We start from the raw sequence: 144,179 nt of genomic DNA, 5'->3' as shown, positions 1-144,179 counted from the left end.
GGTATCGATGAGACAAAAATGTGTTTCAAATCCTGGCACTCCTTACCATTCTTCTGCAAAGACTTAAATGAGTCAGCTGCAGCAGACCCAAACAAAGCTGAGTTATCCAGAGGAGCATCCAGTAACTTAGTTTTTATGCCATCTGGCAGTGCCTGAAGTCATGAATACCTTCTCAAAACAGAGCCTGATGCAGCTGCCTTAGAGGATGCTTCTGCTGCATCATAACTAGACTTAATGTCTTGCAACTTGAGAAGAAGCTCCTAGTAAGGACAAGGCATTAGTCTTCTCATCTGAATCAGGAAGATCAGAAATGACTTGTGTGGCCTGTGAAAGAAGAACCAAAGCATATCTGATCATATGGGTCTGGTCATTTATAGCGCGGAAAGCTAAGGTGGCAGAAGTGTAAACCTTCTTCCCTAGCCTTTCCAAAGTCCTGCTTTCCTTACCAGAAGGGATAAGTGTAGTAGATGGCAACAATGTGGAAGGCTTATCCAAAGCCACAGACACCACAGCAGGATGAGCTGATGGACAACCTAAAAAGAAACTTGCTATCCTGTGGCACTTTGTAAAAGCGGTCTGGCTTTTTAGGGGCTGGGGGCCATGAATCTGGAGACTGGAATACTGAATAAAAAGCATCCAATAATGCAGGTAAAACTGGAGGAACAGCAGAAGGAGACTCCATTTGCAGAAGGTCATAGCATCTCCCCTGCACATCGCTAACTTGGGAACTATCCCATCTGAAAAGCTCCCTCATTTTGGACATAGTTTCTCTAAAGGTAAGCTCTTCTATAGGAGAGTCAGTGCCATTAGACTCCTCTTCTGGAGAAGTGTACTCCAGAGGAGAAGGAATGTGGGCGGAGTAGGCTAAGGATTCATCATCTGAAGAAAAATCTTCCTCTGAGAAATCCTGTTCCCTAATTCTGTTTTGTGGTGGAGATATACAAGGTGGAGTGGGGACAGACACCAGGCATGGGCTTAAGGGCTATAAGAGCATTAAATAAGCCCTGGGCAAAACTTTGCCATTCACTTTGTGGATCTTTGGCTGAAGAGGAATGCTTTGTCTTTTGTTTCTTTTTAAGATGTGCATCCACCTAATGGAAAGTGTAAGGGCCCAACATTGGCCTACACTGCACAATAGTAGTCAGGACTACCTCCCTAACTAATATTTGAGGGACGCCCTAGGTCCTTCTGGTATAATGAGTCTCACTTCTCCCTGTCCATCTGAAGCAGATGTCTGCAGAGCCTCCAAGAATGTGCCTGTTGTCAGATCCATAGCAACCTGTAACCCAGTTTCAGCCAAGGGATCCAAAACAAGGACCATACTGATCGCCCAGCCTTCATCAGCCTTGAGAGAGAGATGTCCAATGTAAGCTGAAGAGACCAGACCTAAGCTGTTTGGCCTTTCTCTTCACTTGTAATTCATGAGACCCAGATGTACGTTCCATAGTATCTTTCGCTATGCGTTTAAGATGCTGGTTTTCAAGATAAGTTGCTAGCGAGGAAAGCCGACTACATAAAGTTTCAGGGATGAAGGCCTGGCAAATGGAATAAGTTTTATGGTCATGAATAGGCACTAAACTAAATAAGCACTGCTCATGACTATCTTAATGTAGAATTTGTCTCCCATAATGTCATTTGCCTTTCTTGGGTGACATGAAAAACCTCACAAACACAGTAGCAAATAAGAAGATAAAGGAAAAAAAACAAGAGGGCACTTATCTGAAGGGCTTGATACAGTAGCAAATAACTCGGGAGAGCAGATCAACAGTTGAAGATGGCGTTCGGACTGGCAGCAGCGAAGTTCTGAGGAGAGTAGGTGCGGAAGTCTCTTTTATGGCCTACATATGCAGAGAGCATATGTACTTCTCACATACTCCTAAGTAGTAAAAGGTTTTGGTATATTGGCCAGACATTGGGTCACCCTTGGCAGGGAATCCCTCATGTTATGAATACTGCAACAGTAGAATAGAAAGACATGTGCATTCATGTCAGGAGTACAAGGAAGTCTACTATTTAAAAAAAAAAGTATACTCATATAGGATACACAGGACCTCTGCTTTCCTGATAACTGTACTCTTTTAGGAAGCCATGAGTTAAGGACCATGAAAATATCCTTTTTCCTTCTCATTTGCCCTGAAGTAACTGGAGTCTTCCTCTGAAAATTTGCCATCTTTGATGAGTCCTTAACACCTTCACAAAGTAGTGGATGGAGCTTAAGTTCTATAGTTTCAGAAGCATAAAATGTGACTGCTCCCACAGAAAGGTTTACTCTGAAGCAGGGTGGATGCAATAGTTTAATTTTAAAATTCTCTCACTTCCACAGCTTCATTGCACTGTAAATAAATACTTTATTTTGAGACTTTTATTTCTGTCACCTCTACTACTTTTTAAGGAGCCCAAAGTTTTGACAAAATCCTTAAGTTCTTATGTGTAGAAGTGAACCAAGGGAAGTCAGGGAAACTTTGCCCAGACTAATTATTGCAGAGAAACTCTATGGGATCCCTCAGTTTCAGTCTCTTCTCTCAGCAGACCATTTCATTCCACCAACATGTCTTTAATGAATGCCACACAATTCACCTCCTTTGCCTTTTCAAGGATACCTGTGAAGCACAGTTTTTATTTCTGTTTCAGTCTTCCATATCCACACTTTTATCCCCTAAAAGTTGTAACATACTTTCTGAGGTAATTAACCTGTACTTAACTTCCTTCAAGTCCCCTTTCAGATCTACAACTTGGTCAGAATAAGAACAAAAGGCTGTTTCTAATTCTTTCAGCTGACTTTTCAATATAGTACAATATATTTATCATAGAGCCTCAGCCAGGGCAGTGGCTGACCTGGGTTTGATTAAGGGCTCAGGTATTTGAGATTCCAGTAAGGAAGGATGGGCCAGCCCATCCTGGAGGGAGGGAGGGAGGGAGGGAGGGGGGCACACCTAGGAGCATGTGAAGGTTGATCACTGGTGTAGGCTGGAGACACATGAGGGAGCTCTGTCCTAAGGAGACATAGACAGGGGGCACTGAGTAACAACAAAGGTGGGACAGTAACCCAGTGCATCCTCATTGCATGTACACATTCAGATATTCGGTGAGTGCACATGGTGGGAGGGGAAATCTAGGGCACAGTGACAAAATACTCTAAGGCAGCAGTATGATGCTGCACCAGATTCCTTGATCCCCTCAATGGCCTGGTCCCAGCTGTGGGTTGGGTGAAGCCTGGGGAAGGCTACAGTGAGTCTGGTAGACCCAGTGAATGAGAAAAGGAGTTGGTGATAGCTGATAGTCAGCTGTGGGGAGTTAAACAGTCAGAGGTCCTGCATCCTAGACATTATTTAAAGTTCTCTTGCTGTTATGGTGCTGGAATCATAGGACAGAGAAGACTCTTGCTTTTAAGCAAATGCGCCCTGTCTGGCTCCATTAAAAAAAAATAGTTTACTGGTGGTGGGGTCATCATTTGATTAGGCCAAAGCTAAGAGTTGATATGGTAGCATAGCAAGGGTGGGGAAAATTGTCAGACACCCCAGACGCAAAATGTTGGGTGGGACAAATGAGGCACTCAGATTTTTGAGGATGATGTGGGTCTGGCTGAAGGAAAACAATTGGTAAAAATGTACCAGATGGCTTTCTACAGTGAAAGCCAAAGTTCTTTTTTTTGATCTTCACTTTTTACTTGAAGAGCTGAGGAGGTGGGGCACTATACTGGAGTGGATTTATCCATGGTCATTAAAATACCTAAAAACAGTGTCATTGCCAAAGTACTGCTGGAGTTGTGGTTTAAACATAGAGAATTTGACCAAAGATAAGAGATGAGAAGGTAACAGTTCTGTAATGGAAGGACTAAGTTATGAAAAGTTAATTCTTTTGTACTGAGTAAATTGTGTCCATTTGACTAGAAGGGAAACTGTTTCCTGAGACTGAATGAGCCAGTATGATGAGAAAATATTACAGAAGTGAAGAAGAAGGAGTTCCATAGGACACAGTTAACTTCTGAAAATCTCATTCTGGAGTATTTAAATTCTGTAATGAGTCGAATCAACAAGGAATAAAGTGAAACAGTGATCTCCCTGTAGTGACGAGCCATGCCTTTTAGAATTAGATGAGGGTGATTTAAATAGAATGTGTGTTCCTGATTTCAGTAGACATGCACCAGCCAAACTTTGAATTATTGTGTACCAATATCCCCAGACCATTAATGATGCTGTCATCGTTTTCTGGTTTGACCATTATTTTGTAATCATAACTTATGTTCCTTGTGCCATGTTCCAGAATGATGCATTTACTGATATTAATAGTAAGGGTATAATTGCTGCACCAAATTCAATGCCTTCTTTGGTGCTACTACTCTCTACTATGTGCTTGTGTTTCTGTTACTTGACATTGACCTTATAGAAGTCATTTCCTCCCCTTTCTAGCCTATTTTCCTTGCTTATGGGATTTGCTCCATCTTCACACCTATTTCAGTTTCACATATGTCTCATATATCTTGCACAAGGTAGGTCAGTTTGCTGTTGCAGAGAATCCTAGAAGAGTTTTGTGCTGCTGTGAACTCTTAATATAGCATACTGCATATGCTTATTTTTTGTACTTTTTTACCTCACTATCTGCCGATCATCGGCCCCCTCCCAGCAAACTTTTGCATTTTTCTACCTTTACCGGGCTGAGGGTCAACCAGGACAGGCCCTCATTTATACATCCATCATGTGGTTATTTATTTTTTTTTTACCCTTATAGTCCTGCATCTCCACAATCACTTGGTGACATAAGGAAAAGGAGCTGTGCAATGGGTTGGCCTCACAGGCCCACCCCCAACTCTGAAGCATGGTAAATGGTTTCTCCAGTATCCATAATGGAAATCACATTTCCCCATGTGTTCTCCAAGTGCCCTGGTAAGGAGAGTGGGTCATGCCCTTTCATCCCTCTCTCTATCTCTTCCAGTGCAAGGGCTGCAAATGGATTCTTGTTAAACTACAATATAGTTAGGGTCCATAAATCCATGCCATGGAGCCAGATTATGTTATATTTTTTACTGTAAGCAGTCATACTCAGTTGTGCATATTGTGTGTCACAAAATAAAGTCCATGATTCAGGCAGTGTTACCAGAAAATGTATGTTCATGGAAAAACTTCATTATAAAATATTGCAACAGGAGCAGCAAACAAAGGGGTGTGTGAGATTCACTTCAGTAAATACCTAACACTTAACAGTTTATTTGATTTACAACAGTTGTCTACAGAATATAAATAGAAAATGAGAACTTCTAAAGTTTGGGTATTTATAACTTCACACTGAAAAGCATATGTTAGGATGCAAGTTTTTCATTACTTATTCATTCAGTTGATTGCAATCAAAGTTCTGAGGTGTAAAATCACAGCCATACAATTGTGTTTGTGTGTGTCCGAGGGTAGATCCTTTTCAACTTCCCAGAGTTTGCAGAATACATGAGTTTGCTTCATATTTGTTCCTTGCAACATTTGTATTTTTTGGAAGGTGGGGGCCCAACAAATTAGTAAGGACTGCAGTCAGTAAATAATGGTAAACCCTTGACTGTCAGACTTTACAGCCTTTAGAAAATGCATGTTAAAGCAAAAACAGTCCTAACAACTTTCTAAATTATGAGCAGCATCTGTCCCTGTATTTGGTCCTTTGTTCCTCATTATTTTTTTATCTTTCTGCTTGTCTCTTGAGCCAAGAAGTTGAGAGGTAAGTTGGGGGATTGTCGTAGATTGCACAAAGTATTGTGACAGTAGTGAGCCGAAATGATAAATATGTAATTATGAATTAATTTGATCTCAAACAAAACATGTAAGGTGTATAGTCACAGTTATACAAGTGGCTATAATTGATGGTCACATCTGTTTGCATGTGTGTGTTAAAATACATTATTGCAGAAAATTGCTACTATTTTCATTAGAAAATGTACATATTTAATAAATGTGCCTTTAATTGCTGGATACAAGAGCTGTTGGTGAATAGAAATGACTGACCCTGCTGTCATTTGCTCACGTTAAGCAATCATTATTCTGGGTTTGCACCATTAGTCTGGGTTTGTCTGAAGCCAGAAGAAATACTTAACCAAGGCTACATTTTAATCTATGTAGACATCTGAAGTGTGCTAAGTGAATACAGAGACTGTAAATGATGGACAGGGGGTTGTTTGTGATGAACATTATTGCATGTGTGGGGGAGGAATTGCAGTTCACCTAGAAGTAGCAAGCTGAACATATTTTTTCTTCCACTTTCCATCCCAAACATGAACACACCAAGTGACTGCCTGTGGCATTTGAGCAGGATGAGTGCGGTATCAACACATCACTGGCACAGGAGTACAGAGAGTAGTAGCACTGCCATCTCACATGTCTTGGTTCTCTAGTGGAGTTGCTTTGGCTGCGATTCCTTCAGTGTGGAGTCTGCATGTTCTCCATGTCTATGTGTAGGTCTTATATAGGTTATCTAGTATCCTCCCTAGACCCCCGGGTGTATTATGCATGCCTGTGGTCATTTATGAGAACACCAGAGTGACATACAGATGGTGACTATATTTTCTTTAGGTATAATGAAGCAGGCATCATTCCCATGTAGAATTTATATATCCTTGCAAGCATTACCCTCAGGATATTGGCAGCTACTATTTAGTTAGCTTTGAAAATTAAGCTTTAGACACAACATATTTTTCCTTGAAAGAAAAAAAAAGAATGTATTTCTTTAATTGTGATATTTGTATAATTACAGTGCAGTCTTGGTCAGTTAGAGTATTTCAAAAAGATGGAGAAACAAGTTTAGAATGAAGACAAATAGGAAAAATAAGAACACGCTAGACATAGCCCAGTGTCACCATCTTCTGCACCAATCCCCCTTACTTCCCCAGTCCTGCATATCTTCAATGAAAAGCAGTCACTGACTACAGCATCTGGACCACAGGCTTCGAGGGATGGAATAACACTGGTCTTGCTATTTATGTTTAATTTATGGAGTCAGCTTAAGTCAGCTGATAACCAACCACATCTGCAAAAGTATAATTGTTACTAGCAGCTCTATTACCTTATGAAAGACTTGCTTATCTGATGTGAAGCTGTGGAGTGGCATGCACACTAATTGGGAGTAAGTCACTAGGCTTTTCCCTCTTACTCCCCACTGAATTAACATATATCATTAGTACTTGTCTCGCTGCAGAACCCTCTTGTACACATATTACTGTTCCTGTTCATCTCCTATCATATAAGATAATTTATCACAGCCTCTAATAACTATACATAATCTGGCATCCCTGCACAGAGCTCATACATGCATTAATATGCAGTCATACTGCAACTGCTGAAAACTATGTCTATGTGCTCAATTTATTTAAATATAAAAAGCAAAGAGCATTAACAGACTCCCTTCACTGAAGTGCTGCGATCACTAGCTAACAGATACACAGTACAAAGCACTTTGCTGCACAACCTTACTCCTGCCAGGTGCATCCTGCTCCCCTTGATCTCACTGCACTCCCTTACTCTAATCCCACTTCCCACCCACCCCAGTATATCTTTACTTATACAATTTTTCCACGCCATCATTTTAGACTACAGCCAAAACTCATTGTTCCTTAGTCCTCATCCCCTTATGCTGATCTCACTTCCCCAACCATTCATCATCTTAATTCTTTCCAATCTAAATTACTCTTCCCTCCTTTTGTCTTCTCATAACTAACGTTCTATCACCGTCTACCTTCATATTAACCAAACCTTCTTTCCCCACTAATTTCAGAACTTTCTGTCTTGAATTTAAGGCCATCTATCTCCTCTTACAGCAACAGCTCACCTTCACCCTAATGCAAAAAAAATTAGACTTACCTCTTCCTCAAACCTCATCAAAATGTTCCCCACCTACTTACTGTGACTGCTAAACTAACATCCTACCCTAGACAGTTATCTATCAGCTTATACTCAGCTACCAATCCTGACACCCATCCATACAACACAAAGCCCGGAAACATTTAGATGCCCCCGAAGCTCTACACTACTACCTATACAGACCATTTCTCTTCAAAAATATAAAAGTACAAACTATAACACAAAAGACTATACAGTATAACAAATTAAAATCAAAATGGATGTACTCCTTGCTACATTTAGAATTGCATCTCAGATTTAGTGGTGACATACATCCAAATCCTGGCCCCAAAAACAAACAAAAAACATCCATAACCACTCTACAGTAGATGCCCACTTGGTAACAGACACTGTATCTAATGGAACTAATTTGTTCCTCTTCAGCATCAACCTCAGAAGAATAGCAAACAGAATGCAATAATTCCATGCCTGACTTACAAAATATTCTCCTGATATAGCAGTAATAACTGAAACTTGCATAAAACTAAAACTAAAACCTCGAGGGTACAGTATACAAAGACTTGACTGAAGAAACAGACATGGGGATGGAAAGTACAGTTGCGTATGTTGAATGCTTGCATGATCACTGCTGCAGTAGCCTTAGCTATATGGGTTATATCCTGCCAAGGATATAACAGCTGGCCAGCTTCCAAAGCTTCAGGGCACCTTCCACACACCCCAAACTGTCAAGTAGCTTAAGCAGAGCTGACTAAAAGACAAGTTTGGGCGTGAAGCCCTTCAGAGCTTTCCTGCCAGCAGAGAGAAGGAGGCTGTGCTCTGAAGGGACAAGGCTAGGAACAACAAAAAATAAATGTCCACACCTTACCATAAAAAACACACCAAAAACAGGGGAGGTGGAGGAAAAGAGTGAGTGGCTACTGCAGCAGTGATCATTTGAACATCTACTCTTACGGTAAGTTCAGCTTATACAATTATACTATGTTCTACACATTGATCACTGCTGCAGCTGTCTTAGCTATATGTGTAAATTACCACAGATAACTATATTTGGGAGGTGGAAGGAGAAGGGTCCAGGAGCCCATGGAGAATGCCGTTAGCAAAGTATGATATAAACCCATAGAAGGAATCCACCTTATTGTGCTTTGTAAAAGGATGTACAGAGGAAAAATCAGCAGCGTCTAGAATACTTCTAGACTCCAATCCTTTCCAAAAAGCCATACAAGAAGCCAAGGTCCTTGTTGAGTGGGCCTTGGCCCTGCCTGGAATAGATCTGTCATGGTTTGTATAACAAAAAGTAATAGCCTTGGACAGCCACTTGGAGTCTGTTTTGACACTGGTTATTTCTTCTTCTTAACTTTGCAAGAAATGAACAACTGATCCATTGATCTGAAAGATTTAGTTTTGCCAAGATAGTGCCTGAGTTCTCTGTGGACATCCAAGCTACGTGGCATCTTTTCTCCCTCACTTTTACATTCAGGATGGAAAACAGGAGATTGATAGTTTGACTTAAAGTAAACTCATATATTACAAGGCATAAAAGGAGGACTTTTTCAAAAAGAAACCTTGTCCTTATGGAAAATGAGAGCTTGCAATTCAGATACCCTTCCTGCAGAGGTCAGAGCAATCAATAAAACTGTTTTCCATGTTAAGAACCTCTAGGCAGCCAGATAAGCTGGTTCAAGTGGACCAAGTGTTAGTTTCTCGAAAAGGAGGGGCCATTGGTTTACTTGGAATTCTCTTATGCAAAACCCCTTTCAAGAACATTTTGACATGTGACTGCCTTGAAAAAGAAGGATCCATGGGCAAACATGCTGACATGGCCAATAAATGAACCTTGACAGAGGACTAAGAAAGGTCATAAGGACAGTAACTCACACAAATATTGTAAACCCAGAAAACAACTAGCCTTGAATGGTTGCTGGTTATGTTGCTGGCACCAGCTAGAAAACCTTTTTTCCATTTGCTAATGTATGATTTTCTAGTAGCAGGCTTTCTTGCCTCTATTGGTACCCTCTGCATGTCCCCAGGAAACAGGTGCCTAAAAGGAATTAAGATTATATCATCTAGGCAGTCAATTGAATATGAATGATGTTAGGGTGTATCAAACACCCCTGTTCTTGTGTGAGTAGATCCATTCTGTGAGGAAGCTTGTGGTAATTGCCCCTGGCCAATTCCAAAAGAAGTGAGACCCACAGATGTGTGGGCCAGAAGGAAATCACCACAATGATCTTGGGGGATTCCTTCTGAATCTTCAGAAGTACCTTGGATATTAGTGGAAAGGGTGACAAGCTGTATAGAAACATTCCTGTCCAAAGAAAAGAAAAGGCATCTGTCTTTCAGGCCTTCTTGCATGGAGTCCTGGAACAGAATTTTTGCCAGTTGATTGTTCAGAGAGAAGGCAAAGAGGTCTACTTGAGGAGCTCCCCACAGATGGATCAAATCTTGGAAGACCCTTGGATTTCATTTCTATTTGTGAGGGTCTGCCCTTGTCCTGCTCAGTTTGTCTGCCACATAAGTTTGCTCTGACAGAATGTAGGATGCCTGTAGAGTGAGACTGTGCTGTGAAGCTATATCCCAGGCTAACATGGCTAGTCTGAAAGAGGGCATAACCTGGTATCCCCTTGCTTGTTGATGTTTCACATCACTGTGGTATTGTCTGTAACCACTTGAAGATGTCCTGGGGACCAAAGCTGGTTCAGAGAATTGAGTGCCTTGATCAGGGCAAGCATCTCCTTGTATGTGCATGGGTCTGTCCTGGGTGCCCATAGCCCCCTGCAGTTTTCTCTCTCCTGAAACTGCTCCCCAAGCAAAGTCTGAAACATCTGTTGTGACTGACTGCTTTGGAGCATGGAGGGAGAAGGGGAGACCTTGATTTTGTCTCCACCAATTGATTTCTCTTTTGACAATTCCCAGTATTGGGATCTGAAAAGATAAAGGGTGTTGATGCTAGGACCAAAGGCATTTCAGATACCACTGTACCCTTCTCATGTGGAGTCGTGCCAGGGGTATCATCAGAATCATAGATGCCATGAGGGCCATAGCCTTGGAAGAAGTATCAACAGAGTCATGCACACACTGCAAACTATGAGTAGTGACCTGTGATATAGAAGAAACAAAGCCATTTAAAGCAGATGTTTCTTCACAAGAAGAAACTGTAGATAAAACCTTCCTCATACTTTCATAATATGTGAGAATAAACGATAACATATGAGCCTGACAATTTCAAATTCTGAAATTCAAAGATGCAGAAGTGTACATTTTTCCCATATATATCAATAGTTTTCCTATCCCTATGAGAAAGAGTAGGATTAGAATTAACTAAGTGCTTAGCAGCAGAGGAGTTCACTGATGCTATAGTTGCTGGGTCAGGTTTTGGAATAGTGTACAAAAATTTAAAAGAATGAGGAACTTTATACATCCTATTTGTCATTTTAGGGACAGCTGGCTGACTGTCAGGAAAACTACAGGCATTAAGACACACATCCTCTAAAGCATGTGGGACAGGAGGAATGTGTGTAGGTTCTGGAAAATTCTTCCATAACAACTCATAGTGTTTTTTGAGGGACAGAAAAACTTCAGTGTTCTCCCACTGAAAACTCTAGGACATCCTAGCAACAGTCTCAGAGAAAGAGAAACCCCCACAGGGAAAATCAAGAAGTGAGCTTTCCTCTGAATCTAAATCAGAAATCTGAGGAGAAAACCCTGAATCTGTTCCTGCTTCTACATGTTGATTCAGAATCTTGAATCTTTTCAGGAAAGGAGGCATCCCTCTTTCATTTACAGGAAACTATTCTACAGGAGGGATCAATATCCTGAATCAAACCCTGAGTCAGTCTCAGTAAACTACTCCTATCCAAAGAAATTTCAGGAGGATTAGATACATGCTTGGTTTTCTATTTCTTTTTGACAGGAAAAATGGGGCCAACCATGTTACTAATGACAGCTGCTGCTTCACTGGGGGTGGGCACAGCATTCTGGCACAACAGGGAAACCTTCCCTGTTCCATCTCCTAGGACCAACAAGAGTGGTTCTCCCTGAGGGGACTGCAACAGCCACAGAGAATGTGGTCCACAGTGGCTGTAGGTGCTACACCACAGGGATCTAGGGTAAAAGATGAGTGGTCTGAGGTAAAACGAATGGCCACAGCAGAGTCACCTACCTGTGGATTAGGCAAATTGCTAGACTGCTGTCGTGGAAAAGGCTGTTAACTTTTTCTTTTTGTGGCTGGGAGAAAGACCAACCAAGGGAGTGACAATCTGTGTGAAAATGGTGCCTCTATCATGGGAAAACAAGCAACAATGTAAATAAGACTATGAGTCCACAAAAGTTGTCTTTTTTTGACAGAAAAAAGCAAGGTAAAAAAGCACATTCAAACACTATGGTAGCCTCACAATGTTAAAATAAACAGCTTCTCCACAGAAAATATTTTATCAAATAACACTACTTTTAAACTTATAGAAACAACGCATGCTCCATTTAAAAGTATGTACAGTCTCAAGACAATCTGTTAAAACACAACAGTATTAGCTTTAAAATAACTTTCCTGAAGAGAAAAGTAATAAAACATCAGTAAAAACTAAGAAAAAGGAAGGTTATCCTTGAAAGGGAACTTATCTGCCCAGCTAAGAAATCACAAGCTGACTGTTGATCATCAAAAGCTACAGGGAAGTGTGTTCTTCACCTAGAGTAAAGCTCTGAAGGGCTTCAGGCCCAAACTTGTCTTTTAGTCAGCCCAGCTCAAACATTTTGACAGTTTGGGCACATGGAAGGTACCCTGAAGCTTTGGAAGCTGGCCAGCTCTTATATCTTTTACATGATATAAGCCATATAGCTAAGGCTACTGCAGCAGTGATCAATATGAAGAACATTAGTTATTATATACAATAATAACATTCAGGTACACCTCCTTGACCTTAACATTCCAAATTCAATAATGCAGAAATTATATTCACAAAACTCAAAATAAATTATAATACATCTATTACCATTATAAGAATCTACATTCCCCAAGGCAATAACCTAACTACAAAACAAAATAGTCTCCATTGGATATACCTAAACATTCATCAAGAAGCAATAATAATGGGTGATCAATATTGAATGCAAAACCTGAAATGCAGAGCTCCCCCCCCCCCCACACACACACACACACACACTTAAACTTCCTAAACCTACACAGTTTCTCCCAATTAATCCAAATAACAACCAGGAGTTGATAAAAATACAAATGGACAATCTATTGTAGAGTGGATCTTAACAAATAAAACCCTCTAACATTAATCTCTCTGGATGCCTACCATACAGAATAAGTGCCCATCTCCCAACCTCTCTCTCAAGATAACACCTCTCTCCTAGTAGAACTACAATATATAAACAAGTACACAATCTGAAACACTTTAGCAATCAAGCCTTCATCTCCCCCCTTTACCTCTGCATATCGAACTCAGTATAAACATTATTCCCACATGATGCTGTACTTTAATAACACATTCCTAAATGAAATGGCACCAGTTAGAACCAAGAGTAAAATCTATACCTGCTCCCTGGCCAGCAAAATACATCATGCAGCTACTTAAACAAAGAAATAAAGCCTGAAGGCAATGACATGCTAACAAAACCTAAGAATCCCTACAAAGCTATATATAACTCAGAAATCTAACAAAAACACATATCAAAACATACAAACAACCCTACTACTATAACATGCAACAAAATCACCAAAACAGTCCCAAAATATTCTGGTCCTCAAAAAAAAACTTCTCCAGCCTGGCCAGTCCTCCACACCAATCCCAAAACCCACCGATAATGAAGACAGTACAGCAACATAATTCAACACTTACTTTACTCTTCTCTATCACTTATTAAAACTAAAGCTGTCATTACACCTGATCCTTCATGTGACACCAAAACTTTGCTTTTAAAACTGCCCAACCCATGATTATAAAAAACTACTCAGCAAACTAAAATCAACAACCCTAGCAGCTAACTTACCTACCATATACCTAAATCTAGATATAGATGTTCTTTTCTACCCCTATCTCTATTCTAATTAACCACTGTACTACAGAAAATCACATCCCTGACATACGGAAAATGTCATACATCATCCCTTTACACAAAGGTGGAAACTCAACCAAATTCTCAAACTATACACCAATAGCAATTCTATCCCCTATCCAAAATAGTAGAAAGATTCATCCACATCCAACTCATTCACTACAACACAAACAACACCCTTCTAACAAATACACAACATGATTTCCATCTCATAGTACTAAAACAACCCTGTCTTAGTTTTACCAGTACTATCAATCAAAATAGAAACAAAGGTAAACAGGTGTCTTCTATCTTTAAAGACCCATCTAAAGCAGTCAATAACATATCTCAAAAACTCCTCACTGAACCATCCTTCCTCAGACTTAGTGTCTTCAATATCCTAGTTCTATAGCTATCTACCTGGTTGGCAACAATCAGTTAAATGACAACAGGACTTTTCTTCTCTCTTATCTGTCACTGTAGGAGTTCCTCAGGGTTCCATTCTGAGACCACTCTTATTCAACATCTTTAGTAACTTAACTACACACTGCAACACACCCTGCATCAATTATGAAATATGCAGATGATTCTTCACAAAACCTAGCAACACTTCAAGAAATACAAACTTGGATAAATACACAAACTACAGTCTACAGCTAAAAGCTGGTCCCAAGCACACCAAACGAATACCAGAAAAAAGAATGGTCTGACTACCACGGCTGCAGTCAGTATGTTAAAACTCAGACTTTAATACACAAAAACTGTAAAACCACATAAATATATAAAAAATATAAAACAAGATTAGCACTTTCAATGGTGCTTCTTCAGATGTATTATGTGTTTCACTGTCCTCTATTACATTGGAATTGTATGTACTAGTTATGTTTTAAACTCATTATTACGTATGTGGAGCTTTTCTTCCCAGACCTTCTCTGAAAAAGGTATATTGTCCAGTCAGACTTTTGTGGTCAACAAAAAACAAATAAATAAATAAATAATAAATAAGAGTAAACGATCTGGATGGTACAGGGCCAGAAAAGGGGGCACAGGGGAAGGGTATTGTGAAAGTACAGACAGAAGAAAACAGAATAGTGGAGGAGAGACCACCGAGTTATTTCTTTGGGACTCAGTTTCTCCTTAGGTTGGCCTTATCGATTGCACTCAATTATCTGGAGGTGTATATAGTCCATAAAATGGCTATAATGAGTGAGTATTGAAGCAATCTGTGGACAGCAGTGACTGCCCCATCTGATGTTTGATCTCAGGTATTAGTCATGGATCTATTATAATAGAGACCCATCCCATTCCAATTAGCCCCACCCATTCACTTGTTTCCTGCACCCCCCCGACACACACACTTTGAGTCAGCCACTACTGAAAATAAGGGATTCACAAATGTAAACGTATAACTAGTGTGGTAACCAAGAACAATTAGCCTTATTTTCACATTGACATTTTGTACTTAATAAATTCGGAAAAGAACATTTCTCTGATGTGGAAAAAATATGAGACAGTTTCAGGATATGAAATAAATGAAAATAAAACAAAGATTTTAGCACTAAACTACATATCCACACATGGATTGCTTCAGCAATACACATACTTATGGGGCCATGATAAGACGAAGTATTTAAGTGTATGGAATACAAAAGATTCTGTTACTATAGCTAAGGACATTTGGGAACAAAGTAAACAAAAAAATAATACAGAAAATGGGAAACTGGAAGCTCTTGATTAGTGGATATGGATAGTAAGATAGAAGCAGTGGAAAATGTTTTAGTCCCTTCACTCTTATGTAAAGGTCAGTTTATTTTTTATCAATCAAATGACAACTTCTGGATTATAATTAATAAAGAGCTGAAGGAATTTATTTGGGAGAGTAAGAGGACAAGAGTTAAGTGGGATATGCTGATAGGGTTACCTAATTTTATAGAGTGCTTTAGAGCTATGCAGTTAAGGATCATATACATAACTGAAGATGAAAGATATTATCCAATGTGGAAAAGGATGCTGATGAAACAGGGGTGAGGAAGTGCGAAAGATGGAGAGAAAGATAGAGAAAGTAGGATTTTTAGATGCAAATCTTTAAAAAGAATAATACCAACTATTTATTTACTATTTGTTCACCAGATAATTGGACTGGTTTACAGACGCTTTTCAGCACCAGCCTGAGTTGGTGAGTCTGGAAAACACTGTACAAACTCCAGTAGTCTGTTTCAAGAGAGGAAACAGACTATCAGAGTTTGTTAAATTGCTGGATTTGCTATGCTTTTTTACAGAAAAGCATAGTAATTCAGAAGAAAGCAGACAGGAACAGAAAAAAAGAGTACTCCCATCAGGCGCTGTAACAATGACATCACAAAATGGGCAGAACTTGGGCAGGAGGGGGGCCTGAATGGTTGGGGTAACATGTGATGCGAGGGGTGTGGTCTTGGTCTGGTTTTAGCCACAACAAAAGGTGGCAACCCTACTGAGCTCAAACAGCAGAAAATACACCATGGCCTTTCAATCAAGAATATCATATAGAAAGAGTACATAGCAATATTCAGAACATAATGATAAGATTGAATGCAGACATGGTAAGATTAAAAGATCCAGTCAAGAGTGCATTGAGGAAAAAAAAAAAAAAATATATATATATATATATATATATATATATATATATATATATATATATATATATATATATATATATATGTGTATATATATATATATATATATATATATATATATATATATATATATATATATATATGTGTATGTATGTATAAAATGTAAGCTAAAATATGCATAAAATAGTGTAATTATATGTCAAATACATAAACTCCTATATTCAAGTGAAGTTTATGCATGTAAGATGCCACATTCTTCTTCTTCTTTTGGCTTTTCCCAGTTAGGGGTTGCCACAGTGGATCACCTTCTCCGCTCATGATTGGCAGTGAAGTTTTATGGAGTCAAGTTGCCAGCCTGGCACCCCAACCTTCCACAGAAGGCACACATATGCATGCACTCATGCCTAGGGCCAATTTAGATTATCCAATCGACCTACAGCATGTCTTTGGGATGTAGTAGGAAACCGGAGCACCCGGAGGAAACCCATGTGACTACAGGGAGGACATGCAGACTCCACACAGAAGACACCCCAGCCAAGGATCAAACTGGAGAATCTCTTGCTGTGAGGTGGCAATGCTAACCGCTGCACCATTGTGGCCACCCATGTAAGATGCCACATTAAGAAGCTGAAAAAATGTTTGTTTTCTATTATTCGTGATATGAGATGGTAAGTTAACTAATTGTTGTCATGGTGGCAATTGCAAGTAGATCAGTAAAATGTATCTTTGAATCTTGTACTGGTTTCTAGATATTTGATGTCTGTAAGCAGGTGGTTCCAGGTAGCAGGCCCAAATCTAGTAAAGGCTGTCTCACTTAAGTTTTAAATGGAGGGTGTATTAGAGAAAAATTGTTGTCCTGTGTACTTCTGAGCTTATTAGAGTTGTCTTGTAATGATAAGTGTCCTTATATTCACTGCTGCAGTATTCTTAACAGAGGGGATTCCCTGCCATAGAAGCCTGAATGTCCAGCCAGTCTACCAAAGACTAATTGTTGCTTTTAAAAGGTATGCCAAATGTCACCCAAATGCTCTTTGCGTACTGTAGATCATTAAGGTGATGCTTAGGCCTACTATAATCAGAACTTCTTTGCTGCCTGTCTGAACATTTTTTTTACCACTGATTTTTTTGCCTACATCCATTTTCTGCCAGTTGAATGCATTTTTGTTCTCCAGTGACTACCTACGCCTGTTTACTGACTTCTATTGCAGCTGCATTTAAGTGCCCCATTGGGGATTATGTTTTTTCTTACTTTTTTGTGCTCCCTGGGTTTAATGTCATCCAAGAAGGGTAAATGCCAGTGCAGGAGACAGATTCCCCATAAAGACCACCTTGATAAGTGTCTTTTTTGTCTAGGAGCTTTTCATGACCACATGTCTCGTTCTATTTGTCAGGCAGTCATTCCGAAAACCCTTCACAGTAGACTTTCTTTCCTTTCCTTGTATCTTGAGAACCAGCATCTTAAGCTTCTCACTAAAGATACAGTGGAAGGAACCACCCACCCCAAGGGTCAGCCTTTAGGGAAGAAAAAGGTGTCAAACGTATGACTGGACTCTTCACCTGTCCAGCCTCTGCCAGGTGTTTCTCCAGAGGTCGTTATAAACCCAAAGGCTCACCTGGCTGTGTTGTCAGATTTCTCTGCCATGACTGTGTCAGAGGCCAGTGAGGGTACAGCTGGCAGCACATCTGAAGAGACTTTGCAGGCATCTGTCTTGGGCATTCAGGGGGAACCATGGCTGATTTTTTCTGAGGGGCCTAGGGGAGTTCTTCAGTGTTTTGTTGGAGAAGAAGTTCCTACTATGGCTCTCGACTGCTGTCCTGGGTCTGAACCTTCTCAGCTTTCTGCAGGGAATGTTCCCTTATGGAAGAAACCAAAAATTAAACATGTTTTTTCTGCTTCTAGGGATCCAGAAAGTGATTGGCAGGCCTTCACTCTGTGACTATTTGCTGCCTTAATGTCCTTAAAGTCTCCTCAAGGGGTTTTGGTTCCTGCTTCTCCTTGGTCGTCTGCTCCCCTTAAAATGCCTAGAGATCAGGATTCTTCTGAGGATAAGTTGGATTGGGATAATGAATCCCTGATTTAATCTAGTCAAATTCCTTCACATTTAGACTATTGGTCAGAGGAAGAGGGATCTATTAGTCCAGATGTTCCTTTTGAGGAAATTTCCTTTAGGGACACACTCTCTCTAGGATGATAGATTTTTTTTAAGTGGGATTGTGCTCAGGTCTCTGATATCCATACGAGGTACTATGACTTGCTGCAGTTAGAATCTGCTAAACCTGCATCTGTTCCTCCTGTTTTGGCTGCTTTGCTGGATGCTTTTTCCAATGCCTCCCATGCACCTGATTCCCTACCCCTTTTCCCAAGAAGCCTGACAGGTTTTATAGGGTGCCTGAGGATTGTTCTTTCCTATATAAATGTCCTGCTGCTGTTCCCTCTCTCGTGTCTGTAGCCTCTGATAAGCCATATCAGTTCCTTCCTTTGACCAAGTTATTGCCTTCTGACAAGGATAGCAGGACACTTCTGCTACCCTAGTTTTTAGGGCTATTAATTATGAGACCCATATGTCTAGGTATGTGTTGACTCTTCTTTCTCAGGCCTGTCAACTTATTTCTGATTTTCCAGATTCCAAGGGTAAAACATTTGTTCTTTCCTTGCTAGGGACTTCCTTTCAAGTCATTCATCATTCTATTAAATGTAGTTATGATGCAGTAGATGCCTGTTCTAGGGCTGCTGTTTTTGGTTCAGTGATGAGGAGGTATTCTTGGCTTAGGCTTCACCCTCTACTTGATGATATTAAAGCTAAGTTGATGAATGCTCCTCTGGGTTCTAAACTTTTGTTTGGGGAGGCTGACGCTGGTTTGTTTAAGTCTCTTCAGGATAAGGGTAAGCCCTTAAAGGAGCTTAAACATGTGTTTGTTTCTCCTGTGCCTAAATTTCCTAAGCCTGCCTTTGTTTGTAGGCAATCCCACCCTTCTACTAAAGGTAGGAAGAATGGCAAATGGGCTCCTCCTGCTAAGGCTTCTCAGTTTTCAGGGACTCCAAAGCTTTCCTTTCCTTACCGGACAAACCAGGTGCTGTATGACTCTCCGTCTCTTCCCAGCCACATTCTCCTTTCTTTCCACCTTTCTCTTTCTCTTCCTGTTTGGCTCCAGATCACTCAGGATTCTTGGGTTCTGTCAATTATTTCTCAAGGGTACTACATGTTGTGGAAATCTCACCCTCCTTTTATGGATATTCCTCAGCCTTCTCAGAACAACTTCCCTTTTTCCCAGAGGTTTTTCAAAATCTCTTGACTCATGGTACTATTCAAGAGGTGCCTGTGTCCCAAAGGGAGAAAGGGTTCTATTTCAGACTGTTTCTAGTGCCCATAAAAGAAGGCACTTGGAGACCTATTCTAGACCTCTCTCATATAAACACTTTTCCAAGTGTCTTCCTTTCGGATGTTGTCCCTTCAGATTGTGTTTCCTCTCTTGCTCCCTCAAGCCTATATGGTGTCTCTGGATCTCAAAGATGCTTATCTCCATCTTCCGATACATCCTCTTTTCAGAAAGTTTTTGCATTTCTCTGTTGCTTCCTGGCATTTACAGTACTCTGCCCTTTGGCCTTTCTACTGCCCAACGGGTGTTCACCAAATGCCTTACTCCTGTGACTGCTTTTTGCAGGCTTCGAGGGATCCAAATATTTCCTTACTTAGACAACATGTTGATTCAGACGTCATCTCCACAGACCCTATTGCGAAATCTTCATTTAGCCTTTTCCCTTCTTTTGAGCCTGGGGTTCGCTATAAATTTCAAAAAAGTCTTGTCTGACTCCTTCTCAGGATCATGTTTTTCTGTGTTACAGGATTCAGGCAGTGCCAATGCTTGCATCCCTGCTCCCTCCAAAGGCCTTAACTCTCATTTCTCTCTTACAAACTCTTCTTCCTCTGGCTTCCATTGCCACCAGGGAGTTTCTGAGAGCTCTGGGTTTCATGGCATCCACCATTCCAATGGCCCCTCTGGCCAAACTTCACATGAGAAAGTTTCAGTGGTTTCTGATGTCAGTGTGGCTTCAACATGCACATCCTCTAGACTTTGTAGTTCCTCTTCTTCCTTGTGTCAGACAGGAACTTCACTGGTGGATTCAGCAGTTGTCTCTGAATCCAGGGATCCCTTTTCATCCCCCTCTTCCCTCTCAGGAATTGTTCACATACACTTCAGACATGGGATGGGGGTTGACATTTGGTTCCCTAAAAGTACAGGGGGTGTGGTTGCCTCATCAGTAGAAGGAGCACATCAGTGTCAAAGAGATGAGACCTCTTCTGCTAGCTCTTCAGGCTTTCCATCTTCATTTCTGTACAGGGCCTCTTGAGGTATTCACAGACAATACCACAGTGATATGGTACATCAACAAACAGGGAGGAACGAGATCTTATCTTCTTTGCCAGTTGGCAAATCTGATATGGGATCTTGCTGTCAAGTATTAAGTGACTCTTCAGGCAGTTTGTATCCCTTCTGGTGAGAACATTGTGGCAGACACTCTGAACGGGTACTTAACTCAGTCCCATAAATGGATGCTTCATAGGTATGTGTTTTTGGACATTATCCACCAGTGGGATACTCCTTAAGTGGATTTTTTTGCCTCCCCTCGGAACAGACAACTTACTCTGGTTTGTGCCAGAGTCCCAGGTCCCCTAGTGTGGATGGTGGATGCCCTCTCATTGTTCTGGAAGGGGATGTTTCTTTATGCATTCCTTCCCTTCCTCTCATTCCGAAAGTCCTGTTTAAGATTCAACATGATGCTCCCAAAATCTTGTTGATGACTCCCTTCTGACAGCGACAGCACTGGTTCCATCTATTTCTGCATCTAGCCAGGGGCAATCATCACAAGTTACCTCACAGGGTGGATCTAATCACACAAGACAAGGAGTCTCTCATCTATCCCCACCAGTCCATGCTTCAACTGACACTGTGGGCAATAGGATTTTGACTCATCACAGACAAGTAACTGACAAGTCAGTTAACCAGACATTGTTTCTGGGGTCACCCCCCTGAAAACAAACCGTGTCTCCAGTAGGTCTACCTGGTTAACAAATGGGTATTATTATTCTAAACATATCATCTTAAGGCCCTATTTCTGTACTCAGTCTCCTACATGTTACTGAGAGACAATATATGCCTAGCATATAAGGCATCCTCAGATGCAGCTCTGATGGATCTTTTGCACATCTGTAATACAAATGGCACCAGAAAAATCCAGGGACCTGAACTTTGTACCAGAAGAAGAACCTGCTGGAAGGACAGATATGTGTCTCAAAGGATCCCTGCACTTTGGAATAAGATCCTCATCTACATGAAGCAGAGTTCATCCCTGAACCTATTAAAAAGAAACCTTGATCATTGGATGGGAAATCATAAATTCACTTCTGGTCTGGCCCAAATGTCTATGATGGACAGAGGTCAACAGTATGTAATTTAATCCCCAACTAACACACCACACCCCCTAGCATACCAACCCCCCATAACCCCTAGCTACTTCTTTATCAACATATCCCACAGATTCCCACCATATAGGCATCCAAGTAACTATGGGACAAAACTGGGTTGAGTTGCACGGCTAGGCTTATAAAGACCCTGGTGGCTGTTAGCTTAGTATAAACTTATGAACACAGTGAGGACCTCCAGCAATGCAACTAAGAAACATACTGTCACCCAAATATAGACAATAAAATTACAGTGTTTTTAAAATGTGAAGACTCTGGGACATAAAGTTCCTATAAAGGAATATTGCGATATTTCCACAACCTTTGCATGTCTGCCATAGTCAATTCAAGATAAATAGCTCAAGTTGTGACTCCTCACAACAACATTCACAATGTTGTCATGCTCAGAAGGAAATGCTCTATCTAAAACAGCTTAAAATCAATGTAAAGGACAGAAGTCAATTTGTTGGACTTCAGTTTTATGAATTATGTTTCTTCATTTCAGAAACCTGCATAAATGTTATATTTAACACAAAAACATGACTACTGCACAGCATTTTTGAGACACAAAAAATAATTTGTGGCTTTGCTGAAATGACTATTCGTCTTTCCCACAGAAAGGTGATCTAGTTCATCTTCTCATAGAACTGGCCATTGAAGGATAACTCATGAAATCCCAATCATAAACAAACCTACTACCACATCAAAAAGGCAATTAACTACTACATAACAAAAAGGAGATAATAATATTAATAATAATAATAAAAAGTGTATCAGTTTCAACCCACCACTCTCTCCCTCTCTCTCTATATATATATATATATATATAGGAATATATAATATACCAATCCAAGATTAAATATTCATGATAAAGTCAAAATTAGAATGATGTAAAACCAACTGTGTAAATTGTACCCCATACTCTGTGGTTGCTTAACCTCCACAGAATATTACAAAGCACTACTGCAGTTATTGAAGGACAAAAAAGCAGACAGTCACTAACAAACAAGACATGTGATGAATGAGACTTTGTGTGCAGTCTCTTGATGACTGGTTCTATGAGAAAATACCCTGCTCCTAGAGAAAGCTAGAGAAAAATTTTATCAAGGCAATTTCAGTGGTGCAACAGAAAGCACATTCTCCTTTGGTACAGAGGGCTATGAGTTCTATTCCTACACTTGGTAGATTAATTACTTATGCTGTAGTGCATCATAAGGGGTGCTGCACTCCTGAGTGTGAAGTCTTTTGGATGACATGTTAAACCAAGCCCGCGTCTGCTTGAGTTTGTGGTATCTTGGGTGGATGTAAAAGATCCCACAGCACATACTGAAAAGAGTAGGGCAAGTTCCTCAAGGTCCTGGCCAAATTTCCCCTAGTAGTATAAATACCACATCAGGTCTCTCCCAAAACAAAAGCCAATAGGCAAGTGGGACTAACTCAGTCGACAAAGGGTAAATAAATAAATAAAAGAATACATACACACATACATTAAAGGTGATGACTTCAGTAATATCATTACATAAAGCAACTTGTATCCCATTCAGCACCACCACACCATCTCACAACGTATCCTAAGTCTCTTCAGTGCTATATGTGATTCTGCAATCTGCCATTATTCTAAGCAGAAAACTCAAAAGGATCCACCATGCCATACTTCCTGTAAAAAACACCTCCTAAAATATCATGACATGAATTTTACTAATGTTATAAAACACCACATCACTTTGAAAGGCATATTTTTTCTTAATACAAAATGAATTATATTTATTTATTTTAATTTGTTAACAAGGGTAGAACACTGATCCAGATAGACTATTTTCAGGTTCAAACTGAGAAAAGACAACAGAAGAAAGAAGTGTAGCAAAGCGGATCAAGTTCAATGTGCTATACAGTATGTATAAATTTGTAATAACATTACCATACCAGGCAGAAACATAAAAATGCAAACTGACCTGATACATGGATATACAAATAAAACTTGATCCTATGTTTAACCACTAAAATAATTACTTCATTCTTGAATCATTGGATAAAAGCCAATTCACATTTTTGTTTGGAGAGAGAAGAGAGATGAGACAAAAATGTAAAAGAACAGTAACAATAAGGAATAGTAAGTGATTATAGGAATAAAGTGAGATAAATAATGGGAGAGAGAATCCTATGATGAAATGAGAAAGGTATAAATAACTCACTGCCAAGTCTTAGATGTAATAGGAGTGTTTATTTTATTGAAGCTGAAACAGAGCTGTGCTGCTAACAACTCACAGAGTAAAACAATTTAGCATAAACGCTTTCAATGTTGATTGTAAATTTTAGGTAAAAATTACTTTAGAACAAATCAATAATGAAAACATTGGTCTGGCAAATCCAGGAAGCTGCTAACCAGTTGTTAGTGCCCTCAAAAACAGCCTGTTGGATCACCACAACTGAATTATATGGAGGAAATAATACTTCCAAACAGCTACGTGTTCTGTCTCTAGCAAATGTATTTCTGTAGCCCTGAGTGTACAACCACTCCACTGAATTGCTATTTTAAACTTTCGTGTGTTAATTAAATCCTGATCAGATCTTGCAGACATTTTTATTTCAGCCAGCATCTAGACATCGCATTACTAATTTTTAAGACAGCAATGCTGATTGCCATAAGTACATTGGAAAACATATAAACAACTACTTCGCAAAACACTCTTGGAATCTTTCAAATGCTTCAAGATGAAGTACACTTTCAAAACAGGTACTTAGCCAGCATGATTAGAAAGACAATTAGAAATTTCAAATGGGAAATGTGTTTCAAAAAGCTACTAAATTTTAGGATAACACAGTGGCACAGTTGTAGCATTGTAGCCTTACACCAAGAGGTTCTCCAGTTCAATTCAAGGCTGGGGTGCCTTTTGTGTGGAGTCTGCATGTCCTCTCTGCGATCGTGTGGGTTTCCTCCAGGTGCTCCAGTTTCCTCCCACGTTATAAAGACATGAGTCTGGAGTGTTTCTCCCCGGGGCATCCGCTGAAAATTAGCTTTGTTCCAAGTTGGACTTTCCCGGTAAACAAATGCTAAATAAATAAAATCATACTTGTTACAATATTTAAACAACTTTAGACAAAGTGATATCAATGTGTTTGAAACATTTGATTTATGTGCATGTATACAGAAAGAGCAAATGGGAGACACTTCCCATTTGCCCCACATTTGAAACACCTTGAAAGTAGAAAACATCAGATTATATTAGCACAGACAATTTTCTATTAAGTATGAAAGTATTTTACTAGAATATGCCCCATAACTCATTGATACCATGGGCCCTTGATGTCTTTCATAAAACATGAATTAGTTATAAAATAATAAATGTTTGGTGGGCCCTCCCATGCTCTATTAAGAAAAAATGTAACCCCCCTCTATAATGTGTAGTCCCTGGCCTCTTTATTCAAATATGCATACCTCTTTATTTTGTGCTTATGTTTAAAGTCATTCTCTTCCTAACAAATTCATCAGACATGTATCTCATCTCATTCAAAGATGGAGTTTTATTTCTAAATTAATATGCGTCAAAGCTGGCTGCTGTTGTCTGTGAATGTGGGTATGTGGAACTTCTGTACCCTCTCAAAATGCTGTTCGTCTGTTGCTTTTATTGTATCCCTCACACATTTCCAATCCTTAGGGATTCCTCTTGGTTAGTCAAGACTCTTTCTACCATGTGATTTACCTGTGCCCACAGTGGAATCAGTATGGTGTGTCTTAAAATTGTTTGAATTGTGAACTGTTGAATGGAAGGTCATTATCAAATTTTATAACACATAGTATTCCAAAAAATTGCAGAGATCTTGTCCAAGGACTGGAATCACACCACTGACAGATGTGGACATTAAAGTTCTACAAATGGGAGTATGCAGTAACTATTTATCAGCACTAGTAAACTCTTTTTAATGTAGTCTGATTCACAGAGGTTTTTTGAACAGGCTGCTTTTGGTAATTTAAGTATCTGAACAAAAACACTTTTTGTTTTGCTGGGCATTAGTATTAGTCATAATCATCGTCATCAACTCCTCCTTTTTTCTGCATGAGGTTTCAGTGTCGTGTCAACTGCTACCACCTCTCTATTTAGTGACATTCTTCTTCCTTCTTTGACAGTAATGCCTGACTGTCACAGGTATTCTCTTATGCAATTCATCCATCCATCTCTTTGCTGGACATCCTCATTTCTTGTTGTTTTCTTTCTGTCTCCCCCAAATCTTCACCAAATTATCAGATTTCTTGTACACATGTCCAAACCACTAAAACCTGTTATTTTTTTTTTTTTACCTTCTCTGCAAATGGAGCTACTTTGGCTTCTGCTCGGATGTCACCATTCCTTCATTTGTTCAGTGTGTGCTGCCACCTCTCTCAGACACTTCATCTCCATCTCATCTACTATTCCTTAACTGTTCTACCTTCACTGTCCATATTTCTGTTCCATACAGAATTACCAGTCCCATCACTGTTTTGTATACCTTAGTTTTCAGCTTTTTTGGCATATACCTGGTGCACTATGCCAGCTGGCTGCAGTCCCTTTGTTTCCAGCTTGACCTCCTTCTCCATTCAGGCTTTCTTTCTCCACATTAACCTCTTCCAGATACTTGAAATTGTTAACTTAACAAAATACTTTCTCTTTCTCAGTTTTCAGCTACTCCTCATTTGCTGCTATGACAACTGTCTTGTCTGCACTCAGTTTCATCCCATACGCCTTCAGTTTTTCATTCCATTCCCATATAATTTACTGAGGCTCCTTTTCAGAGTCTGCTTGTATGCCACATGTCTGCATGCAACAGCTCTGTTGATCTGTTTCCTCTATGCATTAGTCAGGCATAGTAAATCTATCAATAGCCTTCTTTTCTCATTTTTGCACATGGGGTCAGGGTGTCATTTTTAACATTAACAGTCATCTAGAGCCAAGGTTCACTAGCCCTGCCATGGTTGTTTTTCTATACCACACACTTGCATTTGCACTCACACCCATAGCCAATTTAGAGTGACCCATCCACTAATGCATGTCTCTGTAGTGTGGGAGGAAACTGGAGTATCTAGAGGAAACCCACACAATCACAGAGAAGACATGCAAACTCCTCACAGAAAGCATCCCAGCTGAGAATCGAACAGGGAGCCTCTTGCTGTGAGGTGACAATGCTATCTGCTGTGTCACTGTGCCAGCCCAGTGTGGCATAGTAAATGATCTTATAAAATGTTCCTTATGTCATTTACAGTGTGTTTGGAGTCATAAATTCTCCTTAACCATTGTTTTTTTAAACACCTTTATTAAATAATAGTTACAGACATAGGCACATATACAGCAATAAAGGAGAAAACACACAATATTAACATTTATTTTTAATTTACATACACTACATATATTTTCTTTGTTTATAACAAACATTACATAAGTTGATCAGTTCCTGCTTCCCCTTAAACCTCACTCTTCACTTCTCCTCTTGAACATTATTATGCATGTTTGTTTTTTTAATACATATTCCATTGATTTCTATGGAATTTGTTCCTTCCCTTTTATAAAGATCCCAGTTCCAGTTATGTTCTCTCTCTCTCTTTCAATATTCAATATTTCAAATACATTTTATTGTAATTGCTTTTTTGGGAGGCAGTATTAAGATCTTATTAAGTTTAATTCCCAAGTCTAGGCAATTCAGATCCTGTACCTCAGCTCAAAAGTATTTGCTTAGTTTCAGCCATTTGCTCCCCCAATATCTCTGACAGATTGTTCTGTAAGGAATTTTTAAAATCTGCCAAATCATTACACTCCCAGACAACATTTACCAAGAAGGAACTCAGAGTGTAAAAGAACTAGTAAACAAAAAGGCACTAAGGTAACATAACAGGTAACCTCACAAAACCTTTATTAATCCACAATTTGATGAATGAAGAAATAAAAAAAAACAGCAACTTGAACTGACTAAGCGCTTTCACCCTCATGGGCATCTTCAGTCAGTTAACTTCAGCAAAAACAACCTTTAAATACAGCTATTAATTAGTGCTTGATTAATCAATGATGAAAAAGCAGGAGGGTAGTTAAATTAAACAATTATCCCCTAAAGTTCCTGTTCACCAAATCTTAAAGTCCTGCTCAACAATACCTTGTTTGCTAGAATCTCAAGTAAGTAATAGCTACCCAGAATAAATAAATAAACCAAAATAAAACATCATAAAAAGCAGTGTGTGCAGTAATAAACATTCCATATAAAACAAAAAACATATCTGTTAAAATATTTAAATTTACATAGTTTTATATTATATACAAGCTGCCTTGTATCTTAAAATACATGCTAGGGATAGTGCATCATTGATACCAGGAGCATTGCTGGCATCAAGTCTCAGTTGCCAAAGACATTCCCTTATTTTCAACATGGTTTTAAAGTCCCCCCCCCAAAAAATCCTTTGTATATAGCCTGTCAATAACAAAAAAAAAAACTTTTTAAAGTTTGAACAATGATTCGTGTGTACATACAATGAATTAGTGGTTTTCTTGTTTTTATGTCCCTGTAATGTTCTAATATTCTTTGTCTCAACTTCCTGGTAGTCATACCTATATAGAACGCTGGGCAAGATAAACAAGTGGCAGCATAAATGACCATACTTGTGTTACAGTTGCAGTAACCAGGGCTCTTCAAAGTTCTCTTAAAATTACCTAAACAAACATAGGGACCGTCATTAATAAATTTACAGGCCTTGCAATTGCCACATTTGGCCATAGTAGCTGGTCTTTGTCCAAAGGATCTAGGGGTCTTCTCTAGTAGGTCTTTTAAATTTGAACCTCTACTATTAATAAAAGTGGGACATTTACCAAGTATGTTGTGCAAGTCTGCAGGGATGAGGCTTTCCCAAGCACCGTAAATAACATCTTTAACTTCAGGTGCTAACCTATTGTGTTGTAATACCATTCCTGCTGGCATATTGTTTCTATCAGGCACGTATTTATGGTTGGTGACTTTGTCACATAACCTGTGTGTGTCATGCAAAACTGGAACAAAGTCAGTAGACCTTCTTCTAAATATTTTGTGTTGAAGCGACAAAAGTATATCAATGGGATAACCTCTTTGGACAAATAAGTCCTTCAATATGTCCAGTTCAATTTTAAAGACATCATCCTCACTAATAATACGAGACAACCTGATCATTTGGCCCTTAACAATATTTCTCTTAACATAGGCAGGGTGACAACTACTATAATGTAGAAATGAATTGCTGTAAGTTTTCTTTCTGTATAATCTTGTTTCTATTTTACCATTTTTAGTATATAATTGTAAATCCAGATAATCAATACTCATCTTGCCAACCTTGTGTGTAAATTTTAAGAATGTTGTCATGTTGTTCAAATATAAAATAAATTCTTTCAGTTCGTCAAGTGTGCCCTTCCAAAAAAGCAAAATATCATCCAAAAATCTAAAATAGATAGGCATCTTAGCCTTATAATCAGATGTCAACACAAACTGGTCTTCTCATTCTGCTAAAACAAGGTTGGCATAAATGGGTGCACATTTAGCACCCATAGCCACCCCTGTGGACTGTCTGTAATACTCATCCTCAAAACCTACAAAATTGTTCTCCAGTACCATTTGCAACAGATCCACCAATAGGTCCTTGTTGGTCCGGTGCAAGTTGGTATGTTTGTCCAAGCTCTTCCTAAACCAGTCGAGCCCACAATCATGGGGGATCACTGAAAATAAAATGATAACATCAATAGTGACCAACAAAAAATCCCCCAGATCATCATGAGACAAAGTTCTGAGGCAGTCCAAACAGTGCCACAAATCTTTTAAGATATATGGCAACTTTTCCAGGATGTCCTTAGTCATAATGTCTATGTAGGAAGCTAGAGGTTCAGTTTTTGATCGTCTGGCTGCAACTATGGGTCTAAAAGGTGGGTTAACTACATTTTTATGAATTTTGGGTATGCCAAAAATGGTGGGCATGACCGGATGTTCTACCGATAAATATTTATATTCCTCAGGATCTATTGTACCTTCACATAGCAACTCATAAAGCATCCAGTCTATTTGGTGTACGCCTTCTGGACATCAAATTTAGAAGCTAACTCATATGTGTCGGAGTCGTTTAGAATGCTCTGCATCTGCGTTAAATAATCAGTGTTGGTCATAATAACCACTCCTCCACCTTTGTCCGGTTTCATAACCCTATAGTCCTTGTTAACAGAAAGTTCCTTTAAGCAAAATAATTCTGCAGATGTTATGTTACTGTCACATGTTATCTGTCTATTGTCAAGAAGTCGCCTAATTTGTGTTGTACATAAACGTTCAAAAGCCAACACAGCAGGATGTTGTGGGGGTATAAATGTGCTACTTCTTCTAATTGTAAATAATTGAGCTTCACTGTCAACCCTGTGTTTAGTACTAAAAATACTTTTGAATTCAGTTTTCTTGTAAAGAGCTTTAAATTAATAAGAATCTTACTGATGTCATATTTGAAATCAGGGACAAAAGAAAAACCTTTTTCAATAAGCTAAGATGACTGTCTAAAATCTTCAAACTAGAAAAATTGTAAAATAAAAGGAGTTGTCACCTAAAATAGTAGGACCCTCCTTAGTAATGTTAGCCAAAGGAGAATTTAACATACTGGTGGGAGAATGCTGACATAAATCAGTAGATGAATCAAAACAAGATACAGGAGAATCAGTAGGTAAGAAAATACTGGGAGTGTTATCAGTGTTGTCGTTCATCTGTTGCACCAGTTGTTGGTGTTGTGGAAGGTGGGGTTTAAGTTCGAGTTGTTCCTCCTCTGTCGCCCATCCCTCCAATTGTTCCCTGTGTACTGTCCTGGTCCCTGAGGTGGTCTCTGAACCTCCTGATCTTGTGGGTTGTCTCGGTTCCTCAATCTGTCTGACCGTCTTAACGGAGGTTGGTTTTCTAAAAAAAACTCTTCTTCCTCCTCTATCCCAAAATGTATCTCATTGGTTACCCCCTCCTCCTCAGTTAACATTGTGTTTCTCCTTATGTCCCCATTGTGTTGGACATCCCTAGTTAAGCTTTTTCTCTTTATATTCAGTAGTATCCCTTAATAGCTTCTTTTGTTTTCTTTCCATACTTGTTTTAACATATCTGTCAAGTTCAGTTGTAATTCTATCTAATCTACCTTTGTTACTTTCAAAAAGCAAGTCATTAGTAATACTCTGCTTGAGAATAAGTAGTTCATTTTTTAAAACACTTAATCTGTTGTTATTGTCTCTAATGATAATTCTCATTAAGTCCATCCCAGTTCTATCAAAAAGTTCCAACATATTTTTGTATGCCTCAGTGTTTGCCTCAATTCCAATAGGGATCCTATATACTCTCAGACCTTTGGGTACCTGGTTAAGTTCTAGTGAACGCTCTAAAAACATTGTCCATCCATTTGTATTTTTAGCTAGCTTTTCAAATTTAAATACCTGTGAGTTGAATGTCCCAAGATTTTCTGATCTAAAAGAGTCACCTAATACAGGGGGCACCAAGAAGTTCTCCATGTCAAACATTGGTCCTGTAGGAATGTTGTTAGTAACAACTCTTCCTCTACTGTTGTTATTGTCTCCCTGGTGGGTATTGTTCCTTTCCCCTCTAAGTGTCTCCGTATTCACTTGTCTATCAGCATTGGACACTTGTGGTGTATGCATAGTAAACAGTTCCACCTGTGTGTCTGTTAAACTAACATCTTGAATATTATGTTCTGCAGTCTTGTTTGCCTGCAGTAATGTGATAATCTGTCTAGAAATTTCCATATATTGGATCATTAAGTGTTCCATCATAAATAAAAAAATATATATCTATAGGAAAAAAATATAAAAAAATATGTAAAAAAAGTATATGTAAAAAAATGAACTTTTCCTGTCCACTTTTAAATGTTTAACCTCAGATCTAAATGGGTAATAGTGGTAAAAATAAACACCCTATTGGTTGAATCCACAAGAACCAATAGTATTAATAAAATAAAGTAGAAAATAATAAAATAAAATAAAATCAGAAAATAATAATAATGAAAAATAATAATGTTAAATTCGTATTTTCAGGGTGTAACAATATCTATCTCAAAAATCTCAAAGCAAGTGTGTTGTTAACAAGTACACTAGACCAAATCACAAATCCACTAATCTGTTATTTATATGAAGACATGACAAAACTGTAATAATGATGAAACTACTCTATGAAAATTCTAAGTTAATGTAGTCAAACGCAATACCAAGTAACTCCTTTAAAAAATGTAAAAAAATCCACACCATTCAGTAGGTCAAGTTTACAAATGAATAAACCTTATTCAAAAATCATAGAAAAGTTGTTGTTCATCAATTCTATTCAATTATTTAAAATAAACATAAAAAACAGCTCACAAATCAAGCAAATTAAAACAATGTTAAAATCATATTATTATTATAACCCCCTGAGTTAACTCAGTGATTGTATAACCAAACTACAGTGTAGTCAAAATTGGAAGCTACTTTGCTTCGAAATAGTGTGAATCAAAATACAAATAAATAAATACAAAAATCAGTCCAGTAAAGTGCGTTCTCTTTGAAAATTGCAATGCCGAAGACAAGATTGTTGCAAACCTTAGTAACGGGTGGTAAAAGTTATACAAAATCAGTTCCTTGTTGTTTCGTTGAAGCCAGAAGGTTCGAAGGAACCACCGAGGACTTTCTCTTTGAAGGAAACAAAAGCCTGTGTAATAATGTGGTCCGTTAAGTCTCCGCCAACAGGGTAGCTCAAAAGGAAAAGTAGCAATAACCCCTAACAGCCAGTAACCCAGTAAACAAGCTTAAACAGAACCGTCGCTTCCTTTAATAAAAACAGTACAAATGGAAGCGAAACTCATAACACATAGCAGCAATGACAAGACAGCCAAAGCTGACAGAGGTGTGGTAGACGTGCACCAAAAGAACAGTCTCTCAAAGTGTACTTAAAGCAGTACACTCCAGTTTTAAAAGTTCAAGTTGTTAGTGTTCCAAAGAACAAACCAATCTATATCGAAAACTGTGACCAACGTGGAAATTTAATATTCTTATAATAAAACAGTGTTAAAAGAAAATACAACCTCCTGCAGTCTGTCCTAATGTAGCAAAATGCTAAGAAAGCAGTAGAAACGTTGGTTAACCTTGGTAGCTGTTCAGCTCAAACCAAGGACAAGGATGTACAAGTAAATCCAATAGTAATAATGCAGGTAAATCCAATAGTAATAATGCACGCAGATTAGCAAACTCGACAACCAGATGAAAAAATCAGTAATTAACCTCAGTAGCTGTTCAGCTCACATCAGAGGTAGCAGCAATGATGAAAAAAACAATAGCAGCATATGATAGTTGTCACAACCACAAGGAATAAATCACAGAATAGTATTCCGTCACAGAAAAAGTCAACCCTGAAAAAGGGTCCACAAGAGTGTATAGGTTTAAGTGATATACACCTGTGTTGTTACCAAGTGCCAAAACAACAAATGAAGTGGACAGGAAAAGTTCATTTTTTTACATATACTTTTTTTACATATTTTTTTATATATTTTTTTTCCTATAGATATATATTTTTTATTTATGATGGAACACTTAATGATCCAATATATGGAAATTTCTAGACAGATTATCACATTACTGCAGGCAAACAAGACTGCAGAACATAATATTCAAGATGTTAGTTTAACAGACACACAGGTGGAACTGTTTACTATGCATACACCACCAGTGTCCAATGCTGACAGACAAGTGAATATGGAGACACTTAGAGGGGAAAGGAACAATACCCACCAGGGAGACAATAACAACAGTAGAGGAAGAGTTGTTACCAACAACATTCCTACAGGACCAATGTTTGACATGGAGAATTTCTTGGTGCCCCCTGTATTAGGTGACTCTTTTAGATCAGAAAATCTTGGGACATTCAACTCACAGGTATTTAAATTTGAAAAGTTAGCTAAAAAATACAAATCACTTCAGATGGACAATGTTTTTTTAGAGCGTTCACTAGAACTTAACCAGGTACCCAAAGGTCTGAGAGTATATAGGATCCCTATGAGAATTGAGACAAACACTGAGGCATACAAAAATATGTTGGAACTTTTTGATAGAACTGGGATGGACTTAATGAGAATTATCATTAGAGACAATAACAACAGATTAAGTGTTTTAAAAAATGAACTACTTATTCTCAAGCAGAGTATTACCAATGACTTGCTTTTTGAAAGTAACAAAGGTAGATTAGATAGAATTACAACTGAACTTGACAGATATGTTAAAACAAGTATGGAAAGAAAACAAAAGAAGCTATTAAGGGATACTACTGAATATAAAGAGAAAAAGCTTACCCCTTACCCAATACGACTAGGGATGTCCAGCACGATGGGGACATAAGGAGAAACACAATGTTAACTGAGGAGGAGGGAGTAACCAATGAGATACATTTTGGGATAGAGGAGGAAGAAGAGGTTTTTTTAGAAAACCAACCTCCGTTAAGATGGTCAGACAGACTGAAGAACCGAGACAACCCACGAGATCAGGAGGTTCAGAGACCACCTCAGGGACCAGGATGGTACACAGGGAACAATTGGAGGGATGGGTGACAGAGGAGGAACAACTCAAACTTGAACCCCACCTTCCACAACAACAATAACTGGCACAACAGATGAACGACAACACTGATAACACTCCCAGTATTTTCTTACCTACTGATTCTCCTGTATCTTGTTTTGATTCATCTACTGATTTATGTCAGCATTCTCCCACCAGTATGTTAAATTCTCCTTTGGCTAACATTACTAAGGAGGGTCCTACTATTTTAGGTGACAACTCCTTTTTTGTTTACAATTTTTCTAGTTTGAAGATTTTAGACAGTCATCTTAGCTTATTGAAAAAAGGTTTTTCTTTTGTCCCTGATTTCAAATATGACATCAGTAAGATTCTTATTAATTTAAAGCTCTTTACAAGAAAACTGAATTCAAAAGTATTTTTAGTACTAAACACAGGGTTGACAGTGAAGCTCAATTATTTACAATTAGAAGAAGTAGCACATTTATACCCCCACACCATCCTGCTGTGTTGGCTTTTGAACGTTTATGTACAACACAAATTAGGCGACTTCTTGACAATAGACAGATAACATGTGACAACAACATAACATCTGCAGAATTATTTTGCTTAAAGGAACTTTCTGTTAACAAGGACTATAGGGTTATGAAACCGGACAAAGGTGGAGGAGTGGTTATTATGACCAACACTGATTATTTTACGCAGATGCAGAACATTCTAAACGACTCCGACACATATGAGTTAGCTTCTAAATTTGATGTCCAGAAGGCGTACACCAAAATAGACTGGATGCTTTATGAGTTGCTATGTGAAGGTATAATAGATGCTGAGGAATATAAATGTTTATCGGTAGAACACCCGGTCATGCCCACCATTTTTGGCATACCCAAAATTCATAAAAATGTAGTTAACCCACCTTTTAGACCCATAGTTGCAGCCAGACAATCAAAAACTGAACCTCTAGCTTCCTACATAGACATTATGACCAAGGACATCCTGGAAAGGTTGCCATATATCTTAAAAGATTTGTGGCACTGTTTGGACTGCCTCAGAACTTTGTCTCATGATAATCTGGGGGATTTTTTGTTGGTCACTATTGATGTTATCAATTTATTTTCAGTGATCCCGCATGATTGTGGGCTCGACTGGTTTAGGAAGAGCTTGGACAAACATACCAACTTGCACCGGGCCAAGAAGGGCTTATTGGTGGATCTGTTGCAAATGGTACTGGAGAACAATTTTGTAGGTTTTGAGGATGAGTATTACAGACAGTCCATAGGAGTGGCTATGGGTGCTAAATGTGTACCCATTTATGCCAACCTTGTTTTATCAGAATGGGAAGACCAGTTTGTGTTGACATCTGATTATAAGGCTAAGATGCCTATCTATTTTAGATTTTTGGATGATATTTTGCTTTTCTGGAAGGGCACACTTGATGAACTGGAAGAATTTATTTTATATTTGAACAACACGACAACATTCTTAAAATTTACACACAAGGTTGGCAAGATGAGTATTGATCATCCGGATTTACAATTATATAATAAAAATGGTAAAATAGAAACAAGATTATACAGAAAGAAAACTTACAGCAATTCATTTCTACATTATAGTAGTTGTCACCCTGCCTATGTTAAGAGAAATGTTGTTAAGGGCCAAATGATCAGGTTGTCTCGTATTATTAGTGAGGATGATGTCTTTAAAATTGAACTGGACATATTGAAGGACTTATTTGTCCAAAGAGGTTATCCCATTGATATACTTTTGTCGCTTCAACACGAAATATTTAGAAGAAGGTCTACTGACTTTGTTCCAATTTTGCATGACACACACAGGTTATGTGACAAAGTCACCAACCATAAAGATGTGCCTGATAGAAACAATATGCCAACAGGAATGGTATTACAACACAATAGGTTAGCACCTGAAGTTAAAGATGTTATTTACGGTGCTTGGGAAAGCCTCATCCCTGCAGACTTGCACAACATACTTGGTAAATGTCCCACTTTTATTAATAGTAGAGGTTCAAATTTAAAAGACCTACTAGAGAAGACCCCTAGATCCTTTGGACAAAGACCAGCTACTATGGCCAAATGTGGCAATTGCAAGGCCTGTAAATTTATTAATGACGGTCCCTATGTTTGTCTAGGTAATTTTAAGAGAACTTTGAAGAGCCCTGGTTACTGCAGCTGTAACAAAAGTATGGTCATTTATGCTCTCACTTGTTTATCTTGCCCAGCGTTCTATATAGGTATGACTACCAGGAAGTTGAGACAAAGAATATTAGAACATTACAGGGACATAAAAGACAAGAAAACCACTAATTCATTGTATGTACACACAAATCATTGTTCAAACTTTAAAAAGTTTATTTTTTTTGTTATTGACAGGCTATATACAAAGGATTTTGGGGCTTTAAAACCATGTTGGAAATAAGGGAATGTGTTTGGCAACTGAGACTTGATGCCAGCAATGCTCCTGGTATCAATGATGCACTATCCCTAGCATGTATTTTAAGATACAAGGCAGCTTGTATATAATATAAAACTATTTAAATTTAAATATTTTAACAGATATGTTTTTTGTTTTATATGGAATGTTTATTACTGCACACACTGCTTTTTATGATGTTTTATTTTGGTTTATTTATTTATTCTGGGTAGCTATTACTTACTTGAGATTCTAGCAAACAAGGTATTGTTGAGCAGGACTTTAAGATTTGGTGAACAGGAACTTTAGGGGATAATTGTTTAATTTAACTACCCTCCTGCTTTTTCATCATTGATTAATCAAGCACTAATTAATAGCTGTATTTAAAGGTTGTTTTTACTGAAGTTAACATTTACCAAGAAACCTCTTCCTTTCCCATCACACCTCCAACATTTGCTATCCACCTGGAGAAAAATTATTTGAAGTCTGTTCCAGGTATAAAAATAATTACCCAACTACTGCTTTTGTTCTTAAAACAACAGAGTGCTTCATGGACGGTCTCTATAAAAATCATCCTTTTATAATGATTTTGGAATTATGAGTTGTTTACTGAGAGAGAAAAAAAATGTAACTGATCAGAAAACAATATTTACAAATACGAAAAACAGGAAAATATTTACAAAAACATACAATGCAATTTCTCAAGTGTTCCAGCAGTGATACACTAACACAATGCTACTACCCCTCTCCTTCACAATTAAGAAAATAATTATTTACTTAACAATCTAGTGTATTAACTATAACTTTTATTAGATAAATCCTGATACTTAACACATCCTGCTCTAACTAGCCCATATTCATAATTATTTTTTTTCTTTTATTTATCCCCTTTCAACCTGAATTTATACCCCTTTATGCACTGATATCAGTCTAACTGTTGAACATGTGAGAAAAAAGGACTGGTCCATTGGCATTAACCCTGAACTGTACATTGCTATGTTTCTGAACAACTTATTGAGATAACAATGCATTGGTAATCACCTTGTTTAAATACCATGCCCCATTTTATAAAACCTAAATCAGTAAACATTTCATATACTGTCATGAACAAAGGATTTATGAAAATTTCTGCAGCACACAAGATAAAACTTAACCTCAAAACTTGAATCTACAGACATGCATGACATAATACAAACACATGTATACATCTAACTTGACACAAATGTATAGCCATCTAGATCACCTTTAGCAAACACTAGATATACACTACACCAACCCATTGAAACATAATCCTGTTATCACCTTTGTAAGTGGTGCTTCACCTATCCTCTCTTTCAATATATTAAAACTAAAAGGGGAAATAATTCAGAATCCACAAAAAATATGTAAAGCAAATCATATGCAATCCTATGTCCCTAAAGAAACCCAATGACAAATTTAATGATGTAATAGGAAACACTGAATCCTACCTTTTCATCAGTTACTAAAACACTGCTATAAGCATCCGTGCTGTATTTCTCAAAAATACCTGAGCATTTATCACTTAACTCCCAGTCATCTACCAGTGTTACTGACTTTCAAAACACCAAAACAATTATAATAAGATAATACATATAGCTAACAAATGTTTAACACACAAAAAAGCACCAATCCTTTACATTTGCTTGTCCAATCTCAATGAAAACATATTGGAATCAATGCAGGATATCAAGTTACATAAATAGAAGCAAGCTTTGTAATGATCCAAAGCCATTTTACAATTATTAGTCTGTCCTTCTTGAGGTAGAAGCCATGGTGGTGCAGCGGTAGCAGTGTCGCCTCACAGCAAGAGGTTCTCCCATTCGATTCTTGGCTGGAGCGCCTTCTGTGTGGAGTCTGCATGTCCTACCCGCAGTTGAGTGGCATTCGAAAGACATGCGTGAATGGGCGTGCCTTCATTGAAGATTGGGCATCGGGCTGGCACCTCGACACCGTAGAAATCAGCTGTCAATCATTAGCGGGCCAGAGTTCCGCTGTGGCGACCCCTAATGGGGAAAAGTAGAAAGAAGAACAAAAACAAGTCTGTCCTTCTGGAGAACCAGTCATATCACAAGCTAAACTGATTTATAAGCTATATTTTCACATAAACTCCTCTAAACACTGTTACCCAAATTCTCCAAAATGTGGTAAATTACTATCCAGTTTGGCTTATCATTATAATAACTTCCCCAAAGGTCAAAGTGCCACCAAGAAGACAAGTGGATTCTCTCTTCACATTGCATATTACCCAATGTACATGCTAAACTGCTGCACTGCAATCTCAAAGTAATCACGATCCATAAATCCTTGTCTTCCACTGTTATCCTCTTACCAATTGTTACAACCATGATAAAACCTGCTCACTTACAAAACATGTTGCAAAATGAACCAAAAACACTTATGCCTGACCATAAACCCTGCCATCAACCAAGGACTACAACTAAAGAAGTTTTCAATACACAGCAACTTCATAAAAAACTCAGTCCTTTACACTACCTAAGCATTAACAAATTCCAGAAATCAGTTCTCTTTTCACCTTTCAGAAACCTACTGCTTCACTTTGTCTTCCATTATTTTTATCTTCTGTTCAACATACATCATTTAACTACTTAACTCCACAGATGTATACCATACATTAGGCATAGATTGCTGGAATCACTGTATCATGTTGCTCCATCTGGAACTCGTTTGAGTCCTCTAAAACTAAGTCAAACTGTTTAGTGTAGCGATTAGAAAGTCCGAATACTACTCCCGTCTGCTGTTTAGCAGTTTCCAGGACACTTTCCATATTGTTTTCTACAGCCTCATGACCAAACACTGACCGATTTCTTCACTGACTGAAGTTCTAGATCAAGAAGGTGCTCTTTCTGCTTCTCAAAAAATCTTGTCTTCACTTTTCCCCAAATCTAAGGACACCAGCAGGAGAATGATAATATTATACAACACCAAGACCAAATTCGCATCAAACAACACACTTGAAATGCAAGCAGTTCAAAGCATTTTTTCTATTATACTTAACAGTGGCTGGAGGAAGTGATTAAGATCTTCAAGCACCATGAATATTCCACATTAAATTATGACTCTTGTACTTTTTAATAAAGGACTTATCCCCTGAAACAAATATTTCACTGGACACATCATTTTTTTACAAACTTAGAATCTGGTTAAACTTTTTATTTTCTTAAGGTTTGCATCAATCATGCAGAATTATTTCACTTGATGTAAAAGTGTATCATTCAACATCCCTTTCAGTATCTCTTTTAAAGTTAGATCTCTTGGAATTCTATATTCTACTATTATGTTCACATTGCCTTCTGTCAATCTGTCATGCCTCTCTTCTAATGAGACTATATGGTGCATGGATATGTAATCAGCAATGTTTCCCTTAATTTCTTATACTGCAGTTCAAGTTGATAAGGCTGTAACATCAGTAACACACTTCCACTTTCAAACAAAACTTCTGATACAAGGTTGTTAAAGACTGCCTCAAGTGGTCAGCGAGCAATTTAATTTCCTCATAAGTGCATATGAAATTGCTTACAGAGTGTTCCTTCTCTTGTTGTGAATACTTCTTCTCTGGAGCTGTCAACAACATTCTAACACAGGTGATTATTTCTGTGGGCATCAAGAACTTCTCTCAAGATGAGCCGGGCAAAATTCCAAGATGGCTGCAGACTAATCAACAGATTTATTTCAGCTCTCCCATTCTGAAACAAGAAACTGAAACACAAAGGCCAGGAACTCTGTTGCTTCAAGTAAATGCAGTTACCGGCTAGTAATAAGTACACTGCCTTGATGCCAGCAATGTAGAAATTAAGGGAGTCTGAAAGAAAATAAACTAGAAAATGTGAAGAGAAAACATTGACTGGGAAGAATCCTGCAGCTATTCAGCAAAAAGCAGTTCAAGATCCCGCTTTGGTGCAAGACATACCTTCCAATAATCCAGAGGGAAAATAAGTCAAATGTGCTCAGAGCTGACTAAAATTAATGAAACACCATCTGAAGATATCAGCTCAAATAACAAAAGGCTGCAAAAATGGGAGAAGCTTTAAACATATATTCAGATGAACTGATAAAACTGCAATGAAGAAAAGGATGGCTGTTTATAAGACTGCTCAAGAAGGGATGTTTAAAAAAATGGTAGAATTTAAGGACAGAGCACGTAGGGAAAATCTGAGATTTTCTGATGCACCAGAGAAACTGCAATGAAGATACTGTATTAATTTTATGAAGGCACAAATAAGCAACTGGACTAGTATTCTACAGCAGGCAATGTTAATTGAAAGGAGTCACCATGTACATGCTCCAAATATGGCTTTAGAAAGCAGCCAAGACTTGTATTAATAAAGATTTAAACCTACCAGAGAAAGAGTTGATTCTGACTAAACTGCATCAAAAGAGCAACTTAATAAAAACTACAGATAGTAGAGTGTGGGAAATGATTATTCACTGTACACCAGGCAGAAGGAAAAAAAAGTTATTCCAGTAATCAGGGAACATACAGAGGCGGATGTGAGAGTCAAGCTGCTCTATCCAGATATCTTCAGAATATTTTTTCCTGGAGGATCAAATTTATTTTTTGATGCAGAGCAAGCTAAGGAGGAAATACAAATGTTTGTCTAACAAAAAGTGAGACATCAAGTAGAAGGGGACTCTGCTTCTCATTATTCTGATAATAAAGCACATAGAGAGACATTGCCAGTGAAATCTTTTCCATTGTTCCAAAGGAAAATTCTGGAGAGACAGAGAAAAACACAAGAGTTGAGTAGATGAATTGGGAGTACCTTGGAATTGAACCAGAATCTGGACTGGGAGATGCAAATGAACTGAAAGAAGACCAGCACAATAGAAATTAGGGAATAAGTGTGAGATTGCAAAGCATCAATGACATTTGTGAAATATAGCCATATAATTAAAGGTGGGACTAGTGGACTTTTGTTGACTTTACTAACTTATGGAGAACTGAAAAACATTTGCCACACTTCATGTCATTAATGTTTGGAAGAACACGGAGGGGAGGAGGGAGACAGAAAAAGTAACTGCAAGTAAAACGATTATTGTTTTTAATAAGATTTCTATGAAACCTTTCACAATATAAATTGCATGTTTTGAAGTAAATTGTGTTTTTAATTGTTCCATTGTGTGATAAAATTACTAAAGTAAACACATGCCTTTTTTCTTCTTCTTCTCTTTCTTCTTTTCTAATATTAAGAAATGTGGGCACTGTAGTTCAAAATGAGAAGAAAATCTAGGCAAAAGCATGTTTAAGTTAATAGGCTGCAATCTTGGGTTGTTACGGTGGGAGTGGAGTGCAAAAGCACAACGATCATAATATATGCAGAACTGATATGTTTTATTTTACTTTTGCATAAGTGAATGTCTAGATTAAGACCCTTGGCTTAATCTGATAAGTTTAAAGTGGAAACAAGTAAATATGAGAACATTGAATATAATGAAAAGTTTTCCTTTGGCAATAAATGTTTTACCTTGTATTTCAGGCTGCAGCAAAGGACTATTTTTTTATTACTCTTACATTTCCATGAAAACAATCTGATAAACATGGCAATAAAAAGACATATCACTGGTTTCTTCAAAGCTAAAAGTTAATGTTTCTGAAAGCACGCAGATTGTTTTCAAATCTGGATGGGGAGTAAAGATGCAAAATTACACCAAGTAGTGTAAGTAGAGGCACAGGCAATAGCATGTGTCTTAGCATGGATAACTTCAATTTCATGTTAATTAAGGCCTGTGCCAGCAGCTGTTGATATGGGACTAGTATGTGTTCCTATTAGAAGGGTTAAACTTCCTTATTTGAAGATGCACATATTTGTGTGTTTACATTTAGTTAACAGGCTCTGGGTGTGTTTGCTTTTTGTCTGAGGGTTTTATTAAAACAAAAAGTCATGTAAAATGTGACATGGGTAACAATGCTGATATATGTAAAACCTGCACAATGGATTAACATGCCAAGAATTAGTGGGTGTCTGCATCACAAGAGATGGAAATAGACATTTAAAAATATGACCTCTATAATATGTGGGAATAATAACATCTTGCCATAATGGCAACATTTTCAATATTATCTTGGAATGTGAATGGTCTCAAAGGTATAGACAAAAAAAAGAATATTCAGTTAAGAAAGGTGATGAAAAAATTGGTATATATGGAGCAATGTAGATTGGTGGAGGGGAGGCAAACATTTGACAACATTAACAGAACAGTGATGAGCCAGTGGGATGCAGAATGTAAGAAAATACTGCTGTTGCTGATGAGTCTTAATGCAGAGGAAGCATTCAAAAGAGTAAGCTGAGATTTTATGAATAGGGCAATATAAGCATTTGCATTTCCTGATACAATAATAAAGTTAATTAGATGGATATATGATGGATTGGAGGAAAAGATCAAAGTGGGAGGGTTCCTCTGTGATAAATTGTGTCTGAACATAGGAAGCAGGCAGGGATGTACTCTTTCCCCTTTGTTTATTATTTTATTTTATTTATTTTATTTACATTTGTTTACCAGGAAATTCCGACTGGACGCATGTCCATTTTAAGCAGATGCCCGGGGAGAAAGGCTCCACATCATGTAGATGATAAATAAAGATACAAAGTTGCAGCAATAGTAAACAACATTACATGTTGTTGGCTTTAATACAATAACAATATACTGATTATCAACAGTACATACAGTAAATGTTGCAAGTTAATATAGTTTCTTGTTGTTTATAATATTAGCAACAAAGTTGTCAGACAAGATATTAAAGTATGTAAAGGCAACTAGCTATTTCTGACTGTGGTTAGTAGTGGCGATAGTATAGTTAGGTTAAGAGTCTAGGCGGGGGGGGGGTAAGGGGGTGTTAGTCTGGATTAGAACAAGGACAAAGCCACTGCAAATTTAATTGGAATTTGAGTGCAGTCTTGAAAAGGCTGCTGGAAGGTAGAGTAGTTATAGAAGGTGGAAGATTATTCCAAAGTTTAGATATGGTACATGAAAATATGGCTTCTCCTGCTGAGTTTTTGGGTTTGATAGCAGTGAGTTGATTTTTGTTGCTTGATCTTAGGGCCCTAGTGAAGAGATAGGGTTGGAGAAGGGTTTGAAGGGAAGAGATGTTAAGGGGTGGTTAATAAGTTTATGAGCGAGGGTGACTTGATTAAAGTGAAGGAGTTGTGGGAGTTCTAGCCAGTTTAGTTCTTTAAGGGAGATACAATGATGACTGTGGTAGGAGATTCCAGTGGCAAATTTAGCAATTTTGTTGTAACAAGCATCCAACCTGTGTAGGTCTGTCTGTTTAAGGTTGGTAAATATGGGGGATGCATAGAGTAGGATAGAAATTAGCTGGGAATTGGCTATGGAGATTCTATCCGCCTTGGTTAGGAATTGGCGGCTTCGATATAATGCACCAAGTTTCTTGTGAACTTTTTTATTGTGAGAGATATGTGGGTTATATGTGTGGGTTTGTTTGTGTTATATTTAGTACCATTGGCAAAGAAAATAAAGGAATCAGAAATTCAAGGATATCAGTGGTATGGTATTCAAGAAAAGTTGGCTTTATTTGCAGATGATAGTATTTTGTTATCTGATAGAACCAGAAAAGGAAATTTCAGTGTTGTGGAACATTCTGTGACAGTTCATTAATTTTTATATCCTGAAAAAAAAAAAACAGAAAACAAAGGCTATAGCTGTAAACTCTGTACCCACATATGAATTGGTTCTACAATACCCATATTTATGGAGACATGATAAAATGAAATATTTAGGAGTATGAATTAAAAAGGATTCTGTTATGACAGCTAATAATATGTAGGAAGAGACTAAACAAAAGATAATGGAATAACTGAGAAACTGGAAGCTTTTGTCTATGGATATGGACAGCATGATATTTTTATATACAAATCAAGCATATTTTTATCAACTAGAAAAGGTTGTAGATAGTAATTAATAAAGAATTGAAAGATTTTTATCTGGGAGGGGAAGAGCCAAGCGGGATAAGTCAGTCCTCCTAACAGAACAAATTAGTTTAGGATTACTTGATTTGAAGGGATATTTGACAGCATCACCAGGAATATCAGGCGAGTAAATGAATGTAACTAAGGAAATTATTATTTTGAGCTGGGTAAAGGATCTGAATTGTCTAGACATAGTAAGGCCTTGCTAGGTTTTAATTTGGTGGCTGCCAAAAAACAATTACTAGAAAATGGAAATCAAAGTCTAAAGCAACTATACTTGAAGTAGTGAATACTGTAACACAGATAAAATAACAGGAAGGGGGATCTTTAGAAAGGGTAGGAGCAAATTAAATAGAACAAATAGAAATTGTGGGAACAATACATGCAGAAAAATGTTTTGGAGGAGTAATGAGGTTTAAGAGAAGGCAGTAATTGAACAATGTATGCAATATTGCTTTGATTATATGGTATAGAACAATTTATGTGATGCATAATGTTTGTAAATGTAAGCTTAATACTGTTTGATTACGTTTATATAAATCTAAGTTTGCATATGTCATAAGTGATAATTCAATAAAGGTGTTTAAAAAAGAAACTTTAGGCATGACATTTACATCTTGAACTGTCTTACAATATGGGGCAAAGAATATCATTACTGTCTTTCAATTTATGTTGTCCATTTTAATATCTATTAGTCTACTCAAACTGTACATTAATTTTCTTCAGTTCCCTCCATTATGCTATTATAGCACTAAAGTCAACTACACTTTAAGCTGTAGTTTTTCACAGTTGCCATATTTCTTACTAACTTTGTCTTGTTTGGAGTGCATGTGTTGTGATGTATTTTTATTCATTTTTGTCTGGTGACATTCCTTTTCCTGTAAATATGAAACTGTAGAAGTCAAGCATATTTCACTTCTGTTTGTTTGAACACATTCCCAAACAACAATTACATATCCTGCGTCAACTTTCAAGCATAAGACAAATTAAAATATTCTACATCAAGATAAAAAAGTAATATATATTAAAAACTGCAAGTGCTGTAAAATTAATTAATAAATAGCCCATTTTCAAGGTGCACCGATGTGGGTGTTATAGGGAAATAACTGATCTGGGGGCTCACTACACCACTGGACAGTCAGTTATTCTCCTGTAATGTCCACCCTATTACTTCAAGCTCTAAGTAATTCCATTCTGTTATAAACAACCACACTGCAGAACATTTTTTGTTGGAGAGTACAGTCTAAAAGATTATAGAAAAACTTTCCCAATTGGGAATTAACCCCTACATTACTAGATGAGTAGCCAACTGGCTCACCGACAGGACACATACTGTCAAAGTGGGTAACTTTACCGCTAGCAAAAGATCAGTCACCAGTGGCATACTACAGGGCTTTGAACTAGACCACTTACTGTTTGGAATTTATTTCTCATAAGTCTGGGCAAACTTGAACGGTCTGTGGCTGACCAAGTTTGCTGACGATTGCAAATTAGGAGCAATCATTGAGTCCCCCAGTGATGTTTACATACTGCAGACAGGGTTGTCACAGGCAAATGATTGGTGCCAAAGCCACAGATCAAAGCTAAAAAAAAAAAATTAAAAAAATAAATATTAATTACATTATACTTGAACCTCATTAGACCAATAATTGAGTATGATGGTCCCTTTTGCATGTACCTCATCAGGCAACGGCAACAACTGGAAAGACCCCCAGAGGTTTCTCACCAAGAAATACAGGGTACACAAAACAATTTATTTATTTGTTTTTATTTTACATTTGTTGACCGGGATAGTCTAACTGGATTTATGTCCATTTTCAGTAGAGTCCCGGGGAGATAAGCTCCAAGAGATTACTAGACTACTAACATACAGGTACTATTTGTTATACAGTTAAATACTACAAATTTTAAACAGTTCAGGAATTTTCACAGTTTATACAAAAAACATGTTACAAGCATTAGATAAGATATTTTAGACTTTATGTACAAGACTTCATTAGTAACTAGAAAGTAATTGTTAAACGAATGCATACTTTAAGTTTCAACAGTTCAGCAATGCTCACTGTTTAAACAATACTTGTTGCCTGCCTTAGGTAGGATGCTTTAGAATTATATGCAGAAGAATTTAACTAGGTATTTTAAATTATCTCTATTAGGATAAGATATGTTTTTGCCAAGGATAGGCTATGATCTAAAAAGACACAGATAGAGCAGGAATTAGGTCTTAAGAGAGGGTATTTGGGATATAGTATGAGATTAGTCTGGATTTGTACAGGGACATAACCAGGGGGGTTTAAGATAGAGTTTCAGATTGTGTTTAAAAAGTGTAAATGAAGACAGTGATGTAAGTTCATGGGGGAGTTGGTTCCAATACTTTCCAACTGCATTTGAGAACAGAGCATCTCCTGCCATGTTATTAGATTTACATGTTGATACAAGTAGTTTATTAGACGAGCATAAAGTTGAAAGGTTCTTATATTGGGTAATGAGATTAGCAAGTATTGGGGTATTGGTAGTTTGGAAAAGGGTTTTGTGCGCAATGGTGAGTTGTTTAAAGTGAATCTGATTCAGAAGCTCTAACCAGTCTAATTGTTTCAGATTATGGCAGTGATGGGTCCTAAAGGAGGAAACAGTAGCAAATCTGGCAATGCTATTGTAAGTGTCGGCTAGCTTGTTAAGGTTATTTTTTGACAAGTTTGTATATATGGAAGAAGCATAAAGAAGTGTGTCAATAAGGTGGGAATAGGCAATAGTGGTTCTGGCTAGTGGGGAGAGAAAGGGTTTTATCCTATAGATGGAGCCTAGTTTCCTGTTGACAGTTTTTATGGTATTGTTGATATGGGTTTCAAAGTTCAGGTTGTTATCAATGGTTACTCCCAGAAGTTTAGTTGTTGGATCAGGAGATATGAGTGTACCATTACTGGATAAGACTGAAAAGTTCACTGGGAGTGATTTACGGGTAGGAGTGAAGAGGAGGAGTTTGTTTTTTGGGGGGGTTCAATAGGATGCAGTGTTGTAGAAACCAATTTTCTGTTTTATTGAACATTGTCTGAATTAGAGTCTGTAGTTGAGATTGAGATTTAGCTGAGCAGATTATTGTCGAATCATCTGCGTATTGTACACAGTTAGTTAAAGGAATAGCTAGGTTGAGGTCATTGATAAATATTGAGAAAAGGAGGGGACCCAATATAGAGCCCTGAGGAAGACCTAGGGTAACTGGGAGATGGGATGAGAGGTTGTTATCCCATAGCACTGCCTGCTGTCTATTATCAAGGTAGGACTGGAACCATTTTATATTCTTTGTGTCCAGAGAGAAGGATTTTAGAATATTGAGAAGTAAGTGGTGGTTGACCATGTCGAATGCTTTTGAAAGGTCGATGAAAAGTGCTGGAGAGAAGATTGTTATTACGTTTTTTATTGATGCTGTCAGTGAAGGATAGGAGTGCAGTTGTTGTACTGTGGAAAGGCATGAAGCCATGTTGAGATTTGACCAGTAAATTGTTCTGGAGTAGGTGGTATAGTAACTGTCTGTGGATGCACTTTTCCATTATTTTAGCTAATGGGGAAAGTAGAGTTATGGGACGATAGAATATTCTCTGGAGTTTCCACCCTTGTGTAGGGGGATAATGCATCTAGATGGTGGGAATAGTGCTTTCTTGTATGGTTATATTTATCAGCAATGATACAGGATAATCAATTCTTACATGGAAGGGTTGAAAGCCCTGTCACTGTATTCTGTCTCTTGCAGGTTGCTAAGGGGTGACCTGTGCCTGGCTTACAGGGCAGTCTCTGACCTGACCCTGATAGAAATGCTACACATTCATAACTCAAACTGCAGGAGGGTGACTCGCTCCAGTGATCTTAACATAACCTCTGACATAAGCAGGTCATGCTGGAGACATAGATACATCTCCCAGAGATTGACACTTCTCTGGACCAAACTTCCAATTCACATGAAACAGAGCTCCTCCCTGACCATCTTCAAACACAACCTAGATCAATGGATGGGTGATCGCAAATTCACTCCTGGGGTAGTGCCCATGTCACTCACAGACAAAAGACATCGGTATTAATTACCATAGACTATTATCTCTCTGAATTTCACTCAGCTAACAACTGACAGTTGGGCAACTCTGGATAAATATGGCTAGTCTTGCAAGGGCTCTAGGGTTGTTAGCCTAGTAACCTCTTATAAACATATGGACTTTAAGCTGCACATCACAACTGGTCAAGAGAAGAGGTGACCAGGCAGTGCTCCACATGAGGTGCTTTGCCCTACAGTCATTGAGAAAACAAGGGTAGTTAAAGAGACATTTTCTTGTTATCACTCCTACCAGTTTCACATCACAGTAAAATTGCTACATTCAACCTAAACAAAACACATTTCACATTTGGCTTTTCATAAAGTGAGTCACACATTTTAATGTAGTGAATACCTTAGTGTATCCAGAACTTGATGAAAACTAAGATACTTGAAAGGAAATAATTATTTGGGGTTCCAAGTAAATAAACATCAAATATTCTAGACTAATGAATCACTCTGATGGAGCTTAGGAAGTTTGCAATATAACTTTTAATAGGCAGAGCCTAAACCTTTTGACAGAATCAAATTATGTCCTCACATTTCAAACAAATGTTCATATCTCTGGAACCACAAGAGTTATGAAAGTATAAATGGCAAACTCTTTAGCACATACTATTTTTATAGTGGTAGTATTCTTCAGGTTCTAGGTCTTAAATCGAATTTTATAAGTCACAGTAAACACAGTAACATTTGTAATATTTTGTAAACAACTTATAATATCTCAGCAATCACTCAAGTTGAATACATACTGTCAGCAGCATTTTATTCATCCACCTGAGAGCTCTCATATGAGCTGTCTGTGTTACTTGGTTGTTGAATTATTTAGAAAAATGTGAAAATTATATCTATATAAATTAATATCATAAAAACAACAGTTAGTATCTATTTACCTGCAATAGACAGAGGCCAAATATTAATGCCGATGAGTTTGACATTGTGTAAGCTTTAATATGAGATCTTTTAAAACCTTCTACATAGCATGGTTTCAGAACTACTGATGCAAATATTAATAAACAATATTTGACACCTAGAGGTGTCAATAGGAGTTAACTGCAGCTGCACCTGGAGACGTCACTCAGATGTAATGAGATTGTTTTAAATACAAACCTTTACTATAATAAATACAAATGTATAATGCTATCTTTGTTTACTAGTTCTAGTTTACATTTTGGCTGTCAAACACATTCTATACTATTGAGAAAATAGCAACTACCCAATTAATTAGTGATGTTTAGGAAAGCAAATTGTAACAATTAACCATACTCTGTAACAAGCATATATTAAAATAATTACTGCACTTGAATTCACTCTGTGTGTGTGTTCACAAGTGAGGAGAGTGTGTTGAGTAGATGGAAAGAGTACTTTGAAGGGCTGATGAATGAAGATAATGAGAGAGAAAGAAGGTTGGATGATGTGGGGATAGTGAATCAGGAAGTGAAACAGATTAGCAAGGAGGAAGTAAGGACAGCTATGAAGAGGATGAAGAATGGAAAGGCTGTTGGCCCAGATGACATACCAGTGGAAGCATGGAGGTGCTCAGGAGAAATGGCAGCAGAATTTTTAACCAGATTGTTTAATGAAATTTTGGAAAGTCAGAGGATGCCTGAGGAGTGGAGAAAAAGTGTTTTGGTACCTATCTTTAAGAATAAGGGTGATGTGCAGAGCTGAAGTAACTACAGAGGGATACAATTGATCAGTCACATGCCAGGAAAGAGTACTACAGATGCAATATTTGCTCTGAGAGTGTTGCTGGAGAAATACAGAGAAGGTCAGAAGGAGTTGCATTGTGTCTTTGTGGACTTAGAGAAAGCATATGACAGGGGGCCTAGAGAGGAGTTGTGGTATTGCATGAGGAAGTCAGAAGTGGCAGAGAAGTATGTCAAAGTGGTACAGGATATGTACGAGGGTAGTGTGACATTGGTAAGGACTGCGGTGAGAGTGACAGATACGTTTAAGGTGGAGGTGGGATTACATCAAGGATCAGCTCTGAGCCCTTTCTTATTTGCAGTGGTGATGGATAGGTTGACAGATGAGATCAGACAGGAGGCCCCGTGGACTATGATGTTTGCAGATGACATTGTGATATGTAGTGAGAGTAGGGACCAGGTTGAGGAGACCCTGGATAGGTGGAGATATGCTTTAGAGAGGAGAGGAATGAAGGTCAGTAGGGCTAAAACAGAATATATGTGTGTAAATGTGAGGGAGGGTAGAGGAATGGTGAGGATGCAGGGAGTAGAGTTGGTAAAGGTGGATGAGTTTAAGTACTTGGGATCAACAGTTCAGAGTAATAGTGAGTGTGGAAGAGAGGTGAAGAAGAGAGTACAGGCAGGGTGGAATGGTTGGAGAAGAGTGTCAGGAGTGATTTGTGACAGACAGGTACCAGTAAGAGTGAAAGGGAAGGTCTACAAGAGGGTAGTGAGACCAGCTATGTTATATGGGTTGGAGACGGTGGCATTGATGAAAAGGCAGGAATCAGAGCTGGATGTGGCAGAGTTAAAGATGTTAAGATTTGCACTGGGTGTGACTAGGATGGACGGGATTAGGAATCAGTATATTAGAGGGTCAGCTCAGGTTGGACAGTTTGGAGACAAAGCAAGAGAGGCGAGATTGCTTTGGTTTGGACATGTGCTGAAGAGGGATGCTGGGTATATTGGGAAAAGGATGCTAAGGATGGAGCTGCCAAGTAAGAGGAAAAGAGGAAGGCCTAAGATAAGGTTTATGGATGTGGTGAGAGAGGACATGCAGGCGGTTGGTGTGAAAGAGCATGATGCAGAGGACAGGGAGAAATGGAAACAGAAGATCTGATGTGACAACCCATAATGGGAACAGCCGAAAGAATATGATGATGATGATGATGATGATGATGATGATGATGATGATGATGATGATGAATTCACTGTGTGTTGCACTTCCAGTCTGAACTTTGACTTTCTGCCACACATTGTACCCACTTACCATACACTGTGTAGCATATTTGGGTAACAAAAGCCCTTAAATGGATAAAGCGGGTAATCTGAAACTGAATGAATTAAAGTTTAAAAGATAGGGCCTTAAACTGGCAAATGATACATGCACATGATGTATGATTGTCTGACATGCAGATTTGCCAGTGACATCATGCATATATTGTTTATTGATTATGCTTCTTTACATAGTTGAACAGGATCATAGGAGGTTACTAGGCTAATGGCCATAGGGACCTAACAAACTCAACTAAGAGTTTATGCCCTAAAAAGAAACCTCAGTCAGCACCTGTCACCCCTGTCAATGAGGAACACGGGTGCAACCCTCGGGACAAATGTGTGGTTTCCCATCCACTCATCAAGGCTGCGATTGAAGAGGGCTCAGTGAGGTACTCTGTTTGACATGTATGGGAAGCCTGTTCCAGAGACGAGGCAGCTTCTGGGAGACAAACCTGTCTCTCCAGCAGGTTTTGTTGATGTCACATGTTAGATTTAGGCCTTTTGAGTGGGTAATGTGTGAGATGTTAGACTTATGGATATGGAGCACCTCTAGAAGAGCAGGGTCCAAGATTGCCTTATAGGCAAGAAACGATCACCTCTGAGCAATCTGTACGATGCTGAGTAGAGTGATAGTGATTTGAGCCTGTCCGCATAGGGCAGGTGTTGGAGGTCATGGATTGTACTTGTGAGGTATTTCTGTTGCCTTTCCAGTTGGTGCAGGTGTCTGGAGAGTTACAAACCAAACAGGGCATTATACTCAATTATTGGTCTAATGAGGGAGGAGTACTGAGAGGTAATAACCTCTTTTTTTTCCTGGACGCAATCCCTTTACTTATGAGATGACCCAAATAAAAGGCTTTTCTGACCACTGCCGCTACATGATGGCCGAATGTGAGATTGTTGTCAACTTGCGTACACAGGTTTTGCACTACAGGTTGGGTGCTTAGTAGTTGTCATTGATGTGGTAATCAGGAATACATTTTTTGCGTTTAACTTAAGGCCATGACTTTGGCATCAGTCATCTGTTGCTGTGAGACTATCCTGCAGTATATTAACATCATTTGGAGAGTCAATGACAGCACTCAACTTAGTTGTCCGCAAACTTGGTCAGCCACATGCCTTTTGTCTTTGCCTGGACCTCTGAGAAGTAGATGTCAAACAACAGCGGTCCCAGAACAGATCCCTGGGGAATACCACTAGTAACAGGTCTTCTGTCGGAGGTGGAGACACCTATTTTGACCTTGTGGGTCCTATCAGTGAGCCAGTTGGCCACCCACCTGCTGAGACAGTGATTTACGTCAAGTTGTGCTAACTTTTTAATGATGCCCTAGTAGGGAATTGTGTCAAAGGCTTTGGCCAAGTCAAAGTAACATGTATGTACTGACTTTCCCTCATCCAGGGCCTTGGTGACAGTCTCAAAGAAGACAACCAGGTTCAACAGACAAGGTCTGCCCTTGACGAATCCAAACTAGGTGATCTGTATTTCATGAGTAATCTTGTATGTTTGCATGCTGTACCACTACCAGCAACACAGCACACATTTTTCAGATTGCATTATATTACATCATAAATTGTATTTTGAAACTACCAAGCTGTCCTTTGAGACATGACTATGCCAACTCTGAGAGGATTAGTTGCATAAGAAAAGGTAGGGTCATCAGTGTCATTCATCGTATGTGGAAACAGGAAAGAAAATAAAGTTTTGACCTTCCCCACTGAGCGATCATAGGTTCATAGGTGTGTACTAGGCTAATGGCCTTGGAGCCTTTACAAGCCTAACCCATAGGATTACCCTGGCATTGTGCCACCTGCCCTTAGTTCTCAGTGCCTCTGTCGAGCAGAGTCACTGGAGTGATCTCCAGGGTGAATTTTCTATTTCCCATCCACTCATCAAGATTTCTCTTGAAGAGGACCAGTGAGGTGCTCTGCTTGACATGTATGGGAAGTCTATTCCATAGCATAGACAATCTCTGGGTTATGAACCTGTCCCTCCATCTTGATCTGCTGATTGTGGTAATGAGGTTAGGTTTCTGGAATGTGTAGTGTGGAGGGATTGGGATTTCTTTAGATGTAACCTTTCTAACAGAGCTGAGGTAGACATGGCTTTGTAAGTCAAGCAGAGATTGCTTCTAAGTAGGCGATATGAGACAGAGAATAGTTGGAGTTTTTTGAGTCTGCCCATATAGGACAAGTGTTTAAGGCCTAGGATCCTCTTTGTGGGGTACTTTTGCAGCTTCTCCAGTTGCAGGTATCTAGTGAAGTACATGCCAAATGGGGCATTGTACTTGATGACTGGCCTTATGAGGGAAGAGTAGAGGGAGACAATTACCTCTTTCTTCCTGGGTGCAAAACCCTTAGTAATGAGATGTGCCACATAGAAAGACTTTCTTACCACAGTGGGAATGGGGTGGTCAAAAGAGAGGTTGCTGTCAACCTGAGTTCTCAGATGTCTTATAATGCTTTCTGTGTTCAGTGGGCTATCATTGATGTGGTAATTCATGGGAACCGGGTTTTTCCAAAGTGGATTGTGAAGACTGCCAGCCTAGCCAGATAGAATTGCGCAGATAATTCTGTCATTTGTAAATATGAATGTTGAACTACAACCTTGTTTTCTTAAATGAAAGAATATGCTGTGAAATGTTGAATTTAAAACAGCAATAGCAACATTGGCCTCTGCTGTAAAGAAAGCTAAGTCAAGCATTTCATGTCTGTCCCTTTGAAGTTAGAATTTGGAGTTGATGAGTCTGGAGTGAAGCATCCTGCCTCTTGTTTTAACTTAAGGAATAATTAGTAGAGTTTACATATGGAATGTGTTTTACTGATGTAGTTTCCTGCAGGTTTAAGATAACAATTATGTAGTATCTGTCAGCCTGGGAACACCAGGAAAGTGGGAAATGATGTAATGGGAACAAGGATTGCAATAGCAATTTAAACAGAGAGAATCAGAAGGCATTAAGCATTTTTGTCTTGACCATCCAACTCACAGCACTGTCTTGCTCATATGTAAGTTATCTTAGACTTGTGTTTTCTTTTAGAAATAGCTTGGAACTAGAAAGATTAGACTAAGTGTTTTTCCGTGATGTCAGAACTGTACTACTGAATTATTTTAAGCATTTCTCTGTTATCTCTGAACTCTTGACTAGCAGTGTGTAGTAGAAAGTATTGTCTTGTGTTTTTATTATTTATTATTAAATATTTTAAAACCTTTTAACTGCAGCTGGTTTGTGTAGAGATAAGTTAAGCTCTGAGTACATTGGATGTATATAAGGATCCTGTACCAAGTCACTCTAATAAGCCTTGACTGTTTAGTCACACTTACCAATTGGATAATAATATTGCACAGTAATAATTGGACACCCTTTTAAGGGTCTTTGAATAGCTGGAGAATATTAGCTGGGTGGTGGCAGGGTACTACCGTAAAGTCTGGGTAAAAGGGGCACAGCTGGAGAACCTGTGCCAGCCTTCCCCAGAAGTGTCTGTGTGGTTGTATAAACTCTTATCTCAAAGTGTGTGTGTGTCAGCTACTTGGGCAGGGACACGAAGCACTGGTTGGACAGAGAGGGTGCTGGAGATTTTAGCTTTCCCAGGTGGCTGAGATCTGGGCCCTATAGCTGTACCAGTGGGGATTCTTATTGGGGACCTGGAGAGCAAGGGAGTGACCAGCCCCAGACTGACTGTGATCTCTGTGTGCTCTTAAGGGAAATTGCACTTTACTGTCTGTATTTGTTATCCTTTCCTCCTATATGAGATGCCCTCTCTGGTGTTAGTGGTGAGGATTGAGGATCCTTGATTGCTGGGCCAGGGCACGGGCATCACAGGGATGATAACACATTTTTTTGGCATTGAGCTTAAGGCCATGGTTCTGACACCAGTTGTTGGGCTCAGTAAGGCCTTTCTGTAGGATTTCAGTATCAATTGGGGAGTTAATTATGGCACCCAACTTGCAATTGTCTGCGAACTTTGTCAGCCAGAGTCCCTTCATGTTGGCCTGGACTTCAGAGAAGTAGATACCAAATAGGAGAGGACCCAGGACAAAACCCTGTGGGACTCCACTCATGACTGGTCGGCAGTCTGACTTGGAGTCAGCTACTTTCACACTGTGGGTTCTATCTGTGAGCCAGTTTGCAACCCACTTAGTGATACAGGGGTCGATGCCTAGCTTAGTGAGTTTTTCTATGATTCCTGAGTGGGGAATGGTATCAAAGGCCTTGGCCAGATCAAGGTAGGCTGTATGAACCACCTTGCCTTCATCCACAGTGCTGGTGACTGACTTAAAGAAGTCGACCAGGTTGAGCAGGCATGATCTACCCTTCACAAAAAACAAACTGTGTTGGATCTAGAGTTTGGAGATTCCCTATATCCTTGCTTATTAGATCCATAATAATGTGTTCCATAGCTTTGCATATGAGACTCGTCAGGCTAATGGGGCAATAGTTCCCAGGGTCTGTAGTTGCTCCTCCTTTGTGGAGAGGGATGACTGCAGCAGTGTGCAATATGGTAGGGACAAAGGCTGAGGTGAGGCTGTGATTGAACAGGGCACATAGGTGAGGTGCCAGTTCACTCTGTAGGTCATGTAGAACACAGCCAGTGATATTGTCAGGTCCCATAGAAGCTGTATTCTTGGCCATGGACAGTGCTGTTTTAATTTGTGCAGCAGTAATACTGTGTGCCTGGCAATCTACTGGAATTGTGATTGTGATTGGTCCTTTGGTGGGGGAGAGAGGGGTAAAGTTGGCACTGAATCTGTCGGACAGTATATTGGCAATATCTGTTGGCTCAGTGTAGGAGGTGCCATTGTGCAATAGCTCTGAGCAAATATGGGTATTGCTGTGGAGATTCTTTACATAACTATAGAAGGCCTTATGGTTGTCTTTATTATCTGCTGTAATTATGTTTTCATAGCTAGCTTTAGAGGATTTGATGAGGGATCTCACCTTTTTGTTGAGGCTGATAACGGAGGTTTTTCCAGTCTTGGGACTTCACCTTATTCCGCATCAGTTTCCTCCTTCTGTTGTAGAGTTTGTTTATGACAGGGGACCACCAGATTGGTTTACTTTTTTTGGAGGAGGGTATCTTGGTTCTATTGGGTATGGTGAGATCCATGCATTTGTGTACATGTTGGTACAGGGCATTAGTGTATGATTCAGTGGTCATGCAGCTGTTCTCCAATTACATGGGTGTTGTGAGGTTAGCCACCTCTGTTTTTAGAAGCCCAAAGTTACCTTTGGAGAAGCTTTTCATGGTGGTTACCATTGCGGGGGGTGGGGGGGAGGGATGTGGATTTTCAAGGTGATTAGTTTGTGGTCGGATCTAACCAGGGAGAAGTTGACTATTGGTATAGAGCAACGGTCCCCCATGTTAGTAATGACCAGGTCAAGGATGTTGATACCTCAAGTGGGGGTAAGAACAAGCTGGTCCACGGCACTAGAATTAATGAATTCCAAGAAACGTTGTGCAAGTGTATTGGTACATGAGTAGTTTTCCCAGTTAATGGAAGGGAGTTTAAGTCACCCAGTATGAGAGTGTTAGGTTGGGCCCTGATATTCTCCAGGGTGCTTAGGAACGTGAAGTGTGAGTCTTGGGACATGGTTGGGGACCTATAGCAGGCTATGACCTGAATTGCTGCCTTACCCAATGTTAGCTGCACCTGAAGTATCTCTGATGCGTTATGTTGGGCTACCAGTCTGGAGGTGTGCACATCCTTTATGAATATGGAAACACCACCGCCTTTGGAGCTTTGGTCCAAGTTCTGGGGCTGAAAGGTGTGGAATGAGTTATAGCCTGGTAGTGCAGGGGTGCTTTCTGCTGCCTTGAACAAGGTCTCTGTTACAGCACAAATGTCAATGTTCTCCATTTTAAGGAGTGCTCCGAGCGAGTGCATTTTGAGATTTAGATGTCTAGCGTTGAGCAGCATGACTGTCAGATTTCATTTGTTTGTAGCTGTTATAGTGGCAATTTGGTCTTTGGAATACCACCTAAAAAGGCACTATAGGGGTGGCAAGAACCTTGGCCAGTATCCAGAATCCCAGGGGTGACAGATGCAGGCCATCTCTGGCAAAGCACTGAGGTCTGTCAATCATGTCATCCCAGGCAGACAGATACTGGATCCCCTTAGAATGACACCAGAAACTTAGCCAATTGCTGAAATCGATCATTTTCTGCTTGTACTGTGGTATCATTCTGGGTGATAGTAGGAAGCTGCTCAGGGCTAGGCTCATACCTGCCTGAGCTACATAATCCAAGACCTCCTCCATATCTCTTTTCATGTAGTCCAGGGAGGTACGTCTCAGGTCATTCACACCTAGGGCTGCCACCTTTCGTCGTGGCTAAAACCGGAGTAAAGTCACGCCCCTCATGTCACCAGTAACCCCGCCCATCCCATCCCCTCTCCCGCCCATATTCCACCCATTTTGTGCTATCACTGTGACATCACCAGATGGGGAACGCCCTCTTTTTCCAGTCCTGCTGCGTGCTTTCGACTGATTTAATATGCTTTTCTGTAAAAAAAGCATAATAAATCAGCCGATTTACAAACTCCGATAGTCTAGTTCCTTTTTGAAACAGGATATCAGAGTTTGTACAGTGTTTTCTGGACTACTGGATAGTCCGGAAAAAAAACAGAGGGGTGGCAACCATAATACTGTGTCCAGAGTCCGGTTTTGAATGAAATTGGTAACTGGACAATTTGACAGAAAACCAGACAGTTGGCAACCCTATTCACACCCACATGTACAATGACAGAGTCATATTTGTACCTGTTGTTGAGGGACCTCAGTGCGTGCATTATGTGGCAGATCCTGGCACCTGACAGGCAGCTGACTGTTACCTTCTCCTTATTCAGCCTAGTGAGTGGGACATCATTGTGCCTCACTATCGAGTCACCTATGACTAGTATGTTGTGCATGCTGTTTTGCCTTAGGAGCTTTGGTTGAGTGGCACACTATTTAGGAGGGTTATGTGTCTCATGATTAGTGTTGTCTTGTGGTGGTTGAGTCCGTTTCTGCCTTGGAGGTCTCTGCTATTTGGGTAGATTTTTATTGAGAGCCTCCGCGAAGGTGGGTGTGTGGTTTGTGTTTTTGCTTGTGTGTGTTCTGGAGGGCTATGTGTTCCATGTGGTGTGGTACAAGTGTTGACCTTCTCCTCTTGTCCAGCTATTCCGGTCTTGGCTGGAGAGTGTGTGGCTTCCAGTTTGGATATATAAGTCTGGAGCTCTGAGGAGAGTGTTGGTTGAGAGGGAGAGGAGAGAGTGTACATGAGGCAGTTGCCACCACATTGCCTTGCCTCAGTAAGCTGCCAGGTTAATAGGAGAAATCAGAGAACTGAGACCTTGACCACATGCCTGGAGGTGGGGGGTAATTAATAATATATATATAATAGCACACATTTTTTTTTTCCCGTTACTCCTTTAGTGCAATGGCACACAAAATACAGGAAAGTGGTATTTTTGTCCTAAAATCACTGTCAGGACATTTGCCATTTTTTCAATTTTTTCCAGGACACAACTGCCCAAAGAGGGACTGTCCCTCGCAAAGTGGGACCCAAGAATGTGCAGAGCCAGATGCACCTGATGGTATTTGGCAATCGAGGGCATCTTAAGTGTCTGTGTGTGTTTATCTCCACATTACAAATAGTGTAAGAGTCGCGTGAGAAACAGTTTGCTTTTTCAAAATTGAGAACATCAGGAAGTATCAAAATAGCTATGGAGTGCAATACGGTTGTTCCCTTAAAATTAAGGTATTTATAATGCTGTTCCTTCAGGAGTTAGTGAACTATTATTGTGCTGTTCCTTTATTATAGAGCCGTCTCTTCATTAGTCTGTTAACAGTTAGGGTTGCCACCTTTTCAAATGCCCAAAGTGGATCATTGTTGGTAGAAACGTCATATTTTGCAGTGCAAAACATACCCACAGCCAGTACAAATGACAGAACTTCACTTTTCTCCCCTAAATAAAAGCTTATTATTGTAGCATTTTAGTTGCTTATTCTGTTTCTTATAACATTTAGGTGTTTCAGATACAGAATAACTGTTTTATGCAGCTGTTACATAAAATATAGAACATATATTTTTCTTAAAATCTCAGGACATTTGCCATTTTTACGATTTCTTTGCAGGACACAACTTCCCAAAAAGGGTACTGTCCCTCGTAAAGTGGGACAGGTGGTAACCCTATTAACAGCTATAGTGTTGTTCCTTACAAATACATGTTAAGACTTTGTTTTTAAAATTTAAGTTTCATTCTACGTTTATTTCCGTAAATCAACACAGTAATATTTGATAAAAAATCACGGGACATGCGAATACTTGATCAATATTCATGAAGCCGGTGAGGATGCCTTTATGAATATTCATTACATATTCGGGCGTCAAACTATGTGGGCGTGTGTTGGGCGGGTCTTGCTACGGGGCATCCCTGTAGGGTACTACAGTACAATAACGCCCATAGCTCTCAGCTTTTCGTCTCCGAAATGAGGATCATCATTATCCTTTATAATGTGGAACACATACTAACAGCTTCAAAAAGGAAAGTCGTAGGATGGTTAAAATATCCGGCTTTTACTTAAAAAAAATCATTCAAGTGAATTAATGGCTTTGTTGTACTGTTTTAACCCATCGATTTAAAATGATTAATTTGTATTTACTATGAATATCAGTTAAACATTCCTAAAACTGAATGTGCACCAGATATATCCTTTCAATGTGGAACAACGTGAACATTTTAAGAACCCGAATGTGGTACGCATAAACGGTATGGAACGCCAAAAATAACTTTGAGCATTCCACATAAAAAAAAAAAAACTAAAATACAGCACACACTGCCTCCTACTATTTCAAATCCCTGAACCAAGACAAAACTTTAAAACAATTGCGCCATACACTCAGAACACACAATCCCATAGAAATAAACATAAATACGGAACTAGTTTTCAGTCAGTCGGAGACAACCAATAATAGTGATGTATAATGGAATGTGTCACTGTTCTAGGCTGATTGGCTAGATGCCTGGGTTGTTTCGGTAATCTGATTGGCTTTTTTGTTAAAACGTTTCCTTTCCTCATCTCTACGTCTTTCGTGTGTGTGTTGTGGGATGCTATGCACCTCCTTCTTGTGTTCATTATGTAAATAGTAATTGTTGATGAATTCCATTTGGGACGTTTTGGTTTCAATTTTGGTTATGGATTCTTATTGGCGTGGAAAAGTTGGTTGGAAACAGTAACATGAGAAGGACTGAAGCCGTGAATTTTGTGAGGTAAGTGATAGCTGGATGGAGATCTTGTGGGATTATTGAATCGCTGCGATTAGGCGGCCTTCGTAGATTATACAGAATAGCTGTGGTTGAGCTGCTTGTCTGTAATATAAAGTAATGCTGATAGAGAATACAAAGCAAATTTCCGAGTTTGTTCTCAAAGTATGATGAGTGTTTTAATATTCTTTAGTGTTGCTGTCTATATCTGCCAACTAGACAAAGCGCAACAGAATCCCCGACAAATCCAGAAATAATTGGAAACAGGGATACTTTTAAAATATTAGTACTATTAATTTGAAATATTGTATAACACTAATTATTGTCCTTATTTTGAAGTGTTCACCACCCTTTTTCCAAAAATTATTACCTTTAGGAGGTATTAAGAGGGACAGAGGTAAAATTTGAATCAAAATCGGGAACAATCGAGAGGTATGTTGCTGTCTCAAGTTAGTGCGTTGTAAATGCTTTTGCTGTGCATAGTTAATTGTAGAGCTCTGGTCAAAGGTCTGGCGTTAAATGACTTCTGTAACGTATGCAATATTGAGAAGTTTTGATAGTGAAATTTGTCAACTTGTCAATGTCACCTGATGCGAATTAGTAGGAAGTTGGAAGGAAGACTGTTTTGTCCAGGCACTGTACTACTGTATAGGACGTATTTAAGCACCTTACATTATTGAATGATGATTATAGAAAGCAGCAAATACTTGATGTAAAGCGTAACAGGTACATTCTTGCCTTATCAGTGGATCTTTCTTGATGGTCCCAGTGGTAGGGGGTTGTGCTTTGCATTACTTCTCATTCAGTAGTTTTTATTTTTCAAGTTTTTGTGTTACTGGGGAGAGATGAGTGCCATTAATGACACATTGCATGGTGTTGTTCATCGACTACACAAGTACTTATGTTCCTATACATGTCAGTTTTCTCCTTTGGCGCTACTGGCTAGCAAAGCAAGATTAACAATGAAGATGCATTGCCCCTCCCCCCTGCTGACAAGTGTATACATATATATTGTTGTACAGCTTGCTCTAAAAACCAACAGTCTAGGCTGACAGAGAAGTGATATTTTAATATTGAGAACCATCATGGACTAGTTTTATTGTTATTGTTGGGTTGAATCTTAAGTAGTGAAACCACCCATGTGTAAGAAGGGAGGGAGGAATGTGAATCTAGAGGGCTTCTATGTTATCCAGGTCAGACCTAATTAACACTGGAGGCAGCTACCACAAGAGGAGTGGACTACACCACTTCCTGGGCTAGTGATTGATTGAAATGTCATTTGGCACAAAAGACCTAATTTTTTTCCCCAGCAAGTACTAAAAGTAATTGTGATAATACTAATTTACAGTAGGCAGGCATAGCTTGATGGTGTAACTTGTCTCTGAGAATCTGGCTGTTGCGGTCACATTTGTTTGCTATAAGTAAAAAGGTAGTGCTTTCAGTATGATGGTGCACTTTAGGAAAATTAATTTAAGTAACTTGGTTCTCCTAAACCTTAAAACTCTTTCTCTAACCTTAAATCTATAACCCTATAAGCCTGTCTCTAAGCTTTAAACTATTAATGAGAAGGACCACTTTTGAAAGTAAGGACTGAGTAGATGCACTTAAACTTTTCACTTACAGAGAGTACCTGCCTGCTGTAAGTCCATTTCACCAATAATTGCTGACTTCCCACAAACAAGACGCCAGGAAGTAAAAAGTAGGCCTTCTACTCCAAGCCCAGCAATTCCTGGGAGGGATCTTCCCATGAAGAATGCTGCAGTACTGTCAGCAGTGAGAGGGCTGGGGTGCTAGTGCTGCTACTGGTTCCTGCTATCTAAGATACTTTGAGAAAAAGACGTGCACAGTCACAGAGGCCATTCTCTAAAGAGAAAAGGAAGGACCCCCCTTAGGGTGAGGTGGATGTCTCTCTCTCTCTCTCTCAACTGGCCCTAGAGCCCGAACTTTTGGAGCAGTTGGAACCAGTAGGAAAAAGACATCCTAACCAAAGAAGGAAAGCCTAGGTAAAATGTGGCTTTACAGAAAGTAAAAAATGGATGACCACCTGGTCCTGGAGCATTTTGAGGCTTAGTTCTCAGTAATATTAATGGGGAGGTTGACTAGAATCTCAGAACACCTACCATCCCATGAACCTTAGGCTGGGCAGCCCTCAGTCAGCATCCAACGATAGCCAGCGATTGGCTAACACCTTGGCTGGCTCTTCTGTGAACATATGTCTTTCATTTTCATGGCAATTAAATATCAGAAGTATACGGTAAGTTTCTACCTTTCAGGGTGGATTATGGAGGCAGGCTGTGTCTAAAAGTAAAATGCAGTTGTACAGTCTTTGGTATGGCTTGTTGTGGTGGGGCAGTGTGGTTATGTGAGCAACAGTAAGGAAAAAAATTACTTTGAATTAATTTTCTGCTTTTATTTCTGACATTTGAAAGTAGCCATCTTTCTATATTGGAGTTTTAAGAAGCAGGTTATGTGTGAACATGGCTTTTATCAAGTGCACTTTTGATCTCCACATGGGTGACTTCTTTGCCTGTCATTTTGGCCATCCACCATCTTTTAAAGCAGGATATAGAGGCTGTTGGGAATTTTCCAAGACCGCTGTGAAATATCTGGTTCCTTGTAGGCTTTATCATCCTTCTCTGTCCTGTTACCTGTGAGGCCGAGTAAGCAGCACAAATGCAAGAGAAGGCACGTGGACTCTTCTTAGGAGTCCCCAACCCCAGATATAGACAAGGGTGGGTGCTTGATTCCCTGCCATCTTATTCTCCATCATTTTTAACACCTCCCTGAACTTTATGGGAAGTGGGAAGGGGTAATGGGCTGCACTTAACCACAACCTCTCAAAAGTAGATCTTGTAGGAGACCTTTTGTACCACAGTCCTTTTTCTGCATGGTATGTCAGTTAATGAAATGGTTTGTCTTTTCATTTGAACAGCATCTAAAAGTCTGGGGGGGGGAGCTCCACAGAAAATAAATATAGATATTGCACGAAGATGGAGATGTACTGCATGCAATAATAAGAGAAATGATCAAGAATCTGTAACATTTGGGTTTTCCAAGATGGCTTTACACTGACCAACAGCTTAGTTTCAGCTCTTCCAGTGTCAAAAAAGAAACTGACAAATAAGGGCCAGTGATTCTGCCTGGTACTGGCTAGTAAGTACACCACATAGATGCCATCAAAGAAGAAAAAACTTACACTGTCTGAAAGAAAATCGTTTAGAAAAGATGAAGAGAAAACACTGACTGGGAAGAATCCTGCCACTTTTCAGCAAAAAGCACAACAGATGACTTCTAGTAATTTAGAGGAAAAAATAAGTTAAATGTACTCTGAGATGATTAAATAAATGAACCATTGAAGGAGTACATAACTAAAACAAAGAATGGTGGGAAAATGGAATAAACTTAAAAACAGTTATTCAGATGAACTGATAAAACTGCAAAAAAATATGAAGTTGGAATGAAGTAAAGGCTGGCTGAGGGTGAGACTGCTCAAGAAGAGCTGTTTCAAAACATGGTAGAGTTAGAGGACAGAGCACGCAGAGAAAACTGACATTTCCTGCTGTATCAAAGAAATTGGGAGGAACAAACAGATAAATAACTGGACTGGTATTAAATAGCAGGATTTGTTAATTAAAAAGTCACATCGTGCGTATGCTCCAAACCTGACCATGAGAAACTCAATACTTGTATTAGTCAAGTTGTAGGCTTACCACCAGAAATAGCTGATCCTGACAGAGCTGTGGCAGAAGGACAAAATATTAGAAATTGGGAGACAGTAGAGTTTGTGGAAAATGATTATTCACTGTACACCAAGCATAAGAGAAGCAAATTTATCTTGGCAATTGGGGAATGTTGAGAGGCAGGTGTGATATTCGACTGCTGTTTCCAGCTGTCTTCAAAAATCTTTCCGTGAGGATCAGTGGTTTTTTTTTTTTTTTTTTTATTATATGCAGAACAGGCTAAGGGAGAAATACAGAAATATGTCCAACAAAAAGTGAACCCTCAAAAAGAAAGGGACTCTGCTTCTGATGATAAAGCTCATAGAGAGACTTTGCCAGTTAAACCTTTTCCAATATTCCAAAGGAAAATGCGTGAGAGATGACAAAAAGCACAGGAGTTGAGTAGAAGAATTGGAAATACCTTGGACTTCAGCTGGAGTCTGGGGCTGGGAGATGGAGATGAACAGGAAGATGGTCAGCAACACTGAAATTAGTGAATAAATATGGGACACTAAAGCATCAGTCATATTTGTGAAGTATAGCTTTACAAGAAAAAGTGGCTGAGAAAGATTGGATTTTGTTGACTTTGTTAAACTTGTTGGGGGATTGACAGGATGTACCCCGCCACTTCATGTCATTAGTGTTTGAAAGGACATTACAAAGGAAAAAAAAAGAAAAATGTAATTGTAATTAATTGCATGTTATACAGTAAAGCTTTTTCAGTGACTGTTGTATGTGATAAAGATACTGAAGTAAATGTCTTTTTTTGTTTAATTTAGTTTTAAGAAATGTAGGTATTGCAATGTAGAAATAGAAGAAAGGCTGGGCAAAAACATTTAAGTCAATAGGTTGTAATCTTGGGCTGTTGGTGTAGGGGGTGTTGTGTAAAAGTGTATGCATTGTAATAAATGTATTTTATTTTTTCATAGGTGAATGCCTGGATTAATGCCCTTGGCCTAATCTAATGGCACATTTTTTGTGTAAACAAATGGGTTTTAAAAATGTGAGATCATAATGTAATGAATAGTTTTCTTAAGCAAATAAATGTTCAGTGCCAGTTGGGAAGTCTGCAGATAAGGACAGTTGTACATTTGTTCTTATGTTTTCATGGAAACTGGCTAAACACGAAGGCACTAAATCGAGAGGTCTGGACATTGTTTACTAAGGCGAACATAACATTAAAAGGTGCAAGGGCAAACAGCTCAGTAAAAAGTGAGCAAGAGCAGCTTTTCATAGTTTAGATACTTTTGAATTTACTGGAACAGTGTAGTTTTATTTAAAGACAGCCAGTGCATATTTTCTTAATGCTAAAAGTTAATACTTTTTTGAAAGCATACAAGTTAAGTAATCCAAAAAGGAAACCAGTCGCACTTGTAGCTGGAAAATATTTTATTTAGCGCTTTCATCAGTTCATATATAATGACTTCTTCAGAATGACAATAAAACCATTTCATCCATTTTTATACTGTCACATGTTAAACCCAATACTTCTCAATTAATCAATTTAAATTAAATTCAGCTAGCCTGAAAATAAATTTTAAAGCTATACCCCCTCTTTAAGATAAAATTAATACATCAATTTCCACTTTTAAACCAATAATTAAAACCCTTTACATTTCATGTAACCGTTTGTTTTACGTAAAAAAAAAAGATTGTTCACATTTAAAATATCTGAACCCTAAATATTGTGTTATTGCATTTAAAACATATGAAAATGTGGATAACAAAATTATACACTATATGAACGTGCCTACCACCTCTCACAAATGAAAGTCAGACTTTAAGTAACTAGTGAGGGAGACTACCTCATTCAACCCTGGGGGACTTGTGGCATTGACCCTCAATTGCTAAATCATCACCTTGTATTCCAAGAAAAATTCACTTGGTCCTCCTCTTTCACTGACTTCTATATGTTCCAGTATTGTGTATTTAAGACTGTGTTCTGGAAACCTATTAAGGTGCTTAACTAAGGCATTGTTAACATTCCCTCTTCCAGTGTTATATGTGTGTCTCTCTCATATATATATATATATATATATATATATATATATATATATATATATATATAGGTAAATATGTGATCTGAATGAATACCTATATAGTATCTATTACACATTTGACATAGTGCGATATAGACCACATTTTTAGTTCCACAATTATTCCTATGCAAAGACTTCACTACACCATACTCCAGTGTATTCACCTTGTCACCCTCTAGTTTAAATTTACGCTGTGAACAGTGTCCACACTTCCTAGTGTAACCCCAATTTGTGATTTTGCCCCCTCCTTCTTCCTTTCTAACATATTCTTTATACACTTGTCTTTTTTGTGTACCACCAGTGGTTTATCTCCTAATTTTTTGGCCACATGTTCATCATTTTGTAAGATGAACCAATTCTTAAACAGGGCATCTCTAAATTGGGGATATTGTGGGTTATAAGTCAAAATCATAGTCTTCTTAAATATATTGCTGTTACTATTTCTATTGTCAGTAACTACATCTTGTCTGTCTCCTCTACTACCAAGACCCTGCAAGGGGTAAAAATGCCCCGATATTCTCTTATGGGTGACCTCCTCTAATTTTGGCCCCACAAATTTTGTGGGTATCCCCTTCTGACCAACATATCTGATCATACCATCTCTTTCTTGACAAAACAAATCTAACTCGCCAACCATCCTTGCAAGCCTTACCCCCTGCCCCTTAACCAGGGACCTTTTTTGATGCAGGGGGTGGCAGCTATCAAAATAGAGTAGAGTGTTTGAATATGTTGGTTTCCTGTAAATGGTAGATGTATATTTTTAACTCTCCTGATCTGGATGTGTAAATAACTAATACTTTCTGTACTGGTCTCCATCATAAACCTTAAAAAATAGGTGTTGGAATTGCGGTAGAAAGAAAACTCCTTCAATTGACCCTCATTATCTCCCCACAGAATTGCGGTAGAAAGAAAACTCCTTCAATTGACCCTCATTATCTCCCCACAGAATTAGTTTATCATCCAGATATCTACTGTAAAATTTACACCAACTATAACCTTCAGAGGGGAACACCTTGGTCAACTGCCATTGGGCCAGTGCAATATTTGCAAACACGGGGGCAACTTCTAACGTCTGTCTGAAAAGTTGACCCTCAAACAAAATGTAGTTATTCTCAAGGACTACCTCAGTGTCCTGAATGTAAGTATCCTAGTATGTGGAAGTCTGAATTCTTGTATAAACAAATCCACTCCTTCAGAGTGTGGTATGACATTAAAGAGGTCTTTGACATCCACCGTAACTAAAATTATATCTTCCCTATATAAATCCTGGCTGATTTTTCTTAGGCAGTCCCAAGAGTTTTTTATGATTTGAGGGAACTTAATCAAACTATTTTTCAACTGGAAATCCAGGAATTTGGCAATGGTCAGGGTCTTTAAGGCCTTTGCATCAACTATAGGCCTTAAGGGAGGGCTGGTGGTGTCTTTGTGGATCTTAGGGATGCCAAAGATTGTTGGAATCCTAGGATTTTCCTGTACCATAAAGTCGTATTCCTGTTTAGAAATCTGGTTAAGTAACAGTTCATACAGAGTCGCATCAATATTTCTATATGCTATATTTAATTCATTCACTGAAACTTGTTCAAATCCACCCCCAGACAGGTGACTTAACACATACTATCCACATAGCGTTGCTGATCCAACACCACCAACCCTCCCCCTTTATCCGGTTTCATGACCCTTATTGACTTGTTATCCAGTATGTCACTTAATAGTTTTAATTCATCTTTTTGTTAAACTGCCTTCACTACTAGAGGTCTTACTGTGTTTACAGATGTTCCTAAAATCATTTGCACACATAATTTCAAACAATTGTAGTGTGGGGTGCAGGGGGAGGGGGTTGAATGCGCTAGTTTTCCTACATGCTGGGATACTTTGATTCTCGTTGTCTCTATTTAAAACCATGTCAAGATTGTAATAGTACTGCTCGGTTGTCTCTGGTATGTGTATTAATATTTTCTTTGTGTGTAATTTTGTGAAGCTTTTCTGCCTGGGCCTCCACTAAAAATGGGTTCATTCCAGGCCCAGTGGACTTTCCCGATTTACAAATGCAATAAGTAAATAATAAGGAATAAAGAGCTTCATTTGTCGTTATGAGTTCGGCATTGTCAGTGTAGATCACAGTACATTGGGCAGCATGGAATTTCACATTTTCCTCACTGTAGTGCGATCTCGGAATTGGTATATTTAAGTTGCAGGGGGTGTGGGGGGTGCAGGGCGGGCTTGCCCGCCTGCAAAACGTACATGCTGACACTCGCTTTCGATTCCAGAAGTTTAGTGGTGTGTCGCAGTTATCAGTTTTGATATTTTGAAAGGATCGGTGAGTACATTTTCATAGTTTCGGTTCAGCATTGTGAATAGGGTCTATGTTAAATCATCGAACGCTTAAAGCGAATGATTTACCGAACCCATGTAAGCGAAAGCTTACACTCTCGAACGCTTAGAACAGCATTTTTTCCCCAAGGGAAGAAAATTTCTGTTCCACAAAAAAAAAATAAATTAAGACATTGCATAAAGTGGGGGGCTTAGCCCTCCACACCCCCCTTCTTAAATATACCAACTCAGAGATCGCACTACAGTCACAAAAATGTCCCAGGGAAAGAATTCACTTATATGCTGTTTTGCCTTTTTGTGCTTTCAAGTTTGATGACACATTCAAAAGAATGTGTCTTCGATCATTTAATAGGAACCTTTGTGAATAAACGCACAAGTACTGTTCTGAATTTTGATGATAAACCAGCTGAAACACTTTGTCCTTAAGGGCAATGTGCATATATCCCAGTGGTCTCTATTACAGGAGCTTTACGGTATCACATGGTGAAAACTCTGGCTTGGCTAGTTTTTCTTTTAGTTTTTACTAATTGGTCTGTCTATATGTATGTATGATAAGAAACAACTCTGTAAACAGTCAGTCTGACAAACATGTGTTGCATGTAGCACAAAAGCTGGTAGAAGTTGACACCGTTATTAATAATTTGAAAGACAGAGGTTATGAAGATGAGCTTATTAGTATCAATAACGGTGTCAACTTCTACTTTAAAATCATCCTCTCTGGCCTTAAGCCTGGAGGCTCTGTAAACCTGATTAGACACCACATTCTTGAAGACATAAAATGGATGTGAGTTGTCCTTATGTAGAAGGTGATTAACATTAACCATCCTTCTTGTGCAGTTTGGTATAAACTTCACCCACACTGTCCCCGGCAACAATTACATCTAAAAAATCAATATTGATGTATGAAAACTTTTGAGGTAAATTTCACATAACACGTGCTGGTGTTCACATATTCCATGAAAGCTTGAAAAGTGCCAACATCACTGTCCCACAAAATAAACAAGTCATCCACAAATCTTCTAAGGAAAATAATATTGTTTCTATAAGGACCTTCTAAGAGATGCTCTACTTCCCAGATGACCATAACTGCATTGGCATAGCTATTGGCACAGGACGTGCCCATAGCCACGCCATTGCACTGCCTGTATACCTGGTCACCAAAAACAAACAAATTGTGATCAAGAAAAATCTCCAATAATCTAACCAGCAAATTAACATCCCTTCCACTGTACTCTGAATATTCCCTCAAAAACAAAAATGTATTGTTAATACCTTCACAGTTACGAATTACGGTAAATAAGGAAACCACATCCATAGTGACAAATAAAAATTCCTTGCTCTGATGAATCGAAATAAAACCATGTAAATCACTCAAAAAATGCTTGATATCCTTCAGGACATGTTGCAATTTGTTCAAAATGGGTCTCAAATACTTCTTTATATAAATCGATAAGGGCTCAGTGCACCAATGTTTACCTGACACAGTCGGTCTTAGAGGAGGATTTTGGCTGTCCTTGTGTATCTTTGGTAGGCCCTGAATCAGTGGTAAAGTGGGTTTATCAACGTACAAATATTCAAACAACTTCTCATCTACCAGATTTAATTCAAACATGCATTTCATTAATATCTGCACGTTGTATATGAGAGTATTAACTTGTGTTGGAGATAACTTCTCATAAAAATTAGAATCACTTAGCATTTCTAACATCTTAAAATCATACCACTCTTTATCTAATACTACTATCGGTCCGCCCTTATCGCCGGCCTTATAATAATACTGGTGTTAATTTCCAAGTTTCTCAATGCTTTGGCCTCTTTCCTAGACAAATTGTACCTACTACGGTGTTTCGTCTATCATGTTGCATGGTCAAATTATAAATATCCTGTATGCAAAGCTTCTCAAAAGCCGTCACTAACGAATTCACCTTAGGAACAAAAGTGCTGGGTTTACTAAATACATTTCTCATATTTCAGTCAGTAGTTTCAGAATCTTTAAATAACAACTTCAAAGATAGATTACGCACAAACATTTTAACATCAAAAATCACATCAGTATAACTGGATCTATTTGCTGGTATAAATGAAAGTCCCTTGGATAAAACATTAAGTTCATGTTCAGTCAGCAACAAGCTAGATAAATTCCAAACTAATCCTTTTTGGCATTCATGAAGGCTTTCTTTATATCTTTCTATAAATTCCAAACTAATCCTTTTTGGCATTCATGAATGCTTTCTTTATATCTTTCTATATTCTTTATATATTTTAGAGTTGTTGCATTTCTGCTTTTAAATTTGTATTTAATGATAAAAAAAAAAATCTAAGTGTTGTCATGTGATCTTTTATATGATCTATAAAGGTGTGTGTTTCTTGTGTTTGTGCACTGAGTAAAGATTTTTATCCTGGATACATCAGCCGTGACTGTGCCTCTTCATTTTCTGCAATTGGATATTAGTTTTTTTGAGACGCCCCCGGATTCACAAAACTGCCGTGTAAGACTTAATATGTCTTACTCTGAGGCTGCAGTTGAACGGTATGACGTCCGCGTGCCATGAATATTCATGAGGGCACGCTGACTCAACCGTAACTCTTACACGGAGCGAGTAGGAAAGCAGGGGGCGTGTCCGACTGCCGAGCAGTCTAAATGTCCACGCTCCTGCAAGTGTTTAGCAAAATGTCAACACACACGAGCGAGTTCGCTCAAATGTACTTGCACCCAACACCACACTCCCTGACACTGGAAGCCCCCATCACAGTTATAAAAAGTAAAATATTATTATTATTTTTTAAATCCACGATATAGCTGCCTGTATTTGCATGTGTGTGCGCGGGTGTGCCCATTGCTTAGCTGTAGTTAGCAATTCCGACATGGAAGAGCATAAGAAAGAATGTTTATGCAAATCACACCAAATAGCAATAGCATGATGGTAGAGCGTTTGCACAAAGAGGAGGCATTCACGGTTAGAGTCCCACCACTCCCCTACTTATTTATGTTTTAAATCCATATATGAAATAATACCTGACATATATGATTAAAATATTATTAAAAGCAGTGAAATGGCCAATGTATCAGTGAACAAAATATATATTTTTAAAGGATCCAGATATATAATAGCCTGCTGTTAAACAGCGCTTTACCCAGCGCAATAGAGTTGCCTAAAGTTTAACAGCACTTTACCCAGCTAAACAGAGGTGCCCATAGTTTAATAGCGCTTTACCCAGTGCAGTACAGGTGCCCATAGTTCAATAGCGCTTTACCCAGTGCAGTAGAGTTGCCCAAAGTTTAAAAGCGCTTTACCCAGCGCAATGTTTTTGTGCGGACGTGCACGCTGCACCAACCAGGGCACCATGGAGCAACGTAGAGCTAAGTTGCTTAAACGCAGCCACACCCCCTAGCCTGTCTAGACAGTATTAAAATAAAAGAATGACAAGGTTCAAACCCAGGACCCTGTGCATCATAATCAATGTACAGAACCACTAAGCCATGACAGCTTAGGAGAAACAGCCACTGTTAACATACATATACTTAGAAATGGTAGATTAACCATGACTGAGCATGTCTGCAGTCAGCCGAGAATAGTCAAAAATGGCCAATCACAAAAAAGTGCAGGAAATGCGGCATATTTAAGCCCCATAGGCGGGAATACTCACCATAACTGATTGTAGCTCACATCTGCAGTTAGATTGGCTGGTGTAGGAGAGGGTACGTGTTTCCGAGCACAACGTTGGGGCATCAAGGAGTCGAAATACATGGTTTGGCTCCTTGTCCACCGTCATGAGGCAAGACTCCTGCAGGGCCAGTTCCAAGGGACGGAGTACAAGGCAGAGGCTTGGAACCAGTTAGCTCATGACCTCACCAGTGCCACAGGCGTTCCTCGGACTGGTGAGCAGGTCCGTCCCCACCATGCAGACCTGAAGAGCCGAAGCAGGACCGCCTGAACCAATGGATACAGAGGCCCGTGAGATGGAAGATGCCCCACAACTGGGTAGGTAGCCATGGAATGCAGTATGTATGAATTGATAATTGAGTCCGTGTAATGGATAGGTATGTCTCAAAATCCCTTCATTTACTTTACAGCTGCAGGTGACCGTGCTGCAAATCAGCAAGCCTATGCAGATAGGCTGCCAAGGCTGCACCACCAGGCAGGTTAGTGATTTATTCTGCATGTATTGTTATATAAAATAGTGTAGAGCATGAAATGAAGTGTTGTAGTCCACTAATACAGCCATAAATGGCCTGAATAAGTCCTCTGCATGTACTGTTAGATAAAGTCAGAGATCCAGAAAAAGAGTGTAGTAACCCATTAAGAGAGTTAAAATATGTTTGGAATAATATCTCTGCAGGTACTGTCATATCAAATAAGTGAGTGAGCCTGAAAGAGTGTTCTAACCTACTAATAAAGGTATAATATGTCTTAAATATGTCTTCCATATGCACTGTTATAACAAATAAACGAGTGAGCCTGTGGAAAAGTGTGTAATGTCATAAATAAAGGTCTAAAACCCAGAGTGTGTTTGTGTCACTTAGTTTGAAATGTTGTTGTACCCTTGCATTATACGAATAGTACTGTTTTAACAAGTGCTGTCAACTCAGTTGTGCAGTCCCATCTAAAGTGAGTGATGGAAGTGCTAGTAGCTGTGAAGCATATATACAGTCCTCAACAGTCAGTTACTGGCTGGCATGCATAAGTAAATCTGGCACACGAGTAGCATGTTAATTTGTTCCCCAGAAATGTGAGTGTGCTTCAAGAAATGCAGGGTTCTGTACAAACTGAAGTGAAAATGTCATGTGAAAACATCCAGACATGTAGTTAAAGACATATAAGTGCAATCAAGAAATATGTAGCAGTAACATCTGCATCTTGGACAGTTAGTATGTCCGATATAGGTCAGGTATATATTGAACTAGCCAAACCCATTACACAACCTAATGCATGGTGGCAAGTGTAATAATACATGTAGGGGATATACACTTGCAGTCACTAGGAATATAGTGTAGACTAAAGGTAATTATAAGATGTTAATTGAGGTTTTTTTCTACACCGTACTGTTTGTGCATAAACCATGCAATTCCACAACTCAGTGGGTATGTGTAGTCTTAAATATTTGTTGGGACATATGCCCTATTGTTCTATAAATATTTGCATTCACGTCGATGCATGTGCCCTGTTCAAACACCACAATCATGGTGGCCTGTTGCTACCAAACATCCCTGCATGCTGTTGGAATATCCACTGTCGTTCAATATATGCATGTGTTATGCCTGCTGTTCAACTGTTGGAACCTTGGTGTGTTGGGTTAATGGGAATTTTACTGCATGCTGTTACAACTAATCCGGTATGCTGTTGTTTATGTTGTAATTAAACACACCTACTCAAAGAACGTATGGGAAGGCCGGTCCCAGCGGACCCACCGGTCCCTCCAGAGCTGGTGAGTGCACCTGGCACCAGCAGGTCCGGTGCCCAGCCCGGGCTTCTCTCCTCCATTGGCCCTGTGCCACCTTCGGGTGGAAGCACTGCAGAGGATGGGGCTCGTCCCCCCTGTGCAAGCGTGGGTGGAGAAGGGCCACCTGTCACCCTTCGTAGGGTCCGGGCTGTGGTGCATAGGGAGATCCAGCGTACAGTCGCTGATCCCCTACGCCAGCTCGAGGCGAGAGTGGCGCATCTTTCGGGTGAGCCTGCCCATCCTACACAGCCATCAGCACAGCCACCCTCAGGGCTGTGAAGGTACAGTGGTGACTGCCCATGGGTGGGGATCTCAGTTCCATTGTTACCATCTGTGGGCTCATGGGCTTGCGATTTCCAAACATCCTTCCCTGTCAATTGTGTTCACCCACCCCATGTGTCAAATTCCACCCCTGTATGCTTCTTGTTTGTCTTGTCTGTTTACCTCCCCAAATATACCTACTTCCTCTACCTCACATTCCACTCTGCCTTTTTTTTAATTTTTTTTTCAGGTGAATCTGTTCCCACAAAAAAATTACGCCCCATACATAGCTGCCCATTTCGCACACATGTCCGCTGGACATGTAAACCGATAATTCTAATTGGCAGTACAACATACACTGTTGTCCTCACCCCTCTCTCAGGGGTGGAAGGTTTCAAATTTCACACCAAATTTCAAACATATGCACAGCTGTTGCTGGTAAAGAAATGGGCAGCTATGGACCTTCCCTACACCCATCCTGCACATCCCGAGCTGGTTTTCCTGCTGTCTTTCCCTCTTTGTGCCCCCTTTTCACCACTTTCCTATCTCCCCATTTTCTTTTCTTTAAAAGAAATTAGCGTGGGGGTAAGCACTTTTAAGCAGTAGTTAGCGGGGGTGCACGAGTGTGAGCTTGTGTGCGCTTAGCTCAGCATCGCTAACCGTTGTTCAAACCCGCTTAAAAGTGCCTTAGTCACTCTGTAGGACAGGGCCCTTGTACTGCTCGGCAGCAAAATAGAATACCCCTGTCAGTCTTGAACCCCAGACCTTGGACTCGCCAGTCTGCATGAAGTATCACTACGCCACAGCAGATGTACAATAACTTGGTGCTGAAAGAAATATATCATGCATTACAATGAGTGAATGTAAAGGGAAAATAGGAATGGCATAACAGAAATCTTGTTCTGTGGCCCATAACCAGCAGGTGTTGTGGAATTGCATGCCATGACTGTGAAAAGAGAACCAGCCATGCTAGTAGGGAATAATGTTACAGTAGCACCTTACAAACCCCACACAGTATCAGAGCAGGATAAACACTAGCATATTTGCATAGGTCAGAGGCCAGACCTCCCAACTGTGACTGATCTGCAAGGATGTCCCTGATTTGTAAACAAATGTTAGCTGTGCCCCTCTGACTCCCTGTGAAATGTACTAACAGTAGGCAGAAAGGTGGGGAATCTCACTTAATGAAAAATGTCAATAAGTGAGAGTAGACACTGCTTGCACGTCAGAAAATGTGTAGTAATACATATGCTCCGAATCCCCAAAAGTCTCAACTGCAAAATGTCTGAAATATATCACAGGTGTATCCCAGTTATATGTACCTTTCCCTGAGGCTGTTCAGATATATACCTGAGAGTATCTGAGGTCTGGAAGAGTCAGAAACACACAGGCATATCAGCTTGTCTGCTGTTACACACTCTGCAAATAGTTGTAGAATGAATCCCATAAGCATGCCCTTATGTAGGAGTACAATACAGAAATATCAAAGGATGTACTGCTAGCAGCCACCTGTGACAATGCCATTGTTCAGGTGTTGAAAATACTGGTGTGGTGCACAGTCAAAGAATACTAGGCTAACCTTGGTCTACCATCTGGATATGTCCACAGGTGGGAGCTACTCAGACAGACTGCTTGTCTTTATAGACTAACAGGTACACTGCAAGTCTGTATGTTCAGCAAGATAAACATCACACGATAATAAATAATGCTCCCTGCAGTTCTGCACCCCTACCCAAAAGTACTATATACCCGTGTATTCAGGCACAACCAAGGGTGTAGGTAGGCATACACAGTACTGAAATATGTTCACTTGACCTGAGCAGACTGTGCTAATGTCAACACAAACAAACTACAAACTGTTCAGAAGTGAGTAACGTACTAATGACAGTATAGCAGTTCACAAAGAGTGCATGTGCCTGTTATTCATAATTGGCAGTACAACATACTTGGTTGTCCTCACCCCTCTCTCAGGGGTGGAAGGTTTCACATTTCACTCCTAATGTGTTGCATATGCACAGCTGTTGCTGGTAAAGAAATGGGCAACTATGGACCTTCCCCACACCCATCCTCTACATCCCGAGCTGGTTTCCCTACTGTCCTCCCCTCTTTGTGCACCCTTAATCACCACATTCCTATCTCCCCATTTACCTTTCTGTCAAAGAAATGGGTGCTGGGGTTAGCAGGAGTAAGCACTTGTAAACAGTAGTAAGCGGGTTTGCACCAGTGTGCGCATGTGTGCTCTTAGCTTACTATTGCTAAGCGTCGCGCAAACCCGCTTACAACCACTGAAAAGTGCCTTAGTCACTCTGTATGACAAGGCCCTTGTACTGCTCAGCAGCAAAATAAAATACCCTTGTCAGTCTCGAACCCCACACCTTGAACTCCCCAGTCTGCATGAAGTACCACTAAGCCACAGCAGATGTACAATAACTTGCTGCTGAAAGAAATATATCATGCATTACAATGAGTGAATGTAAAGGGAAAATATGAAAGCCATAGGAATACATTGCAATAACTACTGTTGTATGCCAGTTAATTCTCTAATTCGAAAAGAAAGTACGTACTCCCATGTATCCAGTGTCAGTATTAGGAGGTGTGAGTAAACTTACACACTGAGAAGAGTGTACTGGAAGAAGCAACAGTCAGGTTTCAGTACAACATGCATATCACTGGCTACAACCCTACCTTTAGATATGAGACGTGTACCAACCTTCTGACTGAGACAACAGTGTCCAGAGCAAACAAGCATGGGCCCCACCTTGCCAAACTGAAAGGGCTACGCCTACCTAACCTAGCATTTTATAGCAGTGTCCTGAAATCACATTGAGTACTGCAATTACAACACAGCAAGCTGCATGCAATTACTAAATGGTGGGCACCAATTGGTGCATAGGCCATCACACGCACATGTGCAGATACCTAGAAAAGCAGCCTGTACTTTCTGTCCACACATGCAATAACATCATTGCACCAACTGAGAGAGTGAGAGAGACAGACCGAGACAAAGAGGCAGTAAGAGACAGACACTGAAAAGAAAGACCAACACACAGAGGAAACCCAAACCAACAGCTACAGCAGACGGAGGTAAGGAATACAAAGGTAAGGTATGTAACAGATGTGTATTTGCTGGCATCAGAATGATGCGTCTGATGGGTACTCTACATACTGCGAATCATCCATATGTGGCAGCAGTCCGTATCTATATGTATATGCACATGTGCATAGGGCAAGGGACACACTGCAACTGTTAGTGAAGGCTGGACATATATATGTTGTTGAAGGTTGCTATGTGCACATATGTATGTAGGTTGTAGCGTGTGGCATTGAAGACAGCAAGCAGTGCCGGTATATGTCATGTGGTGGTTAAACGCTGTGGGACTGAGTTACAGCCATTGAGGCCTTCTACAGCTATACTGCCCGAGGACAGCAAAATGCATTCTGCACAACACTGTGCAATATTATTACATAACTGTGTGTCTCACAACTGTTGCATAATTGACATTCCCACCATGAAAGGTGGGCAGTATATGTGCCTATATGTGCATGTATATGTACAGCAATGGATGTTTACATGTATGTGTGTGTGTGTATATATATATATATATATATATATATATATATATATATATATATATATATATATATATATATGTATATATGTGTGTGTGTGTGTGTGTGTGTATATATATATATACATATATCTATATATCTATCTATATATATATATATATATATATATATATATATATATATCTAATCTATATATATATATAAATATATATAATCTATATATATATATATATATCTAATCTATATATAGATATATATATCTAATCTATATATATATCTATATATCTAATCTATATATATATCTATATATATATCTATATATATATCTATATATATATCTATATATATATATATCTATATATATATATATATATATATATATATATATATATATAAAATCTATATCTATATCTATAGAGAGAGAGGGAGACACGGGGTCATACGTACTGCAACAGGTGCCTGTTAACCGGAGCATGGACTGAACATCAGTGTTGATACTGCAGTGCCATACTCCATTCCAAAACACTTTACCCAGTAACTACGACATAGGTGATAGCCTGCCTAACACTGAAGGTGTCAGAAGGGAACATGGGACACAGGTGGACAGTAGCCTCCCCTTTGATAATCACAGTGCCTCACTAGTCTTGTAATCTGTCTGTGTGGTACGTGTCATCGCAAAAGGTGTGTCATCTAGGGAAATATAGGTCAGTGTTCCCCTCTACTCATCACAATGCCCCATGTGTTATGTACCTCATATGACAACTACAGCAAGTGGGAAAGGCCACAGACATACCTCACAAAGAGTAATATTGCCCTCAAACACATGCCCTATGCAGACTGACTCACAAAACCAGAGCTAGAGTGCGTTGCATACCACCCACCCAGAGGTTACCTCTGCCGGACATACAGAGGTATGTCACACCCATAGCAGTCGGCCAACCACTATGTCAGCACCTCACAGACCTACAGCCCTAATCCTCGTCACCTCACTAAACAGCACATGCTGGAGGAACAGGTTCCTATCACAAACATACTCTGGACTAAACCACCCAGCATTAACAAACAAGGCTCTTCATTAGCAGATGTCATACGTACCCCTGATGATTGTTTGGGAGATAGGTAATATGCCCTGGGAGTCACCTCTGTGTATCCGGTTGACAGGAGCAAGTGAAATCACATTATATGTGTGTCAAAGGCCAGGGTAACATATGGCTAGGCTGCTCTAGGCCCTAGGGCCAATAGCGTATTACCTACCTATGACACAATGCACACACACATGTATTCAGTGCAATTCCTGCTATGTGAGGTGGAATGAGTGTGACAGTGAATGTGTGCAAGGTCTGTAAAGTGTGATGGCTTAGTGTGAGGTTGTTTCTGTCATGGTAGTTTGTGTCCTAGGTGTGAGGCCAGAGAAAGATGCGTCAGTTATTGGGATGCAGACATAGTAGGATGGCATATGTTGTGACGTAGTTCCTAGTGTTACAACTGTGGTGTCCCATTGTAGGCTGAAGCAATGCATGTATGCTCAGTAAGTGATACTGCTGGTGAATCCAGCTCACATATGAACTGTTGTCCTACCTGAAGCTGTAGGCGTAAACAGCACAGTATGGTGCATGTTCACATTCCCTGGTAACACTGTCTTGTGTGTTTCCTGTAGTCTGCACAGATTACATACCTCAGGCATAGGTATCTGTAAGTAGGGGCACACAGTACTGTAAGGTACACAGGTAATGCTCATCTGTGTCAGCATACATTTATGTGTTGTATATATGTTTGATGTGTGTGTGTAATGATGCCTGTACCATGCCCACAATCACGTGTGTACCTAGCAACATGTATATTCTGTTACAGCAGTATACCAGCTATATTAACAACTGTGCACATATGTTAGGTAGGGGTATGGCATCAACAACTAGGGTGGTTTACTGGTAATACTGTAAATGTACTTTACATTTATTGCATTGGATGACATATTTCTTCATGCATTAGCTTGATATGGCGAGGTTGTGCATTGTATCCCAAACAGTGTGCCGAGTACTGGTGTATACTGGTTTGTTATATGGAGTGTGGCAGGCACTGTCAGCCAGTTGTGGGCTGAGCACTGATATGTGGTATTGAACGTGTGTATCCCCTGACAGACAAACAGATGCTATATATGACCGTTAAGTGATATCTGTACTTTATAATGTTAAGTGTGCCACATGACTTGCTCACCCATATAGTTTGTCTTCCAGGGTTATGGTTCATCAATGCAATCCGTCGTATACAGCTGTGGAGGAACAGGAAATACACCACAGCCTGGTGCAGCACTATACCCTGCTGTTTTCCAGGGCCAGCCAGCACCAGCATGAGCGTACTGCACTGTGGCAAGATCTTGTTTGTCAGGTAAATGACATGGGCATGCATAACCGGACATATGAGCAGGTACGCCATCACTGCAGTGATTTAATTAGACATGTCCGGCGGCGTGCGTCTGATATCCATAGACAACAGCTTGCCACAGTGGTGGGGCAGCCATACCCCCCCCTTCACCAGAGTGAAGGAGCTGCTCCTAAGCGTGGTGGCTCCTGGCCTACAGCAGCAACAGCATCACACGTGTCATCATGGAGGCCGGAGCCACCCAGCATGATGACATGGAGCGTGCAGGTAATATGCCCTAGCTGTAGACTACTGTTACTTGTATTGTTAGAATATGTATATGTGAGATGTGTACTGTGTGTTTAGCAGTTGTGTTGCCTATTGTGTGCAATACTGACATTTGGAATAGTCTCTGTACACCTATGACAGTTGCCTGTTGTTCTACTGTAGTTTAGCACACTCACAGTAGCAATGCCACAGTTGTGGCCATTGACAAACTGTGTCATATTCTTGTAGGTCCCTCTGGTGTGACAGCAGGGTAGACGATACATGCTGGTGAGTGTGTTACGACTTTAATATTGGTATTGAAATGTGCATGTCATGTGAGGTGTAGGCCATGTACACATAACACACCTACGCAAAATGCATGCTGTGCATGTTTGCTGTGAGACGTGACGTTAAGCATCTCAGTAAAGTCAGTAGCTGCCTCAATCACATGCAATGCACAGAGCATCAGACACCAGTGTGGCAACACTGTACTGCACGTTGGATAGGCATAGTTGATGCACATGTACACAACATAACACGTTAGTCCTACGCAGTACACTTGCATGCAACACACAGCGTAACCGGACACCCGCTGCCAGGTCACACTTCAGTATCCCACATGTCCTTCACACACCACACATAATATGCCTGAGGGGTAGGGGCCTAGCTTGGGGCTGTGCAACCCTCTTCAACACATAACACAGTCATGTTAAGCAATGCTTCCTGTTGGGCACCCCACAGACCCTTGTACAATGTGGCTGTGTAATTGTGAACATAGCCACTGCACTGCGGTTCAGGTACAGCATGCTAGACAGTGGTCTAGCACACTTTAGTGGCCTTGAGTGACCACATGATGATGGCTAATGGTACTACATCCCATACAGTTACAGTGACCACAGTACTACACATAGCTGTCATTGCTTTGCACCTCAATGTTGTGTGTGTGCACTTGTATGCACTTATACACATTATGCATAGCATGTTGTGTGTGTGCAAACCTATGCAACTATACACAATATACATAGCAGTCACATTCTGTACAAAGTGACACATATATGTCCTGGAATGCTATTGGGTATATAGGTCACATTACACACATTGGGTATGTGTGATGTTTAATGTTGCAGTCATGTACTGTGCAATGTCATGGCTGGCACTGGCATATCTGGAATATGACCCACACTCAACATAACCACTGTACAATGGCCATATCCAGGATTGGTATTTCATCACGTCTACATGCACCACTCATCCCTTGTGTGTAGATAGCATGCTTGTGCTACACCTGTGTCCACAATTATCTGCTACAGACACAGACACTGCAATCAGACATGGAAATCTATGTGACGCACACATAACACATGCAGCCATGGTATGTATACCTGTGAGTGATTGTGCACAGGACATTGCAGAGCTTATATTGCTTGCACAACAATGTTGTGTCCTTGTACATATTGTGTTCCAGGGCGTAGGCAATCACTGAACAACTACACACATGCATCACAGCCATGTATACTGTCATTAACTAGGGCTGTCTACACTCACACTGCATGGACTTGATCAACACTTATTCTGCATGCTGACAACGTGTGACGTGACTGTTTGCCTTGTTATACTGTCACCCACCTTCAACCACTATTGAGTATGTTTTGCATTGCTGTCGTGTGTGTGTGTGTATCTGCTGTAGTGAGGAGTGTTCATGTGTTCCTGTGTGCACGTGTTCCTGTCTGATAACATCATGTACAGATTGTAAAGTGTGTTTCCTGTCTTACTCTCACAGGTGCAGAGGTTGGGTTGGCTGAATGCAGCAGGGAACCTGAAGTCACTGCCACAAATAGTGGAGATGATGAGACATGTATTGTGGCACAGGCAGGTTTGACAGGGTCTGTCGTTGGTCCACCAATCAACAGTACACAGCTTTCAACCCCATCTATGCGCACATTCGTACTGCCAATTTATCCCTCATCACCAATGGCCGTAGCCGAGGGACACCATACAATTGGCATTGACCGGGAGTGTGTGGTATCCATGGCACATGCATCCCCTCACAGCAGCCATACCCACATCCGTGGAATGGTACCACATAGGCAGATGTCCAAGGGTTCTCGTGGGAGCACCGCTGGTCGTATTACCCCTGGCAGACGTGCCCCCACAGGTCTTAAAACATTAGCTATGTTCCAGGCTGTAATGCAGACACAGGCACATATGGAACGGTACACCAGACAGGGACTACGGGCGCAGAGGGCCCATAACACCGCTATCAGTGACAGTATCCATGACCTTGCCGGTGCCATACGTAACTACACTGAGGTCATTGATAGACGTTGGGGGGAGACATTAGATGCTCTCCACAATGTGTTTTCCATGAGCCAGGACCATGCGGGATGGCTGCGACGTCGACGCGGACGTATGCCAGCAACATCAGCAGCCAGCAGTCATCGCGGACGACAGACAGATCACAGCCACTCCTGTAGTGCCAGTACCAGCCCCAGCATTGCTGGGGCTTGCCTGTCCATTAAACGTCCTAGTAGACCACGTGGCTGTGGCCAGTCCCAGCAGGGACGTAGCTCCAGTCGACATACCTCTGCCTCTGATGATAGTACCCAGTCAGGCTTGGTACCCGATACTGTCCTTAGCACCCCTGCCAGGCACAGGTTCCGTGTCCGTGCCCAGACACAATGATCTGTACAGCCTGGCAGGTACAGTCTGTGGCTGTCCCACAACCTCCGTATATGGCAGCCACATGGTGGAGCTGTGTGCATGCAGACACAAACATAAACCAAACGCCTAGGGCTCACACAGACACACACCACATCAACATTGGCCCATGCTGTACTATTGGCCCTCACACACACACACACACACACACACACACATACATGTCAATTGGTTGGGTCAATGTCGGGGTCAGGCAAACCGGCAACACACCCTGTGCATATGATGAGACATGTGCCACCTCCTGTCATCTGTAACACTGATGCAGGAACAGGCTAACACGGTGCTGATGCACAGGGTTGTAGCAGTGTAGCAATGTTAGCAGATTGTCGACAGGAAAGTGTAATGGTATCCTTGTAGGTATATCTGAGCAGGCATGGTGCATTGCAGCTATGATTGTCAATGTCGTATTGTGTACACCTGTGTTATGTCTGAGTATGTCTTGTCCACCCATGTGCCACATGGATGAAGTGTGTAGAGTTGGCAGCATACGTTAGTGAGTGGACAGTACGTGTGTGATGTGTGCAGTACAGATTTGCAGGTGTATATCTGTGGACATGGTGGGGGTGCACTGTCTGCATGTATGTGCGTACTGGACACATGGGATGTGTGACATACCCTGTATTACACAGTGTTAACATCTCAGAGTATCTCTTGGTCGCCAGTATGCATTCTACCACATATATGTTGTAACATGGGTACACGTGTGTGTCACACGTTTTGACACGCTGCTGTGGGTGATACTGTTACTGTCAATGTTTAGCATTCTGATAGCATACACAACCTCGTCAGCATGACTATAAACAATTAGATGATGTACAGACAAGTGACACACAGATGTAGTGAACTCAGTAACAGTTGTATCCTTCCGGTACTATACTATAACAGTAACCAGTGGTATTGACCACCACCCGTTCCTGGGCCCACACATGTTTGGCATATAGCCCCTTACGTGCATGCAAACACACTAGGGATATGTCCATCCACATCTGGGAATGCATGCAGTGGCCTACAATGCTTTCTCCAGACGGGACACATATCCTACACAAGGGTATCATACAGACAGATGCCTGTTGTCCACCACATGCTGCAGAGCTGTAAACCGACTATAGCATAGCATAGTCATCCACATTTACTATACATAGTATCCTGACAGAATCTGGGCATCTTGGGGCAATGCGGCAATTGCCTCATGTACACAGACAACCCTCTCCTCCTACCACACAACACTACAACCTGTGAGAGATGCACTGATATAGCCAAACTGGGAAGCAAAGCTCTCTTTACCCATGACTGGACTAGACAGTCAAGAGGTGAAGGTAAACACTTGCACCACACCACACTCATCACATAGTCCCTCAAAACCTACACCACCAAAACACACGCATAGAAACATAAAACACGCACCTACATTCACGGAGGCTCTCAATAGAAACCTGCCCAACCATCAGACACATCCGAAGCATAAACACAAGCAAACTCCACCCCCCCCAACACAACCCAAATGACACATAGCCCACAAACTCAGTGTGCCACTCAACCACAGCCCATAAGGCATAACAACGTACCCAACACTCTAGTCATAGGTGACTCTATAGTCAGGCACTCTGATGTTCCACTCACTAGACTAAACAAGGAGAAGGTTACTGTCAGCTGCCTGTCAGGTGTCAGTATCTGCCACATAACGCATGCATTCAGGTCACTCCACAATAAGTACAAATATGACCCTGTCATTGTCCATGTTGGTTTGAATTACCTGAGACATACCTCCCTGGACTACATGAAATGAGACATGGAGGAGCTCTCCAATCTTGTATCCCAGGCAGGTGTGACCCTAACCTTGAGTAGCATCCTGCCATCACCCAGAATGATACCACAGTACAAGGACAAAATGATTGACTTCAACAATTTGGCTATGCTTCTGGTGTCATTCTAAGGGGATCCAGTATTTGTCTGCCTGGGATGACATGATCAACAGACCACAATACTTTGCCAGAGATGGTCTGCACCTGTCACCCTTAGGATTAAAATAACATTGACATCTGTGCAGTGAGAGACCCGGTTCAAAGCTCCAGAGATCACACCCGCATTACCAGGCTACAATTCATACCACACCTTTCGGCCACCTAACTCTGAACGAAGCACTGAAGGCGGAGGCGTGTCCATATTCATTAAGGATATCCACACCTCCAGGCTAGTGACTGCTGATTCCTATACAAATGCACTTTATAAGCACTTACACGAGTGCATGGAGCATGCTATCCCTAATTGAACCAAGATGTTATCCTCCAAAAAAAGGGAAGACAATCTGGTGGTCCTCTCCCTTAAACAGACTCTATAGCGGATGAAAGAAACTGTCGCATAAGAGTAAAAACCCGTGACTGGTGGAACTCCCTTGTCAACCTCAGTAAGAAGCTAAGAGCCCTCATAAAATCCTCCAAAGCTAGTTATGAAAACTAAATTGCCACCGACTCTAAAGACAACCACAAAGCATTTTATAGCGGCGTCATGAATCTAAATGGGAACACTCAGATCTGCTCCAAATTACAGCACAATGGCACTAGATATACAGAACCAAGTGATATTCCCAACATCCTAGCAGATAGGCCCTCTAGGGGGTGAGGGGTGGGTAAAGTTAGCACTGAACCTATCTGTATACCAGACATATGCAAAGTTACTATAATCACGGCTGCACAGGTAAAAAAAAAACACACTCTCCAAAGCCAAGAACACAACATCCATGGGACCTGTCAATATCCCAGGCTGCGTTCTACATGAAATACAGAATGAACCAGCACCCTACCTAAGTACCATGTTCAATCCTTGCCACACCTCAGGCTTTGTAGCCACTGAATGGTGCACTGTGACGGTTATCCCACTTCACAAAGGGGGAGCCATGAAGGACCCCGGGAACTACCGGCCCATTAGCCTGATGAGCCTGGTCTGCAAGGCCATGGAACGTATCATCGTGGAACTCGGAAACAAAGACTATGGTAATCACCAAACTCTGGACCCTACCCAGCTTGGATTTGTAAAAGGCAGATCATGTCTCCTAAACCTGATTGACGTCTTTGAACCAGTCACCAAAGCCATAGATGAGGGTAACATGGTTCACACAGCTTATCTAGATCTCGCCAAGGCTTTCGACACCATCCCCCACTCTGGAATTCTAGATAAGCTCAGTAAACTAGGTATAAACCCCTATGTCACAAGATGAGTTGCCAACTGACTCACGGACAGCACCCACACTGTGAATGTAGCGGATTCCAAATCTGACATCAAACCACTGACAAGTGGAGTACCACAGGGTTCAGTCCTGGGTCCTCTCATGTTTGATATCTACTTCTCTGAAGTGCAGGCTAACACAGAAGGTCTTTGGCTAACGATGTTTGCAGATGACTGCAAACTAGGAACTATAATCACAACTCCTAACGATGTGGACAAACTACAAAAAGGCCTCCCTGAGACAAATACCTGGTGTCAAAGCAATGTCCTCAAGCTCAATGCCAAACAGTGCATTGTCATCCCCTTTGGTAAGAACTCTGTACCCAAGACCTACCACATAGCTGGTACTCTACTTAATGCCGAAAATGTTGTTAACGGACCTTGGGACACAGGTGGACAGTAGTCTCCCCTTTGATAATCACATCGCGACGTGGGTCCTCTCATCACAAAAGGATTCTCATCCTGAAATAGAGGTCATTGTTCCCCTCTACTCATCACTCATTAGACCCATTAGAGTACAACGGCCCTTTTGTTATGTACCTCACAAGACCTCTACAACAACTGGAAAGACCACAGAAATACCTCACATAGAGGATTACTGGCCTCTAACAGATTCCCTACGCAGACCGTCTCAAATAACTACAGCTTTACTCCATCGCATATCGCCTACTCTGGGGCAATCTCTGCCTAGCATACAAAGCTATGTCAAACCCAGATCTGTTGGACATGCTCCACTTAAAGAAATCCCAATCCCTCTGAGCTACACGCTCTAGGGACCTAAACCTTGTCACCACAATAAACAGATCATGCTGGAGGGATAGATTCCTGTCCCAGAGACTTCCCATACTCTGGAACAGGCTACCTATCTATGTCAAACAGAGCACCTCATTAGCACTCTTAAAGACAAATCTTGATTGGATGGGAAATGGGCAATTCAAGACAAATCTTGATGATTGGATGGGAAATGGGCAATTCACCCCGGGGATCACTTCTGTGGCTCTGCTCGACAGGGGCACAGGAAAATAATTTTCATGGGTGGCGAAAGCCAGGGTACATTTTTGGCTAGGCTTGTATGGGCCCTAAGGCCAATAGCCTAATACCTACCTATGACAGTACCACATAGGTGGTAGCCCCCGACATGTATGTTGGGTACCGATGTGTACGTACAGCCAAGTGTTATGTCTTCTGTCCTTTGGTATCCACATATCCAAAGGTATTATGAACTCCCTTCGTGTATCACATAAGCAATAAGGGGCCTGTATGCGTATCCACAAGTCTGTTGTACACCTATAATGACTGTCCATTATTGCCAGACCTTGTTGTGTATGAACATGTCTGACATATACCGCAGGCATGTACCCACGCTCACAGTAGTCTATAGAAACCGTCATGGGTGTGTGTGACACGGATGACTATGGCCACAGATCACTGCAGTGGCCGGCCTTGTCACATACATACCTCTGTGACCTATGATCTGAGAAGCGGCTGCACATTCTGTCACAGGTAAGAAATATATTCTTGTAGTATGCAGGCTTCACACCTATGTACTACTTGAGGTCACATGTACATATATGTATTTGCCACACAGATACCTGATGTGCAATGCACATACTGTTTGTATCCTGATATGTTATACCGTAGTACAAGAAAAGCACAGACCACATTGACCAACAGTGTCACACACTCAGCAATTGCAGGATTCAAACCCCCTACCCAAGTATGTTATGACACTAGTGACATATGCATTAACACGACGCGTTATATGCTTTACTGGGGTTTTCAGTTCCACCACTATATTTGTAGGATGCTGACATCATCACACTTGGCAAAGAGCAATATACTTCATTTAAGGTATTTCCCTAGTCTCCAAAAAGGACATTCCTCTCAAAGGAAGTCACACAGACACATACACCCCCCCCACACACACACACACACAACAATTGCAGGATTCAAACCCCTACCTAACTATGTTATGATACTAGTGAAGTATGCATTAACACGACGCGCTATATGCTTTACTGGGATTCTTCATTTCCACTGCTATATTTGTAGGATGCTGACATCTTCAGACTTGCCAAAGGGGAATATAACACTTGTCAGGCGTTTTCCTACTCACCAAAATGGGCACTTCTCTCTAAGGAATCACACAGAAACACTCATCCCCCCCCCACACACACTCAGCAATTGCAGGATTCAAACCCTTACGTAACAATGTTATGATACTAGTGAAGTACGCATTAACACGACGAGCTATATGCTTTACTGGGATTCTTCATTTCCACTGCTATATTTGTAGGATGCTGACATCTTCAGACTTGCCAAAGAGGAATATTACACTTTTAAGGTGTTCCCCTAGTCTCCAAAAAGGCCATTCCTCTCAAAGGAAGTTACACTGCCTTTCAGGTTGTAGCCTGCTACAGACCACACTCCCAAACCCAGGGACCACACTCTGCTTTCCTGAGAACAAAACACTGGAGAATATGTAGGTCTGTACAAACATTATATTGGATGACCTGAAGTAGCCAAACATTTACTGGGAATACTACTCAAGCCCCAACACCCTCGCACAATGGTTCCTCATAATATCAACACAAATGCTATGGAACAAGTGGTCACCACCCCCACATGAAGGGTATACATATTGGACCTGGTCATCACCAACATGGGGACTCTATGATCCACACCAGAGGTATACCCCTCATTGGTAAGGTCAGACCATACATTTATCTCACCGGACATCCATATCCTGTCCCCACACCCAGCCAAGGTAATCTCGGTGAGGTACTTCTCAAAAGCAAACGTCATACTTCTCAGAACAGAGGTGTTTTCCTTCAAAGCCCCTGGACCACTGGAAACTACGATTCATATCGCAGTATCCTTTAGAAACCCATTGTATGGACACCTACAGTAAATCATGGATCATGCTATCCCACATGACTCCAAGACTCACTCCTCTAAAGGCAGGTGACCTGTCTGGTGGACCCCGGCCATAAATAAGCTATCCAACAAAAGGAGGAGGCTACTACATGATAGAGCAGTCTCCCACAAAGGGGAGGCATCTCTGAGCAGTACTAGCAAAAAGCTACAATCAGTCATAACATCTAAGACCAGCTTTGACAGTACGATTGCACATGACACTAAAGGCAATCACAAGGCCTTCTTTAGTTATGTCAGGAACCTGGGTGGCAACTCCCAGATATGCTCTGAGTTGCTGCATAATGCCACCAAAGGACACTGAACCCACACACCTTGCCAAAATCCTGGCAGACCGGTTCAGTGCATATTCCTAACCCCTATCCCCCACACAAACTAATGTCCCTGACAACAGAGTGTAGCCTCCCTGACATCACAGATGAACATGTGAGAGCTGCTCTCTCCAAAGCAATAACACAGCATCAGTGTGTCCAGACGGTGTCCCAGGCTGCGTCTTACACATGTTTCATGAAGCATATAACCCTTACATAACATCACTGTTCAATATCAGACTTACTACAGGATATGTACACAAGGAATGGCATACAGCAACAGTGGTCCCGCTCCACAACGGTGGTGCCATAAGGGACCCTGGACACTATCAGCCTATAAGCCTGACTAGCCTGATCTGCAAAGCTATGGAGAGTATCATCCTGGGATAAATTTACAGACGTTGACAACCTCCAGACACTGGATCCTACCCAATTCACCTTTAAGGGCAGATCTTGTCTCTTGCACCTGCCAACTTCTTTGAATCAGTTACCAGGGCCATACACATAGGGAAGGTAGTCCACACAGCCTACCTGGACCTCCCAGATGCCTTTGGCACAATACCACCCTCGGGCATCTTAGATACACTCACCAGCTTACATATCAACACATATGTCCCAAGATGGATTGCAAACTGGATCAGGGATAGCATCCACATGGTCAGAATTGCAGGTGCCATGTCAGACTCTACACCAGTTACATGTGGCATCCCACAAGGCTCAGTTCTGGGACCTGTCTTGTTGAGTATATATTCCTGCGAGGTACAGGCTAACACGGGGGGAGTATGGCTGACCAGGTTCACAGATGACTGCAGACCGGGTGCCATAATTGACTCTCCAGCTGACACATGCACTCCCAGAGATGGATAAGTGGTGCCAGAGCCATAGCCTACAACTAACTGCCATACAATGCATACACATCCCCTTTGTGAATGACAAAGTGCACACAGATTAACACATAGGTGGTAATCCATTACTTAGAGAAGGTGTACATATGGATTTGGGGTCCACAGTAGATGCTCATCTCTCCTTTGAATATCACATTGGCAAAGTGGTTAAGTAGACCTTCTATATAGCCCACCTTATCCCAAAAGGTTACACATCTAAATCCAGAGAGGTCATTGTGCACCTGTACTCATCACACCCATACTTGAGTATACTGTCCCATTTAGGATGTACCTTACCCGACACCTGCAGCAACTGTCATGACCCCAAAGGTACCTCACCAAGTGGAACAGGAGACTCGTACAGATGCCCTACACAGTTCAGCTACAGAAAAAACAGCTGTACTGCTTACCCAGATGCAATCTGTGCCTGCTGTATGCAGCCATGTCCAGCCCAGACTTGTTGGTCATGCTCCACCTCAGGATGTCAGAATCCCTTACAGTTACACGCTCCAGGACTTCAACCTCAGCACAGAATTAATAGGACATGCTGGAGGGACAGATTCATATTCCCAGAAGCTCCCCTCACTCTGAAACGACATCCCAGTCCAAGTTAGTCAGAGCTCCTCACTGACTCTCTTCAAGGGAAAATACTGACAAGTGGATGGGTGATCATACGTTTATCCCTGGGATCTCTTCTGGGTCCCTGCTAGACAGAGGCACAGTACACGAGGCCTAAGTGTGTGAGCATGCCCAGTTTGCACATTCACTGTTTTGTTGCCTGACATTTGTTTCATTTATTTAAGTGTGTGAGCATGCCCAGTGTGGCCTTTCAGTATGCTGCTGTCTGGAGGCCAGTACATTTGTTACCATGTGTGAACAGGCCCAATATTAACGTGTACTGTGTGTGTTTGCAATCAAGTTATATTTATACTGCAGGGCTCAGCTTTGTGTCATAACTTGACATGTATTATGCTGTGACTGCGGGGTTTCCATGACACACTTTGCATACACTTATCGGCATGTCTTCATACAAGCTGACCAGTGAAATACTGTTGTGGTTTCGTGCTTCAGTACTGTGACTATAGTGCACAGTATCCTGGGTTCGAGGCCTGTCACTGCTTTAACTTTTCATACTGGCCAGAACAGACTGCTTAAGGTCCTCTTAAGCATATATGTGCATGTTTACCTGCTTTTGCTCAGCTATGCCCAACTTTGACCAGACTTGACCAACATTGCTCAACAGTTTTCGACCTTGATGAATGTTGGCCAATATTGCTCAACATTGGCCAAAGTTGTGCCAATTAGTGTGTACGCTTATGTTTACATATACTACATAGTGGCAGAGCTGTTTAGCACTGCTTTATGTTGCTTAACACAGGTCAGTCATGCCTCAGGTGGTGCAGGGCTGCCTATGTCGGATGAACATAGTACACTCCCTATACATGTTTGAAAACAGGTAGTATCAAGCTAGGCATCCCTTTTACTGTATGTGCAGGTCAGGGAGAGGTATAATTTCCAGGGTTCCTACTGAGCCAGTGTATGTGCTATGCGTTGCCTCTTTGCCAAGGCCAAAGCATACTGGGCACTCCTCCTTCTGCCTACTGGGGCAGGCTGAGGTTGTTCCTCCTCAGAGTCACGCTCCGCCTGTGATGGCCTTGGCAATGGTGGGGGCTGTTTGGCCAAGGCCTATGCTGATCCTGCTGCAGCTGTTTTCGCAGGATCTTATTATGTAGCATAGCACATACCATGACAATTTGGGTACATGTAGTTGGTGAGTACTGCAAGGCTCCACCAGAGGTGTCCAGGCACCGTAACCGTGACTTGAGCAGCCCAAACACATGCTAGATTACATTTCGTGTTTGTGCATGTGCCTCATTATGACGTTCCTGTTCAGGTGTGTGTGCATTTCTGATGGGTGTCAACAACCACGGCTCCAGTGCATATCCAGCATCCCCCACTAGGTGACCATGAGGGATGTCCCCATTGGCAAATGTCTGGTACAGCTGCGTCAGATGCCAGATGTGGGAATCACGGTAGCTTCCAGGGCAGCCAGCACACACATTCATTATTATGCCCTGGGCATCACACACGACCTGGCAGTTGATGGAGGGGAAACCCTTGCGGTTTAATGTAGGCCCTATCCTGCTCACCAGCTGGTGCTTTGATGCGTATGTGCGTGCAGTCTATTGCACCCACTACCTCAGGGTATTCTGCTATTTGCTGGAAGAGACGCATATTGCTGGCCAATACCTCACAGGAATTGGGGAAATATACATGATCACTGACATGTGCTGACATGGCATCCAGGAACTGGTGCAGTACCCTGGATGCTGATGCCTGTGATATCCCCTTCATATCACCAATTGGTCTCTGGAAGGTACCTGTTGCTAGTATTCGTAGGCCAACAGATTCCTTGGTTTCCACTGGAATGGGTTCCCCTCTGTTGGCTCTGTGTGTGAGGCGTGGCCTGCACAGCTCAACAATTTGCTGCATGAGGTCTCTGTCCACCCTATAGTGCTCCACTATCTCCAGCTCATGTAGCCCTTGGTAGGTTACCCTGGGCCTGTACACTCTTCTCAGTCTACTCACTGGGGGTTGGTCGGAAGCATTCACATTGTCACCACCCTCAGCATGTTGCATATGTCGCCTTTTGACAGCAGTGGCAGACGTTAACATTTCTTTGTCTCAGTTAAGCCTTTTCAGTATTCACTTCTCTTAGCTTACTGCAGTGCTGCAGTGTCTCTGAGGAATACACGGTGAAAAGTTTTTTGCAGAGTTTTAAGTGCTGGGATGGGCTGGGCTGGTTTACTGCCTATGTAATTGCCTCCTCCTGATGATTTCCACCTGCTAGCTCTGCTGATTCCCCCTAGTTAACTTCCTACTGTTTCTTGTGCTTCCTTTTCCCTTTCCATTTCCTCAGGGGGACTGCGCCACGCACACAAGCCCTAACACGCGCGCATATAGGCTTAAACAGAGTTACACTAGCTAATTCCTACTTGCATGCGCGCACGCAGGCTTACACTGCCTAATACTAGCTATTTCCTGCTTAAACGCACACAAGCGCAAACATGCTTACACAGATTTAAACAACCTTACACATGCTAACTCCTGCTTAAACACATGCACACAGTCTTACTCTGATATTCAGGTGCTCACCAGCTCACAAACACTTTGTAAGCACTTTTACAAGAAACTTTAGTGATATCCACGGCATACACCTTCTATTTCTTTAGCTTGGATACCTGGTGACACACCTCTTCCAGTGATGTACACCTGACAGCTAACGCATGCCACTCTGCTCCAATGATCTTACATTCTTTCATACATAACCCCCTCATGATGTCACCTATATCCTACTCTGTTACTCCCCTTATCCTAGTCTCAAACTCCACTGACTGTGCTCATTTGCTATGTAGACTTGGGATTCACTATCCTTACCCTCATTTGCATAGGATTGCCTACTAATGCTTGGTTACATCTCTTAGACGGTGTTCCCCCCTTAGCAACCTCTACTCAATAGCCATGTTGCCTTCAGCCTCTCATTCCCTTGCATTGTACATTCACAATTTAAATAAATTCCACATTTGTGGGTTTTAATTATTAGTTTTCTGGTTGTTAGAGTGCAGCGCATTTGCGCTGCGCTACGCTTAAACATCGGAAATCGGAGAAAAAAAATATATATTTTTTTCATATTGCATCGGGAAACATTGCCAATGGCTGTATATTTGGCCATTGGCATGCTTCCTCTACTGGATGCAACCTTTATTGAGAGCTGTCACGGCTCCGTTTTGCTATTTGCAGAACGGTACTCAGTTGTCAACTGAGTACATTTCTGCAAATAACACTGCTCTTACTCGGACAGGTTCGGGTTTCCTGAATCGCAAATCTACCTCATTTGCATGCCTTTCAGCTGCAATTGAGGTAATTTGCATATTCAAGCCCTGTCTGTGTAAGAGCCGTTTTAGGAGCCCTCTTGCACGCCCCTGCAGGCTGTTCCTGGATTGCTCGTCAGACATGATGGCTGTATGGAGTCTTACTCTACTCTTAGACTCCGTGCAAGCCATCGTGAATCTGGCCCACAGTGTTTGAGCCTTTTTGTGGTAAAAGTTTTATTGTTTTTTCATGATTATAAAGTGTTTGTGATAGATGTGGATTGGTGTAGTTTTGCAAAGGGGAGGCAAACATTTGACATTAATAGAACAGTGACTATCCTGAGGGAGGCATAATGTAAGAAAATAGTGCTGTTATTGTTGGGTCTTGATGCAGAGAAAGCATTCAACAGTGTAAACTGGGATTTTATGAGAAGGGGAAAGGAAGCTTTTGAATTCCATGATAAAATGATATTTATTAGGAGGGTATATGAGGGATCAGAGGCAAAAATTAAAGTGGGATGGTTCCTTTCTTATAGGTTGTGCCTGAACAGAGGAACCAGGCAGGGGGGTGCCCTCTTTCTGCTTTATTTGCATTATATTTAGAGCCATTGGTAAAGAAAATTAAGGAACTCCGAAATTCAAGGATATTGTTAGTATGTAATCAAGAAAAGTTATTTGCCGGTGACTATTATTGTGCACCTGATAAAACTAGAAAAGAACATCTCAGTGTTGAACATTCTGAGACAGTTTAAAGTTTTATGTGTGTGTGTGTGTGTGTGTGTGTGTGTGTGTGTGTGTGTGTGTGTGTGTGTGTGTATGTATTGTGGTATTGTATGAGGAAGTCGGGAGTGTCACAGAAGTATGTAAGAGTGGTACAGGATATGTATGAGGGTAGTGTGACAGCGGTGAAGTCTACGGTGGGAGTGCTGGATGCATTTAAGGTTGAGGTGGGATTACATCAAGGATCACCTCTGAGCCCTTTCTTATTTGCAGTAGTGATGGACAGCTTGACAGACGAGATCAGACAGGAGTCTCCATGGACTATGATGTTTGCAGATGACATTGTGATCTGTAGTGAGTGTAGGGAACAGGTGGAGGAGACCCTGGAGAGGTGGAGATATGCTCTAGAGAGAAGAGGAATGAAAGTCAGCAGGACTAAGACAGAATATATGTGTGTGAATGAGAGGGAGGATAGAGGAATGGTGAGGATGCAAGGAGTAGAGGTGGCAAAGGTGGATGAGTTTAAATACTTGGGATCAGTAGTTCAGAGTAATGGTGAGTGTGGAAGAGAGGTGAAGAAGAGAGTACAGGCAGGATGGAGTGGGTGGAGAAGATTGTCAGGAGTGATTTGTGACAGATGAGTACCAGTAAGAATGAAAGGGAAAGTCTACAAGAGGGTAGTGAGACCAGCTATATTATATGGGTTGGAGACAGTGGCATTGACAAAAAGACAGGAGTCTGAGCTGGACGTGGCAGAGTTAGATGTTAAGATTTGCACTGGGTGTGAAGAGGGTGGACAGGATTAGGAATAAGTATATTAGAGGGTCAGCCCAGGTTGGAAGGTTTGGAGACAAAGCCAGAGAGACAAGATTATGTTGGTTTGGACATGTGCTGAGGAGGGATCCAGAGTATATTGGGAAAAAGATGCTAAGGATGAAGCTGCCAGGTAGCAGGAAAAGAGGAAGGCATAAGATAAGGTTTATGGATGTGGTGAGAGAGGACATGCAGGTGGTTGGTGTGACAGAGCAAGATGCAGAGGCTAGGAAGAAATGGAAACAGATGATCCGCTGTGGCGACCCCTAACGGGAGCAGCCGAAAGATGTATGTATGTATGTATGTATGTGTTTATGTATATATATATATATATATATATATACATATATACATATATATATATATATATATATATACATATATACATATATATATATATATATATATATATACATATATACATATATATATATATATATATATATATATATATATACATATATACATATATATATATATATATATATATATATATATATACATATATACATATATATATATATACATATATACATATATATATATATATATATATATATATATATGTGTGTATAATGCATTAAAATTAATGAAGTCAAAGCAAAGGCTATAGCTGCAAACTTTATACTCGCACGAACAGATTCAGCAATGCCCATATTTATAGGTTCACGGTAAAATGAAGTATTTAGGAGTATGGACTAAAAAGGATTCTGTTATGGCAGCTAAGGGTTTATGGGAAGTGACTAAACAAAAGATACTAAAACTGAGAAACTGGACTCTTCTGTTTATTGATATGGATCGCAAGATTCAAACAGTGAAAATGTTTCTGTCCATTTTAGTTTTATACAACTGCCTCATGTACACAGACAACCCTCTCCTCCTCCCAACAAATTCCAACACATGAGAGATGCAACCATATAGCCAAACTGGAGGCTAAGCTCTCTCAACTCAGTACTGGCGTAACCAGTCAGGAGGAGAAGGAAACCACACTCACTACAATTCCAGTCTCACATAGACCTACCACGACAACAAACTAAACACATAATCACACAAAAACATACTCGGAGGCTCTAAATAAAAATCTGCCTAAGCAGCAGAGACCTCCAAAGCAGACACCCAAGCAACCGCTACCCCAAAACAAAACACGTGCAACACGTAGCTCACAAAGCCAGTGTGCCGAACAGTCACAGCCCTTAAGGCTAAACAACACACCTGATACACTTGTAATAGGTGACTCTATCGTCAGGCACACTGACATCCCGCTCACCAGGTTGAACAAGGAGAAGGTCACGGTGAGCTGCCTGTCGGGCGCTAGGATCCGCCACATAACACAAGCACTCAGGTCACTCCAAGGCAAGTACAAATATGACTCAGTCATTGTCCATGCTGGTGTGAATGACCTGAGACGCACTCCCTGGACTACATGAAAACAGACATAGAGGAGCTCTCTGAGCATGTAGCCGAGGCCGGTATGACCCTGACCTTGAGTAGCATCTTACCCTCACCAAGAATGATGCCACAATATGAAGACAAGATGATCAATTTCAACAATTGGCTTAAGTGTTGGTGTCATTCAAAGGGGCTAACATGCCTGTCAGCCTGGGATGACATGCTCGACAAGCCACAATGCTTCGCTAGGGACGGCTTGCACCTGTCACCCCTGGGCTTCGGATATTGGCAAAGGCTCTTGCTACCCCATAGTGCCTTTTTAGGCAAGGCTCAAAAGACAAACCCACCTCCATAGGTATCACAAGGGATAAGAAACTAAGAGTAATGCTACTCAATGCCAGAAGTCTAAACCTGAAGATGCACGCACTCAAAACTCTCCTTAGCATGGAGAACATCGATATCTGTGCAGTAACGGAAACCTGGTTCAAGGCTCCCGAGAGCACCCCAGCACTACCAGGTTATACCTCATACCATGCTTTTCGGCCCCAAAACTTGGACCGAACCACAAAAGGAGGGGGAGTATCAATATTCGTCAAAGATACCCACACCTCCAGGTTGGTGGCACAGCACGAAGCATCAGAGACTATCCATGTGCAACTAACTGTGGGTAAAACTGCCTTCCAGTTTATAGCCTGCTACAGACCACCCTCCCAAACACAGGAACCCCAGTCTGCCTTCCTGAGAATACTGGAAAATATGAAGGTCTCTCCAAACACCATTATATTGGGCGACTTCAACTACCCAAACATAGACTGGGAGCATTACTGTAGCTCCAACACCCTAGCCCAAAGGTTCCTAGAATTTATAAACTCAAATGCTATGGAACAACTTGTTACCACTCCCACAAGAGGGGAAAACATACTGGACCTGATCATCACCAACATGGGGACACTGTGCTCCAGACCAGAAGTGTATCCCTCACTGGTTAGATGAGACCATAAACTAATCTCACTGGATATTTGCATCCCGACCCCACCCCCTGCCCAGAAAACCACAGTGAAAAACTTCTCTAAAGCAAATTTCACATGCCTCAAAACCGGGGGGAAATCCTTCAAAGCCCCGGGCCTGTGGAAAATATAGCCCAGACCGCAGAATCCTTTATAAACGCGTTCTATGAACACCTTCAGGAATGCATGGATCATGCAATCCCAAATAAAACCAAGACCCAATCCTCCAAAGGCAGACGTCCTGTCTGGTGGACCCCAGCCATAAACAAACTATACAATAGAAGGAGGAAGCTACTACATGATAGAGCAAAATCCCAAAAAGGGAAGGCATCTCTGATCAGTATTAGCAAAAAACTACGGGCACTCATAAAATCGTCTAAGGCCAGCTTCGAGAGAAAAATTGCACAGGACACTAAGGATAATAAAGGCTTTCTTTAGTTATGTTAGGAACCTGGGTGGGAATTCCCAGATATGCTCAGAATTAGTCGAAAATGACAAAAAATACACCGAGCCCGCAGACATTGCCAACATCAAGTTGAGAGACTTTTTAGTTGAATCTAGAACAGGAGCTGCTGTTTAAAAAGGGATAATTTTAATAGGTCATTTAAAATATTGCTTGATAACTAACTGTAGGAATCCGTTAGAGGAGGTTAGAAAAGACTGGGAAGAGAGATTGGATAAGCAGTTTGCGAGGAAACAATTGGAGGATGTGTGGCTAACAAATATGCAACAAAATCTAGAACATTTAGGATTTTTACTTCATTGTTTGCATAGGTATTTTTATACTTCAAGAGACCTACAGCAGCAGTGAAGGAGATGCAGGAATTTCTGGCAAGTACTGGTTGTGTACTAAATGTGACAACAATCTCCCATATTCGCCATATGTCTGGACTATGGGGTAGTGTTGCAAGATGGAAGCCTTTTCTTGCACAGAAAAACATCCCCAGGCCCGGCTAAAATTTGCAAAATAATGCATAGTCTCCCAAAAGCATGTGTGAAAATGTGTTATGGTCTGATGAGACCAAGGCTGAACTTTTTGGCCATAATTCCAGAGAGTATGTTTGGTGCAAAACAACACTTCACATTACCAAAAGAATACCATCCCCACAGTGAAGCATGATGGTGGCAGTATCATGCTTTGGGGTTGTTTTTCTTCAGATGGAACTGGGGCTTCAGTCAAGGTGGAGGGAATTATGAACAGTTCCAAATACCAGGCCCTTTTGGCCCAAAACCTTCAGGCGTCTGCTAGAAAGCTGAAGATGAATTTCACCTTTCAACATGACCATGACCCCAAGCATACATCCAGATCAACAAAAGAAAGGGTTCACTAGAAGAAAATTAAAGTTTTGGAATGGCCCAGCCAGTGCCCACACCTAAATCCAATAGAAAATCTGTGGGGTGACCTGAAGAGCGCTGTGCACAAGAGATGCCTTCGCAATCTGACAGATTTGGAGTGCTTTTTGCAGGGAAGAGTGGGCAAGTATTGCCAAGTGAAGATGTGCCATGCTGATAGACTCCTACCCAAGAAGACTGAATACTGTAATTAAATCAAAAGGTGCTTCAACAAAGTATTAGTTTAAGGGTGTGCATCAGACACTGTCCGGTTCGATTCTCAGTAGAGCGTCTTCTGCCTGGAGACATGCGTGAATGGGCGTACCTTCGTTGAAGGTTGTGCATCAGGGCTGGTAACTCGGCACGTAAAAATAAACTACCAATCATTAGCAGACCGGAGTTCCGCTGTGGTGACACCTAACCGGGAAAAGCCGAAAGAGACAACAACAACACTTATGCAACCAGCTTATTGTATGTTTTTTATTTTTTATAATTTTTTTTCCCCTGACAGATCAGTTTGCTTTTCAACTGAATTGTATAGATTAGAGGTCACATTAAAGGTGGGAAAAGTTTTGAAATGATTTATTGTGGTCTCATTTTTTTATATCACAAAAACACCTGGCATTTTAACAGGGGTGTGTACACTGTTTATTTCAGCAGTGGCCTTAGGTCAACTGGTACCCTAGGCAAAAAGGGCCCACCACCACACCACCCGCTGCCCCCATCCTGGTCTGCCTACACCAAATAAATACTGGAAGAGTGCTCCTAGCTGGCCTATGCCTAAGGCTGGCTATGCACCGTTTATCTCCACTGTATGTGATGTATAATGTTTGTAACTGTGAACCTGCTGATGCGGTTTGTTTTATTTTGTATGTGTTTGCCTATGTCTTAAGTGATAATTAAGTAAACTTGTTAAAAAATTGAAACAGTTCAGTAAATAAGCAGCTTGACATCTTAGTATTTCAAAAATTTGTATCCACATATAAACATTTGTCATAAAAGTATGTTTCTTATTTCAGTCAAAATCTTGGAGAGAAGTTAGTGATGTTGATTTTGCTGGAATGTAAATGATGGTAAATTTTTGATAATGGAGTAAGTACCTAGAAGTGAAAGATAAGCTGCTGCTAAGCATTAAAAAAAAAAAAAAAAAAAAAAGAGAGAGAAGGGGAGAGCTCCTAGAACTTCTGCTTGAAAACACTGACACGCCAAAACACAGACTACAAGAACACCGAGACCGGAAGATCGACAACTGAGATGATCGACAGTTTAAAAGCACGAAACTTCACATGCCCGACAAACCACAATCCCGACATTCAACAAAACAAATACCTTTTCCGAAAAATACACACACAACACAAGCACACCAAAAACCTTACAAACCTACACTAAACCTTACATACACTACTACCTGTGCACTAACCTTAGCCCTAACCCTAAGGTCCGTCACTATCGCACACTCCCCTAACCCGCACCTAACTCTAAAGTCTGTCACTATCGCACACTTACCTTAACATGTCTGTGCTCTCAGCGTTGGGCATTTATTCCGTCTGTCATCTCAGTTGTCGCTCTTCCGGTCTTGGTGTTCTCATGTGTGTTTTGGCATGTTGGTGTTTTCAAGTAGACCTATATATATATATATATATATATATATATATATATATATATATAAAATGATAAATTATGATTAATGACCTTTCTGTTCTCCCTGACCATGTCAGGGTGAGGGACTGCAGTGCAAGAGAATGTTGGTATTATAGTAGTAGTGGAGGTACAGAGAGCTGAAAGATTGTGTTATTGGTTTAAAATGTATAAATAGCAATGAATGGTGATTAAAAGAAAAGATTAAGGCTTGAATAGAGAGTTGTGTAGTATGGGTTGTATTGTCAGTGACCTTATGCTTTGGTTTCCCTGTATTATCAGTCATAGTTGAATAGACTGGGGTTTTCTTGTGTAATTGTGGGTGGTTAATGTTATATATTCTATGGTTGTAGGTCAGTGTTCATCCTAATGACAGTTTCTGTTGTCTCTGAAGTATGACTCGAGTTTATACCCTGACTGTGTCGTGCAGATAGATAAAGCCCTGACTGGCCCAGAGATGACCTGACATCGATTAGTGTCTTATGAAGCTGGTTTGGAAGGGCAGGTGAGAGTGAGGTTGTGGTGGCTCCTCATTCTGTGGTGAACAGTGCTCCACAGGAGTGGCATAGGCCACTTAATTGAAAATGAGTGTCAGATGGAAGAGACATGGGTGGAACCATCTAAGCCAGTACAGTAGCCCTTTTGGAGGCATGTTAATGATCGGGTATGCCTCCTTATCAAGAGCATAGGCTTCCCCAGTGTGATAGTCTGGAGCCCAAGTCACAACCAGGTAGTAGGGTCAGGTTACATCCATAAAAATGCCCTAATGGCTGCCAAAATGACAACTCTATGATTGGATTCTGTGTCATAGGGAGCAAATAGTGTAGGAGCAGTTTTGTTCTGTTAGGAATGAATGGATCAATAGACTATGGAGAGCTGATTGTTGGTAAGGCAGCAGGGTGCGAAAAAGTATAATTAAAAAAAAAAAAAAGTTATAACAAGTTTTGTGTAGTGATGTAGCACCTTGTTGTGAGGATGTCGGGTAGTCCTTCCAAAAACTGGACCTATGAGACCGATATTTTTTAACCAGGTTCCATTGTTGCCATAAAAGGGTTCCTGCTCCACAGAGTTCTACTTGTTTATTCCCTGTTTAAAAAAAATGGGACCATGGACAGGTTTCCATTTTCACTGTGGGGGCTGATGAGCATTTAACTGTTTTGATTCTAACAAGAACTGGTTGATGAAGTTAGCCAGTCACTAGAAGACTTATTAGGTGGAAACCTAAAGTACAAGTTAGTATTGCATGGCAGCTCTGGCATGTGTTGTACACCTGAGTACCTGTCTCTCTGACAAGTCTTCGGATTGTGCAGTATAGCGGTGAGTGCTGATAACAACTTTCTCCTTCAAACCTGGAAGCAGGCTCTCTGTAGAAACTTCTGCTGTTGTAATGCTGATTGCCACCATGCCAAAAATTGCAGAAAATACAAGAGAAGAGTGAATATTTAACATTGCTCTTCCCCTTTTTGTAGCGGAGCAAGCCCCTAACACTTCCAAACTTGTATATATACTAACTCAAAGATTATCATACCTTGGAGAAAAGAGAATATGCTGAGAAAAAATTGCCATGTGACGCTTTAGTATATGCAAGTCCATTTTGCTGGCCTTTCAATCCCATATGGGACTCGCTCATGTGGGTCCTTGTATTCCTAATGATTACCATGGTAGTGTCTTTCATTCTTAAAGATCACCTTGGTATCATAAGCACCCACTCTTTTGGCTGTCATTAAACTCATTGTGAAAGAGGAAAATGAGGACCAGACCCCAACACCTCAGACTGTGTAGCACACATTTTGTAGAACACAATAGAGCCCACATCAGCTTTTTTTGCAGTGTTGCTATTAGCAGCAAGACTATTTTAAAATCTTGGAGAAATTAATGTGCCTTTGGTGACTTCCAGAAAGGTTGTCAGCTCAGTGGTGGTAACAAAAACGTGCAGCAGAAATTTTGTGGTCCACCTTTGGGGTGACAGCACTTCAGTCTCGGAGACATTGCCCATCTATCACACACTGGAGGTAGGTTAGGTGTTTTCTGTACCTCTGTTTAAATACATGGATGTCTGCCATGCAAGGTTATTGGGTCAGAACAGTAATATTCAGCAGCTGTAAGATTTCTTTCCTGTCCCCACCCCCAGCCTCACAGTCTTGTATTGTTTAACATCCTACCCACTTCAAAAGAATGCAGTAGGAAAGGAAACATTGAAGCCTGTAAAAAAAAAATAACTATCCAAGAGAGATGCTACCAGATCAGAAATGATTGTATTATTACTGCATATTTTTTTCATATCCCAGAAAATCAAAGAACCTAGGCCAATTACTCAATTGGAGCAGCCTATGCTAATATTGTGACGCCCTTGCACTCTCCCTGTAATCAAGGAGCCTCAATCGTCACCACTTGCACCAGTGAGGGGTATTCACATTGGGAATGATGACCAGTACACACACAGTAAAGTACAATTTCCCTTAAGGACACACAGATATCACAGTCTGGGGCTGGTTTCTCCCTTTCTCTCCAGATACCCAATAAGACTCCCTACTGGCACAGATATAGAGTGGGGTCCTTAGGCAGAGTCCCAAGCCAAATCCTCCTAGCACCCTCTCTGTCCAACCAGTGCTTAATGTCCCTGCCCAAATAGCTGACACACACACCTTGAGATATGAGTTATATACAAATATGCAAACACTACTGGGGAAGGTTGGCACATGTTATCCAGCTATGCCCCCTTTTCTCCAGACTATAAGGTAGAAATCACTGCCATCAGGACCCCTACTTATCAACTACTCTAAGGCCCTTCCCAAAGGGTGACCAATTTCACTGTAATATTACTGATATCCAAACAGTTAAGTATGACTGAGCAGCAATACTACTGGAGTGGCTTTGTCACAAATACATGCAAGTACTCCTAGAGCTTAAATTATCTGTGCACAAAACGGCCACAGTTGAAAGGTTTAAAAGTGTTTAGTAATAAATGATAAAAACACAAGACAAATTTTCTTAATTCACCACAGTGCTAGTCAAGAGTTCAGAAATCCCAGGAAAATGCTTAAAATAATACTGTAGAATAGTCTGAAATAAATATAGAAAACAGCTAGACTAAATCTGACTAAATTCCTATCTAACTTCTAAGAGCAATCACAGTTCTAAATACATTTACATATAGAGCAAAGGCAGAGTACTGGTGAGTGGTCAGTTCTGAAGACAAACACACAATGCTATCTGATTTTCTCTCTCTCTCTGTCTGAGAAAGTCTAAAAACTATTACATCACTGCTGACTCATTTTATATTACATCATTCTTCTCCGGTTCCCAGGCTAACAGAAACTCAGAGTTGTAACATTTCTTTGATCTTGCACCTGGCCAGGAAACTACACCAATAAAAAACGTTATGTATGTAAAATCTAGCAATTAACTCTGATCTCAAAACAAATAGAATGAATTCCTTAGTCTAGACTTATCTCATCAGCCTTCTTCCAGCAGAGTGCACTGTGGTTACATTTTGGAAGCACAACATTTAACACGGTTATCTTGCATGTTAAGAGGACAAGCCTGTGGATTATATTCATATGTACAATGACATAAAATTATCTGCAAATTTCTGTCTAGCTAGGCTGGCAGCCTTTACATATCTTCACAAATATATAAACAAGTTTATTGTGAAAGAGTCCTTTTATATGGTCACCGTGCAGTCCATTCTTCCCTTTTGTGTCGAAAGGAAACTGGGTGTTTTCTTTGGACCTTCAGAACACTACTTTCCATATAAAGAATGCCAAGGAGTTTTTGCACTTCTTGGTAGTTGCGGATCATTATTAACTACAGATGCGTCCTTAAGTTATCTCGGCTGAAAGAGTATTCACAACTCACTAAATTCTATGAAGGAGTGTCTTTGCTAACACAGCAGACTCCTGTTTAGAAATCTTTCAGCTGTTCACAGCCATCAGGTGCATGCTGGGCTCAGTCCTGCAGGGTATGCTTTCCTCTTTGACAGATCTTTCCTTTGTAGAACACGGTGCTTTATATCATTTGACCTTACTCCGTTATTACCTCAATATACATAAAAAGCCTTGGGTTTAATGACAGCAGTTGTTTACATGGTTCTGCATACTCATTCAAGAAGTAGTGAAAGTATAGCAATGGGGTGTGTCCAGCAACTGTTTTCTGATGACCAACCCTATTCAGGGGAAGCCATTGTTAACAGACAGGCTCAGTTACCATTTACTGATTACATCTGAGTTATCCCTCAGCACTGGTGTGAAGGATCTGTCATTTGGAAGACCTGATTCATTCCTTTTTCAACCTCAACCAGTACCAGATGTACTTGTTACTTCTCTGGAGAAACATCCCAGTGTTGCTGTCATACAGATGTGTATTCCCCAGTTTCCCCTTATTCCAAACTTCATTCAACAATCCAGGTTGAGCAAGTGTGCAGTCATTCTCGTAGCCTCACATTGGCCTTGACAATTTGTTTCCATCTGTTTTGTCCTAATTTTCTAGAGGCCTTTCTAAACTCTCCACTTTGGCAGACCTCAACCACTGCTTCTTCCGTTATATCTAACTGCATGGTTGCTTCACTTCTGGTAACAGACTCTTCATACATTGATATGGAGGTCTGTATTCCCACTTCTGCTCAAAGGCACAATACCAGGGAATTATATAGGGCTACTTCCAAAAGTTTTGTTCCTTTTGTTGATTCAGTGGCAGAAACTTTAGACTATCACACGTCTTTAACACTGGATAAGCTATTCCTCTGTTTAGGCACACCTGGTCACAAGGTCCTAACTCCTCACTGTCTTTTTTTGGCAGAAAATTTCAAACTTTCATCAAGGTTCTAATTCCCTGTCATGGCCTTCCTTTAACACGTAAATGGCTTTTCTTATGGGCTGTTTCCTTTTTACTTCTCTCCTGTAAATGGTCTTGTAACTCTTTGGGACTTGCAGTTTGTTCTTGAGTTCACCTTTCTTCCTTTTGAAACTCCTTTGGACTTGAAATTTGTGTCTTGGAACAAGATCAGCGTAGTGCCAGATGAATCCTGTATTGATTTTGCTCCTACATGTTTAGAGTAGTGGTCTGTCTTGCCTTCAGTTCTTATTTATATCTTTTAGTTGAATTCACCAAGATTTTTGAGTGGTTTTCTTGAAGCTGTTATGTTTGCAAGTTGTTTTGTTTGTTTCATTTGGTTGGCTGGTTTATTTGTATTGGAAATTACTTGAAAATATATGTATCATGAGAAATTTTTTAAACTTTTAGTTTAATTTTTTTAATTGGTATTGGTGCTATGAGTTCATATGTCTTCCATGCATCTTAACAAGTGTTGGTACAGAAAGCAGTATGCCTTCCATGCATCTTTTCAAGTGTGGTGCCAGCTGTCTTCTGCACCCAAAAGATTGTCATATGTGGTTCATAATTTTGTTTAGGAGTGTAGCACACCATATTAGACTGCAAACTTTGCATGACTGTTAAGCCAGCCACTAGACTTGTAATAGTGCTGTGGTTATGATTACCTCATATCTCTGAGGTCAGGAGGTTCAGCCCTCAGCTTTCTGCACTCTGTAAAATTTGCTTTTTTCCCCTGTATTTTTGTGGGTTTTCTGCAAGTACTCCAGTCCCCCCTCCCCCTGAAAAATGGTAGTTGATTGGCTGGTCAAAGTGTTTGCCCTTATAACCTGAATAATCGTCTCCTCCAGAGGCTGGTCAGTTTTAACTAGTTAACAGATTTAATTAAAAAAAATGTAGCCTTGCAGAAGGCTGCTTGTTAGATTGTGTTTTCGGAAAGTTAGGGGCTGAACACCAATAGAAGAGTGTCATACCATACAAACAACCCACTGCTGGAAGAGAAGAACTTGAGGTTACAACTTGGGGGTGGGTGGGGGGAGCATCTTCGGAAATAGCTGAGATGATCACCTTTAGGGTGATTTCTGGGACCATCATTGATTGACCTTTGCCTGTTGGCACTCCATTTTGGCTGTGCTTCAGATACATTAGCAAGGGATATCCCTAGAATACTGTGACTAGATCACTTTTTTGACACACATGGTCTGAAGTTCCCACCGATTTAAATACAATTGTTTTGTCTATGCCCTAAATACATTACCAGAGGTTTTTTTTTTTTTAGCCTGTTAGCAGGTATAGGAACCTTCCTTGTCTCTTGTCCCCATTTTGGGGCTCAGCTTAAGGACTTGCTGAATTACCTGAAACTTTCTCCTGTGCTTGAAAAAAGCAAATTGAGATCGAAAACTTTGTCTCCCCCACCAATACACACAAACACATGCACGCTGCATGTGGCTCTAGTCCATCGAGTTGTTTTGAAGTAGTTTATTTTAGCTGTATGTTTTGTGCTTGGCTCTTTATTGTATTTTTTGTCTCTTCATCAAGGCAAATATTGATGCTTTGTATGAAAGGGATGGAGACTGGCTGGGAGGGTAAGGAGATTTTGCTGTAGACTGTTAAATTTCCTCAAGTTTTAGTATTTGCAGTCTCTCGTTGGAGAGAAGAATGTTAAATGCATCAGTGGTAGTTCCTTTCTTCCTAACAGGGTAAGCAGTCAACTAGTTCCTGCAACAGGAACATCTTACATTGAAAATTATTACATCCTTGTGTAGTATTGAAACCTCAATGTAAGTAAGGCACTTCTCCCCTAAAAAGGTATTTTATTTACCCATAATGATTTACAGTTGTATGCAAATATTTGCTCAGTACCTGCCATAACTTTGTGTGTGGGTATAGAAAAAATGAGTAAACAGTGGAACTAAAATAATCTTACAGAACACTTTAATCTTTCTTTTTTCAAAGTCACTTTCAACTTTATCATGAGGAGTACAATAGGAAAAGAAATTCATTTTAAAAATAAAGATACTTCCAAACATGACCAATACAGTTTTATGCTGACTGAGCCATACTTAGTTGAGATTCCACTGGCCACTTCCATTAGTGTTTCACTAACCACTGGCTTCAGTTTAGCATACAGTGAATCTTTTGTTCTCCACATTGTTGTTGTTATTACCTTTCAACATTGCTAAAATGACCAGTAACATCATGATCACAGAAAATGACGCTGACTTTGGAACACCAAGCAACCTACTGCTTGCTTGTCACCACTCTGTTGTCCTTTGTGGTGCAACATGCTTTTTGAACCCTACCGTAATGACAGGATAGACTAGGGTATATAACCGTTATATGGGCATATAACAATCATATGATGCCCATCACTTTTTTTTTCCTCAGTCAGATCTTGCACTAATCCATCATTTGATCTTTCTGACCCTTTGAACATGCTACTCAACTTATTTGTGTAATAAAAAATGCACGTGTAACTTTTGTCATGCTAATGGGTTTATATCTGGTGTTTTACCTGAAACTTTAAATATGGTATTCATCTGAAACATTTCCAGTCTACTAAATCCCTCCCCTTTATCCGCAGTGCACTGTCTGGGATTTTTCTCTTCAGACTGGTATCAAGGTCACTTCTCTGGCTGATAATTGAAACTTGTGTGATAAAACTTTCTCAAGAATTTTATGTTAATACTATTTTTAGCCGATTTCTTTGTTTAAGGTTTCCGCACCATTTTGGGGTTAGTTGGCTAATTTTTGTAATCTTTTTGCTGTACTTCTTTCCATAGCCTCTTTGGTGTGTTTTGCTTCATCTGCTGCTCTTGTGGTGTGTTTTGGTGTTACTGTGTTATTTTTATATCGGCACTGTTGTTTGTAGTTTTAAATGTTTAATTTTTTTTTTGGGGGGGTGTTACTTAGTTTAGATTTTAGATTATTTGTGTTGGTTACTGTTGTTTTGAAAAGTGTCATTTTGACACTTTTAAAACGTCTAGTCCAAGATAAGCATTCTGAATGCTTATTTTGGGTGATACATCTGCCTTTTGCTCTAACTCTATGAAAGAGTTGAATGTTATCTGTATAAGAGATTCTTTTTGACAGATGCTAATATTTATCTAGGCAGAAATTAATTTGCTGGGGTTTCTAACCTTGGCTTGGTGCCATCTTTAACTATCACTTTTTGATTTTCCCAAGTCTCAGAAAAGAAACCTTAAGTAAAAGTCTGACAGATGGAGACCTTCCTGTTCAGGTCAGCACCTTAGTGTTAATTTTTTTTTTTTTTTTTTTTAAGATATAGGACCTACTTGACATGCTTGTAACTAGTAAGATATTTGCCAAGTTGACTATATCTCCTGCTGTAACCTTCTTAGCAGGCAAAGTACTCTTGTAGATACTTGTCAAGTTGACTGTCATGTTTGTGGATGACATCTTGTGGGCTTTGCAAATGATGTCTGCTTCCTAATACCCAACCGTTTCCGTAATGGATGGAGGCATTTTCTCAAGATTATTTTTATTTTTGTTTCATTATCCCATAGGTCTCCCTGTTTCTCCTCACCTGTACCAGTGTTGACTCGTATTGTGTCGATGAATACAGACTTGTTGGCATCAACTGTGGTTCCAGTCTTGAGATCCCTGACTTCAGCATTGACTGAGCTGTCAGTTGAGCCACTGTTGTTGGTATTTGCGGATAATCATTCATTGTACATCAGGCAGAAGAGAAGCAAAGTTATCCCAGCAGTCTGGGAATGTCAAGAGGCAGGTGTGAGATGCAAGGTGCTGTATCCAGCTATCTTCAGAGTATTTTTTTTCTTGTATGATCAAAGACATTTCAGCCATTCTTTTCAACCTCTTGACTTTTTGCAGTTTTAATAGTGCATCTGAATAGATAGATAAAACTTATTTGTTTTTTGTAAGCCTTTTGTTATTTGAATTGATGTATTTCTTCAATATTTAATTTATTTTAATCACCTCTGAGTACATTAGGTTATTTATTTTTCCCTCTAAAGTACTGGAGCCATCTCATGAACAACAGTGGAAGCTTGAACTGTTATTTGCTAAACAGCTGCAGGATTCTTCCCAGCCAGTGTTTTCTCTTCAGCTTTTGTGGTTGATTTTCTTTGTGGTTCTCCAAATTCCTTCTTTACTGACATCCAGGCAACTCTTACTAGTCAGTAACTGAGTTTTACCCAAGCTTACAATTTCACTAGTGCTCGTTTTATCAGTTTATGTTTTGACACTGGGAGAGCTAAAATTAAGCTGATGCTAAGCATGCAGCAATTTTGGAAAGTCTCTACATATTCATTTAATAGAAAGCTTAGACACACATCCAGTAACTGTTTCCGATCATAAACCTATTTAAAAACTAAGATAAAAATGTGTAGTATGTGTACTTTTAGATCAGTAACCTGTTTGGCAATTAGAGTAGAACTTACTGTAACCTCCGAGAGATACAACTGACTGTGTGTATCTGCATAACATCACTGTTATTTCTGACTATTAGTTGAAGAATTCTAAATTGCATGTAGCATCTTAGTAGTTACTTGTTTCTATAGCATACTAGTGTTATTCCTGACTTTTAGTGGAGAATGCTAAATTGTGTGCAGCATCTTAGTAGTTACTATTTTCTCTTCTTAACCTTATAACAATACATAATAGTGTAGTGGATGTTATAATAGCTTGGTATCAACTGCAGTTACCTTTTTGCTTTTTTTTTCTCCGCTATCCTTGTATTTTGTGTTGCTCATAAAATTGTGCTTCTTACAAGGTATGCTGCTCCTCCCCTGCATCCTCTGTCTTAGTTGCTTGGTAATCTGTGTGTTTTAAAACTTCAGACCCAATATTTACCTCAGTTTTCTTTTTACTTCCAGTCTCCTCAGCAAAAGTTTCATCATGTGCCTTGGCCAACTTCCAATCATCCCAAGGCTGTCTCGTTCCCCTGCACTATGAGACCCTGCGTTGATGGAACACTAAATTGCTACCATTTAGACGAGTGTATGTTAGAGTTGTATTTAATCTATACTCTAAACTGAAGACTCTTTCCCCTTTAACTGTACACGTGCACACTATTGGTCCCCCCCATTTTTCTCTTCCTATTGTACTCATAGGTCAATTACTTAAAACTACTTTCTCTTGGAAAAAGTTTATCTATGTATCTGCAGCCCATACTTCAATTGTTTTTCCTTGTAAAAGTGGTGGCCCTTTCCCCCACACTGTACTAGATTAGTAGCATAGGATTTATAGTTATTAGAAAGATACTGCACTACACTGACCTGGAATTGACTTGGTTTTCCTGCTTTCGTTTTAGCAGGTGGCCTAGTCCATTTTTTCTGACTCTCAACCTTGTATTACTTTGTGTCTCCCCCCTCCCCCACCTTGAACCTGCACAACTCCCTCCTACTCCTGCTTAATTACAGAGGTAGAAAGGCACCATCTTTTGACTTGGCTTTTCTGCCTTGCTTCATAGGAATCCAAAGTAGTGTGCTCACATGCAAGTACTATCTGGTATTGTTTTTGTGATTCTTATTGCTATTTTTGTAAAGTTCATACTAAGGGGACCCTGCAGTGCTTCTATAACCACTCTGCATCTCCAAGAACTAACTTTAAGCGTGTAGGTATTGTAAAATAAAAATATATCCTATGACTACCACTGTTGTATATTAACCCTGCGTGCATTTGCTAGCAGTCTACCATGGATTTTTTCTCCCTTTACTCTCCTAGGCTTTCTCCCTCCTCTGGGTGTTCATAGCTTACCATTGTACTTGCTCAGGCTACCAGGTGGCATTGTTCAACCACTACCTGTCTTTTAATACAACCCAAAAGTACTGTAACTGTTCTATTAATTTACCACTGCCCTGTTTTAGCCCTGTTAATATTTACTATATGCTACTAAATTGCTGCTGCCTTGTTTTCAGCTCCTATCAACTGTCTACAGCCTTCTGATTTCACACACAATGCCTTATGCCAGTGCCTCTGTACCTCTGAGCTAGTTCTCAGCTTCACTGATAACTTTTCGCTGTCTTTCTTCCTTCTCCTTGGTTCTACCCACTCTGTTTGCCCTGCGGGCTCACTCTGCTCCCCTACCTTGCCCCCAATTTCCACCCGCCCCCACTACTCCTACTTTTATTTCAACCACTTAAGACAACCATCCAGTGAAAGCCTTCCCCTCTTTACCCTTCCTTGTCTCACGCACAGTAATTAAATGCATAACTAATTATATACATCACTCATTCACTACCCCTTCTCACCGCTCAGCTCTTCTCTCCAACTACAAATCCTCCCATATTAAGCTACCTTTTTCTAACCATGTTTCCTTACTGTTCCTATCACTTCTACTACTCCTAACAACTTTATACCATGCCCACTCCTATATCTCCAATCAGCTTCCACTCTCTACTCCTTACCATACTCCCACACAAAACCATCTTCTCCCTCACACAAATAATCATTTCTTTTCAATCTCCTCCTCTCTGTTTCTGCTCTTAACCCTCTGCACCTTTTTAATCCTAAAATGTATTTCCACTACTGCTAAGACATTTACTCTTAGACAAATACTAGACAATTCCGAATACACTAAATCCAAACCAAAACACTAAAATAACTTCCTTCAATAACCTCATCTTGGCTGGAGACATTTACCTCCAACACTGGACTTAACCCACCCACAAGTAACAATTACCCTCCGTCTTCCTCTAGTCTTTCATCCCCCTACAATACTGTTACATTTTTCACACTCAGTGCCCAGAGTCTCAACAACAAAGCACATCTGTTTCAAGCATGGCTAAGACATAACCAAACTGACATTGTAGCAATCTCTAAAACTTGGCTCAAACCCCACATTTCTGACTCTGAAATCCTACCCTCTGGATTTCACACTCTTAAATGTGACCGCCCAGAGACAAAAGGCAGAGGCGTTGCATTAATCTATTCCAATCTACTTACATTAATTCCCCTACCAAGCCCTATTCCTAAATTCGCCAGTGCAGAACTAACAGTCTATTAAAAATGAATAATCACAAAAGCCTCTGTATCATCGCCCTTTATATCCCACCCAGAAATAACATATCAACTCTTGAAGACTTAATCAAATGGGTCTCAGCTGAAATTAACCTTGAAACTTGCATACTAGGTGATGTAAAGATCGACTGGAATAAAATCAACAGTCCCATACCCTTCCTGTCCATTAACCTTTTTAACTTTACTCAAGTAACTCACTCTATCACCAGATCCAATAAAACAAGTCCCCCAGGATCCACTCTTGACCGGATCTCAGTCACCCATCCAAATAAAATTACCAACTCTGGCACCATCCCTGACTCTTATTAGTGACCACCTCCCAGCTTTCATTTACAGTGCAACTACCTCCCATCTACACCAACATCAATATATTCAACTTTGAATGAATTCAACTTTCTCTAATTATCTCAAACAAATTAATTGAAACATTCTAAGAACCATTCCACTCAATAAAGCCACTTTAATTCTACATACACCACTTTAATTCTACTTTCCTAGACGCACTAAATTCCCTAGCTCCACCAAGGAAAAAAAGAATAAAAACTATAACTGTCCCTTGGCTAACCAAAGAAGCAAAGCAAGTTATGGATCAAAGAGACAAATCTTGGAAGCTTTACCAAAAGAATAAACTTCCCAAAACCCTTCTCCAATATACACAGCTCCATAACTTTGCAAAAAAAAACAAATCTTCAAAGACAAAATAAACCCTACTATACTAAGCTCCAGTCCAACCACCCCCAAAACCCTAGGCTTTTTTGAAACTCCATAAACTCACTCCTCATCCCAGGCTCCAAAAATAACCCCTGTCTGGACCCAAGTAAATCTGACCTCGAATTAGCCTCACTAATCAACTCTTTGTTTATAGAGTCAATATCCAAGCTAACAAAAACTTTTCCCAACAACGACCCATCTTTCCTACATTCCACCTCGTCAAAGTCCCCAAATAATTTCCCCCTATGTTTGAGCTTAAACCTGTCTCCACTAACCACATAAGACTTCTATCCAAACTTAAACCCTGCTCCAATGCACCTGACAATATCCCCTCTTCATTTTTCAAGCCTGCTGCTGATGGTATAGCTCTCCCAGTTAGGATTCCTTTATGGATCTATTAAATATGATACTATGTCCCTAAACTCTCTGGCATTCCGCCTTTATTCTTCCTCTCCACAAAGGAGGCAAAAACACTAACATTTCAAAACTTCCGCCCTATAGCTTTTCTCTCTCCAAGCTCCAAAATCCTACAAAAATGCATCCGCCTCCAACTTATGCTTTTTCTGAATAAAAAACAACTTCTTACCCCTACCCAACATGGCTTCTGACCAGGACATAGCACCGTAACAGCTCTATTCTCATTCTTAGAAGCTGTCAATCAAGTCCAAGATTCTGGGAACTTAGTATCCACAGTGCTCCTAGATCTCTCTAAAGTATTCAATACTGTTTCCCATAAGCACTTTCTAAATCACCTCTCAAACTTAAACCTCTACCAAAACACTTTTTTATGGTTCTCAAGCTGTCTGTCAGATAGATCTCAGGCTGTGAAATGGAAAAAAAAGGCACCTCACCTTTCTTACCCACCCCTACCAGAGTGCCGCAGGGGTCCATCCTCAGACCAATGCTGTTTAATATCTAAACTTTCACTCTGCTATTTTTAATGCCAAAGTCATCCAGTATGCAGATGACTGTACATTTGTCTGCTGTGCCTCCAACCTCCCTGAACTCCTATCTAAAACTCAGACTGCCTTTTCAGCTACTGACATCTGGATGCACCAAAATCACCTTTCACTTAATGCTAACCAATCTAAAATACTACTATTCACACCCTCAAAATCTTTCTGTCTTGATAAAAATTATTTCCAAGTCCTTGGCCAAAGTAACTCTCTGATCGAAGCTGTTCCCTTTGCCAAGCTACTCTGTGTTAACTATATTTGAACACCTCGAGTTTGACATCCATATTCAGCAAAATATAAAGAAAACCCACAAAAAACTAGGCATGCTGTACAGGAACAACCACTTCCTCTCTACTTCTACCAGGCATACTCTGGCCTCCTCTTACCTACTTCCCTCCCGTCTGTATGGCGCCTCGCTAATAACTAACCTATCCTCTTCCATCACTTCCAAATTCGAAAGCTGTTGTACCAAAATTTCTAAATTTGCCACCAAAGCCAAACATTCCACTCATCACTGTTACCCTCCAGTTCCTCAACTGGTTAGAATTCACAAATTACCTGGACTTCCTCCAGCTCACTACAGCACATAGACTTTTATATTTAATCCAACCAAATGCCCCACTCTAACATCATTCCCCCATACACTCCAAATAGAACTCTCAGATCTGAACAGCAAAACTTACTTACGGTCAACAAACCTAGACGTCCTGCTGGACAATTTTTTCTCTCCTTCTCCTTGGGTAAGAAATGGAACCCTCTCCCTTCCACACTAAGGACAATGTGAAATACAAACAACTTCAAAACTCAGCTTTACACCTACCTCTCCTCCAAATGAAAATGTTATTGCATTCTTCCTACCTAAAACTCTTTTAACAAAAGCCCCTGGGAAGGTATCCTCCTGAGTTCCTGAGCACCTTATATCTGGTTATAACCTTCTATAGCTAATTCGCATACGATCTCTCACTCTCTCTAAATATTGTAAATAGCTTTTGACTTTAACTGTGTGAGTTTAAAATGTATCTGCATGATATTTTTCCACTATGGGCAGTATTGCTCACACTTTGTATTATTTGATATGTATTTGTACTTTTATTTTTATTAGACTGCTGTCTTTACTGTAATCTGTTTCATGGAGCTTTTCTCCCCAGGCCTCCACTGAAAATGGGATCTTTGGGCCCAGGGAAGAGGACTTTAAATAATAGGTAGTAGAAATTATTCAGAAGTTATTAAGGAAGATACAAATTTCTTCAGAAGGGATAACTAGTTTGATAACTCCAGAGCACAAAACTTTTAGCATAGTGACTTGGGTAACAGAAAGTGGAAAGGGTTGTCAACAAACTTTGGGAACCTATGACAAGAAAATAACCAAAGATCTTTTATATGGAGATATTAGAGAGATTTCTGAAATTTTATGAAATTTTCTATAAAACAGGAACGTGGAAACCCAGAAAGAGCACAAATGGAAATGTTTATGGAGGACTTAATTAAGCCATGATTACAGGAAGGAGAGGATGCACAACAGATAGTTAAGATGAGATATAAACAGTGATGTTTAATCGGTCTGTAGGGAAGCTTCAGGAACAGATGGTATTCCTATGGAAGTTAGGAGGGAAGACAGTGATACAAATCTCAAAGATTTTGTTTAATAATGTTTTAGGAGTGGAAGCTTCAGCTTCTTGGAAGAAAGCTGAAGGGGCTTCAGCTTCTTGGAAGAAAGCTGAAGGGGCTGTATTACCCAAAGATGGTAAAGACCATCTTCATATAGGCCCATTTCAATTTTAAATCATGACCATAAAGTATTTACGTCTATACCAGCTAAAATAATGAAAGGGTATTGTCAAAATTGATAAATATGAATCATTGTGATTTTGTGAAGAGGAGACAAACATTTGTTAACATTAGTAGAATAATGATGATCCAAAAGGAAATGGAATGTAAGAGAATACTGCTGTTTTTGTTGCTCTTGATGCAGACAGAGTAAACTGGGATTTTATGAGCAGGGCAATGGAAATATTTGCATTCCCTAATACAATAATGAGGTTAATTAAGAGGATATATGAAATATCAGAGGTAAGAATTTAAGTGGGAGGGATCCTCGCTTATAAGTCATTTGAACAGAGGAAATAAGCAGGGGTGTCCTGTTTTCCATTTGCTTTAGATTTAGAGTAACTGGCAAAGAAAATAAGGGACTCAAATTCAAGAATATAATTGGTATGGTAATGTAGAAAAGTTGGCTTTATTTGCATATGATCTTATTGTGTTTTTGACACATCCAGAAAAGGGCATGTTGGTGGTGTTGAACATTTTTTAATCACCTTTATTTTATTATCATGTGTGACATAGGCAAATCTATATTTATATAAAAGTAATCAAACCATATTAACAAGATCATATTTGTTACACATCACATATATTGTTATATATCATGCAATCAAAATAACATTACATAAATTGTTCAGTTCCTGCCTTTCTAAACTTATTCTTCCACCAAAGCATTTTTCTGCATGTACAGTGGATATAAAAAGTATACATACCCATGTTAAAATGCCAGTTTTTTGTGATATAAAAAAATGAGACCACAATAAATTATTTCAAAAATTTTCCCACCTTTAATGTGACCTATAACCTGTACAATTCAGTTGAAAAACAAATTTGTTAGGGGAAAAAATAAAAAAAAAACATACAGTAAGCTAGTTGCATAAGTATGCACACCCTTAAACTAATACTTTGTTGAAACACCTTTTGATTTAATTACAGAATTCAGTCTTCTTGGATAGGAGCATATCGGCATGGCACATCTTGACTTGGCAATATTTGCCCACTCTTCCTTGCAAAAGCTCTCCAAATCTGTCCGATTGCAAGGGCATCTCTTGTGCACAGTCTTCTTCAGGTCACCCCACAGATTTTCTATTGGATTTAGGTTTGGGCCAAAAGTGACTGGTATTTGGAACTGTTTAATTCCCTCCACCTTGACTAAAGCCCCAGTTCCAGCTGAAGAAAAGCAACCCCAAAGCATGATACTGCCACCACCATGCTTCACCGTGGGGATGGTGTTCTTTTGGTGATGTGAAGTGTTTTGCACCAAACGTACCTTTTGGAATTGTGGCCAAAATGTTCAACCCTGATCTCATCAGACCGCGTGTATATTACTACGTCAAAAACTTAATTCATCAAATGTCATTAGATCGCAATGAATTCAGCGTAAGCTTGAAGCATCAAAAGCTTATATCATTGAAAACAAACCATCTGAAATCGAACAGTCGGCCAACTGCACACCCTTAGTGAGAAAATGAAAAGTATACCCATACAAGCATAGTACCATGAAACCAAACCTTAGGAACACCCAAACAAACATAAAGAACCTATTACGCTGCACTAACAGAAACATCAATGTAGACTATAATATTTACCAACTGCAAATTGTACCACACAAATAAAAGTATATATAAAATGACGTGGAACATGTTACCGCTACTTTACAGTTTTTAGAAGCATAGCAACTGCATCTAGGTATTCCTTAGCGGTATATTCTGACCTACTGCTCATCACATTTTGTAGTTTAAGTTCCCTGGACAGATACCTATTTTTTCGAGGTTCACACATACTACCGGAGATAATCGGAACACACAAATCATCCACTCTATTTTGCTCCCTCACGAGGATATTAACAGAAGGAATATCAGCAATCTGTCTACCTAGTAAACAACGAAGACGACTATGCCATCCTATGTGTGTTCTAGGTAAAGAGTACACTCAAATCATTAACATTCCAAAAAGATATGGGAGACCTCGGTGGGAATCGGGTAACAGTGCATCCCCTTGTCTGTTGCTTTCTTGGCCATCCAAGTACATAAACCTCAGCAAAGTACTTAACTAACTCTTTCCCATCACAGTGGAATGTTTCAGTAACACACTTGAAGGTTGCTAAGACGACATCCTCACATAGAAATGCTAGCACAAGAAGTCTCTTCACATCTAATTGGAAACTAACATTGCTACCATACAACTTAACAAGTTCCAGTGATTGCATCTTTCTCCACACAACCTGCATGAAGTGAAAAAAACATCCCTTACTTACAACAGAGTTTAAATTGTGCCTCACACTTTTTATTGATGCTAACTCGAAATTGGTCATGATATACTTCACACTATAGTGCAGTTCATTAGCAGACATTAGCTCATGCACACAGTCCCACAGATAGTTATAGGCTTTGTAAGATTTATGTGACATTAAGGCAAACACGAGTGGTAAACATTTAGTTATGGTAGGAAACGTTACCAATGCGTGAATTGTATATAGTTGCCTACACAACTTCCCTGTAGTCAGACATTCCGTCCATAAACCATATAGTTGTATTTGATAGATTTCGAAGGTTTGTGTACTGTGGTGAACACAAGAACGTGCATATTACTGTGCACATCAGCTCTATAAGACTGAATAAACGTTCTCTATCTCAATGTACATTCTATACTATCTACATGTGCTATACTGTTAGCGACTTTTTTGTAGCTCAGTATTACCTTACGTCTAACCCTATGCACTTGCTGCAACATAGAGTGACGTGAAGGCAAAGATGTTAAACTTTCTACAGACGTACTTGCAATCACGTCATCAATAAGTAAAGCTGCTGTGGTACTGTTACAGCTGGCACTCTGCCTTAAATTATGACATTCTGTTACATGCTCCTGACATTGGTGAAGTAGAAAAGTAAGTGACCGACTGACTTTACTAAACAATCACCTTCTACTACTTGCTCCGTTATTGATCTACCTCTGCACTTTTGTACATGCTTTAGCCTACTTACTCCGTTATTGCTCTACCTCTGCACTTTTGTACATGCTTTAGCCTACAGCACCAGTATCGTCTACCTTTATATGTCCTTTCCAGGTTACACAAATATCCCTCTAACTGTAACATTTCTTTTCTCCTTTGAGACATGACACATGTATATATGAAACCAAGTGTTCCTGAGGAGTTAGGATAAGCAGATGTTCTTCATTCCACATTGCTGCAGTCCTAACTATTGGGTAGTCCGCTGTCCCAGTCGGCCCGAATACCAAAGTATATGGCTGACGTCGGTCAAGGCGCATTAGACTGACGTCAGTACGTCAGGGTACTAATGCGCATGACCGACGTCATATCCTCAGTCTTTTTTGCCGCATGGTCCGATGCAGAAGCAGTTTTGCGAGTGCAGGTTGGCGTTCTGAAAGTTTCTGAAGTCAGAGTTTCAGACCGAATCAAAGTTGGCTAAGTACCCCGTTGGGGAATATTTTCGTTTTTTCTTGCCTCAGTATTTAACCGGATGTCAGAAAAAGTGAATAACTGTATTTCTTGTGGGAAACAGATACCTCATAGGGATTACCATACTTTGTGTATACCTTGTTTAGGGCCTGAGCACGACGTTGTTGGATGCCGCTCTTGTGGTAGATTTAACAAACGCACTATTAAGAGAAGGTTAGACTGTGCCAGGTTAGTTTTTGGGAAGCGTTGTAATTATAAAATGCCGTCGGATGCTCCGACGCCCGCCGCCAAAAAGCGCAAGGATAAAGCAGCAAAGCCTAGAGTGGAAGAACCGACAATCCCGGACGTCGGTTCTTTAGAAGGCTCAGTGGAGCCGGAGGTTCTGCCAGGAGGTTCTTTGGAGTCTCAGGGAGAGACTTTACTGTTACAGGATGTGTCCTCTCAGGAAGTAGGCCAGGCTGAAGGGGCTTTTCAGGTGGCTGTTCTTCCCTCTCTTCCTAAGGTGGTTAGAGCCTCCCCTTCTGTTTCCAAGGCTTCTTTGAGAGGTAGGCCAAGTTTAACTTCAGTGGGGGTTTCTCCTAGTGCTTCAGGGTCTTTGCCTAAGAAACATATGCTTAAAATGGCAGAGGATTTGATTACTATGATTAGAGGTTCTATGCCCCCTCCTGATAAGAGGCCTAGGGTGGAACCTGAGTTTGTGAGTTTTGAGCAGTGTTCGGAGGCTTCTGAGTCTTCGGCTGAAGACTTGCAGGAGTATCCTCCTTATTCTGATGTGGATGATTCTACTCCTTCAGCTTCTCCTCCTGAGGATTTTTCATTTTCAGAGACTCTGCATTCCATGAGGGGGCATTTTAAATGGGAAGGTCAAGATTTCTCTGATTCCAGGAAGAGGCTTAGGGAATTCTTGTTTTTACCCCAGCATAGGCCTTTAGCTATACCTCCTGTTCTGAATGTGGTGGAAGATGTTTTTGCAGAGGCTTCCCTGAATCCTGATTCTTTGCCTCCTGCCCCAGTTAAACCGGATAGGTACTATAGGGTGCCTGAAGCTCATAAGTATCTTTTAAGAGTCCTAGGGCAGACCCGAAACTGTCTCTCAGGGGCCTAAAGGTGTGAAGGCTTCTGTTGTTAAAAATCCTGTTCCTCCTGATAAAGAGGCAAGGGCTTTGGATAGATGGGGAAAGAAAGTGTATACTTCTTCCACTTTAGCCATGAGGGCGTTGAATTGTCAGTTTCACATGTTAAAATATCAGAATTATCTCCTTTCACAATTGAAGTCTAAGGTGGATGCTCTGGCAGAAGGTATTGAGTGTAAAGAGTTGCAGGATTTAGTTCATGTGTCTGAACAGGTGGGTAAGCATTCCTTGCAGTGTGGTTTTGATGCTGTGCAGGCCTCCTCGAGGGTGGCTGCCACTGGTTCTGTTCTTCAGAGGCACGCCTGGTTGAGGGATCAGAATTTAGCTGAGCATGTTAAGACAAGGATTTTGGATGCTCCTTTACAGTCTGATGTGTTGTTTGGTTCGCCTGTGGAAGCAGTTTTAAAGAAAATGGAGGACAAGGCTAAGTCTATGCAAACTGTTAAGGATTTTTGCAGGTGCAGCCTCCAAGTTTAGTAGAAATTGGCCTTCTAAGGGATGGACATATCCTGCGTATGATTCCCAGTCTAGAGGTAGGTCTAGACGTGGTAGGGCAGAGCTCAAGGTTCTTTAGGCCTACAACAGGGAGTTCACCTGCTCAGACTTCTGGTGAGGGCAGGGGTCAGTCCTTTCGTAAACAGACCCAATGACCTACCTTTTCAGCTGCCAGTACATTCTCGCCTGGCAGCACCTTTGGGAGGAAGGCTGGCTCTTTTCAAAGAAAATTGGGATTTAATTACCCAAGACAGATGGGTTTTGGATATCATTCACCACGGTTACAGGTTTTATTTCCATACCTTGCCTCCTTTCAAAGGCATGCCAGACATTCCTCCTCTACAAAGAAAAGAGGCTCACAAGCAAATTTCTCTGTTGCTCCAAATAGGGGCCATTCAGCCAGTTCCTGTGCCAGAAAGGGGCCTAGGATTTTACTCTCGCCTGTTCCTAGTACCGAAGAAGGGGAACACGTGGAGACCAATTTTGGATTTATCTATCCTCAACACTTATCTGGACATTCCCAAGTTCAAAATGTTGACGTTACAACAGCTTTTACCTCTGCTGGGCAAAGATCACTGGATGGTCACTTTAGATCTCAAGGAAGCTTACCTTCATGTGCCTATCAGATTAAGTTGCAGGAAGTATCTGCGTTTTCGAGCTGGAGATTCTCATTATCAGTTCTCTGCATTGCCCTTTGGCTTATCCACTGCCCAGAGTATTCACAAAGGTTCTGGCTCCAGTGATAGCTTACTTCAGGCTAAAAGGAATACAAATCTATCCTTACTTGGACGACTGCCTGATTCTGGCTCAAGAAAAGGAAGACCTTTTACAGCATTTGGAATATGTGATAGCAGTGCTAAGATGCCTAGGGTATTCTGTGAACGAAATAAAGTCCAGTCTAGTACCCTCTCAAGACATGTACTTTCTGGGTGTGAGACTGAATACAGCATCCCAGATGGCCTTTTAACCCGGACAAACAAAAGAATCTTTCCAGTTACTTCCATCATCTATCTCTTCAGTCCGGCTGACTGCAAGGACAGTCCTGCAAGCCTTAGGGTTCATGGCATCTTGTATTCTGGTGCTTCCCAATGCCAAACTGCATATGAGGAAGCTGCAATGGTATCTCAAAATGTATGGACACAGCACTGCCAGGATTTGGACACTGTCATTCAAATAATACCTTGCATTCAAAAGGAATTTTTGTGGTGGGCTCAGGAATGTCACCTAAACAAGGGACTCTCTGTGACCCGCCAGAGGCGAGTCAGATTCTAACGACAGATGCCTCAGACATTGCTTGGGGAGCTCATCTAAATGGAAAGTGGATACAAGACAAGTGGCCTGCCAGACTACAGCATCTACATATCAACATGAAAGAGATGTTAGCAGTCCAGTTTGCATTAATGGCTTTCAAGGAGTTACTTCTTCCAGGGCAGGTGTTGATTCTAACAGACAACACAACTGTCATGTGGTACATCAACAAACAAGGGGAACACATTCTTACCCGTTGTGCAGGCAAGCAATGATTTTATGGGAGACTGCTCAGCTTGCAACTAACTCTTCAGGCAAGGTTTCTGCCGGAGCACAGAACTCCTTAGCAGATGTGTTAAGCAGACAAATCATGGATCCCCACGAGTGGAAACTGGATCTTCATGTATTTCAAAATTGACAGTGTCATGGGGAACTCCAGACATAGATCTGTTCGCTTCTCCACTAAACCACCAGCTGCCAAAGTTTTGCACAAAGAGGTTTCATCACACAGCTTGGAAAGTGGATGCTCTTTCTTTCAGTTGGAAAAATCTTCATGTGTATGCCTTTCCACCTCTGCCTCTTCTCCCAAAGGTGCTCCTAAAGGTCAGACAAGACAAGCCAAGGATGATTTTAATAGCTCCAGATTGGCCTCGACAACACTGGTACCCATTACTGAGGAATCTGGTAAGGAAGCCTCCATGGCCTTTACCTTTGATTCCACACCTGTTGTCTCAGAGGGACGGTCACCTGCTCAATGTCAAGCTTCACTCTCTTCATCTAACAGCCTGGCATATTCTGTTTTGAAACACAGCAGGTCTCAACTTCCTCAACAAGTTTTAAATGTGATTTTGGAAGCCAGAAGACCTAGTACAAGGAAAGTGTACGCAGAGAAATGGAAGAGATTTTTATTTTGGAGTGCAGCAAACAGGTTGGAGATTTCTGAGCCTAATTTGAGTGTGGCTCTTCAATATCTTACTGAGTTATTGGACAAAGGTTTGTCTTTCTCTTCCATTAAGATTCATGCTGCAGCAATTTCAGCTCACTATGATTGTGACCCACCATTGTTTTCGCATCCTTTGTTCAAGCAATTTCTTAGAGGGGCAAAGAATATAAGACCCCACGAGAGCTCCTACTCCTGCTTGGGATCTCAATTTTGTGTTGGAGAAACTTACTCTACAACCTTTGAGCCTGCGCTACTGCTGAATTGAAATACTTGTCATGGAAGACTGCTTTTTTGTTGGCCATTACTTCTGCAAGAAGGGTTTCTGAATTGCAGGCCCTTATGGCGGTAGAGCCTTTTTTGATTTTTCATAATGATAGCGTATCATTACGTACTAATCCTTCCTTTATGCCTAAGGTGGTTTCTAGTGTGGCTTTAAACCAAACTATTCATTTGCCTACTTTTTATGCAGATCCCCAAAATAAAGGGGAAAAGATTTTGCACACTTTAGATGTACACAGGCAATTGCGTTATTATTTAAGCAGGACTAAGGATTTTAGGCAGTCTCAGCAGTTGTTTGTTTCTTTTGCTTTGAGTTCTCAGGGCAAGCCTGTGTCAAAACAAACTATTTCTAAGTGGATTGGGTTTTGCATTTCATTTTGTTATTCCCATCATGGCAAGGAGATTCCAGCTGGGATTAGGCCTCATTCCACTAGGGCTACTGCCACTTCAACAGCATTTCTAAGGGTGGCAACTAAGGATATTTTGGAGGCAGCTACTTGGAGTTCAGTGCATACTTTCTCTAAGCATTATCACCTTCCTCTCTACTCTAAATCTAGGGCTGGTTTTGCCACAGCTATTTTGCAAGGCATGTTGTCAGCTCCTGCTTCCTTATGATTTGCCAGCCTCCCTTACCTCTGCTTTGGGATTCTACCCAATAGTTAGGACTGCAGCAATGTGGAATGAAGAACATAGTACAGTTTTGTACCTACCATAAATGTAGATGTTCGAGGATCCACATTGCTGCAGTCCAATTTACCCTCCCTCCTTCCCTCTGTGTTTAGGGGTGGTTGTGTAGGTGAGGTTATACTCTGGTAATTTTGTATATATTGTACATATTTTTGGTGCAGGAATGTTTGGAGTTTTTGGTTTTGGCCTTGTCTTTTTAGGGTCTTCTGACATCTGGGGCAAGAAAAGACTGAGGATATGGCGTCGGTCATGCGCATTAGTACCCTGACGTACTGACGTCAGTCTAATGCGCCTTGACCGACGTCAGCCATATACTTTGGTATTCGGGCCGACTGGGACAGCGGACTACCCAATAGTTAGGACTGCAGCAATGTGGATCCTCGAACATCTACATTTATGGTAGGTACAAAACTGTACTTTGCGGCCGTATTGCATTTTGTCAGAAATTCATGTATGTAAATGTGTGGCAATGCGGTATTTTATATAAGTTGTTACCTCCCTTATACTGGAATTCATAATTTTATCTAATTACTGATAGCAGAACATGTTTAAACATTTACTAACTTTATTAGTTACGTGAGGGAAACTTCTCACTGTTCGCTCAGTACAGTATCACACTACGTACTACACATCACTAGGCCAAGTATTCATTTACACAAGGTTGCTTTTCGCCATTTTAAGCTTTCCATACTTCAAGCTTTCGCTGAATACATTACGATGTAATGAAATTCAATTATAGTTTTCGATGTAGTAATATACACTCCATCAGACCATAGCACATTTTCCCATATGTTTTTGGGAGACTTGATGTATTGTTTTAGAAATTTTAACCGGGCCTGGATGTTTTTCTGTGTTTAAAAAAAAAGGCTTCCATCTTGCAACCTTACCCCATAGTCTGACATATGGAGATTATGTGAGATTGTTGTCACATGTAGTACACAACCAGTACTTGCCAGAAATTCCTGCAGCTCCTTCAGTGTTGCTGTAGGTTTCTTGGCAGCCTCCCTGACCAGTTTTCGTCTTTGTCTTTTCATCAATTTTGGAGGGACGTCCAGTTCTTTGCAACGTCACTGTTGTCCCATATTTTCTCCACTTTTTGATGACTGTCTTCACTGTGTTCCATGGTATATCCAATGCTGTGGAAGTTTTTTTGTACCCTTCTCCTGACAGATACCTTTCAACAATGAGATCCCTTTGATGCTTTGTAAGCTCTCAGCGAAGCATGGCTTTTGCTGTAGCAGGCAACTGAGTAAATGTCAAGAAAATCCTACTAGGACAGCTGAACTTTTTATTTGGGATTAATCAGAGTCTTTTTAATTGATGGCAGGTGTTTACCCAAGAAGACTGAATGTTGTAATTAAATCGAAAGGTGCTTCAACAAAGTATTAGTTTAACGGTGTTCACACTTATGTAACCAACTTATTGTCCATTTTTTTATTCTTTATATTTTTTCGTCTAACAGGTTTGTTGTTCAGTTGAATTGTACATGTTATAGGTCAAATTAAAGGTGGGATAAGGTTTAAAATGATTTATTGTAGTCTCATTTTTATACCACAAAACCTGGCATTTTAACAGGGGTGTGTACGCTTTTTATATCCACTGTATTGTTCCCACAGTTTCCTTTTATGTAATTTACTCCTACCCTTTTCTAAAGATCCCACTTTTTTGGTCTTTTATCTCTGTTACAATATTTAGTACTTCAAATGTAGTTAGTTTAGATTTTGATTTCCATTTTCTAATAACTGCTTTTTTGGCAGCCACCAAATTAAACTTAAGAAGGCCTTATGTCTTGGCAATTCAGATCCTGTATCTCGGTTCAAAAAAATAATTTACTTAGTTACACTCTTTGCACGCCCAGTATTCTTGACAGATTTCTCTGTTTGAAATTTTTTAAATCTGCCATGGTCCCAGGCACCTCTTTCTTCTCCATTACACCTCCATCATTTTCCATCTACCTGCAGAAAAATTCTTTGTCTGCTTCAGGTATAAAAGTATCTTTGCAAACATTTCTAGGCAAAAAATCGTAAATATTTTAGATTTTGTTCTATATTTGGGAGCAATACATATTTCCTCCTTTTGTTTCTCTCAGTTGCATATCTAATCTCTCTTCCCATGTTTTCTGACCTTTTCTGATCTGATTCCTGTAGTTATCATGCAGTATTCTATATGCCCTACTAATTATCTGTTTTTAACAGTAGCTTCTGCATTAGATTCAGTTAAAAATTCAACCAGTGCAGGCCTTTCATTTAGGGTTCCCCCATCACTTTCTCTTTGTCTGTACTGTATCGGTCCATGTTAGAGAAGGCAATCACTAGCCTAAAATCCAAAAGTCTTCTTGGCCTCTTACCTTTCCTTTTCTAATTTGTTCCCAAAACCTTGGTTCCTTTGCCAGCTTCTTGAAGTAAATTCCTTCCCCCTGTTGCCTATTCTCTAAACCCCTAATTTGCAGACATCCATATCAGTAGAATCTCCTTTCTCCATTTCTGCATTGGCTTGGTTTTTAGTATACTTTTTGATACTTTATGAATACAAGTCTGTATGACTGTTATTCTCCTTAAGGATCTGCTGACAGAATCCCTTTTCTTCCTTATTTGTTGAATTACCACCATGGTTCATCATCATCCTTTCTCACTTTGAATTATAACTTTCTACTTGTGTTACTTCTAAGAACCTTAATTTTGTAGCTGTAAAATATCCTCTTCAGATCCTGTAATCCTAAACCTCCTTGTTCTATTGACAAGATCAATTTATTCCACTTGACTCTTGCCCTCTTCCCCTCTCAAAATAAAATCCCATCTATTACTTCTCTTGTTGATAAAAATGTGCCTGGCCTCTGTGTAGAATTAAAGCAACGAAGAACATTTTACTGCTTGTATCTCACTATCCATATCCATAGACAATAACTTCGGATTTTCAGTTTTTATATTCTCCATCTCTTTCCACAGATCTTTATCTGCCACAACAGAAACCTTTTTAAACCATACTTCTAAATACTTAATTTTGTCATGTCCCCCATAAATATGGGAATTTCTAAACCAATTTATGTGTGGGTACATAGTTTATTTATAGCCTTTGTTAATTTTATATCCCAAAAAATGGAACTGTCCTAGAATGTTCCACAACACTAATGTCATTTTTTTGGTTCCTTCAAGTACAAAATATCATCTGCAAATAAAGCTAACATTTCTTGAACACCATACCAATTATATCCTAGAATTTCTGAGTCCCTTTCTTATTTACCAATGGTTCTAAGTATAACACACATGCGAGAGGGGAAAGAGGACACCCCTATATGTTTTTTCTGTTCAGACACAACTTATCAAAGAGGAGCCCTTCCACTTATTTTTGCCTCCTATTCATCGTATACCCTTCAAATTCATTATTTTTGTATCAGGAAATGCAAATTCTTACATAACCCTTCTCATAAAATCTCAGCTTACTCTGTCAAATACTTTTTCTGCATCAAGACCCACCATAACAATGGTCTTTTCTTCCATTGTACTTCCCTCTGCATGATTATTGTTCAATTAATCTTGTCAAATGTTTGCCTCCCCTCCAGAAAACCACACAGATCCATATCTATCAATTTTTGCATCACCTTTGCCATTTTTTTAGCCATGATAGACATAAATACTACATAATCATGATTTAAAATTGAAATGGGCCTATGTAAAACTGCATCAAATGAGTCTTTACAGTCTTTAGGCATTACAGCTGTTTTCCAGGATTTTGGTGCCTCCCTCTTTTTAAAATACTGTTAAAATATAAAAACTTTGTCATTTCTTCCCTCCCAGCTTCCAGACTTCCACCAGAGTACCATTTGTTCCTGGTGATGTTCCTGCAGATTGATTTTACATCACCATTATTATTTTCTCTCCTTCTGTCTAATTGTTAATTATCCAGCCTCCTCTACATCTAATCTTAGGATATTTAAGTCTTCCATAAATATTTCCATTTGTCTTTTCTTAATTTCACCAGTTTTCTGCTTTATACAGATTTTCGTAGCATTTCTGAAATATCTGTTAAATCGTCTACAAGATCTCTGCTTATTTTTCCCTAAGTTTGGAAACAACCCTTTCTACTTTCTGTTCCCCCAGTCTTTGTGCCAAAGTTTTTTTTTGTGTGTTTTGTAGTTCTCCAAAAACAGTTGCTTAACAGAAATCTTTTTCTAAGCCCATGTATATTATCCAAATATTCCCTTACGTTTCTCTTTAGTGTCTTTTTTTGTTCTGCGAGATTCCCATTATTTTGTAATACGGTAACCTTTGTCATCCACTCTATATTGATCTTAACCAGATCTTTTTCTTTTATTTGTACCCTATTTTTAAAACTCCACCGTCATTTTATCCCACTCACTAGCTACAAATTAGGGAGTACTTTCTGTCTTCCCTAGTAATTCCCATATAATTCCCTCTACCCATTCCTTAAATTCCACCCTTTCTAACAGGTAGGTGGGGAAGCGGCAGTGTCTCATCTTTGCTTCATTACCCTGCATTTTATCTTAACTTTTGGCAAATGATCTGAAATAGTAAAAAATAAAACGGCGTAAGAAACTTCTCTGTGTGGAAGATTTTCAGTCCATGTATTTCTAGTTAATCACTGTATATTAATCAGATCAGGCAATAGTAGTAGAAGTAGCGAACGTAAACTCGTCTTAAGTCAAAACAAAACAAAAAGTAATAATAGAAAATATATAATTGTACAGCATTACTAAGTATTCGAAAGTAATCCAAGCAAGGCAGGCAGTCTGTTTCCAGTCGAAAATCTTTAAGTACACAGACAAGCGATCCAAGTAAAACAAAAATAGAGTAATAATTTTCTCACAAGCTTTCTAAAGATAGATATATATATATATATATATATATATATATATATATATATATATATATATATATATATATGTATATGTACTTTTTATCAGGCATGGGAGTGGTTTATTGTGTTGTAAAACAGTGTTATTGGTACACATGTTAAATTCACATCCCTTCCCCCATCAGTGTGACATTGGAGCTGGTCCTGCCCTACCTAGTAGCTGTCATAATAATATATAACCCTTATGTACTTTAAATAAAATGTATAATGATGTGGTACCTCTTATTTAACCAAATTATTAAGTAGATTATTAAGTCTGTGATTTTTATCCAAGACATTATACTACATGGCCGGAAATGTATCAACCTTAGTTCATTTGGCAATCAAAAATATAAATATTCATTTTGCATGTAAAAATCAATTTCTATTTTCATAACCTATTATTAACAAAGATCTCTTTTGTCCTTCTAGACTTCTTCACGTCTGTGTACAAGAACCCTAAAAACCTATATAATTGTATAATTAGTATTGTTATTACACATTATTTTGAATAAAGTGGAAAAAAGAACAAGAAAAAAATTAAAAAAAAGAAAAAAATGTGTCTGATGATGGAAACAAAATATACACTTACATTTCAACTGATTTAAAATGGTATTTAAAACCAATTTGTAGAATAAAATAAAATACAATTAGTCATGTAAACAATGTGGCAATTTTCTAAGTTCCAGTGCACTTTTAATTGAACAGTAGTAGTTCCTAAAAAAGTAACTTCCTAAAAGAGTTCAGCTTTAATTGCCACATGAGTTCATGTTTCTCCAGAATATTTGGGATGTCTCCTTCAAAATCACCCATGTCTATGCGACCCAGGATCTGGAACTTAAAAACTGTGTGTCTTTTATGAAGAGAAAGGTGTTTGGGTAGTGCATTATTTTTACATCCAGAGCGGATTTCTGACAGATGTCATGAAATCCTATGCTTGAGTTTATTTACAGTCTTGCCCACATACAGTGCATCACATTCATTGCCCTGTGCCCTGTAAATTACTTTTTTTTAGTGTCAGTCACCCCCTGCACTGGTTTTAATGATCTTCTTTAAATAAGGGCAATAAAAACTGTCACCTTGCTGTGTAAATACACAAAATGTACAATTAGTTTCACATCTTTTAGTGCTTTTCTGACATGGTCTAGGTTTAAATTCAACAAAACTTCTAATGTTCCTGGCCTTCCTATAAACAAATGATAAAATTGATTAACTAAAGCAGTCTTCTTATTTTAAAATTGGCTTAATAGATATCATTTAGTTTAATCCTGGGGCTTGACTAGCCTGTAATTTTATTTGCCACCTAACCTCTCTTTCTTCAGTGTGACTTCTAAAATCCCCCCCCCCCCCCCCCCTGGGGTTGGGTAAGACTTTTTCTACAATGCCAAATTTGAATCCACTAAATTCTTACATGTACAAGAGTGTTTGTTTGTACAGGGCATTGTTATTATTACATGTAGTGATCTGATACATATGTTCGTATATCCTGTCCCTAAGCCTTCTCTCCGTTTTCCCCACATAGAAGCTGGGACAGGATAAACACTTATCTAAATAGATCACCCCAGAAGCTTGACAGTTGCTACTCTTAAAATAGACTCGGGTTTTTAAAGTATTCTCTAAATCAGTTGTGTTAGCTGAATATATGTGTTTACACAGAGAACAGGAGCCACACCTAGAGCTTCCAGTTATATCAATTTTCCTTGGACCTTTCTCAAAACACTGTTTCAAATTTGCCCCAGTCTTAAACACATAATTAGGTCTATCACCTACAGTGGACCATAACTTGGAATTATTTCTCAGAATTTCCCAGTTATTTACCACAATCTTTTTAACTTCTTCTGCCATACTTGAATGGGGGACTACCACAGCTCTGTTGAACTCCTTAAAATCTTTCATTGTACCATCCATTTCTTGACTATTATTTTTCAGTCCCTCTGAATTACCCAACAGGGGTTTATATCCCCCTCCCACATTCTTTTTTAACATAATCAATACTTTCTTCCAACATTTTGTTGGGGTAACCTCTCTCTCGAAAAAGTTTTTTTACTACTTTTTGTAGTTCTCCCTCCGCATCTTTGTGATGTCATACGGGCTACTCGAATGAGTTGTCCTTTAACAATGCTTTTTTTATTGTGTGGAGGGTGACTACTAAAGTACTGTAAATATGGGTTACTAAGGGTGGGTTTTCTGTATGTTTTTAGATATAAACCCTTTATCATCTTTTATTATGACAGTGTCTAGGTAATTAACACTTTCTTCATTGTGGGCATAAGTAAATTTAAGAAATTCTGTGGTCCTATTCAAAACGTCCACAAATTTTTTCATATTGTCTTCTGGACCTTTCCAAAGAATAAACACGTCATCCAAAAACCTAATATAAAGCTTCAAGTAGGCCATATATTCACTTGTAAATGCATATTTCCTCTCCCACTCCAGTAGGACCAAATTTGCATATATGAGGGCACAGGAAGCCCCCATGGCAACACCTTTGTGTTGCTTAAAGTAGTCCCCTTCAAAGAATAAATAATTATGGTCCAGCACAATCTCCATAAATTTCATAATTAAATACATTTTATCCACAGATAAAGGTGGAGGTGTTAACCATACTAGATCTAAAATACTCTTGGGAATCGAGGTGTACAAATGTCCACGGTCAAAAAGTGTAAGTCCTGATGCCATAATGTACCTTTTAACCTCCCTAGGAAATCCCAGGAGTATTTGATTGTATGCTCTGCATTAGCAATGGTCTTTTATAACCATTTGTCTACCACAATCCCAAAGGGGTATGTTTTGGAACCCCTTCCTGAGAGTATAGGTCTAAAAGCCATATTAAAAAGATACAACTGGAGAATGGATATTTTTCTGAATGTGTTAAGAAAAAGATAGTCCCTAAGGGACTTAGATTATGATAACCAACTGATTAAGGAATTTATCGCAATGTTTGATATGGTCTTGAAATTATGGAAAAATTATAAAATGTAATGATGCCAAACTTGGCTTGCTCATTGAGCAAGCAGAGAAACTCGACCCAGGATATTAAAAATTATCATCTTTTTGCACAATATGAAGAATTTTATTTTGAGCAAATTAGATTTGTAAGCTCTAATAGTAGTAGATTATTTAATAAAAATAAAAAAAAATGGTGAGGGACCTAAGACTATAGAGACAATAGGGCTTAAGTTTTTAGGGATGCCAAGAAGAATGAACCAGGTTTGAGTGAAAGGAATTACAATAGACCCAACTGGGGGAAGTATCAGGATAAATTCACAAAGAGAGGGCCCTATGGTAGAGAATATGAAGGGAAATTTTATGAACCACAGGCTTTAGACTACTGACAGCAGTGGAATGTGGGGGTTAGATTTAGAGGAAATACACCAACGGGGATGGAGCAATCAAAACAACAGGAGATACAGGGAAAATGGTAGGAAATATTTTAGATGAAGACATTTTGGAAGAAGGTATTACTTGTACCTACAAAGGATATCATATCTTTAACTTTGCAGGTGTAAAATTGAGTAAGGAACATTTTCTTTGTGTATGAAAGGTCTGAAATTTGTACCAAACAAACATTTTGATTATATTGAGTCCATAGTGGAACTGAAAATGTTTGTGAGAAAGCTTAATTTGGCTTATATATTTCAGGATAAAAGTAAGGAAGAAAAGGTTTTTAAGCATATGGATAAAGATTTGAAAAAGAAAAGCAATATTAACCCACCCTAGAACGTACATTAAATATTATGGAAAAAGCAATTATGGAATACGTTTACAATTTAAAATTTGGGGAAAGTAATACATTTAAGAGATGGAATTTATCAAGTGAAGAATTCAAAGTCTTGAACACGTTAAGAAATGACAGAGGTTTAAGAATAATGCGTCCTGATAAGGGAGGGGGCACTGTGATTTGTGATGCCATTCAGTACTCTCAGGACATTTTTGAAATGTTGAATGACTCGCTGAGTGGCGCACAGCTACAGTTTTATCCCACTCCACAAGGGGGGATCCACCTTGGATCCCGGGAACTAACACCCCATCAGTCTGGCGAGCCTGATCTGCAAGGCCATGGAACGTATTATCATGGAACTTATAAACAAAGACATTGGCAACCTTCAAACATTGGACCCCACCCAGTTTGGGTTTGTGAAGGGCTGATCTTGACTCCTGAACCTGATTGACTTTTTCGAATCAGTCTTCAGAGCCGTGGACAAGGGTAAGGTGGTCCACACAGCCTATCTGGACCTCGCCAAAGCCTTTGACACCATCCCACACTCTGGAATCATAGATAGACTTACTAAACTGGGCATTAATCCCTACGTCACTTGATGGGTTGCCAACTGGCTTACTGACAGAACCCACACTGTAAAAGTAGCCAACTCCAAATCTAGCTCCAGACAAGTGGAGTACCTCAGGGTTCAGTCCTGGGACTGCTTTTGTTTGGCATCTACCTCTCTGAAGTACAGGCCAACACTAAGGGACTCTGGCTAACAAAGTTCACAGATGACTGCAAACAGAGAGCCATTATTGAATCCTGAAATTATGTGGATACTCTACAAAAGGGCCTTACAGAAGTGGATGCTTGGTGCCAGAGCCATGGGCTCCAGCGCAATGCCAAGAAATGTATAGTTATCCCCTTTGGGAAAAAACATGTACCCATGAATTACCACATAGGTAGCAGTACACTAAACCCCGAAAGTGTGATAAGAGACTTGGGGACATAGGCGGACAATGGTCTCACCTTCGATAACCACATCGCCACAACAGTCAGGAAATCCTTCTATGTGGCACACCTCATCACTAAGGGATTTTCATCCAGAAAAAAGGAGGTCATTGTCCCACTGTACTCATCCCTCATTAGACCCATTATAGAATACAACGCTCCGTTTGGTATGTACCTCTCAAGACATCTGCAACAACTAGAAAGGCCGTAGAAGTACTTCACTAAAAGAATCACAGGCCTAAAGCAGATGCCCTACGCTGACCACCTTAAAAAAACTCCAGCTATACTCTTGTCGCATATCGTCTACTCAGAGGCGATCTCTGCTTAACATACAAGGTCATGTGAAACCCATAGCTGTTGGAACATGCTACACTTAAATCCCAGTCCCTCAGAGCCACACACTCCAGGGATCTAAACCTTGTCATCACAGTAAACAGAACATGTTTGAGGGATAAGTTCCTGACCCAGAGACTCCGCGGACTCTGGAATAGACTGCCCATACATGTCAAGCAGAGCACCTTTTTGGCCCTCTTCAAAATGAACCTTGACTATTGGATGGGAGAGAGTAAATTCACCCCAGGGATCGCGTCAGTCACCCTGCTAGACAGGGGTCCAGGAAGTAAATAGTGTGGGAAGAAATAGCCAGGGAATTGTTATGGCTAAGCTTGTATAGGCCCTAGGGCCGATAGCCTAGTATTAACCTATGAACTCACTAACTTACCACCCATCTTCCATAAATGGGGTTAATATTAGTCACAGTCGAATTGACTTTTACCTAGATGAATACCTTAATGAAGGAATGATTTAAGGTGAACTATATGATTTTTTGAAAGTTAAGAACCCCATTGTTGCAACTATTTTCGGTATCCCCAAGACGCACAAAGGATTGGATAAAACTGGCTTTTAGACCTATAGTCTCAGGAAGGGGTTCCAAAACATACCCCTTTGGGATTGTGGTAGACAAATGTTTAAAAAAAGACCATTGTTAATGCAGAGCATATAATCAAAGACTCCTGGGATTTCCTAGGGAGGTTAGAAGGTGCATTATGGCATCAGGACTTACACTTTTTAACTGTGGACATATCAAATTTGTACACCTCGATTCCCAAACAGGAAGGACTTGAGTATTTTAGATCTAGTATGGTTAACACCACCACCTTAAATGAGGATAAAATGTATTTAATTGTAGAATTTATGGAGATTGTGTTGGACCTTAATTATTTATTCTTTGAAGGAAAATACTTTAAGCAACACAAAGGTGTTGCCATGGGGGTCTCCTGTGCCCTTGTATATGCAAATTTGATCCTACTGGAGTGGGAGAGGAAGTATGTGTTTACAAGTGAATATATGGCTCGCTTGAAGCTTTATGCTAGGTTTTTGGATGACGTGTTTATTCTTTGCAAAGGCCCAGAAGACGAGATCAAAAAATTTGTGGACTTTTTGAATAGGACCACAGAATTTCTTAAATTTACTTATGCACACAATGAAGAAAGTATTCATTACCTGGACACTGTCATAATAAAGGATGTTAAAGGGTTTAGATCTAAAACATACAGAAAATCCACCTTTAGTAACCCATATTAAAGTACTCTAGTAGTCACCCTCCACACCAGAAAAAAAGCATTTTTAAAGGACAACTCATTCAAGTAGCCCATATGACATCACATGAAGATGTTGAGGGAGAACTACAAAAAGTAGTTAAACATTTTCAAGAGAGAGGTTACCCCAACAAAATGTTGGAAGAAAGTACTGATTATGTTAAAGAATGGGGGGGGGAATACAAACCCCTGTTGGGTAATCCAAACCCCTGTTGGGTAATCCAGAGGGACTGAAAAATAAATGGATGGTGCAATGAAAGATTTTAAAGAGTTCGAGAGAGCTATGGTAGTCCCGTATTCAAGTATGGTAGGAGAAGTTAAGATTGTGGTAAATAACTGGGCAGTTCTAAGAAATATTTCAAAGCTATGGTCCATTGCAGGTGATGAACCTGATTTCATGTTTAAGACTGGGTCAAATTTGTAAAAGTGTTTTGAGAAAGGTCCAAGGAAAATTGATAGAACTGGAAGCTCTAGGTGCGGCTCTTGTTCTCGGTGTAAAAACACATATTCAGCTGACGCAATTGATTTAGAGAATACAAAAACCCGAGTCTATTTTAAGAGGGGCAGTTGTCAAACATCTGGGGTGATCTATTTAGCGATTTGTGTATCCTGTCCCAGCTTCTATGTGGGAAAAACAGAGATGAGGCTTAGGGACAGGATATACGAACATATGTATTCAGATCACTACACGCAATAATAACCATGCCCTGTACAAACATTCTTGTACATGTACGACGTTTAGTGGATTCAAATTTGGCATTGTAGAAAAAGTCTTACCCAACCACAAGGGGGTGATTTTAGAAGTCATGGAACCCAGCCACTGGGGATGCACAAGCCAGTGCATTTCTTTGTGCCAGTCCCAAGCCCAGATAAATGGGGAGGGTTGCGTCAGGATGGGCATTCGGCATAAAACCTCTGCCAAATTACTGATGGGGAGAACATTTCATATTTCCATACCGGATCGGTCGAGGCCCTGGTTAACAACGACTGCCACCAGTACTGTTAACCAACAGGGTGCTGGCAGAAATTGGGCTACTGTTGGTCGAAAAAGAAGAGGAGGGGGAAGACATGCCCGAAGGCAGGAAGAGAGGAGGAAGTTTAGGAGTGTAGTACTGAGGGTAGGAACTTTGAATGTTGGCAGTATGACTGGTATAGGGAGAGAGCTAGCTGATATGTTGGAGAGAAGGAAAGTTGATATATTGTGTATGCAAGAGACCAGATGGAAGGGAAGTAAGGCCAAGTGTATAGGAGATGTGTTCAAATTGTTCTATCATGGAGTGGATGGCAGAAGAAATGGGGTAGGGGTTATCCTAACGGAACAGTATGCCAAGAGTGTTTTGGAGGTGAAGAGAGTGTCTGATAAGAGTGATGTTTATGAAACTAGACATTGATGGTGTAATGATGAATGTTAGTGCATATGCTCCACAAGTTGGGTGTGCGATGGATGAGAAAGAAAAATTTTGGAGCGAGTTAGATGAAGTGGTGGTGAATGTACCCAAGGGTGAGAGACTAGTGATTGGAGCGGACTTCACTGGGCATGTTGGTGAAGTGAACAGAGGGGATGAGGAAGTGATGGTTAGGTGTGGTGTTAAGGAGAGGAATGCAGAAGGTCAGATGATTGTGGATTTTGCGAGATCCATGGACATGGCTGTGGTGAATACGTATTTTAAGAGGAGGGAGGAGCATAGGGTGATTATGTACAGGAGTGGAGGAAGATGCACACAGGTGGATTATATCCTATGTAGGAGGGCCAGTCTGAAGGAGATTGGAGCCTGTAAAGTGGTGACTGGGGAAAGTATAGTTAAGCAGCATAGAATGGTGGTCTGTAGGATAACGTTGGTGATCAAGAAGAGGAGGAAGAGTGTGAAAGCAGTGCCAAAGATTAAATGGTGGAAGTTAAAAAAGGGTGATTGTGAGGTGGAGTTCAGGGAAGAGTTAAGACAGGCACTGGGAGGCAGTGAAGAGTTACCAAATAGCTGGGTAACTACAGCAGAGCTAGTAAGGGAGACTGCTGGGAAGGTGCTTGGTGTGACATCTGGACAGAGGAAGGAGGACAAGGAGACATGGTGGTGGAATGAGGAAGTACAGGGGAGTATACAGAGGAAGAGGCTGGCGAAGAAGTGTGATTGTCAAAGAGATGAAGAAAGTAGACATGAATATAAGGAGATGAGACGCATGGCAAAGAGAGAGGTGGCGGGGGCTAAGGATACAAGGCATATGGAGAGTTGTATGAGAGAGTGGACACTAAAGAGGGAAAAAAGGACCTGTACCAATTGGCTAGACAGAGGGACAGAGCTGGGAAAGATGTGCAGCAGGTAAGGGTGATAAAGGACAGTGAGGGAAACGTACTCACAAGTGAGGAGAGTGTGTTGAGTAAATGGAAAGAGTACTTTGAAGGGCTGATGAATGAAGAGAATGAGAGAGAGAGAGAGAAGGTTGGATGATGTGGAGATAGTGAATCAGGAAGTGAAGCAGATTAGCAAGGAGGAAGTAAGGACCGCTATGAAGAGGATGAAGAATGGAAAGGCTGTTGGCCCAGATGACATACCAGTGGAAGCATGGAGGTGCTTAGGAGAAAGGGCAGTGGAATTTTTAACCAGATTTGTTTAATGAAATTTTGGAAAGTCAGAGGATGCCTGAGGAGTGGAGAAAAAGTGTTTTGGTACCTATCTTTATGAATAAGGGTGATGTGCAGAGCTGCAGTAACTACAGAATGATAAAATTGATCAGTCACAGCTTGAAGTTATGGGAAAGAGTAGTGGAAGCTAGGTTAAGAAGGGAGGTGATGATTAGTGATCAGCAGTATGGATTCATGCCAGGAAAGAGCACTACAGATGCAATATTTGCTCTGAGAGTGTTGTTGGAGAAATACAGAGAAGGTCAGAAGGAGTTGCATTGTGTCTTTGTGGACTTAGAGAAAGCATATGACAGGGGGCCTAGAGAGGACTTGTGGTATTGTATGAGGAAGTCAGGAGTGGCAGAGAAGTATGTAAGAGTGGTACAAGATATGTACAAGGGTTGTGTGACATTGGTGAGGACTGTGGTGGGAGTGACAGATACGTTTAAGGTGGAGGTGGGATTACATCAAGGATCAGCTCTGAGCCCTTTCTTATTTGCACTGGTGATGGACAGGTTGACAGATGAGATTAGACAGGAGGCCCTGTGGACTATGATATTTGCAGATGACATTGTGATATGTAGTGAGAGTAGGGACCAGGTTGATGAGATCCTGGAGAGGTGGAGATATGCTTTAGAGAGGAGAAGAATGAAGGTCAGCAGGGCTAAAACAGAATATATGTGTGCAAATTAGAGGGAGGGTAGAGGAATGGTGAGGATGCAGGGAGTAGAGTTGGTAAAGGTGGATGAGTTTAAGTACTTGGGATCAACAGTTCAGAGTAATGGTGAGTGTGGAAGAGAGGTGAAGAAGAGAGTACAGGTAGGGTGGAATGGGTGGAGAAGTGTGTCAGGAATGATTTGTGACAGACTGGTACCAGTAAGAGTGAAAGGGAAGGTCTACAAGAGGGTAGTGAGACCAGCTGTGTTATATGGGTTGGAGACGGTGGCATTGATGAAAAGGCAGGAGTAAGAGCTGGATGTGGCAGAGTTAAAGATGTTAAGATTTGCACTGGGTGTGACAAGGATGGACAGGATTAGGAATTAGTATATTAGAGGGTCAGTTCAGGTTGGACAGTTTGGAGACAAAGCAAGAGAGGCAAGATTGCGTTGGTTTGGACATGTGCTGAGGAGGGATGCTGGGTATATTGGGGAAAGGATGCTAAGGATGTAGCTGCCAGGTAAGAGGAAAAGAGGAAGGCCTAAGATAAGGTTTATGGATGTGGTGAGAGAGGACATGCAGGCAGTTGGTGTGAAAGAGCATAATGCAGAGGACAGGAAGAAATGGAAACTGATGATCCGCTGTGGCTACCCCTAACGGGAACAGCCAAATGAAGATGATGATTGAAGAAAGAGAGGTTAGGTGCCAAATAAAATTACAAGCTAGTCAAGCCCCAGGATTAAACAAAATGATATCCATTAAGCCAATTTTAAATAAGAAGGCTGCTTTAGTTAGTTAATCAATTTTATAAACTATTTCAATAGTTTTAGGGTCCCAACAACTTTTTTTATACAATTTTTTACACAATTTTTAATACAGGTTTTTTACACAGTTCTTATATAGTTAATACATATGAAAATTTATTTATAGCTGTTTAATTGTATGATATAATATGTGTCTTTCTATTTATACTATTAACTTTTTAACAAGAGTTTTTTTAACACGTGCTTGTACATTAATACTTCATAATGCTTGGATATTAGAAAGTGTTAAAGGTTAAGGATGTATTCAATTCAACAATAGCCTTGGAATAATTTTTTTTTATTTTTTTTAAAGTCACTGAAAGGGATGATGTAATTAATTAATTATTAATGAAGGGAGTACGTAAAGGTGAACTTAATCTTTAGTAGTTTCTGATGAAATCCCTGTTGAAGGGAAGAAAGCACTCAATCTGTGTGTTTTTATTGTGGAACAATAAAATTACTGTGTTTGTAGTCTGTGGTGCAAGCAGTGTTTGATTTTTTACTAGTGGCGTTCTTGACACTGTTTCTGCTCGTTTTTTTAGGTAAATGATCTGAAATAATTATTTGATGTGTGTCAAAGTTCTCAATTAAATGCACATGAAAGAAGTTATATTTTAACAGGGACAAGTTTAGCCCAGTTATTGTACTTTGGCGAATAATATGTTAAGTCTTTCCAAGTTCCTACTACTGAATTTACATCTTTCATGGCAAACTCTTTCATAAATTTCTTCAGCAATTACTATAAGTACTCCTCTTTTCCTTTTGTCTCTGGTATTCTGTGGAATCTACATCCTGAAATCCTAATGCCTTTCCTGTAGCATTCCTATTTGCACTGTGCATGTTTTAATATAATTAATTATTCTTTCCTTGTTGCCTATACCTGTGAGACCATTCACATTCCAAGATAATATGGAAAGTGTCACTATTCTGGTAAGAAGTCCTTATTCCTATCTATTTTATATGACCGCTTTTTTAAATGTCTATTTCCACCTTTTGAGATGCATGCACCCATTAATGTTTGGCAGGTTAATCCTTTATGCAGTTGTTTTTCTCAACAATAAATCCTTTTCTCATTTTTGCACAAGGGGTCAGGGTGTCCGATTTTGCAAGATTTATGTTTTAAGAAAAACCCACAAGACACGCACCAGAACACCCCTATAACCTGTTAACATTACAAATACACGTAACTGCAAATACACATAACTGCTGTCATCTTCAAAGAATGGAGTTTAATCCTCCTAATAGGAACATTTGTGCCAAATAGACATCTGCTAATGGAGGTCCTAAGTAACCTGAAGTTGAGGTTAGCCATACTAAGACTCGTGTTTTTTTTCTTTGCTTCTACTTACACTAATTGGTGTCTTTTTTTTATTTATTATTTTTACACACACCCCTCCCCCCCCCCCAACAACTTGCATGCTTTTGGGTGCTGTGGAACATTTTGAGAGAGTTTCAAGTCTTTTATGGATACAAAATTAATGAAAAAGCAAAGGCTAAAGTTGTAAGTTATGTACACACTCATGACTTGGTTCAACAGTACCCACATTTGTGGAGACATAAGATGAAATATTTAGAAAATTGATTAAAAGACCTGCTGTTATAGCAGCTAAGGATATGTGGGAAGGGACTAAAAAGATAATGCAAAAACTGAGAAAATGGAAGTTCTTGTTTATGAATATGGATAGTAAGATACAAGAAGTAAAAATGTTTTGAGTCCTGTTAGTTTTATATACAAGACAACCATATTGTTTTCAACCAGAAAAAAAGTTGCTGAAAATAAGTTGAAAGCCTTTAGCTGGGTGGAATAGTGGGCAGGAGTTAAGTGGGTTAAGTTGATCCTCCCGATAGTACAAGGTGGTTTAGGATTACCTTTTTTGAAGGGTTATTTATTTTAGGGCTACATAGTTAAGGCTTGTATACACAACACAAGCAGAAAGTCATAATTCAGTCAAAAGGGATGATGATGAAGTGGGGGGGGGTCAAGAAATAAGAAGAGACTGGGATTTTGGATGCAGATCCTTGAAGAGAATAGCAACCATACAAAATGTTACCTTCATAGTTGTAGAAAGTATTCTAATAACTAATTCAGCATGGGAATGGAGAAGGGAGATTTTGCTACTAGGGACGGCTGCAAGTATTGATTCAGAAAATGGGCAAGAGTGGGGTGGAATTTTACTGGAGAAAACTGTCAAAAGAGCCAAAGTATTGGAAGCAAATAACAAGAGAGGGAAAGAGAACTGAATAGGAGGAGTCCAGGGAGAATACATTTAGACTGCAGATTAGAGATTGCCTTCCCTATCGGGGATTGGTATCAGGGTACATGTCTTATAGAAAGAGATGGGGAAGTCCTAAGTGAAAGACCTGCTCTGGTAGAGGTTCTGTTTAAATCTGGAACAGAAGCTGATGTTAAAAGGGGGTGATTCAGTAGTAGATAAAACATATAGCATGATTACTTTAAGAATCAGTCAGAGGAGGTTACCAATGATTGGGAAGAGAGACTGGAAAAGCAATTTACAAGGGAGTGATGAGAGGACATGTTTGGCTCCCATGTATGCAACAAAGTCCAGAAGATTTAGGATTTTTCCTTGAGTGTTTGCATAGGCACAAGCAGATTTCATAGAATTTTTCTTTAGGTAGATGGCAGATGGTGGTGGTGTGATGGGGAAGAAATATGTAATTGGGAACATGTTTTTGGGAATGTAATGAGTTGGCACATTTTAAAACTTTTCTACCAAGTACTTTACCCAAAGTATTGCGGAAGCAAATGGCTGTAACTAAGGAAATTATTCTTTTGAGCTGGGACACAAGATCTGAATTGCCTAGATGTAGTAAGGCCTTATTAACTTTAATTCTGTTGGCTACCAAAAGAAGAAGAACTTACTAGAAAATGGAAATCAAAATCTAAACCAACTGTATTTGAAATATTAAATGTTTTAGGAGAGATATACAAACAGGAAGAGGCATCTTTATGTAGTTTGCTCCATCCCTTTTGTACAAATGGAATTTATAGGAGCAGTGAAAGTATGGGAGCAGTGAAAGTATGGGAACAAATCTTCAACATTATATTGGCTTAATGTACCAAATCCAGTTTAACCCCTGGACATACATACTTAATTTGAAAGTTAGTAATAACAATCCATTATAATGATATTAGATCTTTTGATTCTAGTTGTCAGATGTTCCTTTCTTTTCTTTATTGATTTTAACTGATTGGAAGCATTCATGTAAATAGTGTACATATATTGTAGTATGGGCTTTATTTGGGTATTATTTGATGTTCATCGTGCTATACGGCTGCAGTCATCACACTTGGGTTATCCTGTCGTCAGGCGGTCCCGCAGTCAGCCGAATCCCAAAGTCTTGGTCCGGCATTGGTTGTCGTCGCCTCTTCCCTGACGTCAGTGAGACAGGGGTATAAAAGAGACAGCC

The sequence above is a fragment of the Protopterus annectens genome, chromosome 2.part0 (genome assembly GCF_019279795.1).
Source record: "Protopterus annectens isolate FY-2018-M chromosome 2.part0, PAN1.0, whole genome shotgun sequence".
NCBI lineage: Eukaryota > Metazoa > Chordata > Ceratodontiformes > Protopteridae > Protopterus > Protopterus annectens.
The sequence above is the reverse complement of the archived record's forward strand: the minus strand, read 5'-3'. Positions refer to the sequence as shown.